Here is a 144179-nt window from a genome sequence, read left to right as displayed (position 1 = left end):
ATTCACATCGTCAACAATCATGTAATGTCATTGACAAAAGGTGTGGTCGCCCTAGACTTGTACATACCTTGAATACCTAAGCGTAGGGGCCACTTTGCAATAACGAGCACTCAACTAGAAATCACCTCCTATCATCAAAATAATGAAACTTAAATTATTTCCATGTTCATTAAATTTCCAGCAACTTTATAAAAATTAAAACATCCTTTAGACTTTAGAATTCAATCGTTTTTCAATAATAAAGTCGTCTCAATTTGCAAAATCGGTCCCTGGTACGAAAACATACTTTTTCCGCCTTTAAAATCAATAAAAATCGACATTTTAAACCTTTATTCAAATCTGAAAATATAATTGATTATCATAATTAAAATCATCACCTAATTATGCTAATCAATTGACTCATTAGGTCTAGGTTAAAACCCTAACTTGAAAATCCCAATAACACTAGTTTAATATCATAAAAATCAATGCTTTATTAAATAAACAAATCTGAAAATTCATCCTTTAATAATTAAAACAACCCTAATGAATCACAAACACACAAATCCTCAAACCACGGTATTCATAACCGGTTCCCAGCATTTTAATTACTCAAAACAATATTAATATAATAATTTAAAATACGGAATTTAAATAGAATAGGTAAGGAAGAAGAGAATTATACCAATCCGGCCTATAGCACGGAACAACCACGAATATAATGTGATTGGGCGAAAAGAATTGAACAACGAACGAACAACACACACGCACACGTCCGTGTGTGCGCGCGCGGGAGAGAGGGGCGACGAGCAAGGCTGGCGCGCGGGACAAGGCAGTAGGGCACGCTAGGTGCGCGCGGGACAAGGCAGCAGGGCGCTAGGCGCGCGGACGAAGAGAATGAGGGAGTGTGGGTGTGAGGCTGGGCCAGTGAGGGCAGCAGCGACAGCCACACAACACAACAACAACAACAACGACGCAGCAAGGAGAGGAAGGGGGTGTGGGCGCTGGGCGCGCGCGAAGAGGGAGCGAGCGAGGGCGAGAGGGAGTGCAGCGCGGGGCGCGACACACTCGAAGGCACAGGGCAGCGTGCGGGCGTGAGGCCGAGCACACGAGGGCACGAGCACTGCTGTGAGGGCGTGCGGTGTGCCGAGCAAAGAGATGAGAGGAGTGGGGTGCAAGAAATCAAAAAGGGGCTTTATGAAATTTTAGGGGTTCATTTAATGATGGGGGAGTCTATTTATAGGCTCCCTAATCCTTTGATGGGCTAGGCTTAGGATATTTGAGTTGGGCTTAGGAATTAAATGAATTGGGCTAGCTTAGGATTTAAATTAAACTGTTTGGATTGGGCTTGATTAATAAAACAAACTGGACTTTTTATTTAAAACCCGAAGCTTTAAAAATCATTTGCAACTCATTTAATTTCCCGACTCAAGGATTAAATTCGTTTCGTAATTAATTAAAATAATAAATATTCTAATTAATTAAAATACATTAAATGAAATACATTTAAATATTATTTAAATGTTAATAAATCGTAAAATGCTTTATAAATATAATAAAATATATTTATAAATATTATAAAAATACGAGGTATTACAACATAGCTCATCCAAGGCATTTGAATTGACACCAGATGGCACCATCTTTGGTGCCCCCATTCAATGAGTTGTCGTGGCTCTCATCCCCTTCTTTTCGTTGTCTGCGCATAAACTGAGATTGTGTAATGGGGACATTGCATCAATCTAATAGGGGATGAGTACTTCACTATCCATTTACTGCTTTCCGTAGTGTACTTTTTATTGCTTTCGTTTGTGTGTTTTAGTATAATTCTTGAGCAAGTGTGTGTTTCATTGTAGTTTTTGGTGTTAGAGAGGTGAGAAGAGGGTATTTTACGGTTTGGATGTTTAATGATGTGCAGGTCTAAGGCTCCAAGTTCGCAAAAGTGGAATTAAAGCTGAAACGGAGCAGTCTGCATTTTGCCCGACCCGGATCGGGCGAGGTGCGCCCGATCGGGCGCGTGTCGATTTTAGAGAAAAGGTTGAATTTTGTCCGAACGGGCGATGGTTGCCCGATCGACTCCAATGGCGAGTAAATCGCCTGATCGGGCGACACTCCGGCCGATCGGGCGGTTGTTGATGACGTCGTTCCAAGGTCAGGGAAGGATTCTGGGCTGGGAGAAGTCGAATAAATATGGGTTCGCGAATCGCCCGATCCGGATCGGGCGAGGTGCGCCCGATCGGGCGCGCACAGATTGAACGAAATTGATGAAAAATAGCCCGATTGGGCGAGCTGCCGCCCGATCGGGGGAAACGCGATTCAGGGAATTATTAGAACGATCCTTTCCACTTCCTCGACATTTCCTTCATCTTCAGCCCCCCTTTTCTCTCTCTTCCTCCATTAAACCCCAACCTCCCAAAAGCTTCCAACCTTCATATCTCCCTCAAATCTCCACCAAATTCAACACAATTTACATCAAAATCTTCCTCTCATCATCCTCTACAACCTACACCTAACCAATTTCAATTTCCTCCACTCTCCACCAAATCCCCAAATTTCACCAAAAACTCAAAAACCCACCAAAAATTCAGATTTTTAACCATGTCTAGCCGTCCAAAGAGAAATTGCACCCTGCAAGGAAGGAACCAACATGAGGCTTCGACTAGCCGAGCTCGTGAGCCGACGCCACCACCACCGCAGCCCCAATTCGAAGCCGACCGGGACTTTTCGGACGTTATTTTTACTACGGAGTGGCAACGTGATCGGTTCATCCACCTCAAAAAGAGGGAGGTAATCCCTACTCGTTTTATATGTCAAAAATCTCTTCATGATATGCGTCTTACATTTAGACGATTGACTTTGGAATTTCTGAGTTCTTTGGAATTGCGTAGAGATGGTTATAGGACTGTCTCGTCGGTTTATTTTCGCTTGTTGAACCGTAATGTTAGCCTGAGTATAGCTGATTTTGGTGGGATTTTTGGTTTGTCCACCACCCCTAGTAGGAAACCTGGTAGTGCTCATAATAACTGTACCATGTGGGGAAAGCTGGCTGGTAATGATAATCCCGGTAGTATGCAGCACTTGCATGCTTCCAAGATACAACACCCTGTCCCTATTGTTTTCTACAGGTTCCTGGGGTTCACAATTTTTGGTAGGGAGGAGACCCAAAATGTTAGGAGTACTGAGCTTGAGATTTTGGGTGGCTATGTTTTAGAGGGGGGGGAGAGGTATACCATGAACTTAGCACATCATATGGCCTCCCAACTTTATTCTATAGCCACTAGCACGCACACCACCCGTATCACCATTGGTGGGTTGATCACCCACATCGCTATGGCCACAGTTGAATTCGTAGAGGCTAACCAAACTCCGGTTTTGGGTAGCAATTTGCTAGACTTGGCCTATTTTGCTGGACTTCGCCGCCTACAGGGTGAGCATGGGTTGTTTAGGCCGGGTGCCATGTTTTGGATGTTCGAGGGGAACAGGCTTTTCACCTTGCCTGACCCTCAAGGCCGCACCCGTTTCAGACCCGGTCAGGCTCACTATTTATATGTTGGATTTGAGGATGAGCAGCAGCCTGACCCGCAGCCCCAGCCTGACCCACAGCCAGAGCCCCACCAGTTTGAGCCCGAGCCTCGCACCTACTTTAGGAGGGGGCGTCGAGGGGATGAGGGGAGGCCACAGGGTAGGCCTACACCAGAGGAGGAGCAGGGGTCCGTTCATGAGAGGTTAGGGAGGCTCGAGATTGGTTTTCATGAGTTCGCGAGTGATCACCAGAGGGCCATGTTCCCTATCTATGATCAGTATGCCAGACAGGGCTACATTGCTCCGGATGCTCAGCACCCTTCCTGGTTTACCTATCCCGCGGAGGGATATGGAGCTCCCGGTTCTATGGGCACCTTCACACCCACCCACTACGGTGGGTATGGAGCGGGCACTAGCGGTTATGGTGGTCGAGGTGGTGATGATGGTAATGATGGTGATGATGGTCAAGGCCATCAATGATGCTGAGGAGGATCGAGATGGTTCGATACCCCTTGAGCCAATGAGGACATTGTCTGATTTAGCTTGGGGGGGTGTTTCACTCACTTGTACATTTTAGGTATGTTTTCTTTTTATTTTTTGATTTTACTTATTTTTGTGTGTTTATTTTGGTGTGTTTATTGCTTTTTAGAGTAGTTTATTGCTTTGAAAAAAAAATACAAAAATACATTCCGTTGAATACAAAATCATGCTTCCCTGTGCCCCTTGATTGGAAATTGTTTTGATTCTTGGTATTTGATGATGAGCAATGTAGATGTGTTAGCCATGATTTGATATTCGACTGCTTTGACACTTTAGTATGAGTCAACTCTGACTAACTATTTGTGGACTTGGTGCTTGACTAGTTGACTTGGTTAGGATGCGTGATAGCTTCCTGGTGTGTCTTTGATTATGAGTATTGGTTTGCAACTGTTAGTAGCATTTTATGACTCATATACATGCACATTGTGGAGGACGAAGGAATTTTTCTATTTAGGTAGCCTTCAGATGAATGTATATACATTTGTTCCCTCCTTTTCTACCCATGTTGTTGCTTGTGCCCTTTATTCGGTGACTAGCCACATTACAAGCCTGTAAAAACCCCATTGGTTACTAGTCCCAAGCCTAGCTTGGGGGAGCTAATAGTAGTGAGGTGAGGGAGTTGTAGTGTGCTACATTTGAGCACAAAGTGAGTATTGAAAAAGAAGTTCGTCTTATCATGTTTGTTGTTGAAAATGAGTTGAAAATGAAAAGAGATGAAAGAACAAAACAAATGTGAAGGTTTCTAAAAAGAAAAAAGAGAGATTGAAAAAGATAAGAAAGAGAAAATTCTATTACTCTCATAAAAATTTCAAAGTATTGTTTCAATCAAGTTTTGCAAATTCATATCCTTATGAGTGATTGGTTACAATTGTGAAAAAAGGCAAGAAAGTATGGTGTTGGTTATTTGTTGTTTTGTCATGTGTTGAGTGAGAGAGTTATGGTCATTATTTTGGTTGATCATGGTTGTATTTAGGATTTATGCTCCCCAAAGCCAAGGATTTTAACTCACATTTTATCCAAATTTACCACGCCCTTACCTAAGCCTAACATTACAAGCTTTGAAGACCTTCCGACCTTTGTGCATAGAGTCGTACTTATGTGAAAATAGTTGTTTATCAATGCAAGTTATGACATGACGCATTTCGAGTCGACTACTAGGTTGAGTGTATGTTTTTCTAGACACACGAGTGTTGTGAGTTTGGGAGGGCATTGTTCACTTATATGTTGGGAGGAGAGCGAACGGGTACATCTTTTATCCGCCACATAAATGACCGACGAGTGTGTGAGCACTAGTCTTGAATTCCATTGTGCATTTGTGGTTCGCTTTGCGTGACGATTGGTAAGGTGGATTAGCGGTTAGATGGATTTGATTGGTTGACATTGATGCATGCTCGTTGGATTTTGCCTTGAATTATGTTTCTTTATTTTGAAATATGTTGGGGGTGAAGTTGGTCTTGTATTCATCGATGATTTCCTTGCTTAGGGACAAGCAAGGATCTAGCTTGGGGGAGTTTGATATGTGTGTTTTATATAGTGTTTTACCCCCGTCCCTTAGTACTTTTATGCGTCAAATGAGCTCTTAGGAGCCTTTTTTAGTACTATTATGCGTTATTGAGTGTGCCTTGAGTTTCAGGTTTGATTGTGAGAAATTGGTCTTTTTAGACCCGTTCATGGTGATTTAGGCCACTACACGAGCCCGAGGAAGTTCGGGACCTTTATCGTCGACTTTCGGGAGCCTTAGATGCTTATGGTTGAGCCCCGGGAGTTAGACTCGGTGATATGGGCGAAGGATATTGAAGATTGCAAATCGCCCTGTGAGCTGAGGGCGAAGCGCGAAGATCGGGCAGAAGAAAAGGGAGCTGAATCTTTCCATGCACGCCCGATCGGGCGCGCTTCGCCCGGTCCCGATCGGGCGGCCATCTGGGAGCTACTGGGTACCCTTCGCAAACCGCCCGATCGGTCGAAATTTGGCCCGATCGGGCCGACTGTCGAGCACATCGCCCGATCGGGCGACGCCAACCTCTGCAGCTTTTTCGCGTGGTTTCTTTTCCGTTTTTAGGCTTTATTTTAGGCAAACTATATAAACTAGCTTTTATTATTTGGTTGGACATCTTTTATTCTAGTTTTCCATTACTTAGTTTATTTTTAGTTCTCTCTATTTCTCCAAACACTTAGTTTTAGTTTTAACCAAAGATTCAAGCTTTATTATTTCATTGTCCTTTAATTCGGTATTATTTCTTGCTCTAATTTAATTCATTGCTTTAATCATGTTTTCCATTATGTTAATTGCGTTGTTAGTTATTATCATGAGTAAGTAGTTTAATTTCTAGGGTTTAGGGGATCCATGAATGCATGATTGGGATTATATATGGACTTGATTATTTGATTGATTGATTATAATTTCTATAGCTTATTATTATTGCTCGTCAATTCTGTTCGGCCGGACTATTTTGATTTGAGTTTGATTAACCATAGATTATGCGCCGAGAGGTATAAATCTGATGTTTTTGGTCTGTAGCTATTAGATAGGAATTATTTCTAGTACATAGCGAGAGCCTGCTAGTTGTTTTATCCTAAGGAATTCATAAGATTCGAGAGATGCATGTTTTCCTAGTTATGATTGTTAATTGACTATTATTTTCCGTTGTCCAATCCCGGTCTGCATTTGTGGTGAACCGTTGCCCTAGATTCCTTTAATGTTGTTATTTTCTGGTTTGATTACTTGCTTTAGTTTAATATACAAACCAAACCAACTCTTGTTACCAGTAGTCTAGATTAGTCTTTTAATAGTAGAAAGAACGATGTTCCCTGTGGATACGATCCCTGCTTCCCTTGCTGTATTTTTAGTTGGTGAACGTTAGGTTTATCTTTGATAGGAGTGCGATTTAGCCTGTCACATATAGCTCGTGCTTGCCAATGGTTAACTCCAAAGGGATCTTGCTTGATCTTTTGCCAGTGTTTATGCGTGTAACATCAATATTTAGCATATCTTTATTTCCTTGAATCAAGAACTATTCCTATGTACCTTTTCAAGTACCATAAGTTTTTCTTGATCTAAATCAAGTTGATCTTTACTTAGACCAATAGATATTGGTATATGTTCGTCATGCCTAAAGTCATACGATACATTTTTGGCGATCCTCATATTATATTATACATGATAAACTCTTTTGCAGAATAATTCCCAATTGAATTCTATTCATGTAACTTTAGCTCATTCAGTTTCAGTAGATATTCAATCCAGCTAAATTCTTTGATATACAATATAGGTGAAGAATCTCACTTAGATCCTTTGATGTTTAACTTAGTAAATGCTTATACATAGTTCAAACATTCTTTACTTAGATTTATTCACATGGGTCGAATATCTCCAATGGAGTCTTTCGTGTTTGATTTAGTGAATGCCATTATTTAATCTAAAACAATATTATAAGATCTTTGTAAATGGATCTTAATACCCAATATGCACTAAGTTTTGCCTAGGTCCATCATTGATGAATAATTTCAAATCTAAGTCATAAGCATTTGAATGTTATTTCACAATAGAGTGATATGTGTGTGATACACATAGGACCAATTAAGTTTTATGTACTCCCACTAAACTTCTTATATATCTATAAGAATCATGTACATTTTATGAAACTAATATACTTATTAGCTTCACTAAAATACAATTCTAATTCCCAATTGCTTGCTTAAATATGTACTTAGATTTCATAACCTAGCTTTCCTTTTCAAGCATTTATTTGGATCCACAAATCCTATGACATGCCATGTACATAGTTTCTTCCAACATTTGATTGAGGAATAAGTTTTGTCATCCAATTGCCATATGTACCAATATGAAATCATTGCTTGATTTATAGACTTGAGCATTACGATTATGCATGAGGTTTCAACACAATCCACACCGTGAATTTGCTTGTAACCTTTAGCAACTAATCTAGGTTTGTGTGTGAAGACACAATTCCATGTTTGATGGTTTTCATACTTAAAACCAATTTGCAACCAACAGGTGTTAATCTATTCTTGCAAATCAACAAAATTTCAATTTTGTCATCAAAAAATTGATTCTGTTTTATGGCCTTTAACCATCTAAAACATTTGAGTCTATAAATGGTCTCTAACCATTTTAGGAAATTTGGGTTTCGTCATAGATTTCTTACAAGTCACAAACTCATTAATCTACATGATAATAGTTTGATTGCAAGTTGTAGGTTTCTTCACTATCTAATAGAAGAATTTCATAGTTTCAGTGACCTGAACTTTATGTTTCTTCACTATCTAATAGAAGAATCTAATAGTTTCAGTTACTTGAACTCTATGTGTAATACCCCGTATTTTCGGGTATTTTATAATAAAATATTTTGGTAATTTAAGTATTAAATAAAGTTAAAAACTAAAAGTATATTTTCAGATTTATGTTATATTTTATGAAATTAGTCTCCTAGTTAAACCTAATACCCTCGGTATATTTTGAGAATTAATTTATATTTTCTGAAATTAGTCTCCTACTTAAACATAATACCCTAAGTATATATAACCCCAAACCTCACAAAAAAAAATCTCACGTTACATTAAGGCCCTATTTGGTTCAATATTAGTAAATGAAGGGAAGAGAAGAGAACGGAAGGGAAGAGAAAAGAAGAGAAAGGAAAGGAAATAAAATATATTTTCCCATGTTTGGTACGATGAAAGAAATGATAGGAATCTCATGTTTGGTACAACATTAGTAAAGGAAGAGAAGGGAAGGAAAGAAAAAACGTGAGTTTAAGCTTTAATATTTTGTTTGACAGATTTAATTTTTCTTTCCTTCCAAATTCCTCCAATTTTGGGAGGAAAGGAAAGTGAAACTTTTATACAGTGAGCTTTCCTTCCAATTCCCTTCATTTCCTTTCACTTCCCATATAATTTTTTGAACCAAATACAAGAAACGTTATTTTTCCTTTCCTTTCTTTTCTTGTCCTTCCAATTCCTCCCAACCAAATAAAGCCTAACTGAGAGTAAACCCCTCATCTCAATCATCTCTGCCGCCGTCACCGTACCCCTTCCTCTCGGTATGTAATAGATGTATTTCATGCCCAAGCTTTTCACTTTTGAAACTAATCTTCGATTTTGTGCTTTTCTCGTCACTGCAAATTGACAATTATTGCTGACAATTGGGGGTGGGGATTGTTTAACTCATTATCAAACATTGTTTTGGGTTTTTTTTCTATTGACCGTTCTTTTGGTATAGGTTCATACAAAAATGGTGTACTTTGATTAAAAAAATAATAATGAAAGTTGATTTATTAGACTAATTCTTGTTTATATTCTCTAACTATTACTACGTATAGATTAAGTTAGGCTGGGCAAATATTATGACTAACTTAGGTTTATATATTTTGCGTAATCGTAGATGGAGGCTACTTAGGAGACACGCAAGGAGACTACTAGTTCGGAATACGCGCGTGTTTAAGGTAATTTTCAATGTCCATCATTTTTAGGTCCCATTAGGAAATGTATTTTGGATATATTTATCTGATTTTATGTATAGAGATATCAAGAGTTATGTATATGAAATACGTGATTTGAGTTTATGAACATTTTAATACTAATAGTATAATAAAAAGCTTATTTGAACTACTATATAATTACTTTTATGAGAAAGATTATTCGTCTATTTGAAGTGCTCACATTCTATTTTGGGCGCAAGCTCTCTGCAACTTGGGTGCAACGGTGCAAGATTGCTTATTGATAGTGGTGATAATATGATATAAATTAAGCATATATGTTATTGGTGTTGTTATAACTTTGGCTTTGAGTTGCACTAGTCGATTAACTTATGAGTAATGTGATAATATTAAGGCATCCTTTCTATTACTACAACTCTTGATTTTACTATTAATACAGTGGTATTACTACAATTATTTTGCAAATATAAGTATTCGTTCTATAATTTTATGATTTGATGACTTGGGCGTGATCATAATTATGGGTAGAACATCAGTAATGCCTTGTTGGACTGGCAGATATATGAGGTTACAATTGTTGATGGTTTAGGTGAATGACAATTCTTGTAATGTAATAGTAAATGGGGGATTTATAATTATTTTGGTAATATTTGTTTACTGGTATAATGTGCAAGGGTCTTATTAAATTACTAATAACGTAAAGTGTAATTTAAGAGGGAAAAGCCCGTAAGGGCAAGGAACAGGTTGCCCTTCTAAATGTTGTTCTATCGGTGCACTTTAGTGGAGACCCGGTAGGCTTCTAGTAGGTTTCTATTATTCTGTATTAAACTTTCTGCTTAGTCTTCCTCCTAATTCTATTGGTGCGCGGTCGCGGAGACCCATAGTTAATTAGTGAGGAGTGTGCACACTAGGGACATTTTGTACTCGTCTTATTTTGGCCATTCTCAAGGGTTACGCGCGACCCTTAGCGTTCTTTTTCCCTCACTTAATTAATATTGATCTTATGTGATAAGTTTAATAATGGAATTATTAAATTGATACTTGTTGTTTAAATTACTTATTTTATATAATCAAAACGTTTTCAAAACTAAAATTATTTATTTTACGGGATGGAGTTGGAATTACTCAGTTTATCTGATATTTGGGAGTTCGTCTCTCTTGTCTCTTTCCTATTTATTTTTGAAGGTTGGTAAAGGTACTTGGCTAAGAGTGAGGAGACGCTTAGAATAATCACCTAGTTAAGGGACAATTTCTTTTCCAGTTTAAGTTGGATTTTGTTATTTATTTTATGGGGATTAATTGTTTGTATTATTTTATTGACCACCTTTAGACCACTTAGTTAATTTTGACTTTAATGGTTTTAAATTGTTTTGTTGCTTTGCATTTATTTTCTAAGGAGAATAAATGTAGCAGTAACACTCCCAAGGTTTGGACGATGAATTTATTAAATAAAAACAGGGTTTTTGATTATATAAAAGGTCCAAATTTTGGGGGTGTTACACTATGCCTACTTGGGTATAGAACAAAAAACAATAGAATATCAACAGACACTTGAAAGTCCTTGGAATATTCTGTTCTCTTTGAAGCACTTGTAAAGTCTTCTAAGAGATGTCTATTCTTTAAAGCCATTTCTAAAATCCCTAAAGAATAAGTGTTCGGATTTTCTAAAGAACTTGGAAAAGCCTCCGGAATGTCCGTTTATGTTTGTTGTTCGCCTCGAATACTTTCGAGGTCTATTTTCTCCCACTTGTCATTTTGGAAACGAATCTCCAAAGGACACTAATCCGAGTAAACAAACATTATGTTCTCTAAAATCTGTGGTAGAAACAATACCCTTGTGTCTCATTTGAATAAATCACAATGAAACATATATCTATACTTGGGCCTTAGTTTGTCGAATAACAAACACTAAGCTCCCACTGAGTTTAGCAACTCTATACATATATATTATTGAAAAGATATTCTGAAATTACTTTTCAATAGCTTTGACGAATTTGGTTTAGTTTGGTGGTAGTTGAGAGTTTTGTTTATAGAATTTATAGGAAAAATCTTTATGATTCATTATTGATCGAATCAAGTACCAATTGACTTCGATCATTCCAACGTAGATATGCCATATCTTATGGAGCTAGATCGTGAAATTACAACACAAATCATTGATGATCATTTTTGGTCTTAAAGTAATCATCGTCATGATCTAACCTAGATCTTTATGATTTCTTGCCAAGTGGATTTTATACTTTTATATGAATCTTTGAACTAGCCAAACAGATTCAAACCTATATCACTTTGAGTAAATAAATCCATATTCACTCAAAATCATGTGAAATAATAAAGTCATAAAATCTTTCTTTAGCTTTGAACTCTATTGTCTAGGTGTTCTAACAACAGTTCATATCTTTTGTTACTTTCAACAAGTAAGACTAGCTCGTCTTGAATGATCTAGAAATCAATAAACTTTCAAAAGTCCATCAAAATTAGCTTTTGAATGTTAACTCGTTGATATGGTCTAAGTAACAATGCTAAAGGTTAGTGGAACTCAAATCAAAAGATTGACTTGAACCTAGTAAAGTTCTTATTTTTAAAGAGTTGTTTGTTTTAATCAAGCATACATGACTCAACCCGTAAACGACCATTTCATTCACTAAACAAACAAACGTTATTTTTGTTTTTCTTGAATGTGAGTCTTTCTGTGTTTGAAGCAGAAATTTAGGTATGTTGATTATGGAACAAAATAGCCATTAAGTTCCAGCCTTTGAAAGGACTTAAAACAAACTAGATGACCCTACAACTAATGTAGCAATGCCATGCTTTCCCACTTGTAGGTCATTAGTGAAGGAAATAATGCCCTTGGTCCAAGTATGCATTCTATGTTAAGTCTAATAAATGCGGTTCAGTATTAATTAACAAGTTAATAATTCAGTGAGATCAAGTGAGCTGAATGCCTAGCTAGAGGCCGCTTCAGTTCAAGTGGAATTAATGATATTAATCCACAGCTTACTCTTGACTGAACCCGTAGGGTCACACAAATAGTACGTAAAGGGATCAAGTATTTAATGGCATTAGATACTCCATCTATGAATATTCGGAACCGACGGATCTTGGTTTCAGTGGGAGCTAAGATCGTCACAGGCAAGAAATGAATACTCCGGAAACGATGATATTGCCGGAAACGGAAATATGGATCGTATCGGAAATATGAATATTATCCAAGTCGTAGATGTTACCGGAAACGGAAACATGGTACGTATCGGAAAATATTATTGGAAATGGAAATATTACCAGAATCGGAAATATTGCCGGAAACGGAAATATTGTCAGAATCGGAAATATTGCCGGAATCGGAAAATAATTCCGGAAACGGAAATATTAAATATTTGTTCGAAACGGAAATTAATTCCGGAATCGGAAATATTAAATATTGTTCGTATCGGAAATAGATTCCGGAAATGGAAATTTAATCGGAAGCGTATCGTACGAATTAGCATCGGACGAGGCCTGCCGGACGAAGGCCCAGCACGAAGCCAGGCCATCGCCCAGCAAGCACGCACGCCACAGCCCAGCGCGCACAAGGCCACGCATGCGTGGGCCGCGCTGCGTGGGCTGCTGCTCGCATGCGTGGGCAGCCCTTGTGGCTGCCGTGTGTGTGTGAGTTTGAGCTCATGCGAGATTCCTGAATCTGCAAGAGTCAGTGTATGATTAAATGTCTATTCCTATTGGATAAATTGATTAAGTAGAATTCATGTAGAATTCTAATTCCAATTAATTCGCATCCTACTAGGATTACGATTCCTTTTCCATAACTCTATAAATAAAGGCCTAGGGGTCATAATTTATATACAAGTTTCAAAGTATTCAAAAGTGAGTTTTTTGAGAGAAAATTCAAACACACATCTTGCTCAAAAGTGCCGAAATTTTCTAGTACCTTAAGGGCGATTCTAGTTGGTCAATCTTAAGGCGGATCCGGACGTGCTGTGGACTATCTACGGAGGGACGACATTTGGAGTCCTAAAAGACTTGTTCTTGTTCGGTTCGGGCGCAGCTAGGGAGGGCACGCAACAAAGAGTATGCATCTAATTATGCTATATGATTATGTGTAAATAATATGTTTCCTGGGTTAATGGTTGTTTCCGCATGATCTATGTAAATGTCATATGTATCATAACCTAACAATTAGTGTAGCCTAGCTTCCATTGTTTGAGTTATTACCGAAGTAAGAACCTCAAGCGGTATATGATACCAAGGAAGTTTGATTGCTAGGTCACTTCTCTTTAAATATGAACTTATAGGTAGAAACGGAATCGTAAATTCCTTTCATTTTTTCCTTGTTTTCCTATTTCTTGTACCCTTTCTTATAGTCTTAAGAATTGACTTCTCTAGTGTTGACTTTTATACTTTGTTAGACATGTCCAATGTCACTCCAACAAAGTTCTTACCATTTAATTTATGTTGAATATTCAGTTTCAACTAGATGATCTTACCAGAAGCTTCTAAAGTTCTCCAAGCATCGATCTATTCGAATGAATCGGGACTAGACTCTTTCGAGAATAAAATGGACGAAGATATTAAGTTGTTAACCATTGGTAAAGCTGAGTGTTTAAACTCAAAGCTTTATGATCTCAAAACTACATTGTATTTTGAATTCACAAGCACCAATCGATTAATTTTCGTAATTGTTAATTAATTGCAAATTTCGTTTATTTAATTATACGTACGCGTTTTTCGGAAGTTTCTTCGTTACTCATCCAAATCGAGTGATTTTTGTGTCAATTCCGCATGTAAAAGGCATTCTAAAATTTTGACAAAAATAGTCTTTTTCTGCCGAACCCAGAATTCTCAAATTCGAAGCCTAACTATGACTTTTCGAAGGTTTTAGTTTTTCGAATGCAAAATTTCGTAAATTTAAGATGTTAAATTAAATATTTGCGATTCCTGTTGATAAATCTTGAATTTTTGATTGACCTACTGCATATGTTTAACAAGTTTGAATGCCTAGTCTTGTTAATTATGCAATCTAATTTGTAATTATGATTAATTTGTTGAAAATTAGAATAAATTAGAATTAATTTGATTTTCATAATTAATTGTAATTTAATTAGAAACCTATGATTAAAAACCACCATAAAAATTGTAAATTTATGATAAATTTTAAATTTTTATGACCTAGACTTGAATCCATAACAATCGGAAATCAATTGGATAATAAATTTTCGATTTTTTCGCCCTAAAATTATGAAATTAATAATATTTATTAATTTGTCATTAATTTTAAATATAAATTTTAAATTTTTATGCGATCCGTTCAAATAACTTGCACGCACGAAGCAATGGACGCTTCGTGTTACCCTTAAGGGGTGTTGTATAATGCGGGCATGCGACGACGAGCAAGGGAGCTCGTCGCCCGTGCGGCACGAATGCAATGAGCAAGGGCGTAGTGCACGAGCGCAAGGCAGCAGCCCTGCCTTGTGTCGTGTGCCACGAGCAATGAACGTATGGGCATGGGCGAGGGGCGAGCCAAGGCAGTCGCGTGTGGGCAGCAAGCGAGCTGCGCCACAACGCGCGCTGCCTCGCACAAGTGCGCGCAGCCTCGCGCGCAGCGAGCGCAAGCTCGCGTGCCACGAGCGCTGCGCACAGCATCACTCGCGCGCACAGCGCGCGACGTCGCCCGCCCAGCGAGCGATGTCGCGCACCAGCGAGCGATGGCTCGCGCGCGCGCAGCGAGCGATCTCGCGCGCCAGCGAGCGATGGCTCGCGCGCACCAGCGAGCGATCTCGCGCGCCAGCGAGCGATCTCGCGCGCCAGCGAGCGAGCCAGCGCGCCCAGCGAGCGATCTCGCGCGCGCACTGCGAGCGATAGCTCGCGTGCGATGGGGCGCTGTGCGGAGGCTTGCGTTGGGACAGCAGCAGCTATGCTACGAGCGCATGGGCTGCGCGCACATGGCCAGCAATGGCTGTGTGCGTACGGCCCATGGGCGTACAACGCGTAGGGTGTTTGCGTTTCGATTAGATCGTTTTGAATGTTTAATTTGAAAATTTCAGTTCACGTAATTTTAATTAATTTTAAAATTAATAATTTGAATTAATTTCTTGGATTTTAATTTTGAATATTATAATTATAATAAATGGAATTTATTCTAATTATTTTACTAAAATTAAAATCATGAATTAATTTAAATGCGACTGAAATTAAATTAAATTTTTGGATTCAATTATAAATTTATATGAGCTTTAAATTTTAATTAAATTTGTATGTTTCCGGTTAGACTAGAAATACAATTTTATGTTTAAAATTAGTAAAGCATATGAATTTATTGGTTTAAGTGGGAGCGCTTTTTAGTCATAAACTCTTGATTAGGTCTACAAATCCTTAAGGTTAAAACAACTCGATTAGAATTAATAAGGACTGAATAATTGGTAGATTATTGGTGACCTTGATTAATTGCTGCAAATGTTTACGTGATGCATAATGTGTTTTACTAACCAGCTATGTGGGCCATTCATGATAATGAATGGGTGAATGGTATATATTGTATATGTACTGTTTTGCAGGTTATGAAGTGACTAGTATGGCCCAAATAGGATAGAAAATATGGTCTGCGTACCATTAATTTGAATGTAATTGGTCTAAAGCACCAAAGTTATTTTTCAATTCAAATATGGTCTGCGTACCATCAAATAGTTGTAATTAGTTATAGCTTATCCTATTTGAAGAAAATGGTGCCTCCCACGGAGATTTTCAAGACGGACTTTGAAGTCAAAGCTTCAAGATGAAGTCGGGCCATACTAGATCACAAATATCTTATGCATGTTTTAAGTTATTTATTGCTTTAAATATGTCTTAAAATGCATGAGATCAAAAGCTTGATTATGTTGCATGATTAAGGATTTTAGTTCACTTAAAATCTAACCAACATAGTAAGAGCCTTAAGTTCCAAACTTAAAAATTGAGTTAAAAGGTGCCATGCCAAAATATACACTTGCTTGGATATCCTTTACATCAATCTAGTAATAGTTTTCGCTCAGCGAGGTGTTACTTATTGGTCCTAAAGGGGCAAGGTACACAAATAATTGTGAGTACATGTTAGTTTTGGTGAAACTCAACGATATAAGTAAGGAGTCCTTTTATGTCGTGGCAAATTCGATAGGTTTACCTAATAAGTTCTTAGACGTACCTATCAACCAAGAATAGTTTCTAGACTATTAGCAAAAGGCTTTTGCTTACCTAAGATGTTCTAGGATTAAGTCGACAAACTGTGCTTAGTTCTTCAATGATTTTAGGATCTTGGAATCATTTTATTCACACCTGCCGGAACACATAACTTGAATAAAATGCTTAATAAACATTGAATTATGCATGTATGCTAGAATTTAAGTTTATTAAGAGAAACTGTGAATGGTTATTTATTTGTTTATTCTTTTCAATTGTAGTTTTAATATGGCAAACAACAATCAAAACATCATCATGGGTTCTGAGCTTATGGTCAAGCTGAACCTGACAAATTTTCTTGAATGGGAAGCTAAGCTAGTTGAAATAGTCAAACTCAATGGACTTGAGTATGTACTATCACATCCCATGCCAAGCTACTATGCCAGAGACATGACCCCTGAGAGATTTTACGCCTGGGATGCGGATCTCAAAAAGGTTATGAGTCTCATGCTGAACAATATCCCTGATGATTGGGCTAGAAGGTTTGTAGCCTATGAACCTTTTACGCTCATCAAGAATCTGAGGGATATCTGTCGTGGAAGTACGGAGGACAGGGACCTGAACGTCCATGAGTTGATTGAATCAATGTCTGGACTAAAGGTTAGTTCTCCCAACAGGTGTTATAGGATGGAGGTCCAAGAAACACATGTTCAGCTCCTTCGCACTAAACAGAGGGTAGGCGTCCCACTGAGGTTCCATGTGGATCTTATGTGTTCATATTTTGATCGCCTAAGTCTACTAGGAACACCAATAAGCGAAAGGATGGCAGTCTCTGTCTTGCTCAATTCACTACACAGTGGGTTTGGTCGCTTCAAGCAACAATACCTAAGTGAACCAAGAGAAGAAACAGTTGCAGAATTTATTCACCTTGTCAGAAAGGCTGAAATAGTACTGGACTGTGAAGCCAAGGATTTACTCAAGGCTAGAAAGAGACCATTCAAGAAAGGTGGAAAGTCCAAGGGCAATGCTAAATCAAAGCAGGACAAGTCCACATCAAGCTGTCTTTATTGTGATGGAATAGGCCATTACAAAAGAGAATGTCCAAAGCTAAAGGAAAATCAGAAGAACGGAACAGTCGTTCCATCTTCAGGTATTTTCGTTATAGACTGTATACTTGCTAATTCAACTTCTTGGGTATTAGATACAGGTTGTGGCTCACACTTATGTTCCAATCCACAGGGACTAAGAAGAAGTAGAAAGTTAAGCAAGGGTGAAGTCGACCTACGAGTGGGAAATGGAGCACGGATTGCTGCATTAGCTGTAGGAACATACTATTTGTCGTTGCCCTCCGGGCTAGTTTTGGAACTGGAAGAATGTTTCCATGTTCCAAGTCTTACTAAAAACATCATTTCAGTTTCTTGCTTAGATGCTAAGGGATTTTCCTTTATAATAAAAGACAATAGTTGTTCGTTTTATTTTAAAGAGATGTTTTATGGATCTGCTAGATTAGTCAATGGACTTTATTTATTAGATCACGACAAACAAGTATATAACATAAATACCAAAAAGGCCAAAAAGGATGATTCAGATCTCACCTATCTGTGGCATTGTCGATTAGGCCATATAAACTTGAAACGCTTAGAAAGACTTCAAAGGGAAGGAATTCTAGAACCATTTGACTTAGAGGATTATGGTAAATGCGAATCATGTTTACTTGGCAAAATGACAAAGCAACCTTTCTCTAAAGTTGGAGAAAGAGCAAATGAACTATTGGGTTTAATCCATACAGATGTATGTGGACCAATGAGTACAAATGCTAGAGGTGGTTTCAGCTACTTTATCACTTTCACTGATGACTTCAGTAGGTATGGTTATGTCTACCTAATGAAGCATAAGTCTGAATCCTTTGACAAATTCAAGGAATTTCAGAGTGAAGTAGAGAATCAATTAGGCAAGAAGATTAAGGCACTGCGGTCTGATAGAGGCGGTGAATATCTGAGCTATGAATTTGATGACCATCTGAAAGAATGTGGAATTCTATCAGAATTGACTCCTCCTGGAACACCACAATGGAACGGTGTGTCAGAACGGAGGAACAGAACCTTGCTAGACATGGTCAGGTCAATGATGGGTCAGGCCGAACTTCCATTAGAATTTTGGGGACATGCACTAAATACAGCTGCACTCACTATAAATAGAGCTCCGTCTAAAGCTGTCGAAAAGACTCCATACGAATTATGGTTTGGAAAGCCTCCAAATGTGTCTTTTCTTAAGATTTGGGGATGTGAAGTATACGTCAAACGATTAATTTCAGACAAACTTCATCCAAAATCTGACAAATGTATCCTTGTGGGCTATCCAAAGGAAACAAAGGGGTATTACTTCTACAATACATCTGAGAACAAAGTGTTTGTTGCTCGAGATGGTGTCTTTTTGGAGAAAGATCACATTTCCAAAATGACAAGTGGGAGAAAAGTAGACCTCGAAGAAATTCGAGTCGAACAACAAACTCTAGAGAATGCTCAAGATGACATTCAGGATGAAACTCAGAGATCTTTAGAAGAATCTGGTGAGAATCATGGTCAATCTAGAAATGTTACCCCGCGTAGATCGCAAAGATATAGATCTCAACCGGAAAGGTACTTAGGTATTTTGACGAACGAGAGCTATGACGTTCTATTACTTGAAAGTGATGAACCTGCGACTTACAAGCAAGCTATGACGAGCCCTAGCTCCAAGCAATGGCAAGAAGCCATGCAATCTGAATTAGACTCCATGTCTGAAAACCAAGTATGGGATTTGGTCGATTTGCCAGATGGCTACCAAGCCATTGGAAGCAAATGGGTTTTCAAACTGAAAAAGGACAAGGATGGGAAACTTGAAGTTTTCAAAGCTAGATTGGTTGCGAAAGGTTACAGGCAAGTCCACGGTGTGGATTACGATGAAACCTTTTCACCAGTTGCAATGCTAAAGTCTATTCGAATAATGTTAGCAATCGCTGCATATTACGATTACGAAATATGGCAGATGGATGTCAAAACTGCTTTCTTAAACGGCGTTTTAACAGAAACTGTGTTTATGACACAGCCTGAAGGTTTTGAGGATCCAAAGAATGCTAAAAAGGTATGCAAGCTAAAGAAGTCAATCTACGGATTGAAGCAGGCATCCAGGAGCTGGAATATACGTTTTGATGAAGCAGTCAGTGACTTTGGTTTCATCAAGAACGCGGACGAATCTTGTGTATACAAGAAGGTCAGTGGGAGCAAAATTGCTTTCCTAGTATTATATGTCGACGACATATTGCTTATCGGAAATGACATTCCTATGTTGAACTCTGTCAAGATTTGGCTTGGGAAATGTTTTTCGATGAAGGATCTAGGAGAAGCACAGTACATATTGGGCATCAAGATTTACAGAGATAGATCTAAAAGGATGATTGGACTTAGTCAAAGCGCTTATATCAATAAGGTGCTTGATAGGTTCAAGATGGCGGACTCCAAGCGAGGCTACCTACCCATGTCTCATGGAATGACTCTAAGCAAGACTCAGTGCCCAAAAACACTTGATGAGCGTAGACGAATGAATGGGATTCCATATGCATCATTGATTGGTTCAATAATGTATGCTATGATATGTACTCGCCCGGATGTTGCGTACGCACTCAGTGCTACGAGCAGATACCAGTCAGACCCAGGAGAGGCGCATTGGACTGCTGCCAAGAACATTCTGAAGTACCTGAAAAGGCACAAAGATGACTTCCTGGTCTATGGTGGAGATGATGAATTAATTGTTAAAGGCTATACGGACGCAAGTTTCCAAACCGACAAAGATGATTTCAGATCACAGTCTGGGTTTGTCTTCTGCCTCAACGGAGGAGCAGTAAGCTGGAAAAGTGCTAAGCAAAGCACCATTGCGGATTCTACAACTGAAGCGGAGTACATTGCTGCACATGAAGCAGCAAAGGAAGCTATATGGCTAAGGAAGTTCATAGGAGAACTTGGTGTAGTCCCCTCCATTAAAGGACCAATAGCCCTGTATTGTGATAATAACGGAGCTATTGCACAGGCAAAAGAGCCTAGACACCACCAGAGAGTCAAGCATGTACTTCGTAGATTTCACCTTCTACGAGAGTTCGTTGAAAGAAAAGAAGTCGAGATAAGCAAAATTGGAACTGATGACAACATATCAGATCCATTAACTAAACCTCTGCCGCAAGCGAAGCACAACTCGCACACTGCAGCTATGGGAATCAAGCATATTGGAGAATGGCTTTGATGTCTCTGTTTAATGTTTTAAAGTTTTAGAGTTTAAATCTTTGTAAAACATTATTGGTTAATCATTCACAATAAATGAAAGGAATTCATTTTTCCATTTAATTCGTGGTTTATTAAATGATGAGTCCCTTCAACTTAACGATATATTCAAGATAGACTGTCAGGACCAGTCCTGTGACTAAGAAATGTCTATCAAGTGAACTTGAATGTCAAAGGTTGAAAATGGTCCCTAATCGGAGTTTTCTATAAAATTGGACGCATAGAAAACGTTAGACGATTAGAGTGCAAGATGACTAGTAGTTCTGTTTCTTGAACTATGTGGACATGGCAATGTCATAATCATTTGCATAGATACTTACTTTGGGAAGACTAGTATCGGACAAGACCTATGAAACTTTACTGTAAGAGATGAAAGTCTGTCATAAGTAAATTTCATTAAATTATTAGACACTAAATCCTCAATACCTGAGTGATTTGAGATTACTTGTTTGAGAACTGGTTGCTTTGACGTTGACCAACCGTCGCACCGTAAAAGGAGGCTATAAAGGCAACGCTCAGGTAATCACCTATCAAACGAAGTCTAATCTCAAGATCGCAAGATTGGGATTGTCCTCCCATAAATCGGGATGAGATGCTTAAAAGTTGTACAAGGCCACTCGGAGAGCTAGAAACTGTGAAATGCATGGCCGTGCTCGGATGAATCATAGGCTATGATTATCTGTTTATTTGATCAGTTGAACTCTGAAACCGAGGAACACCTCTGGACATAATAAGGATGACAACTCTTACCTTATGTTCAAGAGCAAGCATCGAGCGACAAAGGAATTAGGAAATGCACACTTGTCCCTAAGGACAAGTGGGAGACTGAAGGAAATAATGCCCTTGGTCCAAGTATGCATTCTATGTTAAGTCTAATAAATGCGGTTCAGTATTAATTAACAAGTTAATAATTCAGTGAGATCAAGTGAGCTGAATGCCTAGCTAGAGGCCGCTTCAGTTCAAGTGGAATTAATGATATTAATCCACAGCTTACTCTTGACTGAACCCGTAGGGTCACACAAATAGTACGTAAACGGATCAAGTATTTAATGGCATTAGATACTCCATCTATGAATATTCGGAACCGACGGATCTTGGTTTCAGTGGGAGCTAAGATCGTCACAGGCAAGAAATGAATACTCCGGAAACGATGATATTGCCGGAAACGGAAATATGGATCGTATCGGAAATATGAATATTATCCAAGTCGTAGATGTTACCGGAAACGGAAACATGGTACGTATCGGAAAATATTATTGGAAATGGAAATATTACCAGAATCGGAAATATTGCCGGAAACGGAAATATTGTCAGAATCGGAAATATTGCCGGAATCGGAAAATAATTCCGGAAACGGAAATATTAAATATTTGTTCGAAACGGAAATTAATTCCGGAATCGGAAATATTAAATATTGTTCGTATCGGAAATAGATTCCGGAAATGGAAATTTAATCGGAAGCGTATCGTACGAATTAGCATCGGACGAGGCCTGCCGGACGAAGGCCCAGCACGAAGCCAGGCCATCGCCCAGCAAGCACGCACGCCACAGCCCAGCGCGCACAAGGCCACGCATGCGTGGGCCGCGCTGCGTGGGCTGCTGCTCGCATGCGTGGGCAGCCCTTGTGGCTGCCGTGTGTGTGTGAGTTTGAGCTCATGCGAGATTCCTGAATCTGCAAGAGTCAGTGTATGATTAAATGTCTATTCCTATTGGATAAATTGATTAAGTAGAATTCATGTAGAATTCTAATTCCAATTAATTCGCATCCTACTAGGATTACGATTCCTTTTCCATAACTCTATAAATAAAGGCCTAGGGGTCATAATTTATATACAAGTTTCAAAGTATTCAAAAGTGAGTTTTTTGAGAGAAAATTCAAACACACATCTTGCTCAAAAGTGCCGAAATTTTCTAGTACCTTAAGGGCGATTCTAGTTGGTCAATCTTAAGGCGGATCCGGACGTGCTGTGGACTATCTACGGAGGGACGACATTTGGAGTCCTAAAAGACTTGTTCTTGTTCGGTTCGGGCGCAGCTAGGGAGGGCACGCAACAAAGAGTATGCATCTAATTATGCTATATGATTATGTGTAAATAATATGTTTCCTGGGTTAATGGTTGTTTCCGCATGATCTATGTAAATGTCATATGTATCATAACCTAACAATTAGTGTAGCCTAGCTTCCATTGTTTGAGTTATTACCGAAGTAAGAACCTCAAGCGGTATATGATACCAAGGAAGTTTGATTGCTAGGTCACTTCTCTTTAAATATGAACTTATAGGTAGAAACGGAATCGTAAATTCCTTTCATTTTTTCCTTGTTTTCCTATTTCTTGTACCCTTTCTTATAGTCTTAAGAATTGACTTCTCTAGTGTTGACTTTTATACTTTGTTAGACATGTCCAATGTCACTCCAACAAAGTTCTTACCATTTAATTTATGTTGAATATTCAGTTTCAACTAGATGATCTTACCAGAAGCTTCTAAAGTTCTCCAAGCATCGATCTATTCGAATGTCTAGGGACTAGACTCTTTCGAGAATAAAATGGACGAAGATATTAAGTTGTTAACCATTGGTAAAGCTGAGTGTTTAAACTCAATGCTTTATGATCTCAAAACTACATTGTATTTTGAATTCACAAGCACCAATCGGTTTTCCATTCGACTTTGATACTCGAAAACAACCATAAAAGTCGCTAAAAGAAACGTACATTTTAAATTGCTCATTTTCTCTCATTTCCGTGAATCGTTCTTGGATTCACTACCAATCGAGGAAACTTACTGTTACCTTTCTAAAAGGATTTACTGCAGTGCAAGATATTTAATTATAAACAATTAAAACATACACTGAAGCATGCAAAGTCTCAACATTTATCATGAGTAATAACTTGAAAATTAAAGCAATCATGCAATTTAAACAAGTCATTGGCATTTTATTCGAATTTATTGTTCCGACAGGTGTGGATAAAATGAATCCAAGATCCTAAAATCAACGAAGAATTAAGCACATTATGTATTTAGACTCAATTCTAAAATATTTTATGTAAGCAAATCCTTTGCTAATAGTTTGGAAACTACTCTTGGTTGATAGGTACATCTAAGAACTTATTAGGTAAACCTATCTCATTTGCCACGACATAAAAGGTCTCCTTACTTATATGGTTGAGTTTCACCAAAACTAACATGTTATCACAATCATTTGTGTACCTTACCCCTTTAGGATCAACAAGTAACGCCTCGCGCGCTATGGCGGAAAACTATTACTTAGATTGATGTAAAGGTTATCCAAGTAAGTGTTATTTTGGCATGACACCTTTTAACTCAATTTTTAAATTTTGGAACTTAAGTCTCTTACTATGTTGGTTAGATTTTAAGTGAACTAAAATCCTTAATCATGCAACATAATCAAACCATAATATCATGCATAATTAAGACATATTTAAAGCAATAAATAACTTAAAGCATGCATAAGATATAAATGTGATCTAGTATGGCCCGACTTCATCTTGAAGCTTCAACTTCAAACTCCGTCTTGAAAGTGGATTGGAAACTCCGTCTTGAATTTCATCATGGGAGGCGCCATTTTCTTCAAATAGGATAAGCTATAATTGAAACTAATTACAACTATTTGATGGTACGCAGACCCTATTTAAAATAAAAACTTTGGTGCATTAGACCAATTTTACATTCAAATTAATGGTACGCAGATCATATTTTCTATCCTATTTGGGTCATACTAGTCACTTTCCATAACCTGCAAAACTGTACATTTACAATATACCATTCACCCATTCATTTATCAATGAATGACCCACATAGCAAGTTAGTAGAACATATTTTGCATCACATAAACATTTGCAACAACTAATTCAGGCTTCCAATAATCTACAAATTATTCAATCCTTATTAGTTCTAATCGAGTTGTTTTAACCTTAAAGGAATTTTTTTCCTAATCAAGAGTTTAATGACTAAAAGCTCCCACAAAAACCAAGAAATTTACATGCTTTACAAATTTTAAACATAAAATTTCCTAGTCCAACTGGAAACTTACAAATTTAATTAAAATTTAAAGCTCATATAAAATATTATTTAAATCCCTTTATTTTATTTTCAGTTGATTAAAATTAATTAATTTAAGTTTTATCAAGGTTTTAATTTTAGTAAAATAATTAGTATAAATAAATTTATAATAATTAAATTAATCAAAATTAAATTCCGAGAAAAAATTCAATTACGAAATTAAATTTAATTAAAATCGTTTTCAACCGAAAAAATAAAACGAAACAACGGGCTAAGACAAAGCAACGGGCTTGCGCCCATGCTTCGTCGAAGCCTTGTAGTAGCAGTGTTAGGTTATGATACATATGACAATTCATAAATCATGCGGAAAAACCATAAAGCCAGGAAAACATATTATTTACACATAATCATTTAGCATAGTTTAGATGCATACTCTTTGTTGCGTGCCTTCCCTAGCTGCGCCCGAACCGAACAAGAACAAGTCTTTAGGACTCCAAGTGTCGTCCCTCCGTAGATAGTCCACAGCACGTCCGAATCCGCCTTAAGATTGACCAACTAGAATCGCCCTTAAGGTACTATTATTTTCGGCACTTTTAGGCAAATGTGTGACTGAATTTTTCTCTCAAAAACTCACTTTGAATACTTGAAAACTCGTTGTAAATATGTGACCCTAGGCACCTATTTATAGAGTTATGGAAAAGGATTTGGAATCCTATTAGGATACTAATTTATTTAATTATAATCCTACTAGGACTCTAATTAAATAAACTAAATCTTTTAGGATTAGATTTAATCATATGATGAATCCCGGTAGCCTTAGGATTCGAGTAACACACTTCGAGTAATACGCTAGCACCGCACGCAGGCCTTGCGGCCCACGCACAGCGCCAGCCCACTCGTCGCAGCCCCGCGCGCGCGCCCAAGCTTCGGCTGGGCCTGGCTTTTGCGCTGGGCCTGGTCGTATGCTTGGCGTGTGGTTGTTGCGCTTGGCTTGCTGGGCGATGGCCCGGCTTCATGCTGGGCCTTCGTCTGGCAGGCCTCGTCCGATGCTAATTCGTACGATACGCTTCCGATTAAATTCTCGATTCCGGAATTCATTTCCGATACGAACAATATTTAATATTTCCGATTCCGGAATTAATTTCCGTTTCGAACAAATATTTAATATTTTCGTTTCCGGAATTATTTTCCGATTCCGATAATATTTCCGATTCTGACAATATTTCCGTTTCCGGCAATATTTCCGATTCCGGCAATATTTCCATTTCCGATAATATTTTCCGATACGTACCATGTTTCCGTTTCCGGCAACATCTACGACTTGGATAATATTTATATTTCCGATACGATCCATATTTCCGTTTCCGGCAATATCATCGTTTCCGGAGTATTCATTTCTTGCCTGTGACGATCTCAGCTCCCACTGAAACCAAGATCCGTCGATTCCGAATATCCATAGATGGAGTATTTAATGCCATTAAATACTTGATCCGTTTACGTACTATTTGTGTGACCCTACGGGTTCAGTCAAGAGTAAGCTGTGGATTAATATCATTAATTCCACTTGAACTGAAGCGGCCTCTAGCTAGGCATTCAGCTCACTTGATCTCACTGAATTATTAACTTGGTTATTAATACTGAACTGCATTTATTAGACTTAACATTGAATGCATACTTGGACCAAGGGCACTATTTCCTTCAGTCTCCCACTTGTCCTTAGGGACAAGTGTGCATTACCTAATTCCTTTGTCGCTCGATGCTTGCTCTTGAACATAAGGTAAGAGTTGTCATCCTTATTATGTCCAGAGGTGTTTCTCGGTTTCAGAGTTCAACTGATCAAATAAACAGATAATCATAGCCTATGATTCATCCGAGCACGGCCATGCATTTCACAGTTTCTAGCTCTCCGAGTGGCCTTGTACAACTTTTAAGCATCTCATCCCGATTTATGGGAGGACAATCCCAATCTTGCGATCTTGAGATTAGACTTCGTTTGATAGGTGATTACCTGAGCGTTGCCTTTATAGCCTCCTTTTACGGTGCGACGGTTGGTCAACGTCAAAGCAACCAGTTCTCAAACAAGTAATTTCAAATCACTCAAGTATTGAGGATTTAGTGTGTAATAATTGTAATGAAATTTACTTATGACAGATTTTCATCTCTTATAGTAAAGTTTCATAGGTCTTGTCCGATACTTGTCTTCCCAAAGTAAGTATCTATGCAAATGATTATGACATTGCCATGTCCACATAGTTCAAGAAACAGAACTACTAGTCATCTTGCATTCTAATCGTCTAACGTTTTCTATGCGTCCAATTTTATAGAAAACTCCGACTAGGGACCATTTTCAACCTTTGACATTCAAGTTCACTTGATCGACATTTCTTAGTCACAGGACTGGTCCTGACAGTCTATCTTGAATATATCGTCAAATTGAAGGGACTCATCATTTAATAAACCACAAATTAAATGGAAAAATGAATTCTTTTCATTTATTGTGAATGATTAACCAATAATGTTTTACAAAGATTTAAACTCTAAAGCTTTAAAACATTAAACAGGGCCATCAAAGCCATTCTCCAATATGCTTGATTCCCATAGCTGCAGTGTGCGAGTTGTGCTTCGCCTGCGGCAGAGGTTTAGTTAATGGATCTGATATGTTGTCATCAGTTCCAATTTCGCTTATCTCGACTTCTTTTCTTTCAACGAACTCTCGTAGAAGGTGAAATCTACGAAGTACATGCTTGACTCTCTGGTGGTGTCTAGGCTCCTTTGCCTGTGCAATAGCTCCGTTATTATCACAATACAGGGCTATTGGTCCTTTAATGGAGGGGACTACACCAAGTTCACCTATGAACTTCCTTAGCCATATAGCTTCCTTTGCTGCTTCATGTGCATCAATGTACTCCGCTTCAGTTGTAGAATCCGCAATGGTGCTTTGCTTAGCACTTTTCCAGCTTACTGCTCCTCCGTTGAGGCAGAAGACAAACCCAGACTGTGATCTGAAATCATCTTTGTCGGTTTGGAAACTTGCGTTCGTATAGCCTTTAACAATTAATTCATCATCTCCACCATAGACCAGGAAGTCATCTTTGTGCCTTTTCAGGTACTTCAGAATATTCTTGGCAGCAGTCCAATGCGCCTCTCCTGGGTCTGACTGGTATCTGCTCGTAGCACTGAGTGCGTAAGCAACATCCGGGCGTGTACATATCATAGCATACATTATTGAACCAATCAATGATGCATATGGAATCCCATTCATTCGTCTACGCTCATCAAGTGTTTTTGGGCACTGATTCTTGCTTAGAGTCATTCCATGAGACATGGGTAGGTAGCCTCGCTTGGAGTCCGCCATCTTGAACCTATCAAGCACCTTATTGATATAAGTGCTTTGACTAAGTCCAATCATCTTTTTAGATCTATCTCTGTAAATCTTGATGCCCAATATATACTGTGCTTCTCCTAGATCTTTCATCGAAAAACATTTCCCAAGCCAAATCTTGACAGAGTTCAACATAGGAATGTCATTTCCGATAAGTAATATGTCGTCGACATATAATACTAGGAAAGCAATTTTTCTCCCACTGACCTTCTTGTATACACAAGATTCGTCTGCGTTCTTGATGAAACCAAAGTCACTGACTGCTTCATCAAAACGTATATTCCAGCTCCTGGATGCCTGCTTCAATCCGTAGATTGACTTCTTTAGCTTGCATACCTTTTTAGCATTCTTTGGATCCTCAAAACCTTCAGGCTGTGTCATAAACACAGTTTCTGTTAAAACGCCGTTTAAGAAAGCAGTTTTGACATCCATCTGCCATATTTCGTAATCGTAATATGCAGCGATTGCTAACATTATCCGAATAGACTTTAGCATTGCAACTGGTGAAAAGGTTTCATCGTAATCCACACCGTGGACTTGCCTGTAACCTTTTACAACCAATCTAGCTTTGAAAACTTCAAGTTTCCCATCCTTGTCCTTTTTAAGTTTGAAAACCCATTTGCTTCCAATGGCTTGGTAGCCATCTGGCAAATCGACCAAATCCCATACGTGGTTTTCAGACATGGAGTCTAATTCAGATTGCATGGCTTCTTGCCATTGCTTGGAGCTAGGGCTCGTCATATCTTGTTTGTAAGTCGCAGGTTCATCACTTTCAAGTAATAGAACGTCATAGCTCTCGTTCGTCAAAATACCTAAGTACCTTTCCGGTTGAGATCTATATCTTTGCGATCTACGCGGGGTAACATTTCTAGATTGACCATGATTCTCACCAGATTCTTCTAAAGATCTCTGAGTTTCATCCTGAATGTCATCTTGAGCATTCTCTAGAGTTTGTTGTTCGACTCGAATTTCTTCGAGGTCTACTTTTCTCCCACTTGTCATTTTGGAAATGTGATCTTTCTCCAAAAAGACACCATCTCGAGCAACAAACACCTTGTTCTCAGATGTATTGTAGAAGTAATACCCCTTTGTTTCCTTTGGATAGCCCACAAGGATACATTTGTCAGATTTTGGATGAAGTTTGTCTGAAATTAATCGTTTGACGTATACTTCACATCCCCAAATCTTAAGAAAAGACACATTTGGAGGCTTTCCAAACCATAACTCATATGGAGTCTTTTCGACAGCTTTAGACGGAGCTCTATTTATAGTGAGTGCAGCTGTATTTAGTGCATGTCCCATCATTGACCTGGCCATGTCTAGCAAGGTTCTGTTCCTCCGTTCCGACACACCGTTCCATTGTGGTGTTCTAGGAGGAGTCAATTCCGATAGAATTCCACATTCTTTCAGATGGTCATCAAATTCATAGCTCAGATATTCACCGCCTCTATCAGACTGCAGTGCCTTAATCTTCTTGCCTAATTGATTCTCTACTTCACTCTGAAATTCCTTGAATTTGTCAAAGGATTCAGACTTATGCTTCATTAGGTAGACATAACCATATCTACTGAAGTCATCAGTGAAAGTGATAAAGTAGCTGAAACCACCTCTAGCATTTGTACTCATTGGTCCACATACATCTGTATGGATTAAACCCAATAGTTCATTTGCTCTTTCTCCAACTTTAGAGAAAGGTTGCTTTGTCATTTTGCCAAGTAAACATGATTCGCATTTACCATAATCCTCTAAGTCAAATGGTTCTAGAATTCCTTCCTTTTGAAGTCTTTCTAAGCGTTTCAAGTTTATATGGCCTAATCGACAATGCCACAGATAGGTGAGATCTGAATCATCCTTTTTGGCCTTTTTGGTATTTATGTTATATACTTGTTTGTCGTGATCTAATAAATAAAGTCCATTGACTAATCTAGCAGATCCATAAAACATCTCTTTAAAATAAAACGAACAACTATTGTCTTTTATTAAAAAGGAAAATCCCTTAGCATCTAAGCAAGAAACTGAAATGATGTTTTTAGTAAGACTTGGAACATGGAAACATTCTTCCAGTTCCAAAACTAGCCCGGAGGGCAACGACAAATAGTAAGTTCCTACAGCTAATGCAGCAATCCGTGCTCCATTTCCCACTCGTAGGTCGACTTCACCCTTGCTTAACTTTCTACTTCTTCTTAGTCCCTGTGGATTGGAACATATGTGTGAGCCACAACCTGTATCTAATACCCAAGAAGTTGAATTAGCAAGTATACAGTCTATAACAAAATACCTGAAGATGGAACGACTGTTCCGTTCTTCTGATCTTCCTTTAGCTTTGGACATTCTCTTTTGTAATGGCCTATTCCATCACAATAAAGACAGCTTGATGTGGACTTGTCCTACTTTGATTTAGCATTGCCCTTGGACTTTCCACCTTTCTTGAACGGTCTCCTTCTAGCCTTGAGTAAATCTTTGGCTTCACAGTCCAGTATTATTTCAGCCTTTCTGACAAGGTGAACAAATTCTGCAACTGTTTCTTCTCTTGGTTCACTTAGGTATAGTTGCTTGAAGCGACCAAACCCACTGTGTGGTGAATTGAGCAAGATAGAGATTGTCATCCTTTCGCTTATTGGTGTTCCTAGTAGACTTAGGCGATCAAAGTATGAACGCATAAGATCCACATGGAACCTCAGTGGGACGCCTACCCTCTGTTTAGTGCGAAGGAGCTGAACATGTGTTTCTTGGACCTCCATCCTATAACACCTGTTGGGAGAACTAACCTTTAGACCAGACATTGATTCAATCAACTCATGGACGTTCAGGTCCCTGTCCTCCGTGCTTCCACGACAGATATCCCTCAGATTCTTGATGAGCGTAAAAGGTTCATAGGCTACAAACCTTCTAGCCCAATCATCAGGGATATTGTTCAGCATGAGACTCATAACCTTTTTGAGATCCGCATCCCAGGCGTAAAATCTCTCATGGGTCATGTCTCTGGCATAGTAGCTTGGCATGGGATGTGACAGTACATACTCAAGTCCATTGAGTTTGACTATTTCAACTAGCTTAGCTTCCCATTCAAGAAAATTTGCCAGGTTCAGCTTGACCATAAGCTCAGAACCTATGATGATGTTTTGATTGTTGTTTGCCATATTTAAAACTACAATTGAAAAGAATAAACAAATAAATAACCATTCACAGTTTCTCTTAATAAACTTAAATTCTAGCATACATGCATAATTCAATGTTTATTAAGCATTTTATTCAAGTTATGTGTTCCGGCAGGTGTGAATAAAATGATTCCAAGATCCTAAAATCATTGAAGAACTAAGCACAGTTTGTCGACTTAATCCTAAAACATCTTAGGTAAGCAAAAGCCTTTTGCTAATAGTCTAGAAACTATTCTTGGTTGATAGGTACGTCTAAGAGCTTATTAGGTAAACCTATCGATTTTGCCACGACATAAAAGGACTCCTTACTTATATCGTTGAGTTTCACCAAAACTAACATGTACTCACAATTATTTGTGTACCTTGCCCCTTTAGGACCAATAAGTAACACCTCGCTGAGCGAAAACTATTACTAGATTGATGTAAAGGATATCCAAGCAAGTATATATTTTTGCATGGCACCTTTTAACTCAATTTTTAAGTTTGGAACTTAAGGCTCTTACTATGTTGGTTAGATTTTAAGTGAACTAAAATCCTTAATCATGCAACATAATCAAGCTTTTGATCTCATGCATTTTAAGACATATTTAAAAGCAATAAATAACTTAAAACATGCATAAGATAAATGTGATCTAGTATGGCCCGACTTCATCTTGAAGCTTTAACTTCAAAGTCCGTCTTGAAAATCTCCGTGGGAGGCACCATTTTCTTCAAATAGGATAAGCTATAATTAAAACTAATTACAACTATTTGATGGTACGCAGACCATATTTGAATTGAAAAACAACTTTGGTACTTTACCAATTACATTCAAATTAATGGTACGCAGACCATATTTTCTATCCTATTTGGGCCATACTAGTCACTTCATAACCTGCAAAACAGTACATATACAATATATACCATTCACCCATTCATTATCATGAATGGCCCACATAGCTGGTTAGTAAAACACATTATGCATCACGTAAACATTTGCAGCAATTAATCAAGGGCACCAATAATCTACCAATTATTCAGTCCTTATTAATTCTAATCAAGTTGTTTTAACCTTAAGGATTTGTAGACCTAATCAAGAGTTTATGACTAAAAGGGCTCCCACTTAAACCAATAAATTCATATGCTTTACTAATTTTTAAACATAAAAATGTATTTCTAGTCTAACCGGAAAAATACAAATTTAATTAAAATTTAAAGCTCATATAAATTTATAATTGAATCCAAAAAGTTTAATTTAATTTCAGTCGTATTTAAATTAATTCATGATTTTAATTTTAGTAAAATAATTAGAATAAATAAAATTTATTATAATTACAATATTCAAAATTAAAATCCAAGAAAATAATTTAAATTATTAATTTTAAAATTAATTAAAATTACGTAAACTGAAAATTTCAAATTAAAATTTTAAAACGATCTAATCGCAACGCAAACACCCTACGCAACGTACGCCCATGGGCCACACGCACACAGCCATCGCTGGCCATGTGCGCGCAGCCCATGCGCTGCGTCGCATCGCTGCTGCTGCTATCCTTCGCAAGGCCTCATGCGAGCTGGTGCTCGCTGCGCGCGCGCCAGCGCTCGATGCACGCGAGCCATCGCTCGCTGCGTTCGCTCGCCAGCGCTCGCTTGATGCGAGCCAGCGCTCGCTGCGCGCGCTCGCCAGCGCTCGCTTGATGCGAGCCAGCGCTCGCTGCGCGCGCTCGCCAGCGCTTGCTTTGTGCGAGCCAGCGCTCGCTGCGCGAGGCATCGACGCTGGGCGCAGCACTCGTGGCACGCGAGCTTGCGCTCGCTGCGCGCGAGGCAGTGCGCGCTGTGGCGCAGCTCGCTTGCTGCCCACACGCGACTGCTGTGCCTTGCTCTCGCCCTCGCCCATTCGTCCATTGCTCACAGCCCACGACACAAGGCAGGGCTGCTGCCTTGTGCTCGTGCACCATGGCCTTGCTCATTGCATTCGTGCCGCATGGGCGACGAGCTCCCTTGCTCGTCGTCACATGCCCGCACTATACAACACCCCTTAAGGGTAACACGTAGCGTCCATTGCTTTGTGCGTGCAAGTTATATGAACGAATCGCATAAAATTTCAAAATTTATATTTAAAATTAATGACAAATTAATAAATAATATTAATTTCATAATTTTAGGGCGAAAAATCGAAAATTTATTATTCAATTGATTTCCGATTATCATGGATTCAAGTCTAGGTCATAAAAATTTAAAATTTATCATAAATTTACAATTTTTATGGTGGTTTTTAATCATAGGTATCTAATTAAATTATAATTAATTATGAAAATCAAATTAATTCTAAATTATTCTAATTTTCAACAAATTAATCATAATTACAAATTAGATTGCATAATTAACAAGGCTAGGCATTCAAACTTGTTAAACATATACAGTAGGTCAATCAAAAATTCAAGATTTATCAACAAGAATCGCAAATATTTAATTTAACATCTTAAATTTACGAAATTTTGCATTCGAAAAACTAAAACCTCCGAAAAGTCATAGTTAGGCTTCGAATTTGAGAATTCTGGGTTCGGCAGAAAAAGACTATTTTTGTCAAAATTTTAGAATGCCTTTTACATGCGGAATTGACACAAAAATCACTCGATTTGGATGAGTAACGAAGAAACTTCCGAAAAACGCGTACGTATAATTAAATAAACGAAATTTGCAATTAATTAACAATTACGAAAATTAATCACCCCTTTTAATTCTTGCAAATTTGTAATATTTAACCATGTTCATGCAATTTAGATTATGAAAATAATAAGAGGCTCGTGATACCACTGTTAGGTTATGATACATATGACAATTCATAAATCATGCGGAAAAACCATAAAGCCAGGAAAACATATTATTTACACATAATCATTTAGCATAGTTTAGATGCATACTCTTTGTTGCGTGCCTTTCCTAGCTGCGCCCGAACCGAACAAGAACAAGTCTTTAAGACTCCAAGTGTCGTCCCTCCGTAGATAGTCCACAGCACGTCCGGATCCGCCTTAAGATTGACCAACTAGAATCGCCCTTAAGGTACTATTATTTTCGGCACTTTTAGGCAAATGTGTGAATGAATTTTTCTCTCAAAAACTCACTTTGAATACTTGAAAACTCGTTGTAAATATGTGACCCTAGGCACCTATTTATAGAGTTATGGAAAAGGATTTGGAATCCTATTAGGATACTAATTTATTTAATTATAATCCTACTAGGACTCTAATTAAATAAACTAAATCTTTTAGGATTAGATTTAATCATATGATGAATCCCGGTAGCCTTAGGATTCGAGTAACACACTTCGAGTAATACGCTAGCACCGCACGCAGGCCTTGCGGCCCACGCACAGCGCCAGCCCACTCGTCGCAGCCCCGCGCGCGCGCCCAAGCTTCGGCTGGGCCTGGCTTTTGCGCTGGGCCTGGTCGTATGCTTGGCGTGTGGTTGTTGCGCTTGGCTTGCTGGGCGATGGTCCGGCTTCGTGCTGGGCCTTCGTCTGGCAGGCCTCGTCCGATGCTAATTCGTACGATACGCTTCCGATTAAATTCTCGATTCCGGAATTCATTTCCGATACGAACAATATTTAATATTTCCGATTCCGGAATTAATTTCCGTTTCGAACAAATATTTAATATTTCCGTTTCCGGAATTATTTTCCGATTCCGATAATATTTCCGATTCTGACAATATTTCCGTTTCCGGCAATATTTCCGATTCCGGCAATATTTCCATTTCCGATAATATTTTCCGATACGTACCATGTTTCCGTTTCCGGCAACATCTACGACTTGGATAATATTTATATTTCCGATACGATCCATATTTCCGTTTCCGGCAATATCATCGTTTCCGGAGTATTCATTTCTTGCCTGTGACGATCTCAGCTCCCACTGAAACCAAGATCCGTCGATTCTGAATATCCATAGATGGAGTATTTAATGCCATTAAATACTTGATCCGTTTACGTACTATTTGTGTGACCCTACGGGTTCAGTCAAGAGTAAGCTGTGGATTAATATCATTAATTCCACTTGAACTGAAGCGGCCTCTAGCTAGGCATTCAGCTCACTTGATCTCACTGAATTATTAACTTGTTAATTAATACTGAACCGCATTTATTAGACTTAACATTGAATGCATACTTGGACCAAGGGCACTATTTCCTTCAAGCAGCGCCCATGGCCTGCCACTGCGATGATTGTAGCACAAGCGTCGAGCAGGCCACGCAAGGCATGCAGCAAGCATCGCTCGTTGGGACGAGCCAGCGCTCGCTGGAGCGTACTAGCGCTCGTCGCTCGCGCGCGCGGCCTGTGTGCTCGTTGCCTTCGTCTCGCCACTCGCTCACATGCACACATCACACACCGCATAGGAGGGCAGCCCCCCGCGCGCGTGTGCCTATTCCTTGCTCGCTGCTTAGTACCGCATGGGCGACGAGCTCCCTTGCTCATCGTCGCATGCCCGCACTACGCAACACCCCTTAAGGGCAACACTTAGCTTCCATTGCTTCGTGCGTGCAAGATTCGTGAACGATTTTCATAAAAAACAAAACTTTTATAATTAAATTTATTGACAAATTAATAACTCATATTAATTTCATTAATTTAGGCAAAAAAATGAAAATTTATTATTCAAATTAATTTCCTATTGTATTTATTTTCATGGATTCAAATCTAGGTTAAAAATTTTCAATTTTAACAAACTTTATGGTGGTTTTTAATCACAGGATCCTAATTAAATTGCTAATTAATTATGAAAATCAAAACAAATTCTAAATTATTCAAATTTCAACAAATTAATTACAATTACAAATTAGGTTGTATAATTCACAAGATTAGGCTTTAAAATTGTTAAACATATATAGTAGGTCAATCATAGATTCAAGATTTACATACAAGATTCGCAAATATTTAATTTAACATCATAAAGATTACAAATTTTGCGTTCGAAAACTATAACCTCCGAAAAGTCATAGTTAGGCTTCGAATTTGGGAATTCTGGGTTCGGCATCAAATCTCAAATTTATGTCAAAATTTTAAAACGTCGTTTATATGCGAAATTCACTATAAAATTATACCATTATTCACAAAACTGCTGACAGGCTTAAGTCGTATCACCTAATCAAAAATAACCTAAGTCCACTAGCTAGGTAGCAAGGGAAGTCAGGATCGAATCCACAGGGAAACAGGCATTCTTCCTACTATCAATTAATTAAACTAGACTATTGGGAACAAGAGTTGGTTGATGAATTGTATGCTAAGACTACGAACGATAATTAAACAAGAATGAATCAATATATTAAGAAATCTAGGGCATAGGTTCACCAACAAATAATAGTCCAGGACAATGAACAATCACGATAATCAACAAAGTAATTAATTAGACTAGCATGCTCTCTCAAGTCGATACTAATCATAGACTTAGAATTAACGGGCTCTCGCTACGTATTAACTCTAATTCCACCTACATGACACAAGCCTAAACATCAAATTGCATCTCTCGAATCTTAATTTGATATTGCATGACTACCACAATTAAACCTGCGCAAATCTAATTATATAGTGAAATAAACCAATCAATAGGAATTAATTACAATGCCAACAATCACCATCATTCAATATCCCTTCATATTATTCATGGATCCCCAACCCTAGAAATTAAACTACTCAAGCATGTTCACAATAAACAAAGTGATAATCATAATTGAAAACATTATTAAAGCAATATAATTGATCAAAACAAGAAACAATACCTATTTGAAGAACAAAGGGAAGTGAAAGCTTGAATTTTTATTGAGAATTAAACTAAGTGTTTTTGCATAAATTAGAGAGAAAACTAGGCTAAGGAAAATAATACTAAGGTCCAATACTATAAAATAAAGGTGCCCAACTAAAATAACTAAGGGCTATGTTTACAGTTTTCCCATAAACATAAGGAAAAACCGGAAGAAAACCGCGGAAAAAAAGGGCCCTAGGTTGTCGTCGCCCGGTCGGGCAGCCTTCCGCCCGTCGGGCGACCAGCTCGTAACCCGCCCGTCGGGCGCAGGTCTGCCCGCCGGGCGGAAGGAGACATTCTGGAAATCATCGGCACGCGCCCGGTCGGGCAGCTTCCGCCCGTCGGGCAGCCCGCCGGGCGCGCGTACAAACTGCACGATCCTCTATCTTTAAAATGCCATATCTCCTTTGTTATTCGTTGGAATTAGGCGAGTGACCACTCGTTGGAAAGATATTGAAGTCTAAAATCCAACCCAATTAGAATCACTTCATTTGGAGTTGTAGAACGTAAGTTATGATCAAAAGAGTAGATGAGTGTCGGTTTTCTACTTCTTTCACTATCCGCTTTGCTCGAAAACTCTTCCAACTCAATGTGTGTGCTCTCGAAAGTACATAATCTCTTGTATTGATTCAAATGAGTAGGAAATGCACAAAAATATGCTAATTCCTACAATGATGAACCTGAAACTACAAACACACTACAAGGAGCACATTAGTACTAAAAATCGCTCCGAAGAGCTCATTTGAGATCAAAAAGTACTAAGGGACGGGGGTAAAAACACTATAAAATATGAACATATCAACTGCCGAAAAATCCTGCAAACATATAATTAAATAATCGCACAAATTTGTAATTAATTACATACACGAAATTAATCACCCCTTTAATTCATTGCAAATTTATAAAATTTATCCATGTTAACTATAATTGATTATGGAATTAATTAGAGGCTCGTGATACCACTGTTAGGTTATGACAAATATAAATCATATATTTCATGCGGAAAAACCATAAAGCCAGGAATCCAAATTAATTTCCACATAGTCAATTAGCATAATTTAGGATACATACATGTGATGCGTGCCTTCCTTAGCTGCTCCCGAACCGAACAAGAACAAGTTTGGGACTCCAAATGTCGCCCCTCCGTAGATAGTCCACAGCACGTTCGGATCCGCCTTAGATTCAATTAACTCGAATATTATCTAAGGTTTTATGTTTATTCGAAAACTTATTTATATTTTTAGGCAATTTATTAAATTCGTACTTGAACTTAAAATTATATGAATACTTATTGATTGTGGTGTATAAATTATGGTTATGAACCAAGTATTTACAGGGTGGAAATAACGGACTTAGATTTCTACTAGGATTCAAATAACTAAATCAATTAGGATTCTAGTTAAATTAATCCTTTAGAATTTAATGTTTAATCAAACACGAAAACATTTAATTCTTGTAGAATTAGGAAAACGACTAATCAAGCAATCCTAAACGACCAAGGATTTGGTCGTATGTAGCATTGCACACACACGCAACCCACAAGGGGCATGGTGCGCGGCTCGGCCCAAGGCAGGCGCTGGAAGCACGCGACCCATCCGTGGGCGCTGCTGCTGGACCTTGCCTAGCTCGCTTGCAGTGTGCTGGGTTTTGCCTTGCTCGCTGCTTGCGGGCCTTGCTGCGCGCGGGCTTCGCTAGGCGCGGGCCTGGCTTCGTTCTAGGCCTTGCGTCTAGCAAGCTCGTTCGTCGATCGTTTCGTACGTCGCGCTTCCGATTCGTTTTCCGATTCCGGAATTCATTTTCGATTCGAACAATATTTAATATTTCTGATTCCGGAATTTATTTCCGATTCGAACAAATATTTAATATTTCCGATTCCGGAATTTATTTCCGATTCCGACAATATTTCCGATTCCGGTAATATTTCCGTTTCCGGTAATATTTCCGATTCCGGCAATATTTCCATTTCCGATAATATTTTCCAATACGTACCATGTTTCCGTTTCCGAAAACATCTACGACTTGGATAATATTTATATTTCCGTTATGATCCATATTTCCGTTTCCGGCAATATCATCATTTCCGGAGTATTCATATTTTGCCTTTTGACGATTTCAGCTCCCACTGGAACCGAGATCCGCCGATTCCGAATATCCATAAATAGAGTATTTAATTCACTTAAATACTTGATCCGTTCACGTACTATTTGTGTGATCGTACGGGACCAGTCAAGAGTAAGCTGTGGATTAATATTATTAATTCCACTTGAACTGAAGCGGCCTCTAGCTAGGCATTCAGCTCACTTGATCTAACTGAATTATTAACTTGCATAATTAATTAATACTGAACCGCATTTATTAGACTTAAGATTGAATGCATACTTGGACCAAGGGCATTATTTCCTTCAATTCGAGCATGTACTAACTTTATTCAACCGTATTCAAAATTTATTCAAGCATGTTCTAACTTCATCCAACAATGTTCTAAATTTATCCAAGCATGTTATAACTTTATTTTTGACTTGATTTTGCAATTGGAGTGAGTTTCTCTGTATCGCATGAGAAATTACATGAGAAATTAGAAGTAAATCTTTAAATTAGCATTCAAACATACAGCGAAACCATAACGATCTCTAAAATTCAGCAATTTCTATCATCTCTTCAATTTAATACACAATCGAGCTTTTCCAAAATTCACTAAAAATAGCTGCAATTTTGAAGCAAATTTAGAATAAAACGAGAAATTAATCCTGATATATGCTCAAAGATGTAAATCTTGATATACGCTCAAACGAGATCTGATTTGCGGCAACCAAAATTGAAATCGATTTTAATTTTTGAATTGAGAAATCGATTTTTATTTTCGAATTGAGAAATCGATTGAAATCGATTAAAATCAATTTCGATTTCGAAAAATCTTACCGAACTGCCGATCGAATTGATTTTAAAATCGATTGAGAACATCAGCAATTAAATTAACCAAGCAGCGTCATCGATTGAATTGCTACGAGCAGCGGCGGCGGCGAGAGGCGAGCAACGAGGGCGGCGAGAGGCGAGCAACAACGACGACGGCGACGATAGGCCACCAACAATCACTAGCACTTATTCGCATATCTGATTTGCGACCACCAGCAACACCGGCGATCTGATTCGCGGCCCCTAGCAACACCGGTGATCTGATTCGCGGCCACCAGTAGCACCTTTCGAAATTGTGTTCGATTTCGTTCAATTTTGGTTCGATTAACAAATCGAGAATGCTGATTGAGAATTTGCGATTGAGATTTGAGAATCAATCGATTGATGAATTGGAGGAGGAAGGTGTTCGCGGCGTCGCCGGATTTCTGCGAAGGAACCACCACCGCGAGCAGCGACCGCGTGAGAAGTGACCGGCGACCGGCGAGCGTTGGTGTTGGCTATGACCGGATAGAGAATTGGAGAGAGAGGGTGTAATCCCCCGTAATTTTATACATCATTTATATATTTTAACGTATAGATTATTATATTTAAATTAGAATTTATGGATTTTAGAAATAAATATATATTTAACGTATATTTATTTTATTACATTTTAAATATTTTTTTTAATGATTTATGAAATCAAAAGTAATTTTAGAATTTTATGTTGAAAAGAAATCGAATTATGAAAACTGATTGAATTTAGAAAACGATCCTATTTGATTTTGGATTCGAATCCTAAAACTAAATCCTAGTTCTAGCCCATTTTGCAAAGCCCAAACAATAAACCCCATACTCCCTCTCCACCTCTAATTCACGTGAAAATAAACAAAACACAAAACATCAAACCCCTCTCTTCCTTCAGCAATTCACGTGAAAACCAAAACCCTCAAAACTCATCTCTATCCTTCCCTTCGACGTTGCCCTTGCTGCTGTCCAGCCGCCGCCGCCACAGCCACCGGCGAGCCTTACCGCCGGTAACTCTTTCTTCTCCTTCGATCTCCTTCTTCTTCGTTCTTTTTTTTCTTTCTTTCGTTCCCCTTTTTCTTTGCGTTTTTCCTTACCGTTTTCTCCCCCTCCCCTTGCTAGCTTTTCACGCAACAACCACTACTCTGTAAGTTTCCCTCGGTCAGCGCAACCACCAGCGCAGCCCCGCCGACCGCCGCAAGGTAGTGTTCCGTTCTTCTTTCCTTTTCCTTTTCGTCCTTTTCTGGTAGTTGCTTGCTCCTCAATTTACTCTCAGTTTGTTTGTCGCCAGCCACCACCGCAAGCAACCAACTTGCTCAGCCGTGGCCACCCTTGCGACCACCTGCCGCCGTGCCTTATCCGCCGGCCAACCCTTCTCTCTCCCTCCTTCTTGGTTATTTCTTGAACTCTAAGAAATTGAATTAAATTTTCTAATTTAAATGTTATTAATCTAAGTTATATTTTAATTAAATTGAATTTATGAATTTATGAGTTAATTAGAATTTCAGAATTTTATATTATGTCTAAATAATATATTTAATTTTCAAATTATATAAATACATGGAAATATTGATTTTTGATTATCTAAGTATGAATTTCAAAGTTTTAATAGTTGTAAATCATGGTAGGACGATTGTGGATTATTAAATTTATTGTTTCGAATGTTCTAAGAACGTATATTGGCCTTGGTGAAGTTTTTAAATAAGTTTATTTTGCTGAAAATTTAAAGTACGATGTTTGCAAAGAGTTTTCAACGAATTTCAATCACTAATTCAATAATTGTTATGCTAGGAAATCAAATATTCAAGTTTTGATATTGGGGAAGGTTCTAAATATGTTTAGGATGCATTTAGAACGCTTTATTATATATGGTTGCGAATGATTAGAAATTGATTGGGATTATTTGTTGGTTGTTTTAGGCGGAGAATTCTCTTTAGGCGACTTTTGAAAAGTGTTAAAGTGGCCTATCAGTTTGTTTACACAAGGTACGTACATACCTGTGTGCTTGGAATGTGTGTTATTTGTTGAATCCATGTTGAAATCTGTTGATGAACTTGGTTATGTTGGAATTTCATGTTTAATATTGTTGGATGGACGTGTTGAACATATATATTTCGTTATGAGAATTATAACATGTTAGTATATGATTGATGCGAACATGTTGGTTGGGAACATTAGATTATTATATATATTGATTCAGATCGATTGTTCGTTGTTCCCTTTTAGCTTTTCACTGCCTTATGAGGGCCGATGACCTTGTTTAATAAGTTGAAACCTTATACCCATTTAGAGGGGTTGATCAGTATTAAAGGAAAGGTTGGATTAATTGGAATAAGTCTTGATTGACATCTCTGTGATCACTTACTTAATTCCAAGATAAAAACAGTGGAGAATAATTGTTGATTGTATGACTTATGTGATTGTTGAGTCATAACAGAGTTTAATTTGTAAATAATGTAAAGTGAAACTGAGTAGCAATAGCTTTAGACTGTGCACGTCTAAAGTGACGGACAATCAAGAGTTGGGGTCATGGGTCGCCTATGGCTTTCTCTGGGCCGGATTGATCACCGGTTTTATTTTAGTCAAAAGTTCCTCGATATCGCAGGTCATTGGGGTTACGGAGTCGCGCCCGTACCTCGTCTTCCTTAGTGAAGGCTTCTAGTAGACAACTCAGTCCATTGACTATTTCAATTAAAATAATGTTAATGATACAAATGTCTAGTTCAGTCAAGTATAGTTTTCAAGTCAATATATTTTGGTTATCCTTGCTTATGTTTTATTAGTATCATGTTAGGGTTGTTCGTTTAATAGTATCACTAGTATAACACCCGTGCGATACACGATTTGAAAATCATAATATCAAATTTGTAGAAATATATAATACATAGGGGATTTTATTACACTAATACAATATTGTATTTACTTAGGAGAGTGACTCTCATGCGGAGATTTTAAGTTTATTATCCTTATCTTTCAAAAAAATATACAGTATTGTATTAATATACATAGTAATTTAATCATTACAATATGATGGCAAAATTAACCAATAAATTAATCAAGCAATGAGGTTTCGAAAAATATTTTTACCATTTGCATTTCTCCTTCTTTGTTTTCCCCCTAAATGTGTTGTTAAGTACTCCTTCTGTTCCATAATATTCTCCGAGTTTCCATTATATGTGCGGCTTCTTATGCATTACTTTGACCATACATTATGAAACGGGGAAATATAGAAGAAGATTCAATTAAAAAAATAACGCCTTATTTAAATGTTTGACTTTCAGTAAATGGTCATACGTAGCTCCTATAATAAAATGATTCAATTCCGGGTATTAAAAACTAAATACTAAAAAAAAAAATTAAAAACATTTGGAAAAATGCTTATAAATTATAGAGTAGGTCAATCGTGACCACCATTGAGGCTCTGACGGCTCTGACCCATCATTTTTGTGCATGTCCATTTTAATTTTTTATAGGAATTTAATATTTTATTACATTAATAGAAATGAGTAAATTATATGATGAAAGTGGTTTTATTCAATTCATCATCCGCTAGGGGAATAAAATATAAAAGTATTCTTGTCATAACACTCGTCTTACCTGTACCGGTTGTACTCATCTATTTTTTCCTCTCGAATTACGTACCACCTTAGTATCTTACCCATAAACCTTATAAAAAAAATTACAATTTTATAAGAAAATTTGATATTTTATTACGTTTATTAAAAATGAGAAACTATACATTGGAAGTAAATTTATTATTTTTATCAAAGGAGGTGGGAACATATTTAAATTATTCCTGTCACACACACCCTCTTATGTACTAACATATCCTAAATTCCTAACACACATCTTCATTCTACTCATTTTTAACCCACATGAACAAACACCTTAATTAGTATGTATAACTTACCAATAAACTTGATAAAATGTCTGACCTTCCCGACTTCTACCTGAATATCCGAAAAGGAAGTCTTCTTACCCGTAAATAAGCCCTATTCGAATTAACTCACTTTTGTCATTCTTAAATAACACTCGGTTTACATAATCCAAGCACCAACTTTAACCTTAGTTAGGTCGTTCATAAATCTATGTTTTGATCTCAATGTAAGGCAAGTGCATCCTTACCATAGTACATAAAAAATGTATCTTGATTCCACCACCAACTTATTATATATGAAGCACTTTTTTTTAAAAAAAAATCTATGTTTTGATTTCAATGTATCACGTTGAAATTAAGGATCTTTTTTTATAATAATATGTTCTCTTAAAAAAAATTACAAAAAACAAAGTTCATAATACATTTTTTGTATGTTAGGAAAAACACATGACTATTTTCATGGTAAGAACATTTTCTTCTGGTCCAATAAAAAAAAATTAAATCACATTTTCTAGCATAAAAACATTTTCCTGGTCACGGTTTTTTATTTTCTTAACCACAATTATCTTTATTATGGACTTATCTTCAACTTACATGACCTTAATTATTGAAATAAGTTTCAGGTCCTATAAGTTCAGGTAATAAGTTGAAGAGAAATCCCCCTATATGAGCCAACTCTTGAAATAAAGTCAAAAAATTAATTTTCCCTTTCATACTTATTGAATAATTAATGCCATTCGATTTTCAAGTTTAAGATATTTAGTAAGCAGGAAAAAACTAAAGAAAAGCTTTTTGCTTAATAGTATAACTTTTATAACTCTAAACTTTAGGAATAATAACTTTCAATAATCAATTACAATATTTCAAATTCAATAATTATACTCTACATTAGGTTAAACTACCTAGCTAGAAAGTTCAATTAGTTAGTCTATGATTCTTGTTTTACATATTATTTCTCTAAATTCTTGCGTTTAAAAAGTTGTTCTACACTCACTCGTCTATCCATAACTATGATTTTTTTATTACTCCTATCAGCGTGACAACTTGATATAAAGCAAGAAGTTTGAATATTCAATGAATGAGTAATATATTGTCGTTTGAAAGTCGAGAATATGATCATGCACATACTGCTTGAATTTTTTGACCAAAGTATAACGATTATCAATTATGAGTTGTGTTGTTATATTCTTGGCTTTATTCTGTTCGACTTGTTTTGACTTATTTCAGGCAAAATAAGTTCAGTTAAGTTCAGTTAAGCTTAGATAAGTTTAAATTAGTTCAGTTCAGACAAAATAAGTCGAATAGAACGGAGCCTTGGTTGTATATTTTGTAATAAAGTCAAAGATATTATTTTGTTTAATTATTTTTATATTAAAAGATTCGCAAATCATAGAGGGGCATTTATATTAAGAAATAACTTTAACAAAGTACTCCGTAAGTTTTAATTTTCCTCTAAATATATTGATATGAACGATCAAAGTTAATTCTCGAAAACTGACACTTATTAAGGAATACGTACATAATATACTTTTGAGCATTTTGACATATATTTTTTAAAATATTAACTACACGTGTTATAAAAAATCAAAGAATACTTAATATGTACAATAAAATATTCAAGGATTTGGGGCAGGTTAGTAGGAGTGTGAGTATACTAAAATATTCAACGAATGGAGGAAGTATCCTATAAATAAAATATACTAAAACAATGATGAAGTTATTAAGGATCCCAAGGGGTATGTGCCTCCGTCGACTTTAAAAAAAATAGTATACCAAATAGGCCTAGTCTAATATGTTATTTATTTTTTATAAATTAGTATACCAAAAAGGCTCAGTGTAATCTGTTAATTATTCCCCACGTTCCTAAATATTGGCTTATTACAATTTTAATCTCACATAAAATGTATTTGGTCCCACCACTTTTATTTATTCCCAATTTCATAGTAGAACCAATTCATCACAAAAAACATTTATGGTTCATGCATGGGGCAGACAATTACGAAGGGATCGAGTACTCCTATATAACTACGACTATTATGTACGAAATATGTGTTTGATTCCTTAGATTCTAATATAATAGTGTATATTTAATTTTATTTAGCTAGATACTATATAGACGTATTTAATTTATATAAGTTAGTAAATTATTATTTATTTCTTTGGTTGGAGAAGTTAGTAAATTATAAATACAAACCTATGACCTAAATGGGTATTTGATACTTTCCTTATTTATTTGGTTGGAGAAGTATTTGACTAATAATTATTTTTTTAAAAATTAAAAGAAAGGTTAATCAATGAGTAACATTTGTCATCACCACATTAATTTTATCTCTTTTAGTATATTATATGGATATATAGATTCAAAAATATAATTCTAAAGAAGTAATATCATTAACATACGCCGCAAATGATGACAAAATTCAAGATTAATTATAGTTGGACTTCAACTTTTGATTTTTGAGAGGTTCATTTATTGTTTCATGATGCTATACGAAATTAGATCATTTTGTTCCCTAAAAAACAAAAAAACAAAAAAAGATTGTTTGACATGAGCTCATTTTGAGGTTGTTTCAATATACTACATCACTAAAATGAATTGAACAAAACAAATAAACTTTAGAATTATATTCTTTTTTGGTTGAAAACGTTAGGATTATCAGTGACATCATATATTCATATGTAGATGTAAGATTTATTATGGCATATAGAAAAGAAAAGAAAAGAAAATTCACTTTTCGTTTCATTGACTAAAGTAACATACCTTAAAAAAAAGTGCGTTAAGTTAAAGAAGGAAATTAAGGGATTTTTTTAGTTAACAAAAACACCTAATGCATTTAATTGTTAATTAGTTTTATGTCTCATAAATTGATCGAGAGAGTTCAGAGTTGCTAGGTAGGGGAAGAAGTAAATTGTAATAATGAATCGTATGTATATTGTAATAATTTATATTTTTTCATAATAGTTTTAGGATGTTTATTATCCAAGGAATCTTTAAGATTTATAATGACAATCTATAATATTTTATTTGTGCATATTTTTCCTTAAATAAAACAAAGTAATGTTAATCAATAATTTTAATTATTTTTTAAATAAAAGAGAGGCAAATCAATGAGTGACATTTGTCATCACCACATTGATTTCCTCTCTTTTAGTATATTATATAGATAGATGTTAGGATTGTTATTGTTTTAGTATGTAGTACTCAGCTTTGCTGATTACGTGCTTTGTTTGTGTGTGTTGATCATGGCTATGCCTTATTGATCCTGTGATGACCCATTTTTGGTGAGCAGTCTCTAAGGATCAATAAGCGTTGTCATCTACAAGTTTGAAGATGATGCATCATTGGGATCGGGATTAGAGATCTTGTATTTATTTTGTTTTGCTAAGTAACTTGGGTTTGTTAATTTGGACTTTAAACTTGTCGTATTACTTATATTTCCTAAATTTCGTTGATTGGTTTTTGAGATTAAACTTGTAATCGATTATTTATAAACCTAAAGTAGTTTTATGTTTTCCGCTGCAAAATTCTGAATAAGCCGTTAAGTTTTCACACGGGCTATAATACTTTGATAATTATCTGTAGTTATATTTATAAAAAGGGTTGTTTTAGAAAAAGGAGAATTGTCGGGGTGTTACGGAGGGGGAAGAATGGGAGAGAGAAAGAGAATGTGAAATGAAAAAAAAGGGCCTGAAATGAAAATTGAGGGTATTTGTTAATAATAATTACGAAAATGCCATTACCAGAAAGTGTTTTTACCGTAAGAAGTGTTCTTACCGAGTAAAGTGTTCTTACCAGAGCATATATATATATATATATATATATATATATATATGTATATATATATATATATATATATATACATATATATATATATATATATATAAATATATAGGGCGTGTTCGACGGTAGCGTTTGAGGTAGCGGGTAGCGTTTTGACCGAGTCAAGACGCTACTTGTAAAATTTGTAAGTGTTTGGTGAGGTAGCGATTTAGGTAGCGGTTAGCGGTAGAGGTAGCGATTGAGTAGCTTTTATCAAACGTTAAAATTAGTAGTGTTTAATGTAGCGGATAGCGTTTGATAAATTTATATCAAAGTTTTAAATAATATTTCAGCTTTTATTTTATTTTATAATATCAACCGCTGCTTTTACCGAACACTCATATTAGTTACCCGCTACTTTAACAGCTAACCGTTACCCGCTACTTTAACAACTAATTGTTACCCGCTACTTTTGACAGTTATCCGTTACTCCAACCGCTAACCGCTAACACTAACCGCTAACACTAACCGCTACTTTTACCGAACAGGGCCATAAACGGAAAAAAACGGAGGGATTATGAAAGTCAGGCAAGAGACCTCGGCGGAAAGAGAAGAGAGATAAAGCACAAATTGTCTGGCCATTGTTTTGAAGTTTTCGCGGTCATACCCTCAAATTTCACCTCCTTGTTCATCTTCACACTGTCAATTTCTTTACCAATACCAAATTCTTCAATCTCTCCCCTAATTCCCCCCACCCTCTTTCTCACTCATCTGCTGCTTCTCCATTCTCTTTGTCGATTGATTGTTCGTTCTACTTGTTACCGCGTTTCGATCGGTTAGGTAAGCACAGTTTTCTACTAATTTGTATATTTTAGTTGTTTGGGATTTTATTTGATCAATTTCTGGTTCATTTGTTTCACAGTATCGAATATGCTTTGGGATTTTTGCTTTTGCTTTTGATTTTTGCATTTTTTGTTTGATTCCTCCAAAGTTTTGCTTATTTCTGTTTGAATATCTCTTCCTCATATGTGTTTGCATGTGTTTATATCTTCTTGTTGAAATAATTATGTGCTGTTTTGTATGTCAGATCTGGTAATTCGCAGCCAAACAGTCAAGTATGGCTCCCACGAGAAAGTCGAGGAGTGTTAATAAGCGTTTTACCTATCCGAATGAGATCTCTCCTATCAAAGATGGAGATAGTGCCAATAAGAATAATAAGCGGGTGATTTTCCATTTCTTCCTATGCATTGTTTTAGAAATGTTGTAGCAGTTATCAAGGAAATAATGCTTTTAGCTGCTTGAGTCATGTCTAAGGGTACTTCTGCACTACAATCTTGCTTAACAACATGATTCTCTTTTTACTGGATGATTGTTTTAGCAGTTATCTTTCACGATTGTTTAAGCTAACTTCCGAACTACAATCTTGCTTAAGAACACAATTTTGTTTCTAGTGGGTGAGCAGTTGGTTCACGATTGTCTAAGGGAACTTTCGAACTACAATCTTGCTTAAGAAAACAACGTCTTTTTAATGGATGATTGTTCTAGCAGTTATCGTTCACAATTGTCTAAGGGGACTTCCAAATCACAACTTTGCTTAAAAACATGATTCCCAATTCTTGATTCTCATTGGTTGTGCTAATTTTAGTTTTTGTGCTTGTTTTTGTTTGGAGCCACTTTGATTTAATGATGTCTTTTTCTATTGTGTAGAAGAGGAAGGTATCTGATATGTTAGGGGCTCAGTGGAGCAAAGAAGAGCTTCAACGTTTCTATGAGTCATATCGCAAGTATGGGAAAGACTGGAAAAAGGTAATAACCACATACATCTTATTTCCCCTTCTTTGATATGTATTTGTAGAAAGTGCACATAAAACCAGATATTGTTACTGCTCGTCCAAAATTTTGATGTTTCAAGAGTTGTAAGTTTTATTCACAGTCTATTTACGTTGGTGCGTAGGTGGCTGCATCTGTGCGTAACCGGTCTATGGAAATGGTCGAGGCCCTTTATACTATGAACAGGGTGAGAATGGTTTGGTTTCAAGCTTACTTTTTCATCATTCGCAGCTTCAAATCCTAAGTTTACCATCCTCTGTCCCTCACCCCCTCCTTCCTTCCTCTTTGTCAATCTATCATTGTGTGTGTTTGGATTCGTGTGTGTGAGTGTGTAGTAGTATGCCATCTGTGCTGTATTTTGAACTTGGTAACTAGCAGTGTGTGTGTTTGCATAATTCTTGATGAGCACACATTTGATTTTTATTTATTTAAAATTTGGTTATGAGAAACCTGCTGGCTATCTGGCACCGGTTCATGCAGTGCTTTTGTACATTTACTTTGAAGTTTTAGCATATCCAGTATTATATCTAACTTACCAGTATGCTGAATACACATTGAATCAGCACATGCCTGCATAGAGTGCACATAGAGTTATGATGTCGCCATGATTAGCTGTTCTTTATGTGTAGATTTCATTTTTTCATGCTCGATATTTGCATAGTTGTGGACTGAATTCACTAGAATATGCAGATATGCTTTTATGTTCGGTTGGTTTATCTTCCGAGAAAAACTGTTTCACACTGAGATAAACTGTTTCTGTTAGTTGTTTCCTTTTTGGTTTGCCTTCTCTATCTTGTTTCCCTCTCTGTATAATCTAATTGCTTGGAGTTATTTCTTTTACGAGCATTTAAGAAAGGCTGAAACAGTTAAATTTAACTTGAAGAGTTGAAGCAATCTAGGCTATTTATTTCCCATGTTTTCTGCAAATACTTTACTGATGACCGTGACCATCTTGATAAACTATCATTCTCGCTAATGATGTAAGACTGTAATCTACATGTTTAAATGATGAGGAAACAGCTATAATAGATAATTAGTTTCATTTCTCTTTTTGTAATACTGTGTAAAAAAGTGGCTTTTTATGGAATTTGTTTTCTGCTGTTACCGAGCATTGTGTTATTGCCCCTATGCAACTTGGTGAACTTCATTCGAGATTTGATACTTTCGGGCTGAAAGCTGTTTGGGGAACAACATTCCGGCTTCAAAATACAGTGTCTTCTTTCTAAGCATCTAGAGTGCTAACTAAGATCTTCAGAAGCTTGTGATACGGCCATACGGGACATATAATCTTTAGTAGGGGGCTTACAATTTATGACCTTCAGTTTCGTGCTTATGCTTGTAATGTGACAGGTTATATTGAAACTTAATAAAGGGATGAAGGGAGCAAAAGGCCTTCCATCATAAAGTTTTCTTAGGGCATTGTGACCTCCGGCATCACCACATGGCAATCACATTTTCAAGGTTTCCGAGCTAACCGTGGCTGAGATCTTAAGCTGCAATGACCACAAACCATTACATTTTCCGCAATCCACGGTAGTGGTTTCATGACCGTTATTGCGATTGCATCCACATTGAGAAATTAAACCATGGTTCTGCCAGAATTCCTTTGTTACAGCGGAGAACCACCGAATTTCTGGACGTGCTACCAATGTTCCTTTTATTAACCTACCATTTTTTCTTCTCTAAGACGCCTTTCCAGCATGCTGTGCTGGCTTTACGTTGACCTTTTTTGCATCTTCTGCCAGTGAATGTGGTTCATTTAAGATGTTCCTTTTCGTCTTGTCTCTCATGTTGTAGTTTGTCTGGTGTAAGACTTTGTTCTGATACATGTTTTGAAATGATTATCTTGCCCTTATTCTCCATAACTACGTTTTTCTCCCCTTCTAACTTTAGAAGTTTAAATTCCCAAAGTGAAGCTGAAACTCATGAACTGTAGTCAGCAACATTTATATTTATTGAAATCCTTTGGTGTATGTGTTGAACTGAAAGAAATTTGAAGTTTGATCTCTCTTTCCAGGCTTACTTGTCTCTTCCAGAGGGAACAGCTTCTGTTGTTGGATTAATAGCAATGATGACTGATCATTATTCTGTCCTGGTGAGAGACACATGCTAGCTGACCATGATGTATCAAAATTTAATTGTTTGATTTTCTGTTACTTATTTTTGTATGCTTGATGCTATATGTTGCTGGAATTTGATCTCTTTAATCCCATTCATGAACTACTAATACATTAATGTGTCATATATAATGCTACCTCCGTTACTGAAAGCTCTATACATTTACTATTTGCACGGACTCCAATACTATATTTGACCACTAATATATTCAATTCTGTATGTGAAAAAATTTAAAAAAGTTGATATTTTGGAAATAAATACCGAGACGAATCTAACAATATCCCACATGATAAAGTTTTCATTCTTTGACACATATTCCAAAGTGTAAAGAACATTCAGGAACGAAGTTAGTAGTTAAATACAATAGTTATTGTTTTTGTGACCAAAATGCTCCTGAATGGAATAATTCAAATTTCGATGTGACACTATAGAGCACAATCATATGCAGTTAAAAAAGTTGAAATGTTGTTGATGTTGAACAATATTTGGTTGTTTAGATTCACAAGATTGTTACTTGTCTTGGTGGAATAAATACTTCTTAGTTACCGGAGAAGCAGATTTGGATCTGGTTTACATATTGCGTAGCAATGTACTATATAATCTTAGACTTGGTGATTTAATAACTTTTACGAATAGAAACAAAGAGTTATGATGAATAATGTGTTCAAATAGAACATTGCTTGAACAAAATTGGAGAAATATTGTGCTACATTTGGCATCTACTGAAGGTGAAGGCAATGCACAAACTTTCAGCTTCAAGTGCTATTTATGGTAGTTAGAGTGATTCTGGGATGGTATTACCCTATGGTGGCGTGGTTATGGTTTAAAATTTATTACCCCCCTAATCCCCAAAAATAATTGATTTGAAAGTTAATGTGACTTCCTTAAATGGTTGGATTGTCTAAATTGTCCCCTTGCTTTCATTGGCACTCATTAAGTTAAATACAAACACAAAATATTGAGGGTCAAAGAGTTTGTGCATTATGCGGAAGCCGATAAAGTTGGGAATTTCTTTTACGAAGTAGACTTTTTTGGGACTTGCCAAAGAGGAATAGTGGGCATTGCTGGCATTCATTGTGGGATAGAGGCAGTACCCTTTTATGCCAATGTCTCTTTTGATTGGGTCATCGTGATCAGAAGGGAAGTTATTTGTCCATTGCGCTCTTTATATCTTGTTTATTTTGAAGAAACAGACCTTCTTCTATCACTTCAAATGTTTGGTCCTTGAAGAGATACATTGGCCTGATGGTAGCCTCTATCAATTGTTGCAATATCAAGAGTGATATTATTGTTAATTGCTGGAGGGGAATTCTTGGGTGGGGATGGTTACTTAGTATGAATGCAGAAGAATCACCTTCATGAATAATGCGGCTGATGTCCTTGGTCAATTTTGATAATTTTCTTCTTACCCCCACAATGAAGTTGAAAAAGAAGCTGAAGGTACAAAGGGTTATAGTGTAGGATCATCATAGTTATCCAAAGGAAATTAAACTGTTAGTAGGATGACCATGGAAATTTATGTGACGACCCATGCGGATGCCATGATGATTTATGTGACATAATCCATGCATGAATATCTCTCTTCTTGATGTTATTATATCCATGCATGTAGTATCTCTCTTCTTGATGTTATTATATCTACTGTAGGTAGTGGGACATTTTTTGTTGTTTGTCTTTTTATTCTTTGAGCTTTATGCAAACCTATTTATTCAGAACACTGTCATATAGTAATTTAATTTATTTTTTCATATAGAAATAGAAGTTGATGAATTTTCCAAAGACTTTGTCATGTTTTAGGAATCTTGATACTGAAGTAGTTTTTACCCATATTGAGAGAATTAAATATCTCGTTTGATTGTCTTATGAGGCACTTAATTCATTTTTATGGTCTGTCAGGAAGGAAGTGATAGTGAACAAGAGAGCAATGATGGTGTTGGAATACCTCGAAAGCCTCATAAGCGTACGCGTGGAAAAGTACAACCCAACCCGGCTAGGAACTTGTCAGATGTACCACAGTCTCAATCGGTTGCTTCAAGTTATGGTTGTTTGTCACTGTTAAAGAAAAAGCGTTCTGGTGGTAAGTCTTATTTTCGAAAATACGCTTCGAGGATCCTTTTCTCTTTTGTCTTTTCCTAGCGCTAGTAATGGGGTTTTAAATATGGGGTGCAGTCTCGATTGCAAAAACAGTCCCGGAACGACTTTCGTGGGCAATACTATTGGTTTGTGGCTATCATAGCATAGTATTATTGTCACAGTAAGCTTAACGTTTACAATGTGGTCGCAATGCTGTGAAACTGTGATGCAGCCGAGGTTTAATATCAAGTGATTCTTAATGTCCATAAGTATCCGATGGCTGAGGCCCCTTTTTTATATTTCTTAACAATTGCAGTAAGACGGGATATAATCCTCCCCTATGAAGAATGTATATCCTCCCCTGTTTGGTAGGAGAAAAAGTCAAAAGAAAAAGTTGTAATAAAGATGGGTAGTGGAAGAAATGTTACTTTTCCCATTGCCTTATGAATTTTTTGTTTTATTTATTGATACCTTTCAGGAAATCAACCTCGAGCAGTTGGAAAAAGGACGCCTCGCATCCCTGTAAGATACACTTATGATAAAGATAGCATAGGAAGGTATATTTCCCCTGTCCAGCAGGGGCCAAAGTCAAAGTTAGATGCTGATGACGATGATGTTGCTCATGAGGTAGCATTGGCATTGGCTGAGGCATCCCACAGGGGTGGTTCCCCTCAGGTTTCTCAGACGCCAAACAAAAGAAGAGCAACTGCTTCAAAATCACCTGGGGGGTTGGGTGAAAGAGTGGTAACATAAGCTTCCCTGTATTACTATACTCTAATCTATCATAATGTTGTCTGAGGAGCCCTATATATTGTTTTATTTTATAGTGTTCAGAATCAGAAATGACAAGCGCCAAAAATGCTGGAAACGAAGTTGATGATGATGGGTGTGAAGGAAGTTTGGGAAGCACGGAAGAAGAAAATAATTTTTCCAGGGTGAAACCTCATTCTGGTGGTAGGCAAGGTGCTGGTTCATTTATTCAACAGAAAGCAAAGAAGTCTTATGAGAAGAAAGTAGAAGTTGAAGATACCAGGCACCAATATGGGGATGATATAAAGGAAGCCTGCAGTGGTACTGAAGGAGGACAAAGGTTCAGCAGTTTTGACTTAAAACTTGGATCTGAGAGTGGAGATGTGACTTTTCCTCGATCATCAGGCCAGGCCTCTAAGAAGAGGAGCAAAAAGGTCCTATTTGGTGGAGGTATGTCTAGATTATTAGCAGGCATATTGTTCTTTTGCATATGCTGTTCTTGATTAAGTATGCCTGTAGAATGCTAGAATATCCACACCATTGAAGAAGAAAAATGATGATTTTCATCTTCTCATTTTATTAGATTTCTTGTTATTGTATCCCCATGTCGATTCTAGTTTCGTTTATATTGTTTGCATGTAATATTTCGGCATTACAACTTTAATCTTCAGTATGTGAAGCTGCCTCCGGTAGCTTTGTCATTGTATCTTGGGACTCTTACTAATTTGGTGTTAAGTACTTTTGAGGATTGTTGAGAAGGAATTGCTCTGTTTTCTTACGGGCCTGAGGCTGAGAGCATGTTATCCACAGAGGCTAGCTCGTGCAATCAACCAAAAACGCCCCTGCTTCCTTCATCTCACTGGGTGATAAGTATCTAAAATCTTCCTTTTGTTAGCCTAAGTTTGTCGCATTTGAATTTAATGAATTAGTGAATGTAGCCATCCTCCGTTGTTTCCAGCTTAACCTTACGTTTAGAATTTCAGCTCCAATTCCTTTTCACTCCATTCCTTTTTCTCAGCACTTTTTTTATTGCCACCTTTTTCTTTCCTGACTTTGTATTTGTTGACTTCTTGCTGTTGACCTCCCATTTCATTTCAAATCTGAGGAAAAGGGGAGAAATGATGAAAGAAGATAAACCTTATCATTCTATGTTTTTTTGTAGATGAAGGTGTAGCCTTGGATGCCCTGCAAGCTTTAGCTGATTTGTCGTTCATGATGCCGTCTTCCACAGCAGAAGCAGGTATGGTGCTCATGGTCTGACAAATATCTTTTTCTTTTTTGAATGAGTTTCCTAAATTTGTTTGATGCTTATATTGATATGCTCGTCTCATAATTTTTGTTTGGATGTTGTAATGAGGTATTGAGGCGTCTAATTATGTAGCTTTATCAATCTTATTAACAACTGAATTTGTTGACTCAAATATAAAATTGATCCTTACAAATGTCTTTCATTTATTATGGTTGTGATTTGAGATTGGGGATTGTTCAGCAAATCAAAGTGTAGTAATTAGAATTTGGTTTCCATGTATTTTCAGAGTCAACTGCGCTACTTAAGGAAGAAAAAGAAAGAGATTTTGACAAATACAGGCCACAGGACACCATACCTTCAAGTCAGAGGGGGAAACCTAAAGCTTCACCATCTAAGAAGAGAGGAGATCATTTAGTTCTTGACACTCAAGTTTCCGAGTCCAAACAAATCAAACCAGGAAAAGCTTCTGTCACTGGTTCTACTCCTGGAGCTGTAAAAAAAGACCTGCTCTTACGGAAAAGAAAACCAAAGCCCTCTGTGTCTAAAGTAAGATCTGCTGGTAGTTATATAAACTGTTAAAAGGGATTAACTTTTTAATTTTTCTCTTGAAATCTCTTATTGATGCAAATTTGTTTCACAAAAATAGATGCATGATATCGTTTCTCTTTGATGTCTTGTCACTAGCAGAATGTGACCTCAGAGGTTCAAATGGATGCAGGTGCTAATGTTGTTCAGGAAAACGAGGTGTGAACTTCTCCCATGCTAGATTTCTTCCTGTGATGTGAATGAACACTATTGAAATCCTATTTTTAGATTCAAATTCAGAATTTTATCTCAAGTGTTGATACCGTTCTGCTAATGTGTCTGGAAGATAGCTTCTGTACTCCTGCTTTTATTTGTGTGGTTAACAGTTCCAGTTAATTGAGTATTTTCTAGTATACTCGCTTCGTTCTCTTGAATTCTATTCCCCATATAGGTACTTTAACTTTTGGGAGGAGAGAGAGAGTGGGAGTAAGGGTCTCAAGGGATTAATTTAAGCAGCCGGGTCCCACAAGATGGGCTAGAATGTGATTATATATATAAAAAAAGTTTCTATAAAGGGCATAAAATATAAGTGACAAGCACTCAACAGAATGGATGAAATGGACAACAAGTAGAACTCAAAGAGCGCAGAGAGTGTTTAGTATGAACTTCTTTGTACAATTGTTCAACTGCTGGTTTCTTGTAAATAATTATACTTCGGATTATTTTTCAATTCTTATTTTAGTGTTATGTAGGCACTAGTATGCTAGGGTAACTGGTTGTAGAATCGCTGGTGATATCATCTTCTGTGGCTTAGCTCTATGCTTCTAATTTCTAAAGAGATATTAGAGGCAGTTAATCATCTAGTGCCTGCTTTGATATATGGCTTCAACATGACAAGTGAAGTAGGCTAGATTGCTAGAAAGAAAATTCAAAGCCATGTATGATGTTGCTTGTGTGAATCCCAAAAATATGAGTTGTGTATGATGTACCCCAAAAGTAGTTTTTATTTTTTTATTTTTTTTATTTTTAATAATTAGTATTCCTCAGTTTTCTGTTAATCTACACACTTCCTTTTTAGAATGTTTTTTTAATCTACACATTTTAACTTACAATTTTTAGACAATAGGTCCACCGCTTTACTCTAAACATAATCTACTTTATGCATATCACTGTCACAACTTTTATTTTCTGTCTCCTGAAGTTGTACGGGTACCTTGGTTTTGATTAACAACAGTAAGTGTGTAGAGATTAAAAGAAAACAGAGGGATTATATTATACTGGCAACCGTTTAAAATAATAATTTCTCTACTTGTGCCCTTATCTATAGGTTTCAGATCAGGGTATAAAGTCAGTTAATAAAAGTCGACGTGTTTCAAATCATGCTTCCCAGCAGCAGCTTGGACATTTGGTCAGGATTTCAGAACATTCTTCTTCAAGTACTGATATTAGAAGGGATGGAGATGATTCAGCAGTGTCATCTGTACACGCTTCTGAAACAACCAAGGCCAATGGGTCGACCAAATCTAGGGCCAGACGTAAAGTGGACAAATCACAGATCCATAGGTCAGACATTTTTGTTAATGAACAACCTAACAAATCTGGGCAGCCATACCATGATAAGACAGTTTACCTCAAGGTGTGGCATTCTTCCTCAAAAACAATTTAATACATATCCTTTTCTTTGGACCGTCAGAACTGCTGACGTAGTTCTCATTTCCATGATTACAGGAAAACCTTTGTAGTTGCTTGTTGAACCACCGTGTCAGGAGATGGTGTGTGTATGAGTGGTTTTATAGTGCAATTGACTACCCTTGGTTTGCTAAAAGTGAGTTTGTTGAGTATTTGTATCATGTGGGTTTGGGTCACGTCCCAAGACTTACCCGTGTTGAATGGGGTGTCATTAGAAGGTACTTACGAGTTTCCTCTTTCGTCTCTCTCTATATATACATATTTTTTGCGGGAAATATTTGTTTTGCTCCGGGTTCTGATAACTTTTGCCGCTGATACTGTATATTCATTTGCATAATGTGTGGCGTTTGGGTGATTAAATCCAGGGTACAAGAATGGGTAGCAATTTTATCATCACATTTTTTCCACCGATAACTTACATTAATATTTTATCATAAGTTAGAGGTTCCTGCTATTGAATCTGACAAATAAGATCAAGGAAAAATTGTCAACTAAATTTCTTTTTATTATTACGACCTTATAAATGGTATTGAGTAAACAATTACCATTTAAACCATTGTTCAAGTCGATACTTCTTAAGTTAAAAAATGATATCAGTGTGTGGAGATATAGTGTTGGTTTCACGTTTCCACGTTGCTTCGGAATAGAAATACATTTTGAAATGCCCCAGAATGTTTCATAAACAAACAGAAAACTGCTTTGAAATGAACTGTCTTCCACTTTGCATTCTCAAGTTCACAATCAGTAGAAGTTCTTCCAAATTGATTTATAACCTAGATCTACAAATTGACACATAAATTATGGTGAAGGATGAAACTTGGATATTGACCATTAAAGAGAGGCGAACCAATAGTAACACTTTTGTTGCTGATTTAGCTGCTAGAGGTGGTGGCCGGCAGTGGGACCAGTCAGACTAGAGTGCTCCATTTTCTATTTGGTATACAAAGCTAAGGGAGAAGACAGGTTCATTCAGGATAAGTAGGAAAATTCAAAATCTCCACTTAATGTAGAAAGTGCATATTAAAAGTATAAATGTGGCGTACCTTTCGGGCGTGGACGGAGTACATATTAGGTACTTTAAGACAAAATTTTCTAAAACAACTGTTAGGTTGAATGCTAAACAATTCTTGTTACATAATCAAATTCAGAATTCTTCTTTCATATTTAGTTGCTATAATATTGAACTTTCTATTCATCCATTACTCTGTAACGACTATGTTTATAATCCTAGTGTACTACCTCCGTTTCAAAATGATATTTACACTTTCTGTTTTAGTCCGTTTCATAATGTTCTTTACATTGTGCTTTATTATATTTTTGGACATGAAAATTTACTACTTACCCCTCTTATCCCACAATATTTACAATTTCCCACTCAATTCCTCTTACTTTATTCATTTTTTCTTTCACCCACCCACCCACCTTTTACAAATTTCTCTTACTTTATATCTTTATCCATATTTAATTATATTCACCCACCTTTTTACACACTCTCCCTTTTTTGTCTTAATATTTGTGCAAATAGTAACGGTAAAGATCATTATGAAACGAAGGTAGTACTACTGTAGAAAATAAAGAAATTTTCTTTAGTATGAAAGATTTCCTAAAATGTTCAGTGGTAAGTCCTAAAGTTTGCTTTAGATTGTGAAACCTTGCGAAGTGGTCTTTAATGTTTTTTTGCATGGTGTGAAGCCAACTTTAACTTCATACTGAGCATTGTTGTTGATGCAGTTCACTTGGAAAACCACGGAGATTTTCGCAGCAATTTCTGAAGGAAGAAAAGGAAAAACTAAATTACTACCGTGAATCAGTTAGGAGTCACTATACTGAATTACGCATGGGAAAAAGAGAAGGACTTCCAACTGATTTAGCTCGCCCCTTAACAGTTGGCCAGCGTGTTATTTCTATTCATCCGCGGTCAAGAGAAATTCATAATGGAAATGTATTGACGGTCGATCATAATAGATGCCGGATTCAGTTTGACAGGCCTGAACTAGGAGTAGAATTTGTTAAGGTAATTCAATTTGATCTCCTTTTTTCTCTACAGTGTCTGCTTTAACTTTTTATTTTTCTTATGAAATGATGGTTGAACCCCGCGTTTTAAATTTATATGATAAGGAAACAAGAAACAAGAGCAACCAACCCGTATGAACATTCTCTCAAGGCAATGACCTAGTTTATTTAGTAGTACAAGATGGTTAAAAAATAATAACCTGTGTTATTGTCTTACTGATGCCATAGCGGTTGGTTATTTTTCTGGGTTACTTGCTTTATATGCCAGTCCGATGGACATGGTTAACTTTTTTTGCCGTTCCTGGTAGGGATACTTTTGATTAGCTTAACAAAACCTTCTCCCAATACCCCGAAGGATTTAAACCATCTCTTTCAATCAGCTCCTCAAAAACATAATCAGCCTTGAACTTCAATCAGCTCTTAAGAAGAAACTTGACAAAGAGGCACAAGGAGCTCTGGAAAGATAGCAAGCACAGAAGAGCTGTTATAGTCTTCTTTACTCTTCTGTAACTCTTAATGATGAAGGTTTATCCTGGAAAACATGCACATACTTGCACACCAAGGGAGATAGATATAGGCACACATGTTTAGCTACTAACTATTATAGTATCATGCAATTCCTCCGTTCCATAATGTTCCTCACTTTTTCAATTTTTGAAGATGTATCCACTTTGCATTTTGACCCGTTACTTAAAGATTTACCCATTTGAAAATTTTCATGTGTATATGGTAATTGGGTATATTTTGAAGGAAAGGAGATAGTGTTACATAAAGAAATAATCATTGATTTTGTACTATTTCGATTAATTAATTGGGTTTAAACTCTAAAAAGGATGAAATTGCGTTAAAAGTTCAGTATTTGTTTCATATTATGTGTTCCGTCCCGTTCATAATATTAGAGAGAGAGTGCGAAAGTGGGTACTTTATTGAATATCAAGTTGTTTAAATTATCTAGGTTTCCAAAAAATATAATCAAAATGTATATAATGTGAATTTATTTTTAAGGTTAAAGGAAGTATTATTATTAATAGAATAAGAAGTAAACTTATTCTTAAAACAATTAACAAAAATATCAAGTTTGGGAAATTTTCCCAAGTCACTTTAGTATGAGGTATTTGGAATCATGAGAATCTTGATCATTACCTATTTGTTCCTTTATAATCCGTTGTTACCCATCAATATTTAACTTTTGGGGATATCCGTTATTCTATTTTCACATTTCATGATAACATGAATTAAAACAATAATACTACTTAGTGCACGTACACCTTGTTTACATGTAGATTGGTTACCCCTCAAAAAGAAAAAAATGTTGATTGATTACTTTATAAAACAAATTTTGTTGTCGATAGAAAATGATTTTTTTATAGTGATGTTGACATCTACTCATCTTACACTGATATTAGATCACATAATATGGGTTACTTGTACTACCTCTATTTTTGATGTTATACTCGAACTCGATTAGTGTAAATACACAAGTAAGAAAATGTTGAAAAAGGTGAGTATGAGATAAATAGGAAAAAGTAAGAAAGAGCTTGTGTAAAAAAAGGTAGGTAATTGTGGGCGACAAAAAGGTGAGTAAAGACAAAGTATGTGGGAAGTTGTAATTATTGAGGGTAAGATGATTATAAGAGGGATATGCATAAAATAGAATGAAGTAAAGCGAACATAACAAAATAAACTTATAAAAATGAGAAGTGAGTAAAACGAAAACGAATGGAATAAGTACATAAGATAATCATTATTTACATTTTTTCTACCAACGTGGTCTTAGTCTAGTAGGCAAAGTTTGAGTGCATATGTATGATAGATCACAGGTTTAAATGTCCTTGCATCAGTTTCGGAAACCTTATACTTATGAGATGTAAAGAACTTATGGTGGGCTAGGCAATGTTGAACTTACAAAAAAAAGTAACTAATAAATAATGTAGAACAACTCATTTCTCACCACCATCACAAATACAATAATCCATAATAGCAAACATGAAAAGAGAATGGTAGAAGTATACAATTGAAGGTTAGGAAATAATGTTGTCTAATATGTAAGATTCACATTTCCAACACATTGTATAGAGTAGCATCTATAACACGTACAAGTTCCGATTAGTATTTATTCTCTCAATTAGTTTTGTTGACTATTTAGTAGTCATTATCGTCCTTTAGGTTGTTGTAATTAGGATTTTTCCAAACCCATATAATATTATCCCTTATTCCCATTATATTTACGAGGGGTTATATCATAAATCATAGTTATTGGCTGAGACATAATTAAAGTAAAATATGGTAAAAATAAATAAATTCAATGTATATATGGTTATCTTGTGTATTGTAGATGTATTTATATTTTTTGGTAAATATATGGTTGAAATCATGATCTAGATTTTGTATCAACCTATTATGTTAGTATTGAAAATAATGTTATTTTCTTCCACTTAATTTCATACTTCCTCCGTCTCAGATTAGTTTTTACACTTTTCATTTTCATCCGTCCCAAATTAGTTTTTACACTTCTATTTTGGGAAATACCCCACAATTATTTTAATACATCTCTTTTTCCACTACAAAAAGTTAGGGCCCTATCCTCTTTCACATTCAATAAAAAAATAATATTCCACTATCTTTTATCACATCTACTTTTCAATAAAATAATACCCACTATCTTATTTCACATCTACTTTTCCAATTAAATAATATTTGATAACCAAACAATAACTCTTCTCTTAAAACTATGTGCCCTGATAAGTGTCACAACTAATTTTGGACGGGGGGAGTCACTTTTTTTTGAGGGAACTTAATCTTATTGCTTAACTTGTCATTATATTGCACATTATTTGCTTATACCTATGTGCACATTATCTATAAATAACACATTACCTACATGGGTAGATTATTCTACTTTTCGGAAATTAGGAAAAACCTGTCAGATTAAGCGTAACTTATGCACACCAAATTATTCTATTTAATTTTCTCATTTAGGTATCGCATTCTATGTAACTTTAAACATGCATGTACTATAACGTGCAATTGTAATCTCGCCATAAATTTCCTTCAACCTAAAAATATTCAGATTTTAGCGTATTGTTATAAATTAGTGCCATACAACATTTAAAAGAGTTTTACTTTACTACATTTGAATTGTAGTAAGATTGATTATATTAACCGCATTTAAAATAGCATTTTGTAAGAAAAAAAGATGATTGTTGCTATACTTGCACTAAGATTGATTTATATTCACCACAGTATTTACATTAAAAAAAAAAAAAGAAAAACTCGCCATTTTATGGAAAATTTAATCCAACCTTTGGCCGATTTTCTTTTATTAATCCCACCTACGACATATTTTTTTTAATAATCCCACCTTTATTACCCAACGATCTTTATTGGGCTTAAGTGACCTGTAAGCGGTGAAAATGTCAACGAGATGGTGATGAATTGATGAAGATGACTGAATATATTGAGGGAGAAGAAAGAGAGAGTACTGCCACGTAGGGACATACAATAGGTTTATGACCTGTTGGGCCCAATAAAAGTCGTTGGGTAGTAAATGTGGGATTATTAAAAAAGATGTCGTAGGTGGGCTTAATAAAATAAAATCGGCCAAAGGTTGGATTAATATTACCAAATTTTCCCCACTCTATTTGTATAGTAAGTTTCACTCACATGATTTTTTTTTGACGGATATACTCATATGAAACTGACGAATTAGCATTTATTATATTTTAGCACATTATTTTCCCTTTTTTGTTTATTTTCTAGGCACCTGTAGATTGATTTAAATTAGTAATTATGCTATACAATTTAAGGAATAAGTTATTCTACAGATTATCTTACTTAAATGTTGTTTTCTCCTTATGCAAATTTATTCAATATATTTATTTTAGGTAACGACATGTTCAATAATATTATTGTTGTCATAAGTTAATTAAATTACATATCTAATCTGTTTAATTAGGGAAAGGCAAAAGAGTGGGAAATTTTTTAACCACTAGCCGACGAGCGTCAGTTTTGGTTTTAGGGACCTCTCTTTAAGTATAGTTATAGATGTATACCACTTGAAACCACTTGATATTTCCCGGAGACTTCATTAAGCTCTTAATGTGTAGTGTGTTAAAAAAAAATGTAATCTCATTGGTCTAAATTTGGACTGAGGGATTTATCATCGTATCTTGTTTTGTATCATTACTTCAGTATCATGCGACTGTTGACAATTAAGTTTGCCATATATCTATCTAAAACAACAATCTATTTTTTATCTCACCAAGGCAGGGGTTGCAAGGGTTGTTTCAGAATGAACCAATGGACATTTTAAGCTATGTTTCTATCCACGTTCTAGCTAATTACGGAATACTTCATATTACGTTTATGTGCATGTAGCACGTTTTCTGAATCAAATCTAGTGGTACAGAGTTCTTATCTGTTTGAAACAGCTTCAGTCTATAATTCTTATTTTAATGTGCTTGAAAGCAGTAATCTTGTTATCTTACATACGAAAAATCCTCTTATCTTACTAGCCTTTCTACAGGATATCGATTGCATGCCGTTAAATCCGGTGGAAAATATGCCTACATCTCTTCAGAGACACAATGTTGCTTTTGATAAGTTCTATGAGGCTTTAAAGCAGTTCAAAGTTGACAGACCAGAAGATAGGATGAAGGAAGAAATAACAAAATTGACCCAAGGCCAAAAAGGGGAAAATGCTGAGGGCACCTCAAATGTCGCTCCTTTTTATCTAATGACTAATCTGTCAAAGCAGGCAAAGGTAATTTGGTTCCTGTATCATCTTGTTTGGTCTTAATTTAAAAGTTGGATTCTGAGTCACATCCAAGCCCAAATCAAACATCCAGAACATTACCATTAAATTATCATTCTGAATTGCTTGGTTGCACTTAATGGTTGCTCCAAAACTTATCTGGACCAATCTACATCGAAATTTAAATCTTAACTAGTTTTTGGGCTCGGGCGATGCCACGAGTCATTACTTGAATAACCTTAATTATGCCTGTTTGCAAAATAAAAATAAAAATCATAATTACTCCATAACTCCTATTCTTGTTAAGTTATTGATTTTATCATCACTTATTACATTTCAATTGCAAAGAAACAACATGTAGCATGAAATAGCCAAGTGAATAAGTCATTAGTATTTGAATCAAGTGGTCATGGGTTCGAATCTTGTATAAACTATACACGTCCCTAAATTTGGGTATTTGGAATATATGTGCATGACATGGAATGACATGTGTCGAATTGAAATAGAAGAGCGCCACATGGCATGGTAGGCTTTCTTGCAAACACCTTTTAATATATTAGTATAGATTAACTTAATAAAGGAAGACTAGCTTAAGGCCCATTGCACAAAAAGTTTAGCAAAGCTTGCACAATTAAGCACATATGGAGAAATTACGGGAATTAAGGAGACCATGTGATGAGGAAGGAGAGAGAGAAATAAAAAGCGCCTCATGTGATGAGGAGAAAAATAAAGAGGAATCATGTGCAAATAAGGTGAACGTTCTAGTTAATTTGAAAATTCATAAAAAAGGAAAATGTTGCAATTAAAAAAGAGCAGAGGAAGTATGAAAATTTTGGGATAGGAGAATCCATATTATTGCTCTTGTATTCTTCTTGGACAATGAAACCAAAGTATTGAAAGGGTCTGAACTCTGGGTTCTTCTTTTCCAAATAAGTATGTACTTTCTAGGTGTACTTAGTATCCAAGTGTTAGGTTCGTCACAGGCTTTGATGTGGAATGAAGAGTTTGGGTGCAATTATTTAGCAAGTAGCCATTTTCTTTACTGTATCCTCTGTGTGATTTTAGTATCCAATATACTTGTATTGTTTGAAGCCAATTAGCCGTATGCAGGTCCTTTTAGTCTGGTTATATGATCTATTTTGTCGTTTTGTAGTTTTAAAATTTTGTCGATGATGAAAAATTCGAGTGCCTTGTCTGAGAAACTTTTGTTTAATCGTTTCTTAGTTATCCAAACTCAATGCATGTATATCATGATTTTGCAAGCTAATTCTATTTTTGTCAGGAGGGTTTTGTAAGTCCAAGTTTACATGAGAAGGTTGGACATAGTGATGTCATGAGTCCTCAACAAGCACTGACTCAGCAATCTGCTCTTTCCCAGTTGCAAGCAAAGGAGGCAGATATCCGTGCTTTGGCTGAGCTTTCCCGTGCTCTTGATAAAAAGGTTATACACCTAAGCTTTTTTTACCCAAGTCTCTCTGAAAGTATCTAGTTAGAAAAACAAAGCTGCTCTGAAATTCTTATACAAACCCCGTCTCCCAAAGAAGCCATCCTATTGAAGATTTGTTAACACCCATTCTGAATTGGATATTTATACTCATGTTTTCACTTGTTCTTAAGTATCTATCGAGTTTTTTACTTACTTGTTTTGGGTGGAGGTGCGCCCATTTGTAGAAGTAAATACTCCCTCTGTATTTTTTGTGTACCCCACTGCTCAAAAATGGGTGTTTTTTGTTATGTTCCTACTTTCCATAAATAGGTGAATTTTTTGTTTTACTGACTTCTACATTGTTCTATTTTTGACAAACATATTTTACCACCTTACTTCCTTGCACCTTTTCCCCATAATAATTACATCTTTCCACAATCTCTCTCCTACTTTACCCACGTTTTCTTACACCCATCCACTAGTTCCATTGTTTTATTACCCCTCTCTTACTTTTTCTACCTGTTTCTTACACCCACTCACCTCTCCAAGAAACAAGAGTCTACAATAATTATTTAACCAAAATAAAACAGTACATTAAATCAGTTCTCATATCAGCATAAGTTGAAGTTCTGGACTATTCAACGAATAATGCTGGTGAGATAGATGATCAATCCTAATGTCAAATTAAACATGTCATCTCTAAGATCATATTCACTGTTGAACATGGCTGGCGCGTAATTGTGATCTCCTCAATGATCATGTCAATGACAACATTGAGATTGCTCTGAAACTTGTGTATGCCTCTTTTGGAAAACTCTAATGGCAGCAAATGTATAGGAGATATAAAATTGGAGATTCATTAAGGCCAAAGTGACAAAACGTAAATACTACGTACTAATTACCGTCATTTGTTAGATTCTATAACATAATTAAACAACTTCAACAGAAAAGACTAATTTAACGATCGAGTTTAGAGGAAATTTTCGACCTAAGAATAATAAACATACATTCCACTCTTTGAATTTTTTTGGGAACTTCCTCGGACAATTAAATTTGTTCTTCATTTTGTTGATCCTTCTTCCTTTTTCCCTGCACTGTCAATCACTATACACCGTGAAGGACATCCCTAATGAAGGTATATAAACCAATTTGTGGATATTGTGCTGTCATCATTCAGTAGCCATTTGAGATGAACGCAGTCAAAAGTTGTCTAATGTGAAATTGCCAATTGCCATAATCCAAGTCCCTCACCTAAACACGGCTACTTGGATATTTGGTTAAAATGCAGAGTCTGAATATGACAAATGTTCAATCGGGGTTTTGATCCTCGAAATCTAGTTGATTAATTGTTTCTGGTTTTTCTTCTTTATTTCGTTTATCGGTATTGAGGTGTTTATCTTATGATTACTTTTTTCCCATTGTTTTGAGTCCGTATTCTTCATTATCTCAATAATTCTTCATTAGAAATTGCAGCCTTCCAAATAAGAACTGGCCAATCCTTTTGTAGTGGTTATACTGTTAAAAGTCTTGTATGAATCACTAGCTGAATCATTGATTTTAACACAATCATTTTCTTGCAGAATGCCCTGGTGACTGAACTAAAACGCATGAATGATGATGTTTATGAAGACATGTCTCTCAAAGATGTAGATTCTTTTAAGAAACAATATGCAGCAGTGCTGGTGCAGTTAAATGAAGTGTTGGACCAGGCATCTTTCTTTTTCCTTTTGCTGTGCACCTTTAACCATTTAAAAGAGAAAAAGCTGTGTTATAGGCACTTCATTATTGTATGAAACAAACGATGTCTCATTATTTTAAACACGAGTGTTTCTAACTCTTTTGTTGATTTATAGGTTTCGTCGGCCTTGATGTGCTTGAGGCAGAGAAACACTTATCAGGGGAACTCTCTTGTTCCTTGGCAGAAGACAAAGGCAAGTTTGGACGATCATGGGAGCATAGTAAGCTCCTTAAATTGCTTGCCATGTGATTCTCAAGGGGCAGGTTCACATGTATGTGAAATCGTTGATACTTCAGTAATCAAAGCCCGAAAGATGGTAGATGCAGCAGTTCAGGTAAAAGAATTTTCATCTATTCTGATTCTCGATCTTGTTAGATTCACGCTTGCCAATGCAAAAATTTATCCACTAATATCTCTCATTAAATATTAGTAAATATTATAAAATTTGACATATTGGAAGTATATTTCAAGACGAATCTAACAAGATCCAACATGAATATATTTTTCTTTACATCTAAATCACAAAAGATTGTCATATAAAAGTTGTGAACAGTGCCAAAATCCAGATGGTGCATTTATTAGAAAACAGAGGAAGTATATTTCTACTTCAGTGGACCCATTAGGCAAGAAGTTACTCGTCATGTTCCAACTTCCAACCACTTCATTTCTCATTTCCTCTTTAACTTTTTACAAAGTTCCATGCTAAACTATGATAAACTGTCTTAAGAAGCTCTTTCCACTTTTTTCCTTACTGCTATTGCAGTTTAATTCCTCATGATTATGATAGAAATATGTTATGAGCGGACAGCAGGAATAAGTATACTATTACTATGGAAAATTGGTTGTGAAATTTTGCAAGGGTGTTGTTGTGTGTTATTCCTTGGTAGTGAGCGACTACAATATCTCGTGACTTACCCACAACAACAGGCATTTTTCTGTACTGAACTGCATAGATATTTCCACCTCAAAAGTCATCAGTCACTGAGTTAGATAACAAATGCTTATATAGTTGAATTCATCACCGAGCTTAGGATCACTCTAGAATTTCTCATTCTTGGAAAATTTTGCAGTAATGTACATACTCCCTCTGTCCCGGAAAACTCGCACCACTTTCCTTATAAAGGCGTTTCGGATTACTCGCACCGTTTCTATAAATGGAAAACTTTTATTAATATTATACTTACCTATTGACCCAACTATATCCCTACTCCCTAAAAAAAACATTAAAAAGTGAGTCATTTCCTACTACCCCTAAAAAGTTGACACATTTCCCACTATTTATATTAAAAAATACCCAGTATCAACTACCATCTAATTAAATAATAAGTCAATTACATTGCATTAAACTCTGTGCCGGTCAAACCGGTTCGAGTATTCCGGGACGGAGGGACTAGTTACGTATTACTTATGTTGGGGGGTTCCTTTAGAAGATGATCCCACTTGGAGCTCCTTTGTGATCTTATAGACTTGGCAGCCTTGGGAAGTTGGTTTGGTTGTGTGGGCCTAATTTCTCTTTGGTTTGCGGCATCTTAAAGCTTTGATCTAATATTTTGTTTCTGGTTTTCCCATAGATTACTTTTTCTAGAGAGAGGGATTAAAGCTTTGATCTAACCTTTTGTTTATGGTATGCCATGGATTACTTTTCGTACTATGTTTTTTGTGTGGCCTTTTGAGATTAAGTGAGATTTCTGGATCCGAGGTATCTTTTTAAGTTTTCTGGTCTATGCTGGCAAAGGTAAAAAAAATATCATCTAAATTTGGATTTAGTTTGTAGTCGAGGCTGGGGGGAAGGTGTCCATGCTTTGGTTTTGAAAGCCTTAATTCTCGAACATCTCTCGCGGTTTCCGTTGGATCTCATTTATTTGTTGCAGGATTAGTAAAAGAGGCTATGGCCTTCAACATCTGGATAAGATTGGGTTTTGTGAAGAGTTCTAAGTAGGGAATATCCTTTATTTTTTTGTTAGAAGGTAAATATGTATTAACTAACAGAACAAACCAAACCCCGTAGGTTAACTACTTGGAACAAACCCTATAGGAGGGATCCCTCTAAATAGCTTGGGGAATACAATCTGAGAATAATCGTTCTCTATTTTCTTTTCCTCGCCTTCATTCCCTTTCCTCTTAACACTTGCATCTTTATTGGATTTCTAGTCTAGAGGTGGTGGTGATCTTTGCTCATATTTTACTGTAGAAGGCATCAATTGGGCACTGTGAACTATGGAAAATTTGGGTTATATTTATGTTTGAATTATCTATTTTAGAATATTTTGATGCTTTCTCTGGCAAAATTCATTATATACATACGTTTGCAACAATATTCTCTTCATCATTTTAACTCAACAAACTTTATTTGGATATCAAAGTTCCTGAGAAAGGTGAAGACCTTTTCCTGGGCAACCTTTGATGGGCTGAACACAAGTGGCAAACTGCAAATTTTGGCACAATGCCACAAATAGACAATTACTCTTGATGTGTGTTGTATGCTCTCGTCATGTGAAGGTAGGCTTATTTCTACATTGTGGTGGTGGCTACGCCGCTACCTCCCTGTAGTTTAGGTTATTTGGTTTGGTAATATACAGTAGGTTTGTCCATCTTCCATTCCGGGTTTTGGTAGGTTTGCTAAGGCTTTCGAAACATAAGGATTGAGGTGTCTTTGGTAATTGTTATGCTTGGCAATCTTTTGAGTACTCTGATAGGAGAGTAATGACAGGATGGGTTTGGAATGGCTTTCTTCTGTCTAGCTCTTTTGGAATAGTTTTTTTTTCTCCGTGTCCTACCTTATGGACTTAAGCTGGTCCGATCTTTTATGGACTTGATTTTGTCAGACATCCAGTGTGGCTGGAGCGCTATTATCTTTTTTCCCCCCTTTGTACTAGTTTATGTTTAGGTCCCCTGGTAGTTCTGAATTTCTCTATTTTTCTCTTGAGGATTTTGTTTTATATTAATTACTGTGGATAACAAAGAAGTTTTGTTTGCTAAGTGAGTGTAGCTGTTATGTTCATAACCAAAACCATTTTTACAACCTATGTTTGAAGTTGTGCTTCCATACCTTCTATCCTTCTAGGAAGGGCCAGAAGACAGCTGCTAGAACAAAAATACTATCTGACCAGCTTCCCTTTGCAAACAAAGAATAAGCTAATTGCAATATAAAGACCCAGATCAGTCTCGAATCTCTATCCTCTCTATCCCTAACACTGATTTCTGAGTCAAAAGACTGTATTTTCTATTATTCACATCAGTTTTAGTATGCTTTACATGTATGTCTATTCTTTCTAATTTTTGATTCCTTACAGCAACATTCCTAGCATGCCATACATGATATACTGTTCGTTCACTTCGTTGGACCCCAGTGAGAACTACACCTCTTCTGAATCTAATTCCGCTTTGCTTGCGTCTAGCCCACCTTGTTATTTCCTCAAAAGAGAAAACATTTTCTGTTGCAGCAGCAGTCAATCAACACACGAGTGTCCTCATAGTGGTAGAACCACAAATGAGGCATACATCATCCTGGCTCATTCCGTTTCTGTAAAGTCTATCCTTTGTGGGAAAGCTTTGCTGAATAGCCATCCACAAAATAAACCCTGTGCTTAGGTAAAACCATTCTCAGCTCAGTTACGTTTGGGGGCTTGTTGATACATGATATCATAACATTTCTTAATAGAAAAACTGCTACCAGCCTACCAGGCCCCATTCGATCAGGCCTCATTACACCCTTTATTATATCTCTAGCACCACAGATCTTCCAATACCAACTACAGTACTTAGGTATAAATGAAACTATTGCGGGTTGTTTACCTTAATTTGTAGGACTTGTAGTATAGATGATACATAATTAAATTAGCTGGAAGGAATTTTTTTGGATAGAACATTCACATTCTATGAAGGGTACTAACGTGCCTAGTATAAAAGTTCCCTTCAGCAATGTGCATGTCAGGGGCGGACCTATATAGACCCCGAGGGGTCCAAAGGGACCCCCATTATTTTTGGAAAAAAACTGTAAAATTGATATTGGGTAATTAATTGCACTTGAAATATTTAAGTTATGTCTAATTAACTTACATTAGTGACAAGGAAATATACTTGTAGCATAATGGTTGCTTGAATACTATGTCACACATGGGACCTGGGTTCGAATCCTCTTAATGGGAGGCTAAATATGATTTTTTTTATCCCCTTTTTACTTTTTCTCCTTATCCTTTTACAAGTCGTTTTTCCGTCATTCCTTTTTTTTTTTCTATAATGGTTCATAATTTTGCTTTTACAAAAAAAAAAGGATTGTTATTTTTTCTTCAAAAAGTTTTGCAATTTCCATAACATATACTTCTAATAATGTATTTTTATACTCCACTTTTATAGACTTATAGTTGCATGTTTCTTAAACTTAGAGGCTTAATTAATTCCTTCGTATATAATAGCATAATGCCCCATAAGCGTTAAGAATGATGTTCCTTTTTCTTATTAGTGTTTTTGTGTACTATTTGTTCAGTAACAATTATTGTAATATAGTAAATCTCTTTCAAATTATGATAAACTCATTTTTTCATTTTAAATTGAAATTGCGCCAAATTATTGTTGTAATTTGAACTAAGTGTTGAGTTTTATTGTTATGAAAAACCAAAATTAAAGATCATAAATCATATATCCACGTATTTTATTATAACGTTTTTAATATTTCGTCTACTTACCTCTCAACATTAACCCCCTAAAAAGAGCAAATATGAGAAATTAGAAAGCAAATCAAAAAAAAAAAATTGGACCCCCATTTATAAATTCCTGGATCCGCCCCTGGTGCATGTAGTCCATTATTGGTGGTAAATGGTTCTATTAAGGAGATCCTAAATACCTCCTCTGTGACAGCTCATATCTCCCACTTGAACTCTGCTGCAATTTTTTGCTGTTTTTCTGATTGTTGCTCCTTTAAACATCTGTGTCAGGCCGTATCCTCACTCAATGCTGCAGCAGATTCCATCCAAAAAATTGAAGAGGTAGTAGACTTTCTCAATAACCGGCTATTGGTTGATGATTCTAGGATGTCAGTGCAGACCACTCAACTGACTGGAAGTTCAACTCGTCAGAATCAGCCAAGTCCGTGCACATTAAACGTGGTGGCTTCTCAGCAAGCACTTGATTCCAGGTCAAATGGAGCAGTTGCACAATGTGAGGCACAAATTCCATCAGAGCTCGTTGCAAATTGTGTTGCCACACTGCTGATGATACAAGTAAGCCTTGAGAATTGTCTTTCCATTAGTTACATTTGGCAAAATATGCCAGGGCTTCAAGTTCAACATATTCTATTAAATCTATGGACTTCTGCCCTCATGACCTGCTGGATATATGACGAGTTTATTGTTACATACTCCTTCCGATTCGCAACACTTGCCTTTTCACGGAGTTTAATGCACTTAGTTGTTTAATTTGTTTAATTCAACTAGTGGGTACTTGACATAATAAATAAGAAAGAGTGGAACAATATTTTATTCACACATAGAGATTGAGAAATTAAAACAAAAAGTAGTAGGGTAAGTAGGAGGAAAGAGAAATAATAAAAGAATAGGAAGTGGGTGGAAGGAGAGAGCGAAAATATGTTACAGTTGCCAAAAAAGGAAAGTGTTGCACTTATTCTGAAACGGCCAATAAAAGAAAATGTTGCACTTATTCTGAAAAGGAGGCAGTATTGTAGTAGTTCAACTAATACAAAGTTAGCTAGCTCACCAAGCCAAACTCACATTTCTTAGCCAATCATAGTACTGTAAAGAACTGATATTCGTGAGCATAAAAATAATGGTAGAAAATATAATAATTTGCTTGAACGATGATGAACACAAAAGGGGATACAAAAGTAGTGACTTGAGGCCACCAATCTCCGGATTTAGTGACTTGAGGTCACTACTCTCCAAAGCCTAAGCTTTACTAATTTCTCAACATCCTCTCATAACCTAATGTTCTCTTATTTATAACTACTCTACTACACCTCACTAATTTGTCTTCTACCTAATATTACTCACTATCTATTTTGCCCTTCCCTTACACTTGATTCATTACAATACCGACCCCCTAAACTTCCACCTTCAAGGTGGGTAGTATTTGAAATTTCGGCTTTGGCCATGATGGGCAGTTGGGCATTGTCATCCTTGATGCCTGGTTTCCACAACCTATCAAGCTAAGCTCTGATTGTTAGCATAGAGAAGAAGATATGATTTGTGTCCTTATTAACGTATTTGGCACTTACTTCCCATATGTTTTGACATTTAAAACTGAAACTTATCACCTAAAACTTTGTGCAAAGGTAAGTGTAACGAGTAATTTGGGACGGAGGGAGTATTATTTTTCAACATTCAGGCCACTCAGGGAATGTCAACACCTCATTGATAAGGATCTTCAAGGCTAGTTGAAGCAAGTTACACGAACCGGGTTCGTTCGTCCCGGAATGTCCTTGAAACGCGACCCGGTTCGTTGAATTTGGCGATCCAGAACTTTGAAAACCTAGATCTGGAAATTGAATGTGAAAAACAAGAAATTCTTCTACAAGATGTTTGGGCTTTTGGTCGCGAGGTTGAGGCGAGTCTAGGGGGGTGAACATTGGAGGCTGCGTTTGAAAAAATGGAGCTTTTTTTAACAATTGAGCTGTGGGAAGACGAGGAAAATGAAAGGTCCTCTTTCCCTTTCAAAATATGAAATGAATAATTTTAATAAATGGGAATCTTGGGAAAATCATCAAAACTTTTATTGGGAATCTTCAATTTACTTTTCCACTTTACTTTTTTTTCTGGGAAAATGAGAAAGACTCTTTATCAACAAGACCACCACATGAACCAGGTTTTCTACCATTCGAACCCCTCTCCAAAATCGTCTAATAAAAAACCTTCACCCCCATTTTTCTCCACCTCCCTTTTTCTGGTTCATCAACCACCTCCGGATCTACATAATGTTTATCCTCCCTCATTTCCTTAATCTCCTCTCTAGTTTCAGTAAACTTCTCTCTGATTTCCTTCAATTCTTTCCGGAATGAAGAAAAGATCAGAGAAAGACCTTGTAACACCCCCGATTTACTAACTATAAATAAACAAGAATATAAAAGACTTTATAAAATTTGCGGAAGCTTACACCTAAATCGGAGGTATCACCGCCACAATTGACCACATTGTCAAGTGCTAAGGCTTACAAAACTTAAACTAGTACAACTCGATTACTAGGTGGTCTATTTACAACTGAAAAGTATTAAACTGTCATACAAGACTAAACGATAACACTTCAGCTCCTTGAACTTGAACTCCGATCTTTCACGATCAATTTGCTCCTGCTCACCATAGAGGACAAATTCCAAAAGGATCGTCGCAGGGCCATCATAAGAAACACACATAACAAATAAACACACACGTCAGCATGTAGTATCCTTAACAATATAGAATAATATTTGCTCAGTTAAGCCATGTAGTATGAAACTACATTACACGTACAATTCAAAGGTATGACTCACTCCATACTCTAAAATATAGATATTCTCAAATATGACCTCAAATTATACCTCAATAACATAATCCTTAAATTCCTCTAATAACTTTGCTCAGACCAAAATATACGTGCCTTGCTCGTTGTTCTTTACCTAGCCTTGGACATGGGTAATTCAAATGAATAAACCAACAAGTATAAAAACTTCAAACTCCCAATAGCTACTAAGAAAGACTCTCTGAGTCAAGGTCACTTTTGGACCAAATCCCACTTTGAGGATATTAAGAAAATAATAAAGATTGTATCTTGCTCCTCTACTATTGGTTGTCATCTAATTACCAACATGCCAAGAACTAAGGTGTATAACGTTGAGCCTCAAACCAAGAATGTAATAATTATTCTCAAAGTTTCCTCATTATCCGATCAATATGATCCATACCCATTCTAGGCTAATAATCGATACTTCATAATGGCACAGATTCCCAACATTTTAAATAACTTGGTTAATACTAGGTAGAACCCAACTACTTTAATTACATAGACAAAATGCTATTACAATAATACGCAATTAAGTAATCTGCTACTACTAGAACACTAGATACGAAAGTCAACAACAACAAACATGATATCACACATTCACACCATACTACAACACGCATAATCGACACGAATCGTACAATGCAATTTGAATAAGTTATTGTATACTTGAATCATTATACTCAAACATCGCCGATAATAATTTACGCGATTACGCATTATAATTAATAAACACAAACAACCTATAAAGATTTCGTACACGTGATTACAACCAATTAATATAGACAAACATCTCTAAAGGATAAACGTGATTACCTTCCCGAAACCTTAACTCGTCAATCAAACATGATCAGGTTGTATCAACACGTACATATTGCTACTCGAATCACAAGGGCCAAGAAACATTGACACTGAGATAAAAGGGTTTGATGGAATTAGGATAAGTTGTGTGCATGATCATGTATAATGAAGGGTGTAATAATAGTTCTTGAGATTGTTTTTGCTTGGTTAGGTAAACGCACAAGGAACAACTGTTGGATTGACAGAGAGATAAAGATAACGGCAGGGAACAATAGGTTTAGGGTTAAGACTATTTATATGCTCAAAATAAGAGTCCTAAAACCATTAAAATAGGTTTTAAAATTTTCTTATACTATAAGAAAGACTTAACAAATTAGAAAACTTACTTAATAAGTAAATAAACCTTTATTTTAACTTTAAAATATATTTATGAAATAATAATATTGGGGGTATTACAATCTATCCCACTTAAAAGAAGTTTCGTCCCGAAACTTAAAGTTATAAAAATATAGGGTATTACACACCTTCCATAATGTTTTTCATGAAATCTTCCTTACATTTTAGGAAAATCTCATCCCACTTCTCCTGGGATTTCTGATCAGATCCTACAAACACCATCTTTTTTTTTTTTTTTTTTTTTGGAAAATCAGAAATTCAACTTGGTTATCCCAGAACTGTACCGCTTTGACACTAAGTGTAAAGAACTGATATTTTTTAGCATAAAAATAATGGCAGAAAATATATATAAGAATTTGCTTGAAAGATGATGAACACAAAAGGGGATACAAAAGTAGTGACTTGAGGCCACCAATCTCCAGATTTGGTGACTTGAGAACACTACTCTCCAAAGCCTAAGCTTAACTAATTCCTCAACATCCTCTCATAACCTAATGTGCCCTTATCTAAGACTACTCGACTACACCTACCTAATTTTTTTCTACCTAATATTACTCACTACCTATTATGCCCTTTCCTTACACTTGATTCATTACAAGTACATAGATCGTTTACTGCCAATTGTTGTTTAGAAACAGGGTGTGATTGCTTTCCTGCCAAACCCAAACGAAAGTTAATGTTCTCTACTACCTGAGTCATCTGGCCTCAATCCTCTCCTCTCACTTTCCGAAGTCCACAAATGAAACGTTATATATGTCTTGATATTTTTCATTTTAGTAGGCTTCTTGCCAAGTAAGGTGTGTTTATTGTGTTCTTTTGTTGTAGTTAGGATATCTCAACTCATGTCAACAATAAATCTAGAGGACGACTAATGATATTTACCTAGCAAACGAAGAACTACTGAGCTCCCTAGCAAACCAGTCTAATTGGACAGAAAACTCATGTAGAATTTAGGCAAGCTTGTGATGTAAATTTCCCGTTCATGGTATACATGGATGGTAATTATAGCCTCTAGTTACTTATCCTACTTGTTTGAAGAAAAGGATGTCAAATTACATAAAGAGAATAGTGACTTGAAATAATCATTAGCATACAGAAATCCCCTTTTCTGCTTCAGTACCAGTAAAATCGCTCCGAGCCAAATCTTCTCATGTAATATTTGCTTGATTTGAGGGTCGTTTTGTTCACTGAACTGGAGTGCATTGCTACGGAAGTGGTGTGGATTCAAAAGCTCATACCAGCTTGAACCTGTTTGGCTTAATATTGGAATTTGGAACAGATTTTATATCCATTCTTGAAATTTGGTTTACTTTTGGAATGAGATTTAACTTAATCTACCCATATTTTTTCTTTCTTTACCATACAGTATACACAGTTTTCTGTCAAAAAATAAAATAAAAACAAAAACATATGCAAATTTTTAACTTAAAAACATACTTCCTCCGTTCCAAAATTATTCCACCATTTACCTTTACCATACCCATTTCAGGAAATAAAATATTTGCTTCATGCTAACTCTTGTTGATTTATTTAATACTTCAATCACATGGGCAAGGTTGTATTTTTGTCTTTCTCTTTCTTCCTTTTCTCTACTACCTAAAATCTGTTACCCAACCCCCATGGTGCAATAAACATGGACCGGAGGAAGCAATGTTGTTAGAATCGCGATCCGGATCGTACGATCCTATGATCCGGATTTTCCAAAACGATCCGAATCGTGGGTAAAATCGCAAATCAGGATCGTGGCGGGATCGCGATCCCAAACCTGATTCTAACGATCCTAGTATTTAGCCAACAACCAACCAAAGTTCAAAATCTGAGAAAATAGCATAAACCAAAACCAGTATTTCTTTAAATTAACACCTTACCTGGCTTTAAAATGATTATTCGACCCAAAAACATCTATTAATTACATGGATTTGCTTCAATTTTGACCTCAAATGAAAATCCCCAGTTTGGTATAAACCCTAATTTTCCAGAGAGATAAATTAGAAGTGGCCGATTACACAATACGTGACAGAAGCTGCCGGAGATCGCTTAGTATTCCTTCTCATCGGTCATCGTTTTAGGTAGCCTGAATTTCGTCTTGGTTGTCCCACCGGTTTCGTCGCTTCATTGTTTCTGTTGCTTCATAACATTAGCAGTTACTCGAGTCTCTCTCCTAAACTTTTTGAATACTTAAAAAAATGGAAAATAGGGTAAAGGCTTTATTGGGTTTGACCGTGTAAGAATAGTGGAGTAGTTTCTAGTTAATTTGGCTTCTACAAGCATCTTGCTACGTGCTTCTAAGAAAAAGATAAAAATTCTTCCATGTATGCCCTTTGTTTTATGGAAACACATCTACTTTTAAGCTAAGCTTTTTAAAATTATTGTTACTTGGATAAAATAATAATTTTGTTTTCTTTGTATTTGAAATATATGTATTCAATTATGTTATACTCCGTATAATTTTAACTACCCCTTTTATCAAATTGTAGGATCTTACGATCCTACGATCCGATTCTACCGGTCCAAGGTGGGATCCCGATCCTAACAACCTTGGGAAGAAACATATAATTTTCAATAAATTACTGGAGGCACATATGTAGATGTACAACTGTACATGCATATTCCCACTAAGACAAAATGCTGATGTTAACAAGTCCTCAAAAAACACCAGGAAAAGAAAATCAGATCTGGAAACATATAATTTTCAATAAATTACTGGAGGCACATATGTAGATGTACAACTGTACATGCATTCGCATTCCCACTAAGACAAAATGCTGATGTTAGCAAGTCCCCAAAAAACACCAGGAAAAGAAAATCAGGTCTAACAAAAATCAAATACTTAAGAGGAATGAATCAAAATCATCAAATAAATACAATGTCACATGTATCAATCATAAACTATCTGATTCAAGTAATTAGAGGCATTGCTTGTCCAAAGAAAGAACCTTATTTGCTGAGAAAAACACTTCGAAAACTGCCTTCGTAGGAGAAGATAGACAGTAGGTGATTGGTCGCTAGTTTTCGAGATGGAGAGGCACCAATCTACCTTGCATCATATCTCTACTCTTTCTCTTGTGAGTTAGGGTTTTGTATCTTTGGTGGAATGGAATGAGAATATTAGGGGGAGGTTGGTATGAGATTCAAGGGTGACGGAGTGGTAGAATCTCTCCGGTATGAGGTTCCATGGTTAAAATACCCAACCAAACAATGGAATCGATTCTTACTCCATTCCAATCAATTGTACGAGGCCCAACCAAACACCCCCTTAGATTAGAAAGTACTGCTGAGTGATTCTAAAGGTGCCAGGTGTGTTTCTGGGCTAATTATTCGCCCATTAGAAAATCAACAATTCCATGAGGTTGAGCTTCTGTTGTGGATTGAGCATAATAATCTATCAATACTATCTATTCTAGTATCCGTAGGATTAACTTGTTGATCCAAGCGAACAGTTGAAAATGAGTTCTTTAGTATTTAATCTCTACCGTGTGCTTCACCGGCCGGAGAAGGGTGGGGGTGTGCATAAAGAAGAATGCCTGTGCTTAGATGACCTTTTTTTCATCTCCCATATCACTACTGCAGCTCCTCCCCCGCCGTTTCATCATCAAAACTCCTTCATTCTTCTTCAATTTCTTGTCAATCACAAACAGGTTAGGCTTCTCCAAAACCCCAACTACTCAATTTTCCTACTTGATTAATTATTTTTACCATTCCAATTTTCAATATTCCACAAAGCCAAAAAGGCAGAAATTATCAAGTGTGGCTCCTGATTTTTAGAGCATAATTGTCTGTTGGTCATTAGTTCATTGATACACCCTTGCAAGCTGTATGATCTAGGAACTTCAGAAATTTGGTAGTCCAAGAAATTTACCTTGGCTTTGAGTTCCGGAGATGGGAGGCGTGGTTTTTCTTCAACTCGCGCGGGTGAAAAACATTATCTGGAAGCTTGAAATTAAGAGGGGAGGGGGATTTAGGAAAAGATTGGGTTTTTTTTTAAAATAAAATAAAAATAAAGGTGTTGACTTGTTCGGCCGGTTGCAGGTCAGTTGGGTGGAATAAAAGTTGATGAGGTATAAAGGTGAGGTCATTCGATATTAATTTAAAGGTTGGATTATTAGCGGAGGATGGCTCAAAGGTTGAATTATTTAAAGTAATTTTTCCTTTTACATAAGGGCACATTAGGTTATGAGAGTATGTTGAGAAATGAGTAAAGCTTATGCTTTGGAGAGTAGTGACCTCAAGTCACTAAATCTGGAGATTGGTGGCCTCAAGTCACTACTTTTGTACCCCTTTTGTGTTCATCGTTTTTCAAACAAATTATTAGATTTTCTGCCATTATTTTTATGCTCAAGAATATCAGTTCTTTACAGGTGTTTTAAGAAATAGCCTGAATATTTCAATTATGAATTGCAGAAATGTACAGCGCGTCAGTTCCCACCAGCTGAGGTTGCGCAAATATTAGATCTTGCTGTCACAAGTTTACAGCCATGCTGTTCACTGAACATTCCAATATATGCAGAGATACAGAAATGCATGGGAATCATTCGGAGCCAGATATTGGCGCTTGTACCTACTTAGATGACTCTACTTTGAAATTTGTATCCAATGTAAATCTAAAAGCTGTAGATGTAAATTCATAAATATTAGTCCGAGCCAAATCTCCTGTATGTTCTCAATTTATCGTAATTATATGTTGTATATGAATCATAAATTAACATTTGGTTCAATATATTCATGTGCAATTTAGCACTTCCACGACCATTCTTGATCATAGTCTCTATTTTATTTCAGGTAGATAAACTACATGACAAGTCAGATTGGATATGATAACTAAACGAAGGCTGCTATGAAATTCGATCATATAACAATATAGTCCTTCCGTATTTTAACGAGTTACACTTTTTAAAAGCGTTTGTAATTTAATGAGTTACAATACATTTTCTATTTTTGGTAATAATAACACACTACCCTATTTCATCTTATTTTAATAAAATCAACTCACCCTCTTAAAACCCTGTAACGATCAAACGAATTCTTTAAAATACGGAGGTAGCAAAAGAAACATCTGGTAAAAAAATGTTCTATCAGAACAATGGCCACACAAAATCATCCAGAGCAAAAGTAAAAAAAACTCCTAATAAAGGAAGATAAAAAATAATTCTCCATCACCGAGAAACAAGGAGATATATCCTTCAATCTGTAACACAACTGTACTATGACATACTCTGATCTATTCACAAGTTTCTGTTCACCGGTTCCTACAACGAGTTAATCAGTAGCACTAAACAATTCATCTTTTATAATCTCTTCAAAATACTTTCTGAACATCATTGATCATCGACCTGCAAAACAATCAAATAGGAAAAAAAGGAAAAGAAAAAGGAAAGAGGGTTAATAATAATATCTACTTATATGCAAATGCTTGAACAAAGAGGGGGAAAAAAACCTTTTTATTTTTTTTATTTTTCTTCTTCTTCTTCTTCTTCTTCTTCTTATCTTTCTTTTCCTTCTTCAATTTTATCTTTGGCTCATATGTTGGCCAATCTTTGGATGAATAATCCTGCCAAATTCATACTTAGTGTGGTTAAAGCATAAAATGCAAAAGAACAGGAGACAAATAGGTACCTCATTATCATCAAAGGAAGTGACATGTCGAATAATCTTTCCATGTTTTGAAGTTCCACCTGTACGTTGAAGTCCATAATTCAGCTTATACGACCTCTTTGGGAAAAAAAATTAATAAAAATATGAATCTACCATACAAATTTGGTTATGCTAGTGGAGTACATAATACTATGGTTTAATTCACAAAGAAATCAAAGTATTCAAAGAGGTGATAGCTTGACACTGTCGAAATATGAGTGATAAAACGAACAGCTCAATACAAATCACTGGTCGAGAAGAAAAAGCAGTACAACAGGATCTACCCCAGAAATTGTGCACAACAACTGGTAACTGGTAAGAAATATGATTACTCTTTAAAAACAAAGGCCTTTTCATGAATTAGAATCAAGAGATCATTCGATCGAATCATCCTCATATGTGCTAAACCACCACATCATCTGAAAAATATCCTCGTACAGGGATGGGTTTGAACAGAAAGGTCACGTCATTCTTGTGGTTTCTTCCCTCGTACAGGGATGGGTTTGAACAGAAAGGTACTGTTACACTATCCAACATGGGAAGAAATTTCTCAATCCTGATTTTTTCCCTTTATACTTTTAGAGAAAATAGTGAGTAAACGTAAGAAAAGAAGTTGTTAACAAATAGCAAACACGTCATATACATTAACCCAATTTCTTTAAATCTCAACAAACTGCGTAAAATTTAAAGGTCCCACTTCCCCAGCCACAAGAGTGAAATGAGTAGATATACCACAGTAGATCACCTGATTAAACAGTTTCCCGAAAAATATGTGCATTCTGTTCTACTTACAGGCCACAGACACCACAGCGTTGCTGAAAAAACATATTACTCCTAAGGCCTTGTTCAGTATTGTTTTATTTTCAGTTTTTATTTTTACAAACGAGAGGCTTATTTATTGTTCTTGGTTTTGATTTTATTAAAACAAATATAAATCCAAAACTCTTTACGACATTTACTTTTTGGAGTATACAAACTTACAAAGTATCAATTTATATTTTTAGTCAACCGCCATTCCACACAATACTGTACAGTACCCATAGTCCTCTCTCACCTTTCTCATCCGTCTATCTCAACTCTATTTTTGTTGAGCTACTTTTTTTAAGAAGCAAAAAGCCTACATAAAGTTAGACAAAAACTCAGGGATTTTAGGCCTACTTCGTATAATAAAATTAACCATTTTGTTGGAAAGCTTGAACTCTTAAGAAAATAAACAATTGGAGTAAAAAGTTATACTTCGTACAATGGTTTTGTCCGTAATTCATAAATCTGGGATGTGGTTACCCGTTTCTCGGATTTCAAATCTCTCCCCCTTTCCCATGGTTTTGACGGAGAGTTTCTTATGGCCTCAATCCATCCATCACCGAGTCAATTCGCTTTTCTCATAGTGTGTTTGAGCAGTCCTGGCCGATTCCTTCTAAAATTTGTTTCTTTCGATACATAGCCTTAAACAAGATCTAGAATATGCTAGCCATACCATAGGCTGGTGGGAGGAACTACAGGGCTGTGGGAATTCTGGCAGTTGGAGCTAAGTTAATTCCCCAGAGATAAACATTTTTGTGGAAGTTTGGGCTCCGGTATGGGCACAGTAGTAGTTGTGGTAGACTGAGAAAGAGGAAGAAAATGGGAGAAGGTGTTAGGAGTCAATGAGTCATAATGTATGTCTACAGGTGCAAAATAGCTGATACGTATGTCAACTACTCGCAAACAAGCTCGGGCAAAACTCGTTTTTAAGTTAATAAGCAAGCTTGAACAAAAAAATTAAGCTTGTTGAGTAAATGTGCAATGTTCGAACAATATCGTTAATGTTCGTGAACAACTCGTTTAAGTTCATTAGTAAGCTTGTTCACGTTTGAGTATAAAACTTGTTTAAAGCTCATTCAAACACGACAAATGTTTGACATTTTAAAACTACTTTAGTATCTTTATATATCTTCAAGTGAAAATAATTTTTTTGTTATGCATGACTGTGATAGTTAATTTTTATAGAAATATTGGAAACGGATAGAATTTAAATTTAATGGACGTGTAGATTTTTTTTCTACAGGAAACTTCTTTTGTTTTATCAACTAGCTTAAAGCTTGAGCTCGAAATGCAAACGAGCATGATCCTAACGAGCCGAAATTGAACAAGAATTTGAAAAGCTCGTTGAGCTAGAGTCTGCTCAACAGACTATAACTCGGCTCGGTTTGTTTGTAGCCCAATATGTAAGCCTCATATGTATGCCAAATTGTTTTATGGAACGACAAGACCACTAAAACTGGTTTACAATTTTCCACTTTTATTAGGAGGAAATAGTGTTTTAAAACGAATGTACCAAATACGGTTTTTCTAATATAAAAAAACGAAAAAAATGGAAAATAAAATCAATGACGAACGGCACCTCAGATTCTGTCTGCACATGATTGGTGTGGACAAGTAGTTCAGTAGAAATCACTGATCCACCATTTAAAATGTCCGAGGAGTTTCAGAAAACCACATGTGTAACTTTAAATAAACCACATGTATTGACAACATCATTCCAAAGAGAAGATGGTCTAGCAATGGGATAGCAAAGTCACAGCAAACAAGATCTAAGACAATATCATCAACAGAAATAAATAAATGACTTGCACCTAAGCAACAGGAGTTCTAAAGGTAATAGTAAAACCCGGCTGACATATCAGAAAATAGCATGGCATAAATTCATTTACAGGTAAGAAGAAAACTGGGGAAAAAAACAGGAAAAAAACGAGGGAACTCAGTTTATTCACGCGGCAGCATATCAGTATGGCACCCCTCCCTAGAAACATAACATATGGAAGAAACATGGAGAAAAGGAAATCATGTACCAACCTACTATAGGGGGAGGGGGCAGAGAGAAAAAGGAGATACATGTGAGTGTTCATGATGAGTTGTGGTAGTAAATGTGCTCTCGTTTGATATTGAACAAACAATTAATCATTGTGCCGAGAAGAAAAAAAGAAATATTTGATGCAGATTACTCACTAGCATTGACAGTCTCTTTCGCATTCTTGACAGCTAGCTCAATAAGTTCAGGTTTCAAGGTATCCAATCCACCAGGTTCCTGAAGTTTCCTCTCAAGAAACTTCGCTAAAGCAACTGCCTTATTGGTAGTTACAGGTCCACCAGGATGAGCAAGCCTGTTTTGAAACGCAAGTTCTAGTTATCATGATAAGTTAAGTTTGTTTAGTAAAAACACTTCTACCTATTATGCAACTGAAAATACAATTGAAGTATGAAATAAGCCATCTGAACAAATGAAATAATGGGTTGCCACAAACACTATGTACCCCAAATTCTAATATAACCATTTTAATAAGGACACAACAATGAAAATCTTTTTCCTTTGGAAAGGCTAAATGATTGATGCTGCATAGTGTTTACGCCGCTTTCTTTCTACTTTATCGTTATTATAGTGACTGTATGCGCCTATCAGAACATCTCACAATACAAACTCCAGTTAATGTCAAGCAAATGGAACATAAATCACAAAGTCTAATGATTGCATTACGTTTCTTTATTATACAACATAGTGCACCCAACAAGCCAATTTAAGACCCCAAACAACTGCCTACAAGCATCTACTTTACCCTCAATCGAAACGAACTCTGACAAATTCAGGGGTTAAAATCAATGCCCTCCGCAATTAAAATGGAGAAACATCAACTATTTCAAATAACTTTCGTCTTAATTTTAAATCATAAATTAAACAATCTCAACTCGTTCGAGTGTACTTTCAGTACATCAAATCACATCAGAAATAAGATATTTACTACTTATAGAACATATAGTACAAACAAATACATCGAAAATCAATTCATAATCAAGAAATTGAATCAAGAAATTAATCAAATAAATTTGGGGAAAAACAGTACAGAAAGATTAATTACCTGGGCAAAGAAGACGAACACGAAGACGAAGGCTTAGGAGGAAGAGGGGCAAATTTTCTGCGTCGGAGAGCTTTTCTTTCGTCTTCAGTGAGTTCGTCGATTCCTTTCACCATTTTTCTGTGTTCTCTCTTTCTCGTGTTATGTTCTTTTTTAATCGGGTTATATACTCTATTCGTTTCAAAATAATAGAAACAATTTGACATTTGACAATGTTCATACACAAAATCTTGTTTATAATGGGTGTACATTAAATTATTGTACACCAAGCCCATATAACAAACTTGGTTGGACTCACACGTGTGAGTATGAAAGAACACTTTTCTTTTTTTCGCGCTTCTCTAGTCATTTTCTGTTCATTCATCCTTTCTCTCTCCTCTCCCTCTCCCTCTCCCTCTCCCTCTCCTCCTCTCTAGCTTGGGATTGTTCTGCGATTTTCTGTGATTTTTGCGGCGAATTTCTCTGCGATTTTTGCGTACTATTTTCTCTGCAATTGTTGTTAATTGATTCCACTCCATAATCAGGGTTAGTTTTCTACTTTTGTGTGTGTTTTCCTGAATATTGATTCCACTCATTGTTGATTAATGTTTTTGATTATTCCACATATTTTGTTTTAAGGATGGATTAATGAATTTGTATAATAGATTGGGGAGAAAGGACTGGATTCAATCGCATGATTCCACTGTTTAATAAGATTTCACAATAATTAATGGAAGATGCTTTTGTTCGTTCAAACCCTAAATACAGGTAATGAACTACTGCTCGCTCTTCTTATCAAACTAATGACTAATCCATCCATCCTTGTTTCATTGTCTAAGTCTCTTATTATGAATTATGCGTTATCAATTATGAAGAAGTATTATATATTGGGTTTCTCTTGTTTTGAGTTTTGATGTTGCGCGCATACTTAGTACTCGGCAAACTTATTCAGAGCTAAATACTTTGCTACATTCTTTGTGGTTCGTAGGGAGTTAGATAATGAGCTGCAAGATTCACTTTATGAATTCTTGGAAGAAAGACAAATAGATGATTTACTTTACCCAACCTTTAGTACATAAAAGTCTTATGTCAGTGAAGAATTATTGATATAAAATAATACCGCGTAACAGTTAAAAATTTCAATGTAAAAGTTAACTCTGTTGTAGTAAAAGTTAAGAAAAGTCTTATATCAGTTTACATAACTTTTACTACATGAACGCTAACTTTTAATGCAAAAAGGCTAACTTTTACTCTCTTTACTCAAAAAGGCTAACTTGGGTTCACTTAAGTGAAGAAATAGGGATATAAATAATACCCCGTAAAAGTTAAAAATATCAATGTAAAAGTTTACTCTGTTGTATTAGTAAAAGTTAAGAAAAATCTTATATTAGTTTACCTAACTTTTACTACTTGAACGCTAACTTTTTCATTTGTTAAAGTTGTGGTTATGTTGGTTAAAGTTATGTAAATTGTTCTAAAAGTTAAGACAGTCTTCCGTCGACTCAAGCCTAACTTTTACTTTTAATAACTTAACTTAACTGCTAAAAGTCTGACTTTTATATTTTTACCTTTCTTCAGCTAATGTGAGTCGTGCATTATTTTTATTTCACATATTGTAATTTTATGTGTTAAAGTTGTAGTTATGTAGGTTAAAGTTATGAAAATTGTTCTAAAAGTTAAGGCAGTTTTTCGTCGTCTCAAACCTAACTTTTACTTTTATTAATTTAACTTTAACTACTAAAAGTCTAACTTTTTATATTTCTACCTTTCTTCGGCTAATGTGAGTCATGCAATCTGTTTTATTTCACACCTTGTAATTTTATGTGTTAAAGTTGTTGTTATGTTGGTTAAAGTTGTGGAAATTGTTCTAAAAGTTAAGACAGTCTTCCGTCGACTCAAGCCTAACTTTTACTTTTAATAACTTAACTTTAACTGCTAAAAGTCCGACTTTTATATTTTTACCTTTATTCAGCTAATGTGAGTCGTGCATTATTTTTATTTCACACATTGTAATTTTATGTGTTAAAGTTGTGGTTATGTAGGTTAAAGTTATGGAAATTGTTCTAAAAGTTAAGGCAGTTTTTCGTCGTCTCAAACCTAACTTTTACTTTTATTAATTTAACTTTAACTACTAAAAGTCTGACTTTTATATTTCTACCTTTCTTCGGCTAATGTGAGTCATGCAATCTGTTTTAATCCACACCTTGTAATTTTATGTGTTAAAGTTGTGGTTATGTTGGTTAAAGTTATGGAAATTGTTCTAAAAGTTAAGACAGTCTTCCGTCGACTCAAGCTTAACTTTTACTTTTAATAACTTAACTTTAACTGCTAAAAGTCTGACTTTTATATTTTTACCTTTCTTCAGCTAATGTGAGTCGTGCATTATTTTTATTTCACACATTGTAATTTTTTGTGTTAAAGTTGTGTTTATGTAGGTTAAAGTTATGTAAATTGTTCTAAAAGTTAAGGCAGTTTTTCGTCGTCTCAAACCTAACTTTTACTTTTATTAATTTAACTTTAACTACTAAAAGTCTAACTTTTTATATTTCTACCTTTCTTCGGCTAATGTGAGTCATGCAATCTGTTTTATTCCACAACTTGTAATTTTATGTGTTAAAGTTGTTGTTATGTTGGTTAAAGTTATGGAAATTGTTCTAAAAGTTAAGACAGTCTTCCGTCGACTCAAGCCTAACTTTTACTTTTAATAACTTAACTTTAACTGTTAAAAGTCTGACTTTTATATTTTACCTTTCTTCAGCTAATGTGAGTCGTGCATTATTTTTATTTCACACATTGAACTTGTCTGTGTTAAAGTTGTGGTTCTATAGGTTAAAGTTATGAAAATTGTTCTAAAGGTTAGGGCAATTTTCCGTCGTCTCAAACCTAACTTTTACTTTTATTAACTTAACTTTAACTACTAAAAGTCTGACTTTTATAATTCTACCTTTTTTCTGCTAATGTGAGTCATGCAATCTGTTTTATTCCACACCTTATAATTTTATGTGTTAAAGTTGTGGTTATGTTGGTTAAAGTTATGGAAATTGTTCTAAAAGTTAAGACAGTCTTCCGTCGACTCAAGCCTAACTTTTAGTTTTAATAACTTAACTTTAACTGCTAAAAGTCTAACTTTTATATTTCTACCTTTCTTCAGCTAATGTGAGTCGTGCATTCTTTTTATTTCACACATTGTACTTTAATGTGTTAAATTTGTAGTTTTATAGGTTAAAGTTATAGTAATTGTTCTAAAAGTTAAGGCATTCTTCCGTCATTAATGTGAGTCGTGAATTCTTTTTATTTCACACATTGTACTTTTATGTGTTAAATTTGTAGTTTTATAGGTTAAAGTTATGGAAATTGTTCTAAAAGTTAAGGCAGTGTTCCGTAATCTCAAACCTAACTTATAATTTTAATAACTTAACTTTAACTGCTAAAAGTGTGACTTTTATATTTTTACCTTTCTTAAGCTAATGTGAGTCATGCATTATTTTTATTTTCACGCATTGTACTTTTCTGTGTTAAAGTTGTAATTTTATAGGTTAAAGTTATGGAAATTGTTAAAAGTTAAGAAAAGTTTTGTACCAGTCTACCCAATATGCAATTGTTTGAACACTAAGGCTATTAGCTCAAATGGTAGAGCAATGTGCATATATGTACATGGTGTGGGTTCAAGTCCCATATAGCCTACATACTATTAGGTTGTGTTTTGGTTCGATATAGTGAAAAATGACTAACAGTATAAAGTCATCCCAAAATAGGTAAAAGTTACCCAAAATGTCGATATTTTTTTCATAATAAAACAATAGCCTATGTAGGATTTGAACCTACATCTCCGCGCAAGGTGCACGGTGCTCGGCCTGTTGAGCTAATAGGCTTACAAAAATAAATACACACAATGTAGAACATATTTCAAACTTTTTAAGTTCCAAAGAGTTCAAAGCACACAATAAGGTTTACCTATTGTAGTTTTCCCCCCTGCTCATTAATGAGCCCAAAAGAAGGATTTGAACCTACATCTCCGCACAAGCTGTACGGTGCTCGACCAATTGAACTAATAGGCTTATAAAAATAAAAACACACAATGTACAACATATATAACCATCAAACAGATTATGCAGGGGAATACAACCCGGCCAACTAGTAACAAGTTAAATGTTTACTGATGAAGCACATTTTATCAACGGTAAGAACTAAGAAGGAACACAATTTTCTATGTTGATTGCTAGATAAGCATCACCACTTAGTCACTTGCTACATTCATTTAACGATATGAACTCACCTATTATCATATTGGGCCACAAATGTCTTGTACTCTTGTTCCAGCCACCACTGCCCATGTTATCACCAACCATTTTGGGATTACGAGTGTCACAACAGGTCGTATTATGACAATGTGTGGGGAAGAAACAGAGGATAATTTAGAGGGCTTGATTATAAAATACTAAAGTATACGGTGATGTAAAACTTGCGACCTAATGAAGCTCCCAGAACAACACTAATCTAATTCAATAGAAAACAACTTTTTTTAAAGAATATGTTACAATTCTTACAATTTCTTATAAAACATCTGATCTCGAGATTAATATACACAATTAAGTAACTAATACCCAAAAAAATTATGAAATTTCCAAATCTAGGTCTTTGATTGTGTAGTTCAAATAAACCACAAAAAAATTATTCATTTGCAGATGATTGAAGATAACAAAAAAAAATAGATGTAAAGTTTGATATTCGCAAAGAAAAGATCGCATACAGTAGAAATTTCTCATAGAATTGAAAGAATTTTCACGATTTCAAAGTTTTTCCCCCAATTTTCTCACCTGAATTTTGCAGCTTCTCTCTCCTATGGTTTTGCGGCTTCTAGTTCTCTTTCCTCTGTTCTGCGTTTTGTTCTCTCTCTTCAATTGAGTTGTTTTTTTCTTCTATTAATAATTTCGCACGTGTAAAACTTTGGTGTACGTTAATATTAATGTACACCTGTTGCGCGCAAGACCGATTGATGTTCATAAATTTCAATTTGATATTTCACGGGTAAGGAAAAATATTGTTGTGTGGGATTTTGTTTGATTCATCTCGATATATGCTTTTGAAATATTAATTTTTTATAATTTTTACAAATAAAAAGTTAGAGATATTAATGTCCAAACATCTACATTGGGGAGAGATCCGGTAAGAACACTCCCTTATATAAGTACACTTCTTATAATAAGAACACCTTCTACACCATTGGATTAGAATAAAATCAATGGCCACGATCATCCCAACCACTGCCATAATGGCATGATCGTAAATAAGAAAAAACGGAGCAAAAATATATATTAAAAAAAACATTCTCTCTCATCAGTTGCCATAACTCCCACTCTCTCACCATTTTCTCTCTCCTCAACCTCCCACTCACTCCCTACAACGGACGAAAAACAGCTAAAATTATCTCTATTTAATAGAATTCCAGCAGAATTATTGCAAAAACAACGACAATTCATCATTCTATACTTCAATCACGCTTAATCAAAATAATTGCAACAAAATCGCAAAAAATTTTGAAAGCTGCAAATTGTACGCAATTTCGATGGAGTCAGGTGACGAAAATGCGATTGATTCATTGAACAACTGCGAAAATACAAGGTTAGTGATATTCTAACAAAATTCAAATAGTTTAAATGTTTTCGTCAATTTCAATTAATTTTTTAATTTTTGTTGCTTAATTTTGAAATATTAAGGAAAATCGAGCACATGCAAAGGGAGGAAGCTGAAAACGCAATCGATTCTAGTCTCAATGCTCCTTCAACAGAAGAAAAAGCTACAAATACGTAAGGATTTCAAGTTATTTGGAGTTTCAAATAAAGAAAATCGACTAAAATTGTTATTCTAAACATGTTCTAATGTTAAATTTATGTTCAAAATAAAGTTCTACAGTTAATTGTCATAATTTAAAGTTTTTATACCAGATCTGTTATTAAATATGAATGTTCTAATTTTTTCCGCATGTTCTAATAATATTAAGACATGTTTCAATATTTTTATGATGTTCAATACATCTTCTAAGCATGTTCTAATGTATAAATGATGTTCCAAGGCAAGTTCTAAATTTAAAAGTCATGATTGAATGTTTTAATGATGGATCTGGTGGTAAATAAAGAATGTTCGAAAAATTACCATGTTCTAAAGATGTTAAGAATGTTCTAAAGTTATTCGAACATGTTTCATTGTTTTAAGCCAACATCTGCTTTATAAAACAAAACTTTTGAATTTGGAATATGTTCTAAAGGTTTTAATCATGAATTAATGTTTTAGAAAATATTCAAATGGTACATTAATGTTCAAAGCATGTTCTAAGCATGTTCTAATTTCAAAATGTTGTTTTAAGGAAAGTTCTAAAGTTATCAATCATGATTAAAAGGACATTATAAAAAAAATTCCATGTTCTAAACATTTTAAGACTGTTCTAATGTCATTGCAACACATGTTCTAATAATATAAATACATGTTTCAATGTTTTCATCCTATTCTAAACATACATTAATGTTCAATCCATGTTTTAAGCAGTTCTAATGTAAGAATGTTGTTCTAAGGCAAGTTCTAAAATTAAAACTGATTATTAAATATTTTGAGATAGATATATTGTACAAAAATTACCATGTTCTAAAAAACTCCAAAAGTGTTCTAAAAAACTCCAAAAGTGTTCTAAAAAATATTACCATGTTCTAAACATTCAAACATGTTTCATTGACTTAGTATATGATCTAATTTTATAAAATGGATATTCTAAAATGTTAGAGCATGTTCTAAAGTTTTTTAACATTGTCTAACAGTGGGATTTATGTAAATATTCTAATATTTTTTCAGAAAGGGGGATGACATCCACTACGAAAAGGTTGATAATGCGGTTGTTTCAAGTCTTCATACAAATCCTACAGAAGAAAATATTTCAAAAACGTAATAATTTAAAAGTATATTGAGTGACAAATAAATATTGTATGTTCTAAATGTTATTTAAAGCATGTTTTAATGTTATAATGCATGTTCTAAAGTCATGCGTAAAATTTTCAAATATTATCATGCATGTTCTAAAAGTTATTTAATTGAAAACAGAGAAAAAACAGAAGAGGATGTTGCCAAAACAACAAAAACAGTCACATTTGGAAGTCCAACTGTGAACAAAGAAATTTTAAAAAAATATTGTTTTGGAATGTGACATTATTAGTTAATTTTCCAGAATTTAAATTATAATATATTTGCAAATATTTAGAACATAACAAAAATCTTTAGAACATGTCTTCTGCACTTTGATTTAGTATACTTATTGTATGGTCATTTCATATAATTAAATACAATTTATCCGTAGGAATGAGAATATGGAAAGAATAGACGGTGAACAAGAGACCGTGTTGCAAACAACTTCAACTGAATCAACAATTTCAATTCAAAAGTAAGTGTCAGAATTTTACTTCAATATTAAATGCATGATATGTTCTTTAATATAATACTGAATGTTCTTACCGCATTTTCTTATGTTTGAAAATGTTTTACCAATGTGATAGGAGTGTTCCTGAAACTGAATACAATATAGTCCCTCAACCGAAAGAAAGGATTAAACATACCATGAAATTTACTACTGAAGAGGTTCAAACCACTTCTGAAGTAATTCCAATCAAGAGGTAATAATCCTAATTAAATTTAACAATAAGAAAAAATAAATCTCAATTTAAAACATTTACTAACAAATGTTTAAAACTACAACTAAACAGGAAAGAAAAAGAAAGGATCATAGTGAGGATTAAAAATCCACAAAAGGAAAAAAAATCCTAGGTATGTTGCTTATGTTCTAATTGTTAATTACTTGGAACTTGTTTAAATGTTCATACATTATAATAAAAAATTATGTTCTGATATTTGGAATAAATTATAATCATTTAGGGTTCAACCACCAAAAAAAGTTACATTCAAAATTAAGGGTGATCTTCATGAAGTGAAGGCGGTACCTATATTGGCCCATGATCAAAGGTAATTATTTTTTGTAAAGATATTAACACATTCAGAATACTTGAAAAACAGAACTAATTTAGTTTGATTTTAAATTTAAGTCACATGACTCAATGTTATTTTTATCTGTAATGTATGTTCTAATATAATACAATTATGTTCTAATAACATAGCTTTATGTTTTAATTATTCTATCCTACGGTATAATTTCATATATATATATATATATATATATATATATGTTTTGATTTAGTTGTATGTGTGTACTAATAAAGTGTGCAATATGTTATAATTTTTGTTTAGGAATGAATCGAAAATTTTGGAAATACCAACTGAGAATAAAGAATCTGAGAAGTTGGAAGATAACACAAAAGAGCATCAAAAGGAAGAGGTGCCCCTGAAAAATAAAAAAGATACAGAATGTGTCAAGGCAGAGCCAACCAAATCAGAGGAAAAGAAGAAAGAGAAGAAAGACGATGATGAGTTAAGGTTGCCAACTGTTACAACTCATTCAAATGAGTTAGAAGCATCATCTCCGGGAACAAAAGCAATTATTGAAGAAAAAGAAGATGAGGAGTTAGAAATTGCAATACAATTGGCAATTGCAAACTCGTTGGAAAACATTGTTTCAAAGTAAGTCAAAGATACAAAATTGGAAAATAATTTTAATTTAAATATATATTTTAATGATATAAAAATATAATTACATATCTAATATATGTTTCAGGGATGAATCCAACAAAGAAAAAAAGGATGATGAACAAGTTAATCATAATGATCAAAAGGAAAAGGAAGAAGTCCTCGTGGAAACTGAAAATGAAGAAACAGATGATGAAGAAGTTGGTGATGATGAAAAGAATGACAACAATGACCGAGAAATACCAAGAACAGCTACAGGGTGTGTTCTAAACTTAAACAAACATAATTTAGTAGATTATTTAAATTATAAAATAATAAGGTTTATTCATAAATTAACAGGTGGGAGAATGTTAAGAGATCAACTGGTTGCCCAATAGAGAAAAAGAATTCCAGGGAAGAGGATGATAATGTAGAAGGTGATGAAAATCAGAACACTGACGATGATGAAGATCAAAACACAGAAGATGATGAAGAGGAGAACGATGAGAATGAATCTGCAAACCTCAAATCAACTTCAAGGTATGCAATATCAACTTATTAATTAGAACATGAGTAGTTTATATATAATATTTTGCATTTTCTAGTTCTTTAGAAAATATTAAAAACAAATACAACACCAAAGATATTAATTAGAACATGTGTACACTATGTTAGAACATTGGAATATTTAATTAGAACATGAATAAACTTAGTTTTAACATATAAAATTTAATTGAACTCAGGAATAATTAATTAAAACATGTGTCAACTGAATTAGAACATGAGTAGTTTATTTCATTATGATTTAAGAATTTAGAACACATTAACAACTCATGTTCTAATATAAATTATAATGTTCTAATACAACACCAGAGATATTAATTAGAACATGTGTACACTATATTAGAACCTAGGAATATTTAATTAGAACCTGATTAAACTTAGTTTTAACATATAAAATATAATTAAAACAAAGGAATAATTAATTAAAACATGTGTCAACTGAATTAGAACATGAGTAGTTTATTTGATTATGATTTAAGAATTTAGAACACATTAACAACTCATGTTCTAATATAAATTATAATGCATTTTTATTGTTTAACAGGCAGGAAGTTAATGAAGAAGATGAGAACATTAACAATGATGAAATTGTTGCATTTCCTCCAAGAAAAATGAAGAGAAAAAGCGTTGCACCAAAGACAAAATTTCAATCAGGGATCATTGAAAAACAAGCTGAAGATCCAGTGGAAAAAGACGATGAAGAAACAGATGATGATATATTGATTAGTCAATTCAGAGTAGCAAGGACACAACCACTAAGAAAAAGAACAAAAAAGGAAAAGAATGCAACAACAAAAAAAGAAGAGGAAAATGATGAAAATGCTGTTGAAAAGAGAGGAAAAGGAGTGGTACAGAAAAAGGCAGCAAGGGCCTTGGGAACAAGAACACCAACAAGAAAAAGCTTAAGATTGCAAGAAAGTGAGAAAGCTGTTGAAGAAAAAGAGGAAGAGAGAGAGATTGTAAAGGAAACAAAAAGGAGAGTTGGGAGAATACCCCGTAAAACACTGAAGAAAGAAGAATCTGACATAGATGAAGAAAATGAGGAAGATGATGAAAATTATGAGGTGGAAAAAGAAGAAGAAGAAGAAGAAGAAGAAGAAGACACAGAAGAGGAGGAAAAGCCATTCAACAAGAGAAAGAGACAACAATTACAGGTAACATTTACAATATTAAAAATTCTTCATAATAAACTAGAAAACATAATAAATGGTAGAAAAAGGCAAAAAAATAAAAATTAGAAAATGTTAAAAATATTAGAATACAAGAGACAGTAATTCAAACATGTGTTAATCGAATTAGAACATAAAAATATTAATTAAAACATGTGTACAGTGACTTAGAACATATTAGTAATATTTAGAACACATGCCTGATTAATTAAAACACGTGTAAAGAAAATTAGAACATAATAAAAAAAAATTAATAATTTTAACAAAGTAAGACCTTATGTTCTAATATATAAATGAACATAATTACATTAATTAAAATCCTATATTCTTATAATAACTAATATGTTTACATGTTCTAAAATATGAATGATATGTTATATTACTGAACAACATATGTTCTATGTTTTTTTTTACAGATTGTGACAAAAGAAGAAAAGGGTAAAGGAAAATTAAGGAAAATCAAAGAGGATGATGATGATGATGATGATTTGGAGATATCGGAGATCGATGAGGATGCAAAGCCAATTGTTCCAAAGCAAAAGAAAAAGGTGGTGTTGTATCAGAAAATTCTCCCAACCCAATTGATAGAACTTATCAAGAAAATGTCTGACGAGCACAAGGAAGCTATCAGGAAAATTGGATTTGGGGGATTTCTGAGTCTGAGCATGGAAAATCACAATTCAGCATTGGCAGATTACATAGTGACAAGCTCGAATGTAGACCGACAGTCAATCGTTCTGCCCGGAAGTGGTGAAAATTTTGTCACACCTGAAGACGTTCATCAGGTCTATGGTGTACCATTGGGAGGGGAAGAGATTGTGGAGCCAGAAAATGAAGACATTGATGATAATTACGTAGAGTTCTTAGCAACATGGAGAAAAATTTTCAAGCTAAGGAAGGGAAGCCCAACAAACTTGCCACTAATTGCTAGAATAAAGGACCTGATGCTTGAACCAGTATCCAATGAGTTCATTTGGAACTTCGTCATTGCTGCAGTGAACTCCTGTATGAGATCAACCAACAACCCACAAGTATACATCAGATTCATGTACAGCTGTATGAACACAAACACGATTGCTAATCTGGATTGGAGCACGTTTGTGTACAGACATTGGAAGAAATCTGTATGTGAATGGAAAGCTGAAACTTCTTTCTATACGGGACCTCTACCATTCCTCTTGGTAAATATTTATGTTTTCTTTTTTTAATGTTCTTTTAATATGACAGGCTAAATCGCACTCCTATCAAAGATAAACCTAACGTTCACCAACTAAAAATATAGCAAGGGAAGCAGGGATCGTATCCACAGGGAAACAGGCGTTCTTTCTACTATTAAACTACTAATGTAGACTACTGGTAACGAGAGTTGGAATGGTTTGTGTATTAAACTAAAACAAGTAATCAAATCGGAAAATAACAATATTAAAGGAATCTAGGGCAGCGGTTCACCATAAATGCAGACCGGGATTGGACAACGGACAATAACAATCAACTAACAATCATAACTAGGAAAACATGCATCTCTCGAATCTTATGAATTCCTTAGGATAGAACAACTAGCGGGCTCTCGCTACGTACTAGAAATAATTCCTATCTAATAGCCACAGACCAAAAACATCAGATTTATACCTCTCGGCGCATAATCTAAGGTTAATCAAACTCAAATCAAAATAGTCCGGCCGAACAGAATTGACGAGCAATAATAATAAGCTATAGAAATTAATCAATCAATCAAATATCATATCCACATATAATCCCAATCATGCATTCATGGATCCCCTAAACCCTAGAAATTAAACTACTCACTCATGATAATAAATAACAAAGCAATTAATATAATAGAAAATATGATTAAAGCAATAAATTAAATTAGAACAAGAAGCAATACCTAATTGAAGAACAATGAATAATGAAAGCTTGAATTTTTGATTGAAAATAAAACTAAGTATTGGAACAAATTTGAGAGAATAATAAGCTAAGGAAATAAACTAAGGTTCAAAACTAAAAATAAAAAGGTGTCTCTAAAAATATAAGGGGCTAGTATTTATAGTTTGCCCAAAATACAAGCAAAAAACCGGAAAGAAAACTCGCGCATAAGTGCAGGAGGTTGGCGTCGCCCGATCGGGCGTCGCTTCGCCCGATCGGGCGATCCACTCGATAGTCGGCCCGATCGGGCCAAAATCCGCCCGATCGGGCGGTTTTTGAACTCTCCACATAGGCTCCAGGATGACCGCCCGATCCGGATCGGGCGAGCTGCGCCCGATCGGGCGCGCGTTGATGAATCCAAATTGCTTCAATTCCGCCCGATGGTTGCATTTCGCCCTCAGCTTCCCGGGCGATTTGCAATCTTCAGTATAGCTCGCCCATATCACCGAGTCTAACTCCCGGGGCTCAACCATAAGCATCCAAGGCTCCCGAAAGTCGACGATGAAGGTCCCGAACTTCCTCGGGCTCATATAGTGGCCTAGATCAACATGAAACGGGTCTAAAAAGACCAATTTCTCATAATCAAACCTGAAACTCAAGGCACACTCAATAACACACATTAGTACTAGAAACGGCTCCTAAGAGCACGTTTGACACATAAAAGTACTAAGGGACGGGGGGTAAAAATACTATATAAAACATGCATATCAAACCTCCCCAAGCTAGATCCTTGCTTGTCCCTAAGCAAGGAAATCATCGATGAACACAAAACCAACTTCACCCCCGACATAATTCAAAATGAAAAACATAATTCGAGGGAAAATCCAACAAGCATGCATTAATGTCAACCAATCAAATTCATTCAATCGCCAATCCACCTTAACAATCGTCACGCAAAGCGAACCACAAATGTACAATGGAATTCGAGACTAGTGCTCACACACTCGTCACTCATTTATGTGGCGGATAAAAAGTGTACCCGTTCGCTCCCCTCCCAACATATAAGTGCAATGCCCTCCCAAACTCACAACACTCGTGTGTCTAGAAAAACATACACTCAACCTAGTAGTCGACTCGGAATGTGTCATGTCATAACTTGCATTGATAAACAACTACTTTCACATTAATACAACTCTATGCACAAAGGTCGGAAGGTCTTCAAAGCTTGTAATGTTAAGCTTAGGTAAGGGTGCGGTAAATTTGGGTATAATGTGAGCTTTAAAGCCTTGGCTTTGGGGAGCATAAATCCTAAAAACAACCGTGATCAATCAACATAATGACCATAATCTCCCACTCAACACATGACAAAACAATAAACAAACCACACTATACTTTCTTGCCTTAATTTCACAATTATAACCAATCACTCATGAAGATAAGAAATCGTAATACCGGAGTGACAAAAGCTTGAACTATTTTGAGAATAACGATTTTTTTTACCTCTTTTTTTTTTTCTTGCTCAATCTCCTTTTTTTTTCTTTTGGAACCTTCACATTTTTTTTATTCTCCTCATCTCATTCATTTTTCAGCTCATTTTTTCAACAACAATCATGATAAGAAGAACTTCCCTTTTCAATACTCAATATGCTCAAAATGTACCACACTACAACTCCCTCACCTCACTACTATTAGCTCCCCCAAGCTAGGCTTGGGACTAGTAACCAATGGGGAATTTACGGGCTTGTAATGTGGTTAGTCACCGAATAAAGGGCACAAGCACAACATGGGTAGAAAAAGAGGGAACAAATGTATCTAATTTCATCTGAAGGCTACCTAAATAGAAAAATGCCTTCGTCCTCCACAATGTGCATGTATATGAGTCATAAAACACTACTAATAGTTGCAAACCAATACTCAAAATCAATGACACACCAGGAAGCTATCACACATCCTAACCAGGTCAACTAGTCAAGCACCAAGTCCACAAGTAGTTAGTCGGAGTTGACTCATGTTTAGGCATCAAAGCAATCGAATATCAAATCATGGCTGACACATCTACATTGCCCATCATCATATACCAAGAATAAAAACAATTTCCGCTCAAGGGCCACAGGGAAGCATGATATTGTATTCATCGGAACGTATTTTTTGTATTTTTTTTTTCAAAGCAATAAACTACTCTACAAAGCAATAAACACACCAAAGAAACACACCAAAATAAAGAAATGCGAAAAGAAAAGAAAAACATACCTACAATGTACAAGTAATGTGAAACCCCCCCAAACCAAATCAGACAATGTCCTCATTGGCTCAAGGGTATCGAACCAACTCGATCTCATCTCCATCATTGACGGCCATGGCCGCCATCATCATCATCATCACCATCATCTCTGCCACCATGTCCGCTAGGACCCGCTCCCCACCCTCCGTACTGGGTAGGTGTGAAGGTGCCCATAGAACCCGGAGCTCCATATCCCTCCGCGGGATAGGTATACCAGGTAGGGTGCTCGTAATCTGGGGCAATGTAGCCCTGCCTGGCATACTGATCATAGAATGGGAATATGGTCCTCTGGTGATCAGCTGCGAACTCCTGGAAACCGAGCTCAAGTCTGCTCAACCGCTCATGAATGGACCCCTGCTCCTCATCTACTACCGGGCCACCCTGGGGCCTCCCCGCGTCTCGACGCCCCCTCCTAAAGTAGGTGCGAGGCTCTGGCTGGTACTGATGGGGCTCTGGCTGTGGGTCTGGCTGAGGTTGGGGGTCAGGCTGAGGCTCTTCTCCAAATCCAACATATAAGTAATGAGCCTGACCGGGTCTGAAACTAGTGCGGCCCTGAGGGTCAGGCAAGGTGAAAAGCCTGTTTCCCTCAAACATCCAATACATGGCTCCCGGCCTAAACAACCCATGCCCCCCCTGTAGCCGACGGAGTCCAGCAAAGTAAGCCAAGTCAAGTAAGTTGCTACCCAGAACTGGAGTCTGGTTAGCCTTAGTGAAATTGGCCGTGGCCATGGCTATGTGGGTGATCAACCCACCAATGGTAATTTTGGTAGTATGTGTGGAAGTGGCTATGGAATAGAATTGAGAGGCCATATGATGTGCAAGGTTCATTTTGTAGCCATCCTCCCCTTCTAAAACGTAGCCACCTAGAATCTCTAGCTCCATACTCCTAATATGTTGGGTCTCATCCCTACCAAAGATCGTAAATCCTAGAAACCTGTAAAAGACAATGGGTACCGGGTGTTGTACCTTGGAAGCATGCAAATGTTGCATACTCCCGGGATTAGCATTACCCGTAAGCTTTCCCCACATGGTGCAGTTATTATGGGTTTCCTTAGGTTTCCTACTATAGGTGGTAGACAATCCAAAAATCCTACCAAAATCAGCTAAACTCATGGTGTAAGTTCGGTTCATCACACGAAATTGAACCGACGACACGGTTCGATAACCATCTCTACGCACATTGAAACTACTCAAAAATTCCAGAGTTAACCGTCTAAATGTGAGACGGAGCATACTATACATGTTACTCATACCAACACCAACAAAGACACGATTGACATCACGCTCAATACCCATTTCATGTAAAGATTTTTGGCATATAAAGCGAGTAGGGATTACCTCCCTCAATTTGAGGTGGATGAATCGTGCTCGTTGCTCCTCCGTAACAAAAATGACATCCGGAAAATCCGTGTCGGGCTCGAATTGCGGCGGCGGAGGTGGCGGTGTCGGTTCCCGCGCTCGGCTCGTCGAAGCTTAATGCTGATTTCTTGGTACCCTTGTGCATCTCCTTTGTGGTCGGTTTGCCATTGATGAAAATCTGATTTTTTTTGAGGTTTTTGAGCTTTTTGGGTGAATTTGGGGATTTTGTAGGGATTGGAGAAAACTCAAATCGGTTAGGTGTAGGTTGTAGAGGATGGTGTGAGGATGATTTTTGTGAAAAGATTGGTGAATTTGGTGGAGATTTGAGGGAGATATGGTGGTTGGAAGTTTTTGGAGGTTGGGGTTTAATGGAGGAAGTGAGAGAAAGTTAGGTTGAAGATGAAGAGGAAGTGAAGAAAGAAAAGGGGTATCCCGTGTTTTGACGCTGAAATTGCGTCTCGCCCGATCGGGCGGTTTGCGATCCTTTTCTACTCATACGTGCGCGCCCGATCGGGCGCACCTTGCCCGATCCGGATCGGGCGATTTGCGAATGCTTGTTTTCTTGACTTTTTCTGCCCAAAATCCTTCCTTGACTTTTCCACGAACTTTTCATCAACCGCCCGATCGGGCAAAATAATTTCGCCCGATCGGGCATACCACTCGCCTTCTGCGCCCGATCGGGCAGACAATCGCCCGACTCAGGCATTCCACTCGCCAGTCCGCCCGATCGGGCAAAAATAAGCTGCGATCGGGCACACCTCGCCCGATTCGGATCGGGCGGTTTGTAGCGTGCTTGGCCTTGTACGTAATTTCACTTTCTTGAACTTGGATCTTTAGGCCTGCACATTATTAAACATCCAAACAGTGTAATGCCCTCTTCTCGCCTCACTAACACCAAAAACAATACTTAAACACACGTAGTTATGGGAAATACTAACTAAACACAAAAAAATAAATAGAATCAAAAATCAAACTTATACTACTAAAGCAATAAATGGATAATGAAATACTCATCCCCTATTAGATTGATGCAATGTCCCCATTACACAATCTCCGTTTATGCGCAGAAAATCGACAGGAAAGGGATGAGAGCCACGACAACTCATCGAATGGGGGCACCAAAGATGGTGCCATCTGGTGTCACATCGATTGCCTTGGATGAGCTATGTGGTGCGGGAAGTGACAGACCACGACCCCGATCATGAATACGGTGTCCACCGTTTACAGAACTTTCGGCCTTTTGGGTCGCGGCATCATCAACCCGTGCCTTCTTTCGAACCCATGCCGAAGAGTTCATACTCCGATCACCTCCACCTGCAAAACAATTTGAAACATGTGCTTTTTCCGAGGAGTTATTAGAGTTAGTATGAGTCAATTCAGTATTAAAATAACCATTAGAAACATTGACTCCAAAACATGACTCCTCTACCATAGGGCTCTTAGCAACATGGGTTAAATTGAAAGTAACCTTATCATCCCCCTCATTTAAGGTCAGCTTGCCATTCTTGACATCTATGATTGCCCCCACAGTGTGTAGGAAAGGTCGACCTAAAATAATAGGAATCTGCCTGTCCTCTTCCATGTCCAACACAACAAAATCAACAGGAATAAAAAATTTACCTACCCTAACAGGCACATCTTCTAAAACACCTAGGGGGTATTTTACAGATCTATCAGCCATTTGCAGAGTTATGTTGGTAACTTTTAAATCACCCATGTTCAACTTAGTACATACAGACAGGGGCATGACACTAACACTGGCACCTAAATCACATAAGGATTTGTCAATAAAAAGGTTGCCAATATTACACGGGATAGAGAAACTCCCGGGGTCCTTCAACTTGGGTGGAGACTTATTTTGTAGTAAGGCACTGCACTCTTCAGTAAATGCAACAGTCTCCACCTCACTAAATGCTCTCTTCCTAGTCAAGATGTCTTTCATGTATTTAGCATATGCAGGTACTTGAGTAATTAATTCAGTGAAAGGGACCGTTACCTGCAGATTCTTTACCACTTCTAAGAACTTACCAAATTGCTTGTCTAGCTTGTTCTTTAGCTGACGATGAGGGAAGGGAAGTTTGATAGGTGGAACTTGTATCTCAACTTTCTTCTCAACCCTTGTGTCAGCTTCCTTCTCCTTGACCACCTTCTCACTTTCTCTTGGCACAACACCACTGACCGATACTTCAACCTCTTCCTCTATAGTCATAGGCGGCCCATCATACTCATATCCACTCCGCAAAGTGACAGCATTTACAGACTCTCTGGTCACAGGCTGTGAAGGGAGTTGACCCTTGGGTCTCTATGCAAGAGTAGTAGCCATTTGTGCCAACTGTTTATCCATGATCTTGTTATGAGCAGTGAGGGCATCGATTTTGGCATCCTTTTCGCTCATAGACTTTTGCAATTCTAACATCATATTCCGCATCTCAACAAGCATGGGGTTAGGCTGTGTGGGTTGAGGCTGTGGAGGAAAGCCGGGTGGTCCACTAGGCTGCGGGTTGTAGTTACTTCGCGGTTGGTAGGGCTGCTGTGGTGGTGGTTGGTAAGGTTGTTGTGGTGGTGGGGGGTGTTGAATCTGGTGGGGGTTCTGAACATTAGTACTCCTATATGATAATAGGGGGTTGTTTTTATACCCCTCATTGTATGAGTTGGAGTATGGATTGTTCTGCTTGTAGGCCTGGAATGCATTGCATTGTTCAATAGAGCTCCTACATTCCGGTGCATAGTGACCTTGCATCCCACAACTATTACAGACATTGGCCAACTGAGCACTCATTGCGGCGACACTAGCTTGTTTGGTGACTTGGGAAGATGCATTTTGCATGTTATCCAGCTTGTGATGTAGGGCAGTTAGCTGAGCAGTAAGCTGTTCAATAGAGTTCATCTCATGCTTAACACCATGATCGACAAAACCTCTAGGATTCCCATATTGGGCACTATGGATGGCTATCTCCTCAATCACCTCTAAAGCTCTGGGCACCTCCAGTTGCATAAATCTCCCACTGGCAGCTGAATCCAAAAGACATCTAGACTCATTACCCAGACTATTATAGAACTGCTGAACCAGGAACCAGTCCTCCAGACCATGGTGTGGGCACTCTCTTTGCAAGTCCTTGAATCTTTCCCAAACTTCGAACAAACTCTCATCTGCTTGTTGAGAGATACCTAATATCTGTCCCCTTAGACGAGCTGTCTTCTCAGGTGGGAAATATTTAACATAGAACGCAAGGGCCAAAGAATTCCAATCGGTGATTTTCATAGCTGCGCGGTTGAGACTATTAATCCATAGCTTTGCCTTCCCACTCAATGAAAATGGAAAGAGTATCTCCATAGTCTGCTCTGGTGTTAAATTCTTCTGCTTAATGGTGGCACAATACTGAATGAAAGACTGAATATGGAGATTAGGATCTTCACCCTTTTCCCCACCGAATTGGTGTCTCTCGATCATGTTTATCAGCTTGGGTTTGATCTTGAAATTCTCGACCGCAATGGAAGGCATGATTGCCTTGGGAAGCATAGGCAGACTTGGTTTAGAGTAGTCTGTAAGCCTTGGCAAAAGTGGGGGTGGCGGTGGTGGTGCTTGGTCACCCATCTCTGAATCTGTATGGAAAGATTGCTAATCAGATAGTCGGATTCAGAGTCAGAATAGTCTCTCAACTGTTCAACGAATCAACGCCGTCTACGAAAGGTCCGTTCAGGTTCAGGATCGAACGAAGTCAGATCGCTGGTATGGACAGTCCTGGGCATAAACAAGCAAAAACTAGAAAACAGTCGTGAGATCCGGTCTTAAGGAACGGGAGTCCCTTGAGAAGTAACAAACAATAATCTAGAAAAACAATTAATAACAGAAAATAAAACCGTTTCCCCGGCAACGGCGCCAAAATTTGACAGGCTAAATCGCACTCCTATCAAAGATAAACCTAACGTTCACCAACTAAAAATATAGCAAGGGAAGCAGGGATCGTATCCACAGGGAAACAGGCGTTCTTTCTACTATTAAACTACTAATCTAGACTACTGGTAACGAGAGTTGGAATGGTTTGTGTATTAAACTAAAACAAGTAATCAAATCGGAAAATAACAATATTAAAGGAATCTAGGGCAGCGGTTCACCATAAATGCAGACCGGGATTGGACAACGGACAATAACAATCAACTAACAATCATAACTAGGAAAACATGCATCTCTCGAATCTTATGAATTCCTTAGGATAGAACAACTAGCGGCTCTCGCTACGTACTAGAAATAATTCCTATCTAATAGCCACAGACCAAAAACATCAGATTTATACCTCTCGGCGCATAATCTAAGGTTAATCAAACTCAAATCCAAATAGTCCGGCCGAACAGAATTGACGAGCAATAATAATAAGCTATAGAAATTAATCAATCAATCAAATATCATGTCCACATATAATCCCAATCATGCATTCATGGATCCCCTAAACCCTAGAAATTAAACTACTCACTCATGATAATAAATAACAAAGCAATTAATATAATAGAAAACATGATTAAAGAAATAAATTAAATTAGAACAAGAAGAAATACCTAATTGAAGAACAATGAATAATGAAAGCTTGAATTTTTTATTGAAAATAAAACTAAGTATTGGAACAAATTTGAAAGAATAATAAGCTAAGGAAATAAACTAAGGTTCAAAACTAAAAATAAAAAGGTGTCTCTAAAAATATAAGGGGCTAGTATTTATAGTTTTCCCAAAATACAAGCCAAAAACCGGAAAGAAAACTCGCGCATAAGTGCAGGAGGTTGGCGTCGCCCGATCGGGCGTCGCTTCGCCCGATCGGGCGATCCACTCGATAGTCGGCCCGATCGGGCCAAAATCCGCCCGATCGGGCGGTTTGTGAACTCTCCACATAGGCTCCAGGATGACCGCCCGATCCGGATCGGGCGAGCTGCGCCCGATCGGTCGCGCGTTGATGAATCCAAATTGCTTCAATTCCGCCCGATGGTTGCATTTCGCCCTCAGCTTCCAGGGCGATTTGCAATCTTCAGTATAGCTCTCCCATATCACTGAGTCTAACTCCCGATGCTCAACCATAAGCATCCAAGGCTCCCGAAAGTCGACGATGAAGGTCCCGAACTTCCTCGGGCTCATATAGTGGCCTAGATCAACATGAAACGGGTCTAAAAAGACCAATTTCTCATAATCAAACCTGAAACTCAAGGCACACTCAATAACACACATTAGTACTAGAAACGGCTCCTAAGAGCACGTTTGACACATAAAAGTACTAAGGGACGGGGGTAAAAATACTATATAAAACATGCATATCATAATACTTCCTTAATATATTGAATATACAATAAATATTGTCATAATATGAACAGGTGTTGTACTTTGATCGGTTACAAAGAGGAGGCCAACAAGTACCAAGAGAAATCCCACTTTTAACAGTGTGGAATAGAGAAAGAATGACAAACAGAATTGCCATTGAAAAAGCAAGAGGATTTGGATAAGGTATAGTGCTGAATCGCATAGGAGATGAGCCAACTGTCCAGGAAAATGCGGTGCCCAAAGCCGAAATCCCAAAAAAAACAGAAGCAACAAATATGGGAGGAACTTCTTCAAATGCAAAATCTGAAATGATGGTAAGACCATTCATTTAGAACATGTTGGGTCATACTTAGAACTTATTCAAATGAAATTTATAACATGAAAAGAATAAATTTGAACATACATAAGAAAACTATAGAAAATATGAAAAAACAAAAAATAGTAGAAATGTTTGCAACTTGTTAATAAAGGGTTATATTCTAATAAATGTTCTAATGAGGAATAATTATGTTCTAAATTTCAAAATTTCTTTATACTCATGTTTCTTTAATGTTCTAAATTTTTAAAGTAATAATACAATGATATATACTTGTATTCTAAGATATAAATTTCATAATACTTAAGTTTGTCAAATGTTCTAAACATTTCAGTGTGTGTTCTAATTATGTATGCTTATGTTCTAAGGTTTCAATATTCTTTATGCTCATGTTTTATAATGTTCTAAATTTTTTAAGTAAAAATCCAATTATAAATACTAGAGTTCTAAGTTTTAAATATTCATAATACTTAGGTTTGTCAAATGTTCTAAACATTCAAGTGTGTGTTCGAATTATGCATGCTTATGTTCTATGTTTTTAATATTCTTTATACTCATGTTTCTATTATGTTCTACATTTTTAAACTAATATTACAATGATAAATACTTGTATTCTAAGTTATAAATAATCATAGTAATTGATTTGTCTAATGTTCTAAACCTTCTTAGGTGTGTTCTAATATATTATACATATGTTCTAAGTTTGACTATCTTAAAAACTAAATTAAAATTATATGTCCTAAATAGAAATATGAAATAAAATAATATATTAATATATTGTTTACAAAATTATAGGAATTTTTGGAAAATTTTGGTACATTGGCAAAGACGCTTGCTTCAAATGTCAGCGAGATGTACAACATGCTAGACAAAGCAAATGAAATGTTTAACGAGGCTGATACAACAGACAAAATGCATAGCCTAGTTGAAAACATTTGGAACAATTACACCTCTAAGAAACAAAAGCTGAGCCAAAACAAAGTTGAAGAAGAGCCAAAAAACAAAACACCATCACTTCTAAGCCAAGATCAGCATCTGTTTGACGAGCCTGGTTTCATGGAGGAGTTGGATAAGTTAATGGCAAATGCATGGAATATGTATTATGAGCAAAAGGCTAATGAAAACAAGAATCAAAGAACTCCTACTGAAGCACAGATACATGAAGCAGTGGATCATCCAGAGAATTTCATTACTCCAAGGCTAGACATACCAACTCCACGGTTCAGATTAAGAACCCCAAGCCTCGAACCTGAAATTCCTTCCGAGTCTGAAATCAGGGAGCCTGCCAATAAATCTGCATCAAATGAAACACCAGAAACCACAAGGATTGCAATTGCAAAATACACAAGCTTCAACTTACTGTCTCCCTCGCCAACCAAAAAAGGAGAACAACCTGAAAATCCAGAGCATGAATCATCTTCTGAAAATTTGATGAAAATGGCTGATGCAGCAGCTGAGGAAACCGAGAAAGCTCTTAACAGTGGAGATGCAAAACAGAAGGGCAAGGAACAGAATCAAGGGTAAAGTAATTGTATTAATGTATTTTGAATGAATTTTTTTCAAAAATTATGTATTTTAAAAACAATATATTTATAAAAAATATTTTGAGGACTTCAAAATAATAAAATTCCGTCCAGTGCAAAATAAGTTTTAAAATATTATTTTGGAACATGAACTAGAATAGTTAGAACATGTGCCTTAGAAATTAGAACATAAATTCCATTGTTTAGAAGTAATTGTATTTATGTATTTTGGATGGAATTTTTACGAAAAATTATGTATTTTAAAAAAAAATAGATTTAATAAAATATAAAAAGACTTCAATTCTTTCCAGTTGAAAATCACAATTAACATGTTATTGTAGAACATGAAGAGAATTATTTGGAACATGTGCCTTAGAAATTGGAACATAGTTTACTTTGTTTAATTAACTGTTTTCTAATAATAAATAAATATTATTGTGTTAAACAGGGGGAAAGAAAATATCATTGAATCAAAAACAGAAAGGGAAAAAAGGAATGTGGATAGACTTCCATTGCACTTAAGGTCTCCTTTCATGATTGAAAATGAAAGCAAATTCAAGAACATTGAAGAAGGGTATAGGAGAGTGGCAGAATATGCGTTTGCTGAAGGAGATATAACGTAAGTTTTAAAGTACATGTTTATTAATGTAATTTAAACATTTCATCTTTTTTATCTAACAATTAATAAAAACTATCATTTATAGGGAGATCTTGTATGAGGACACCGTAAACACAATCACTAGACAAGATATGCATACTCTGGCGGATAAGGAACATCTGGTGAACACCATTATCGATGCATATTCATATATCCTGAACATCGAAAATAGAAGGAGGAGTGTAGAGAAAAAAAACAGATTCTTTTTCTCCACACAAATTTATGTAAGTGTATTACATTTATATTTAATTAATGTTATATGAATAACTTATCACTAATGAAATCCCCAACACTGAATTTAATTTTTCAGCTTATACTGTGCACAAACAAGTATTTCAATGCAAAGGATACACAAGAAGCAAGGATGGACTTTCTGTTTAAAAGGATGGTAAAAGAGATGAAACATGCAGGAGTGGACAGCTTCAAAAATATCCAACTGGTAAGCTGTAAATTTATACTTGATAAAAACATTCAAAACATAATTGAGTAAGATTAGAACATAAAGAACCTAAAATTAGAACATGTTAAGGAATGATTAGAACATGAACATAGAACCTGGTAATTTTATTTGAGTTTAAACTGTTGGATAATATGAACTAAGCACCTAAACTGCCATCTATTTGACTGAACAGGTATTCATGCCTGTCGTAAATGGAGCACACTTCTACCTACTTTGCGTGAATTTCTTGGAAAGCAAACTTGATCTCATCGATAACAGACCATTGCCGGCAAAGATTTCGTTCTTTAAGAAATATGCAAATGAACCAAAACAAATGGTAATACATTAATTTATTCTATTATTTTAATTATAAAATATAATTAAAAAAATGCAATTAATGTTTTTTTTCTTACTCAGTTGAGGGGGTTTGCAAAAAATTTCTGCCATATCGACAACATTGAAAGCACAGAGTATGTGGAATCATTTAAAACTCGGACAATTAAAATGCCATGGAGAAGCTTAAGCAACAAGAATGATTGTGGAGTGTTTTTGATGAGGCACATGCAGACATATGAGGCAGAAGATGCAGAAAAATGGCAATGTGGACTTGAGAAAGACAATGTAAGTATTCTTTTTTTCAATATGAATCATTAAAAACAAGATAGAATAGTTTAGAACATGTGTGACACACATTAAAACACAAGACACTCTGTTTTAGAACATGGCGCATCCAATAAAACAGAGGAACAAAAAGGAACAAACAACTAAACAACAGAAATAACAAATAAGAAGAATAGAAAACATATTTTTCCCACAATATTGTACATTCAAGTTACAAACATTGTTTCTAATGTTTTTTTTTTGTTATTTGCAGATTGAAATACTCCAAAAACTGAGGGTAGAATATTGTGGGAAAATATTATCAACAAAGCTAAATGACGAGCATCATGCAATTTTAATGAAGTCGAGGAAATGGAAGAGAGAGATGAGGATAGATTAGATTAAATATGATTAGACTAGAACTTTATTATATAATACTTTGACTTGAATGTAGTTTGAATTATAATTTCTGTGTGTTCCTTTTTTAATTTGAACCAAGGTTATGTAATCTAGATAATATTTGAAAAAGATTCTGTGTGTTGATTTTCACATGTTGTTTTGGATAATATATCCATGTTTTGATTTCTAAAAATAGATTTATCGTGAGTTCATTGCGTGTTTATTTACTATTAATTTAACATGTTTTAAACATATATTGGCAAGTTCTAATAGTAGCAAGATACGTTCTAATAAAAATTCTGATACACAAAACAATATTTTGAACATGTAGTCGTCCTATCTAAAACAATGTTGAAATATCAAAAGTTAACTACACATGTTCTAAAACACAAATAATATGTTCTAAGATGATATGAACATGTTCTAAGGAATAAAAATTATACAATATATACAAAATTAAATCCTACTACAGATGGCAAACTTTAAACAAACAATATTAAAAAGACAAGTAATTCATATATAAAATAAATATTTCAGAAAAAAAGAACAAAAAAAATTACAAAATAATAAATGTCAACTATAAAATAACATTTGTGTTCGTAAAACAAATAAATTATACTATGCGATAAATAAATAAACAAAAATAAAGAATCTGGCCTCCAAAGAAGACAGTGAATATTTTACCTACAAAAATAAAACAAATCATGAACATTAATATTTAAAATAAGAAGAAAAAAAAACAGGGAAATATATAGAACACACAGTACCTGAATATAGAACACAAGGCCTCTTTTCTAGAACATTAAATATTAAACAACTAGAACACAGATACCCCTGAAAAATCAAACACATCTTTAAATATTTTAAACACAGTAGTATAATATATAATAAAAAAAGTACAAAACAAAACTAGAACATACAAACAAAACATTAAAACATAAGGCATATATATTGGAACATAAAAAAAAAAAAAAACTTAAACCAACAATACTTACATTTTTACTTTTCTTTTTCGGGACAATTACGAATATCATGGTAACCCAACTTCTTACATCCTTTACACAACCTCTTCTTCTTTTTACTTTGTTCAACAGCTTTTTCTTTATCACTCTTCAACCGTTCATCACTTCCACTACCTTGAACATGAACCCCGGTTCCTTTGTTCTTTGATACTTTAGGCGGTTTAATCAAAATTTCAGTAGGCACACTAGCTCCAATAAGCAATTCAATATCTTGAGCTTTGCTAGAAACACTACCACTCAATCCATCAACAATACTACTTTGAGATTCCAAATCAAAGCTCAATGATCGTAGATTGTCCACAAGAGCACTAAGTGTCAATTCATTCCCTTGAGCCAAACTCACACAAGAATGAATTTCACTCCACAAATCATTCAACAATCTCTTCCTATCTACAACTTGGACACATTGCTCCAACTCATTCCCTTCTAAATCAAAAATAGGCTTCTTACATGCCATTATACTCCATCGGTTAAGCACATAAGCCTCGGGAATTTTTGAATATGTTTTGCCTTCCAAACCCAAACCATATGCCTACAAGGAATCCCTTGCCTTTCAAATGACTTGCATAAACAACTAGTATCAAATGTTTCAACATTAAAAAGAACATCAAACTTACGGACACGACAACCTTCTCCAATAGTATAAACATCCAATCCAAATTCTTTCTTAAAACCATCAAGCCCACAAGAGAAAAGAGCTGATTCAACCTCGTCTTGAAACTCATAAAAAACAGTTGTCGTGTAAACTTCAGAAGAAAATTTCTCTATGGCAGAACGTGTTTTGCATTCAGGATGTTTATGTTTAGAAGAATTATCATTTTCACCTTGAGTATGGCGTTGAGCATCCAAAGCACTTTCGAATCTCATGTAAAACTCAACAAGGGTAAGATGTGGATTAGTGAACTTAGTATAAAAGTTATTCTCACTCTCTGACCTTGATGTGGTTCGCATAATACCATACAAGAATAAATCCCTAAAATAAGCCAGAATCCACATTTCACGCTTCTCATAAATTTGCAACAACCAGTCATGGTTTTCCAACTTAAATTCACTAATAACCTTAGCCCACCTCTCTTCAAACTCAGCCGGTTCAATCTCTTCACTCCAAACAGCTTTGCAAATCTTTTGTAGAAAGTCAGAATCTGGTGGAAGATCACGACACACTTTATCAGGCATCTTTTTCATAATATGCCACATGCAAAACCGATGCTCTGTAGACCGAAACACTTTGGGAAAGGCAACTTTCATTGCAGGATCTTCATCAGTAATCAAACAGAGAGGCTCATTACCTCCCATTGCCTTCACAAATATTTTAAAAACCCACTCAAAAGACACTATATCCTCATTAGATATAAGGGCAGCAGCAAAGGTAATACACTTTTTATGGTGATCAACTCCAGTAAATGGCCCAAATATCATATTGTACCTAGGAAAAAAACAGAACAGTTTAGAACATAAGAACAAAACGTTTAAAACATAAGGCATAAATATTAGAACATTACCTATTTGTTTTAAATGTAGTATCAAATGAAACCATATCTCCAAAAAGAGCACAATTCTTTCTACAAATAGGATCTGCCCAAAATGCTCTACAGAGATGATCTTCTTCATCTAACTCATAATCATAAAAGAACGCACTCCATAATAACTTTTTATTCTGAAAATTGTTGATAAACATTTGTGCATCGGATCCTTCAATTAATGCCTTCAAATCTCTCTGAATTTTTTTGAAATCTTGCTTTGATGCACCAACATTGTCATATGATCCAGTTAACTCCTTCATTATTCTAAAGGACTTCACTGGACCAATGTTAACCTGTGGAAGGAAACAGAGCACACAATTTAGAACATACACAAAATATATTAGAACATAGGAAGGAAACATTAGAACACAAGAATAAAAAACACCTTTGAATTATCAATAATAATCTTCTTATGCAAAATACTCATTTTCCTCCCATACTTATGAATTTTAGCACAACCAGGAGTGTATAGAGGATGATTATGTTCTTCTTTGAAGTATGTCACAACATATGATCCATTAATGTTTTTCATACACATTTGAGCACCACAACCAATACGAGTAAGCATTCGCCTTCGTGTAGAACGAGCCTTATCTGATTTATCTTCAACAGCTTCCACAACAGGCTTACGAGACGCCTTAAAACCTTCTTTATTGCATACGACATACTGGAACGCAACTACACCAGTCTTCTTCCTTCTTGTAGTAGTACTTTTTGTAGAAGTGAAACCTGAAGCAGTAGCATAAGCTTTATAAAAGGATAAACCTTCCTCGGGATCTTTAAAATTCATTCCGACAATAGGTTTTAACTCCTCAGAACAAGAAGGAATCCATTCTCTAGTACCACCAGGACTCAATGAAGTAAACACTCTAGGAGTACCAACAGAAGAACTTGATGGTTCATTAATAATAACTCCAACTGCACAACATAAAATAAAATAAAAATTAAAACCAGTGCACAAATTATGCAGAACATAAAAACAAAAAATTAAAACATGAGATAAAAACTTTAGGAAATGAAATTAAAATTTTAAAAAATGCAAAAAAAAAGTAAGGAACATAAAAACAAATAGTTAGAACAAAAAAATATATTACAATATGAATAACAATACAAACAAATGAATAAGATCTAAAGAACATAAAAAGAAATATTTAGAACATGATTGAAAAACCTTTAGAACATCATCAACAATAAAGGCGAGAATTAAATAATACCTGATTGAGTAACTGATGAACTAGAACCCTGAGATAACATATCAACTTCACCAGAAGCCATTAAAGATAAAAACAGAGCACAATTAACCTGAAAAATTAAAATTAAGAATAATCAGAGATTAAATACAAAACAACAACAAAAAACTAACACAAAATCAAACAGAAACAATTTAAAAACAATAAAAAGCTAAAAATCGAATGAAAATCAAAAGAGGAAAAAGTTCTAATAAAAATAACAAAGTTCATAATCGTTCGATTGAGAATTAGGAAAAGTTCATAATCGAAACAAACTCAAAAGTCGAATTCACATAAATACAAACAACAAATAAAGAAATTCGATTTTGTCTTCAAATACCTTCGACAATTGCTGAAATTCTGGGAAAAAAATTGATGAAGAAAATCGATCAATTGAGAATAATCAGCAAAATTTGAAATCGAAATTCGAAATTCAAGGTAAACCGCAGAAGATTTAATAAATTCGATGTAGAGTGTGAACGAAATCAGATTTGTGTCCTTCGTGTTCGATTGAAGATCGCTGCGCGAGAAGAGGAGAGAGAAAGAACCAAAAAAATTTAGAGAGAGAAAAAGAATCGAAGAACAAAAAAAAAGAAGGAAAGAAAAAAAAACTTCAGGAAATTTACAAAACTTGCCATTAGTAATGATCAAATCTCAGCAGTTAGATTAAATTAGATCCAATGGTTAAGAAGGTGTTCTTACCATAAGGAAGTGTTCTCACCGTAAGAAGTGTTCTTACGGGAGCCTTCCTCGATCTACATTAATATATGTGAAAAGATAAATTGTCTTTATTATTTCGAAACGGGGAGTATGTCTTGAGGAAATTTATTACTCTCTACGAGGCTCACACCCATTATATAGGAGGAAGTCTTTTTTCATATGGAGTACTCCCTCCATCCTAAAATATTTCCCCATTTGACTTTTCATGTCCCTAAGACATGACTTAAAACGTAAATATCTCTTTTTCTACATGCGTTAAAATTATAAAAGTTGATGATGTAACACAAAATACATATCCATCTTGGACCAATCAGGTCACGCCACATGGCTTATACAGAATGAATACATATAGACCTTAGAATTACTTGTATAAATTTTTACGTATAAAAGCGGAATTCAGTTTATTATCAAGGCTAATATGTCCCAAAACATAAGAGGTCCATTAAAGCCCTCTCCCTCTGAAAGAGGCTGATCTTCAAGGACACATTTTACATCACCAATGATTATATGCCTAGATTTTTGGGCAATTTCCAATAAACCTAGTGCTATAAATACTCTGATTCTCAAGGAGAAAAGACACAATTCTCTTACCTACATTTACTCTATTTTTGCTCCGTCTTTTCTCTAAAACTTTCCTTTCTTTCTCTCTCTAACAAATACTTATTTAAGCATCAAATTGCAGGTTACCTCGAAAAACGTGTACCTGATACTCCTTAGAAAGCTTACACATCAGCATCCAGAAAAACCCCATGGCCGATCTGCAACTTGGCGTGGAAACTGAACGACAAACAGGGCGCAGAAGAAGCAAACCTTCTCTTCAACGCATGTCATACACCTCGTCGTCGTTTGATAAGTTTGGAGGCGTCTGATGAAGGAGACCATGTCGCTGCACCTCCACCGACTGGCATAGTGTTAGATCAGGTCGTCTTAGTGGGAGCACTATGACACATGTTAACTGGTATCCGACAAGAGATGAACACATCATTCCATACTCAAATGCAGCAGACTCTTCATGTAGAGATTAGGAAGAGCATGGCAATATATAATGTCGGCACCGAGGTTAGACGCCTTATCAGACTGCCACTCAAGTCTAACGTCTGGAGGGCCGGAGGAGATCAACCAATGGCAGAACATGAGGCGGCCAGAGGAGCGCCAGTAAGACTTAATGAAGTTCAGAATAACCTACCAAGGCCTCCACGACAAGGGTATAGCTCCCGGCAAGAGCCAGAGCCATCACGAAGGAATCTCCAAAGAAGACAATTTGGCACAAATGGGCGTCATTCAAGATACCAAGTTTATGATACTGAAGATGAACTGTCGGACACCGGATCCACGCCAGTGATGCTTGACCGTCCCCTTGAGTTAGCTAGTGTCAATACCTCAGAAACTCGGCCTCAGAACTTCTCTCGCCGGCGCAGATCCGTTCATCAAATTAAGCACGAAACTGCTACCATTACAATTAGGCACAAAATGCCATTCTGTGAAGCCATAATGAATACACCTAAATAACCCAAGGTCAAGATGCCCACCATCGATGCTTATGATGGCACCGCAGATGATGAGCGACATTTGTGTCGCTCTAAACCTTTATTTCCTTATTATTTTCTTCTACTTTTCGTTCTTATTTTTTCTTTTATTCAATGATTTTACTTATATCTTAGTTTTAGTTGAATTCTTAATGACTGCCAATTTAGATCATTTTTTCCTTAGTTTAATTTCTATTTTATTCGTTTATTTTGATTTTATAGGCTTTTAGATAGAGTTAGAAGGGGAGAATGAAATTCAAGCTTATGGTGCGCCTGCACCCAGATTTAAGAGACCACACAAGTTAGCACAAGGAGATTTCAGCAATTATGTCATTTACAGAAGGGTGCGCACACACTACCATTTGGTGCCCTCGCACAAATTCAAGAAAAGTTACAGGAACTTTTTGAAAACCTCAATTTCAACTTTCTAGAGCGGTGCGCCCGCACCGATATTGGGTGCGCCCGCACAGGTCGGGAGACGCCTTTGTAGAAAAATGTTCAAGGCATTTTGTTTAAGCCCTATTTAAAGATTCTAGAGCGGTGCGCCCACACCCCTTTTGGTGCGCTCGCACCGGCCTCCGTAGCTGACTTTTTGATTGACCATTGAGCCTCACTGCCCTTCAACGCCTCAGAGGCGTGCGCCCGCACCCTCATCGTAATTATGGGATTTTTGGTTTCTCTCACTCATAGGTGCGCGCGCACCCGATTTTGGTGCTCCCTCGAAGACCCACATTTGTGCGCTCGCACGTCTTTGGTGTGCCCGCACCACAGTCCAGTTTCTATTTTTTCTTATTTTATTTTTCCCTTTTTAGGAGATAGTACAAATACCCCTTTTCCCCCAATTGTTTGGGGGATCTCATCTTTACATAATTTTCAGAACTTTTTGAAGTTTTAGAGGGAGAAAAACATTCTCATTTATTGCTCTTGTATTTTGGGGATTCTCCTCAAGACTTGGATTGATGCTTCATTGTAAAACTCTCAACCTTTACTTTCATTTATTGTCATTTATTTCTAGTCTCTTTTGATTTGACTCCTTTGTTTTCTTCTTAATCAAAAAACCCCAAAAGTAGGCACTTTTATATTTTTACTTTTCCATTTTACTTGTCTATTTAGTTATCTTAACCTTCTATGGTTAGATTTATTAGTTTCTTGGCTAATCTTATCATGTTGAAATTTGTGGTCAACTCCATGAGTGAGTAGTTTCTTATCTAGGGTTTTGGGTGTAGCTTAGGGTTTCCGTGTTTTGGGGGTTTAAGGTAGAATTTATTAGTTCTTGTAATTAAACGCATAAGTTGTGAGGTTCCTTGTTGCTTGCTTGGTTAGACGTAACTTTGCTTGGTCAATGGAATGCGATGCATTGACTTGGCAAGGAATTTTGAGTCCTTTCGTCGTATGATTTCGATTGAATTTATTTTGATTGACTCTCTAGTTTTTGGGTTAGTGCGGGAGCATGATTCATTGTGTTGTGAGTATTAAAGATCGACTCCCTTTGCAATTTGTCTTTGCAAGTCTAGTTAATTCTTAAACCCTTAATCCCCTATTGCATGTACCCCTTGGTGAACCCCAATCCCTTAGTGTCTTTAATCCTTGCTTCTCGTTTTAATAGTTTAGTTTGCTTTCTCTTTTTCAACAAACAACCCCTCTTCGAACTAGCTTATGTTAGCACTTTTAGCTACGAACCCGTGATTCTTCGTGGATATCGACCCTTGTTTGCCACTCTACTTGTTTCTAGTGGTTAGTTTAGGTATTTAGATTGATTTAGGTGTAATACTAGCAACGACCTAGTTTTTCCCCTTTATCAACAGATCTTGACATGCACCTTGCAGCGTACCGTCATCATATCTATGTCCAAGGAACAAATGAAGCCACTTGGTGCAAATACTTCCCCGCCACGTTGAAAGGCGTAGCGTCCAAATGGTTTGAAAAACTGCCGCCCGGAACCATTACTCCATTTGCCGAGCTGAAATTCTTGTTTTCCACTCGAGTCATGGCCTATAAGGAAGAAAGGAAAACCAGCATGCATCTGGGACGAATTCAACAACGAAAAGACGAGTCACGAAGGAGCTACGTAAAACGTTTCAACCTGGAAGTCGGCCAATGTAACACCCCGGTAATTCTCCATTTTCTAGAATAACCCTTTTTATAAATATAACTATAGAGTATTATCAAAGTATTATTGCCCGTGTGAAAACGTAACGGCTTATTCAGAATTTTGCAGCAGAAAACATAAAACTTTAGGTTTATAAATAATCAATTACAGAGTTAATTCCAAAACCAATTAGCGAAAATAAAGTAATGTAGTTAGTACGACAAGTTTAAAGTCCAATTTAACAAACCCAAGTCACTTAGCAAATCAAAATAAATACAAGCTCTCTAATCCCGATCCCAATGATGCATCATCTTCAAACCTGTAGATGGCCAACGCTTATTGATCCTTAGAGAATGCTCTCCAAAAATGGGTCATCACGGGATCAATAAGGCATAGCCATTATCAACACACACAAACAAAGCACGTAATCAGAAAAGCTGAGTACTACATACTAAATCAATAATAATCCTAACATGATTCTATTAAACGAACAATCCTAACATGATTCTATTAAACGAACACTCCTAATATGATACTAATAAAATATTAATAAAACATAAGTAAGGACGACCCAAACATATTAACTTGAAAACTACACTTGACTAGACTAGAATAGACCTTTATATCATTAATATTATTTTAATTGAAATAGCCAATGGATCGAGTTGTCCAACCAGAAGTCTTCACTAAGGAAGACGAGGTACAGGCGCGACTCCGTAACCTCAGTGACCTGCGATATCGAGGAACTTTTGAATAAAATAGAACACGATGATCACTCCAGTCCCAGAAAAGGCCATGGGCTACCACCATGAACCCCAACTCTTGTTTTGTCCGTCACTTCAGACGTGCACAGTCTAAAGCTATTTCTATTGAGTTTCACTTTACATGATTTACCAATTAATACTTTGTTATGACTCGACAATCACATAAATCATAAAATCAACAAGTATTCACAACTGTTTTTATCTTGGAATTAGGTAAGCGATCACAAAGTTATCAATCAAGAACCCATTCCAATTAATTCAACCTTTCCTTTACCAATGGTTAACCCCCTCTATATAGGTGTAAAGGATCAACTTACTAAACAATTCAGGTCCTCGGTCCTCATAAAGTAGTGAAATGCTTAAAAAGGGAACAACGATCAATCGATCTAAACCAATTTATATGAAATAATATAATGTTCCCATTCAACATGCTTGCATCAATCATCCACGGTAACATATTATAATTCTCATAATAAAATCCATGTTCAACACGTTCATCCAACAACATTAAACATGTAAATTTCAACATAACCAAGTTCAAAGGCATAATATAACCAAGTTCAAATACCTAACAACATGGTTTCAACATAAGCACACATCCCCAAGCACACAGGTATGTACGTACCTTGTGTAGACAAACTGACTGATAGGCCACTTAACACTTTCAAATGTCGCCTAAAGAGAATTCTCCGCCTAAAACTGTAACACCCCGACAATTCTCTATTTTCTAAAATAACCTTTTAATATAAAACGTAGAGAATTATCAAGGCATTATCGCCCGTGTGAAAACGTAACGGCTTATTCAGAATTTTGCAGCGGAAAACATAAAACTAAATTGTAGGTTCATAAATAATCTTATTACATATTAGGTCCAAAACCAATTAACTGAAATAAGGAAATACGAATAGTACGACAGTTTCAATTTTAAGTTAACAAACCGAACCACTTAATAAAGCAATTATAACTACAAGCTCTCTAATCCCGATCCCAATGATGCATCATCTTCAAACCTGTAGATGGGCAACGCTCATTGATCCTTAGAGACTGCTCACCAAAGTTGGGTCATCACAGGATCAATAGGGCATAGCCATGATCAACACACACAAACAAAGCACGTAATCAGCAAAGCTGAGTACTACATACTAAAACAATAATAATCCTAACATGATACTATTAACGAACAACCCTAACCTGATACTAATGAACATAAACAAGGGCAGACATAACATGCTAATCTGACGACCATACTTGACTAGACTAGGCTAGACCTACAACAATAATATTATTTTAGTTGAAATAGACAATGGACCGAGTTGTCCGTCCAGCAGTCTTCACTAAGGAAGACGAGGTACGGGCGCGACTCCGTAACCTCAGAGACCTGCGATATCGAGGAACATTTGAATAAAAATAGGACACGGTGATCAATCCGGTCCGAGATAAAGGCCATGGGCTACCACCATGAACCCCAACTCTTGTTTGTCCGTCACTTTAGACGTGCACAGTCTAAAGCTATTGCTACTCAGTTTCACTTTACATGATTTACAAATTGAGACTCTGTTATGACTCAACAATCACATAAGGCATATAATCCACATTCGTTCACAACTGGTTTTATCTTAGAATTAAGTACGTGATCATAAAGGCATCAATCAAGACTCATTCCAATTTACCCAACCTTTCCTTTAACCATGATCAACCCTGTATATGGGTATAAAGTTTTAACTTACTAAACAAGGTCCTCGGCCCTCATAAAGTAGTGAAAAGCTAAAAAGGGAACAACAATCAACTGATCTGAATCAACGTATACAAAGTAATCTAGTGTTCCCAATCAAACATGTTTGCATCAATCATCCATACTAACATGTTATAATTCTCTTAATGCAATATAGGTTCAATACGTCCATCCAACAGTATTAAACATGCACACTAGTGGAAAAAACCCCTGTTGTAGCCCCCTTGTTGAGGGGGGCATATATAAGTGAGCCTCAATAACCCCTTAGTCAACGCGGGTCAAAAGTTTAAGCATGTGGTTGGGGCGGGCTTTTGTTAGGTTCGCTTCTACAGATCCTGTTGAAGGGGGCTTTAGTTTGCCCGCCTCAATAGGTAGTATTCTAAAAAGGCGGGCTTCTTGTTGTTCGCTTCAATAGATATTCACAAAATTTAAATCAATTAAAACACACCTCTCTCACCGCCAAACAGATAACACGTACTGGGCAATTAATCCCCAAGTCTCTATTCGAACAAAGCAAGAACAGTCGCCGCTCCTCACCGCGCGGCTCCACCACCACCACCACCACCATCACCTTCCTCGCCTCCTCTTCCATAACGGTCGCCGCCGACCGTCGTCTTCCCTATCTCGGTTGACTCTGTTTCACACAGTGCCGCAATATATCAAGGTTAGGTTATAATTGATTCTTGTTTTGCTTGGTCTTAAAATTCAGTTTCTCTTCAATTAGTGAGCATAATGAGTTGATTATGCAGAGAATTTAGGCTAATGTTTCAATATTGGATGAATTTACAAATTAGGGTTTGATATTTGTGGTTTTTCTAGTTCAGTTACAAAATAGAAGTTAGGTTAAATTTTTCTAGTTCAGTTACAAAATAGAAGTTAGTGATATGGGTTTTGTGTCTAAATGATGAAGGCCTCTTTTTTGGTGATGGTTTATGTAAGCTATGTGAGTAGCTTGATCCAAAGTATGCAGATGAAATGAAGTGTTTGAACTTTTAAGTGGAGCGAATCGATATGAATCTGTTGAAAATATGTCTGCATAAAATATACTCATGTGTTCATTGTAATATTGATAGTTTATTAATGATGTAAACTAATCGTTGATATTGGATTGTAGCTTTATAGGCTCTAAACTTACCATAGCTTGATGTATTCACTATAGTATATTGTGATGTTTTTTGTACACACTTGTGAGATATCTACAATATTCTGATGTATGACAGTGGAGACTGTTTTTGCTGCTGCTTTGATTTTCAAGTTCTTTTAGTTCCATTTTTATTATGCTACAATATTGCTCTTGCTGTTGTTGAATTCCTATTCTGGGGTTTTGTGAGATCGGAAACTGTCCATAGACAGCTGCCTGTGGGGCTTTGACAGGTTCAACAAGGACTAAAATAGGTGCAACAATAAACTTTGTCACCTTCTACTTGGTTGCATTGCCTGTACTAGTTGTTATGGAATTTTCGGTCAAGGTTGGATTTATCGGTCTGTGGTTTGGGCTCGCAGCAGCTCAACCAGCTGGTGTACCTGATGCAACCAGCTGGTGTACCTGATATAGCCTGCTACAGTATCTGATAATAACGCAGATTGTAAACACTTCTTTATTGCAAGTATTATGTTAACGGTGTGAAAAAAAAACTAGTCTGTCCCCCTAGAGATTTTTTTAGTCTTTTTTTGTTTCTTGGTTAAAAATTTAATCAAGCCAGGTCGTCGAGCACCTGTCAAAATTTGAAAATGTATGCACAGTCCGCAGCCAACCTCCGTGCCTCTTCCTTTGCCGAGGACCAGTCTCATATTAACTAGTTCTACTTACAAGGCTTTTGACTATGGCTGAGTATGAGTAGTGTCAGGTGCTTGTAGCTTAACCCTTGCATAGTTGCATGCATAGGGGCTCATTCAGTTATCCATCCTGTTGCATGGAAACAAACTGTGGTTTGATATTTAACTTAAGAAAGGACTTTGATAACCAAATTAGGAGATTCTATAGCTATGTTATTTTATGTGGAGCTTTTTCCTTTCTGTTACTTTTCAACTAAATCTAATAGCATTTGCTTACTTCTAATTTTCAAGGGAGATGAAGCATCATTGCAAAAAGCGCTGCATTTGGTGTACAGCCTCAATCAGGACTGTGTAGATGTTATGTTTTATGCTTCTTGGTGCCAGTTCTCGAGGAACTTCAGACCAAGCTATTCAACCCTGTCTTCCTTATATCCATCTATTCCTCATTTTGCAATAGAAGAATCAGCCATCAGACCAAGGTTTGGACTTAAAACCAAATCTTAGTTTTTTTTTAATTGAAAAATTAGTTTTCAACATGTGTAACAATGATTACTTTTGTGCAGCATACTGTCAAAATATGGAATCTTGTGTTTGTAAGTTACTTTCATTTCTTTTTAAGTTATTTCTTTTCGTGCCGAATCAGATTCATGAAGTTTTACTCAACTTCCAGGGCATACCAACTGTACAAGTTTAATGATGGGATTTGTTCGAATAGAGCGACTACGAAGGGGTTGAAAGGCTTCCCTGTAAAGGTATCATGCTTACTAATTAGCTTTACTTTTTTTTGGGTAACTACTTGGATATATAATTTATGATTTGTTTCCAAATCAGTGTGCTCAACAAGTCAGCGCCCGCGAGTGTGGCTATTACATTATGAAGTTCATGCATGAAATAGTCACGTTACACCATAACTCTGATGAGCGGTTAGATAATGTTCGTTCTTTTACCATATGTTAGTTGAACTACTAATACTAGTACTTGTACGTAGTAGAATTCTTAATTTACAAGTAGCATTACTTATCATGTTACTTATTTCAGGCTTACACTCCAAGAAATGCGCCTTATACCGATGAGGAAATAGATGTGGTTCGTGAGCTATGGGCTAAGTTTTTTACAACCGAGTATTTATTTACTTAGGTTGTTTAGACACAAAGATGGAAGCGTTTATATCTTCATGGATTTGGTAAAGTTCTTTAATTTTTCCATAATTACAAGTCTGCTGGATTTGCTAATTTATTGCTTTGAATACTAATCTGCTGGTCTTGCTGCTGCTGTGAATACTGCTGTGAATACTGATCTGCTCGTCTTGCTACTGAATACTTAGGTGTAGTCGTATTTGATTTTTTATACATGACATTGTCACACCTTTTACTATATGCTATGTTTTTTGGAAACTAAAGTTAACAGTGGAATCAAATCCCCTGCATACTCCAGGCGTACAACAACCTGGCTTCAGTTTGTCAATTACATTGCTAAGAAGGCTTGTGTAAGAGACTCTTCATATACAAGAGGAATACAAGCTGAACTAAAATGACAACAAATAGGCCACAAACTACAAAATATGCATAGGTTACTCAGAGCCTGCATCTGTTCTACTGAGCATCTAGAAGCTGTTCTGAAATCTGACTACAATGTGTATGAATAGCATGCCAATTCTTCCACTGAGCATAAAACTGCAATTCATGCCTTCTCAGACAGATCCCATAAATGAATTTAGAAAATAGCATACCATAAAGTATATAATGAGTGGTGTTTTTATTTGTATTTCTTTTTCTAGAAATCTTGACCTCCTCCCCCAATTTCAGTAGTCACTTGTCCGTATAGGTCCAGGAAATTCAGTCATCTGCAGTATAGAAGTCCACATTCTAGAGCCAAAAGGGCAAAGAATTATGAATGTGTAAACTTTCATCCCCAGATCCACACAAAGAACCAAAAGGATCGCAGTCCACATTCCAACTAATGAGCTTGTAAGCTGTTAGCAATCTCTGATGCATCAGGGATCAAGTGACGAATAAGTTCTCAATAGAAGCCTGGTTATTACACACAATTCTTCTCCATTCCTCTCTCTGAAAAAGACCTAGCAGCAATTAAAACCTTTCTTTAATGAAAAACTGATCATCTTTTAAGGTTCAAGCCCACCCTCCAAATTTATTAACAAGATCTTCTCCATCATCCGAGAAACTCTACTTTTACTTGAGTAAAATTTCACCTCTACTTTTAACTTTCTAAAACTCATTCCAATCTACGTATGCATATTTAAGGCTCATTGGGTCGTTATAGGTCATATTTAAAGCTAAAATAACATTTCCACTCCCAACTTTGAACTAAAGAACCTAAGGACTCATTTGATTCTTATTACATGATTAATATACATAGTTTTAACTTTCTAAAACTCATTCCAATCTACGTATGCACATTTAAGGCTCATTAGGTCGTTATAGGTCATGTTTAGAGCTAAAATGACATTTCCGCTCCCAACTTTGAACTAAAGAACCTAAGGACTCATTTGATTTTTATTACATGACTAACATACATAGTGTTAACTTTCTAAAACTCATTCGAATCTATTTATGCACATTTAAGGCTCACTAGGTCGTTATAGGTCATGTTTAGAGCTAAAATGACATTTCCGCTCCCAACTTTGAACTAAAGAACCTAAGGACTCATTTGATTCTTATTACATGACTAATATACATAGTTTTAACTTTCTAAAACTCATTCGAATCTATTTATGCACATTTAAGGCTCATTAGGTCGTTATAGGTCATGTTTAGAGCTAAAATGACATTTCCGCTCCCAACTTTGAACTAAAGAACCTAAGGACTCATTTTATTCTTATTACATGACTAATATACATAGTTTTAACTTTCTAAAACTCATTCGAATCTATTTATGCACATTTAAGGCTCATTAGGTCGTTATAGGTCATGTTTATAGCTAAAATGACATTTCCGCTCCCAACTTTAAACTAAAGAACCTAAGGACTCATTTGATTCTTATTACATGACTAATATACATAGTTTTAACTTTCTAAAACTCATTCGAATCTATTTAGGCATATTTAAGGCTCATTAGGTCGTTATAGGTCATGGTTAGAGCTAAAATGACATTTCCCCTCCCAACTTTGAACTAAAGAACCTAAGGACTCATTTGATTTTTATTACATGACTAACATACATAGTGTTAACTTTCTAAAACTCATTCGAATCTATTTATGCACATTTAAGGCTCACTAGGTCGTTATAGGTCATGTTTAGAGCTAAAATGACATTTCCGCTACCAACTTTGAACTAAAGAACCTAAGGACTCATTTGATTCTTATTACATGACTAATATACATAGTTTTAACTTTCTAAAACTCATTCGAATCTATTTATGCACATTTAAGGCTCATTAGGTCGTTATAGGTCATGTTTAGAGCTAAAATGACATTTCCGCTCCCAACTTTAAACTAAAGAACCTAAGGACTCATTTGATTCTTATTACATGATTAATATGCATAGTTTTAACTTTCTAAAACTCATTCCAATCTACGTATGCACATTTAAGTCTCATTGGGTCGTTATAGGTCATATTTAGAGCTAAAATGACATTTCCGCTCCCAACTTTGAACTAAAGAACCTAAGGACTCATTTGATTTTTATTACATGACTAATATACATAATTTTAACTTTCTAAAACTCATTCGAATCTATTTATGCATATTTAAGGCTCATTAGGTCGTTATAGGTCATGGTTAGAGCTAAAATGACATTTCCCCTCCCAACTTTGAACTAAAGAACCTAAGGACTCATTTGATTCTTATTACATGATTAATATGCATAGTTTTAACTTTCTAAAACTCATTTCAATCTACGTATGCACATTTAAGGCTCATTGGGTCGTTATAGGTCATATTTAGAGCTAAAATCACATTTCCGCTCCCAACTTTGAACTAAAGAACCTAAGGAATCATTTGATTCTTATTACATGACTAATATACATAGTTTTAACTTTCTAAAACTCATTCGAATCTATTTATGCACATTTAAGGCTCATTAGGTCGTTATAGGTCATATTTTTAACAACTTAATTATCTCTATAGTCTGCAACTATAGCTTTTTATGCTTCAATGGAATGTAAAGATAATATCGTGAGTGTGAACTTTGTACTCTATAGCTCATATATTTTCCTTCCATCTTGCAGGGATCGAGTCGATTGGAATTAGAAAGTAAACACGGCCTTAATTAAGGTTTGTAATGCATGATCTAAAGGGAGCTAAGTGGCCGGATTAGAGAAATTTGTTAGACTAGCTCTCTAGCCTTTTGTCTTTATTTGTTAATATTAGTTTTAATTTGTTAGACTAGCTAGCTAGGTGTTTAAAAATTGTAAATGTACGTACTATACGCTTTTCTCTATTGGGTTAATATAAATGAAGTTAATTTAATGATTTATTAATAAAAAATAAGAAGATTCATACCTTTGCTATTCTGGTGTTGATTGGTGCGTGTACAGGTTTCAATACTCAATGGTGTATATATATATAGATTTAGTTATTGCCACCTATTTTATATTTTAAAAGAATTTGGAAAAAAAAAAATGTTGTTGAAGGGGGCTTTTAATGTACGACTCGACAACATATGAATTTATGGCGCCAATGTACAGGTATTAGCGCAAAAATACAGGTTTGTTGAGGGGGGCATTTAAAAAGTGAGCCTCAACAGAGGTGTCTGTTGAGGCGGGCTTTTGTAAAGCCCCCCACAACAGGTCCTTATTTTTCGCTTTGGTTTTGGGCTGTTGAGGCGGGCTTTTGAAAGCCCCCCACAACAGACCACCTGTTGAGGCGAACAAAGCCCGCCTCAATAGCTATGTGAGCTGTTGAAGCCACGTCTGTCGAAGCGGGCCTTGTTCGCCTCAATAAGCCCAAAATGCCCCCCTCAACAGGTATTTTTTCCACTAGTGGCAATTTCAACCTAACTAGGTTCGTCGATAATATCAACATCACCAAGTTCAACAATAATATCAACATAGCCAAGTTCAACAACAAATTCAACATGGTTTCAACAATTAGCACATATTCCAAGCACACAGGTATGTACGTACCTTGTGTAAACAAATTGATAGGCCACTTTAACACTTTCAAAAGTCGCCTAAAGAGAATTCTCCGCCTAAAACAACCAACAAGTAATCCCAATCAATTTCTAATCATTGGCAATCATAATAAAGCATTCTAAATGCATCCTAAGCATATTTAGAACCTTCCCCAATAACAAAACTTAAACATTTGATTTCCTAGCATCATAGTTATTGAACTAGTGATTGAAATTCGTTGAAAACTTTTTGCAAACATCGTACTTTAAATTTTCAGCAATATAAATTCATTTAAAAGCTTCACCAAAGTCAATCTACGTTTCCTAGTATCTCAAAACAACAATTTCAATAATCCATACTCAACCTACCATGATTTATAATCATAAAAACCTTGAATTTCATACTTTAAACAATCAAAATTAATATTTCAATGTAATTTGATAATCTGAAAATTAATAACTTTATTATAAAATTCATATAATCTTAAATTTATAATTTAAATCACAAAACCCATAACTTTAATTCAAGAAAACATAATTCAAATCAATAAATCATGATTAAGCCCTAACTTAATTTTTAATTAACCAAAACTGAAAATAATTGGTTTATAATAATTTCACACCAAATCTGAAAATCAAATCCAAGCCATAAAAATTATAAATTTAATATCAAGAACATAATTTAAATTAACAAACCATAATTAATTAAAATAATTCGTTACTTAAGGTTCAAGAAATAACCAAGAAAAAAGGGAGAGAGAATGGCTGGCCGACGGACAGGTGGTGGCTCGCGGCGAGGGATGAGCACGGTGGTTGCGTGCGGTGGTTGCTGCGTGAACATGGTGGTGGTCAGCCACGAAATCAAAGAGCTCAAGCAATGAAAAGAACGAAAAATAAAAAGAAAAAGGGAGTAGGAAAGAGAAGGCTACCGTGCAAGGTGGACGGCGGCACGATGAGAGGTTGCCGGACGACGGTTACAGCAAGGTTCAGGCTACGGGTTCGAACACCAACAGCGAATCAGGGGTGTGAGAACAAATCCATGAGATAAAAGAACTTATCGAGGAACAAAGGAGGAGGAAAGGACGAAGGAGAAGGTCGGAGGAGACTTACCGACGGCGAGGAGACCGACGTGAAGGAGAGAAACGGCGATGAGAGAGGATGAGTTGTTGGTGTTGTGCGTGAGGTTGAAGGAGGATGGAGGGTTTTGGGTGTAGTTGGTTTGTACGTGAATTAGAAAAGAGAAAGGGAGTATTGGTTGGGTTTTGTCTTTATTTTTTTTTGGTTTGGGCTTTTCCAAATTGGGCTAGGAGTAGGATTTAAGTTGTTAGAATCCAAATTTCTAATTTCAATCGAACGTGTTTTCGTAATTCGAATTCTTTTCAATGTAAAATTCTAAAATTACTTTTAATTTCATAAATCGTTAAAATATTTAAAACGTAAATAAAATAAATATACGTTAATTATATATTTATTACTAAAATTCATAAATTCTATTTAAATATAAATGATATACATTAAAATATATTTAATAAAATTTATAAATTTACGGGGATTACAATCTACCCCTCTTAAAAGAAGTTTCGTCCCGAAACTTGACACGAAAATTCCCACATTTTCCCAAATGATTTTAACTTATTCTCACTAGAGGAGTACTTGTGCCACCTATATGCACTCTTTTGCCAACTCAAAGCTGTTTGTGTTACTCATGAACACCTTTTCTTATGCGGAGAATCTATTTGTTTTGCATCAACTTGTAAAATTTGCTAAAATAAGCAATAAAATGCATAAAAGTTCCATAAAATAGGTAAAAAGCGCGAATTTCTATCGCATTCTACCCCCCTTAAAGAAAACGAGTTACGCCCTCGTAACTCACCTCAGGGAATAGCTAACCAAAATTCTCTTTTCGACGAATTCTATCCTCAAAATTCCTATTTCACTAAAACTACTCACTTTAGACTTTTCACAACAGATGACGAAACAAAAGAACAAGTTACCACGAATTAAATAATGCTTAACTTGCGCGGAGTTAATAGAAAAAGTACCAGAATCTGTATCGGCAGATCGTTCATCCTCATTCTGATTCATCATGTACAACTTTCCTGGAGCCTTATTCGGGTTGTTGTTATCATTTGCAGGCTTATTATAGTTCTCTTGATTGTTTTGTGCCCCTCCAGGCTTTGAATTTTGACCTCCAGACTGGTTAAACCTCACTTGGTTTCCACCTTTATTACTATTTTGTTCCTTTCTGTGCTTGGTGAAGCACTCATATTCCCTATGTCCCCTTTTCTGACAATAGTTGCAGGTCACTAATTCTCCGTTGCAGTTCTTACCAGGGTGATTGCTACTGCACATCTTGCAATGATGCACTCTCTTAGATTGGTTCGAGTTGTTGTGGTGCCCCTGATTGCTTCTTCCTTGAAAATTTCCATTTCCACTCTCATTCCTATTCACGTTTCTATTCTTCTTGAAATTTCCTCGGTTTTTCCCAGCATCAAACTCTTTTGTTTTCTCCCCAACAACATTTTTCTTGTCCCTTCTAGACTGTAAACCATGAATATGGGAGGTTCTCTCATACACATTCTCTGAAGGTGTAAAGGTTTCTCCACCTAATCCCAACTGGATCTCATTGGTCAACCCTTGCTCAAACATCTGAGCCTTTATCTCCTCTGTGGCTACAACCTCAGGTGCAAACTTCGACAGCGCTATAAATTTGCTATAATATTCAGCGATGGTCATACTCCCCATCCCAAGGTTTATGAATTCCTGTGCTTTTCGTTTTGTTATAAAAGGAGGATAAAACTTTTCCCTCAATGCAACAACAAATGAGTCCCAATTAAATCCCTCGGCAGTACTTAGCCTAGTTTCATTCTCTCTCCACCATAGATCGGCTTCATCTTTTAGGTAAAGGACAGCTTGACCTACTCTCATACTCCTAGGGCAACTCACAGCCTCAAACTGTTTCTCAAACTCCCTAATCCAATTTTCTAAGAAGGTAAGGTCTGATTGTCCCTTGAAGTATGGTGGTTTAACCCTAGCAAGTCTTTCAAACATTTCCCCTGCAGAATTGGGGCGCTCAGTTCTTTCCTGAGTCAGCTTTTCCGCCCATAGGCGAATAGCAACGGCTAGATCATTGTTGTTGGCCATTCTAGAACGCGACCTGCAATTAGTATTCTCTACTTTAGGTTTGAAACATCACCTATACGTTATCCCATACAATTTAATACTTGAATTGACCATAAAGAACGCCTCAACCAACAATGTTCACATTAATACACATCATTTACGAAGGCACGAAAATCGTTTACGAAGGTGCAACGATCGTCTACAAGATGCAATAATCATTGAAAAATAATCATCCTCAATAATTCACGAAAGACATTCACACACTGCACATAAGGCATAACTTTTTGAATCATATTGGTCATGAGGGTCTAGATTGGCCCTCACTTCCTTTATGTACTCAAATCATTTAATATTATTGTAGCAATTAAATTGATCCACAATTCACACTGAGTATGCAACCAATAGAGAAATTAATCCATGACGTGTTACCTAAAAGTTGGGGTATTATGGAATCCTCAGAATAGAATAAAGAACAATTCCTTGAAACTTTAACTTTTATTGATAACTCCATAAAAGTTTATTACATCCTTCAAAATAATAAAGAACATTTCAAACTTTAATAAATTTTAACCTTAAACTGTTGTAGCTTTGCTACTTATTCTTTAAAACATAAAAGAGCTAATTAACTATTTATGACTTCAAAATATTTGTGGCCTCTTGCCTATCCATTGCTCCTGAAAGCTTTCGGAGTGAACTTTAGATCTCAAGATCATCGAACTCTTCTTCAGGGTCTTCATCGGGGTCTTCCTCAGGGTTTGCATCTTCTCCCATGTCTTCATCTTGATTAGGCTCACTTGCCATCTCATGTTCACTTTCGAGCTCTTCATCTGAATCACTAGAAATCTCAATTGTTGGCTCATGGGCCGCTGGGTTAGGATTCTCTGCCTCAACATCTACATTCTCAATCTCCACAGCTACATCATTTTCCTCTAGGTCATTATTTATATTTACTCCCATAGGTTCTTCTGTAACTGCATCTCCAACATGACTCCCTACGATTTTACCGTCTCTAAACCCACTTTCTGCCGCCTCAATAATGGTGGTCAGAACTTCTGAATCATATTTCCATCTACCATCCCAAGTCCCATACTTAGCCAAATTTGGAGTTCCATTATCAGAATGCATGTCTTTAAATTTTTCCTTGAGTTCTAGGTATGGAAATTTGTTAGGTAAGCAATTAATGATAGTGGCTGCTATGATATCCTTTCTCATTAAGATAGGTTGCCCTTGAACTTTAGCATAATATTCACATCCAAACACAATTTTCTTCACGTAAATGTCAGGGGTTTCTATATCAAGTTTCTCGAAGGATCCTATGTTGGTATACTTGGAAAGAAACATTTCATTCCTGAAATAAACAATTTCATGTCTCACTAACGATTTTCCAACCAAATCATAAACAAAGTTCAATAATGCAATAAGTTTGGTGGAATCAAACAATTCTTTATGCACATTTAAATGTAACATTAAACAATTAGCACACGCACGTACATAACAATCAATTTCTTATGCTATCATTGATTAGCTACTAATGCACATATAATTCTATCTTATATGCCCTTCTTATACTACCCATCTCTCATAAACTAAAGCATTGCAATAATTTAAATGACAAAGTAAAAGAACGATAATATAAGAAAATTATAACATAAAATAGTAACATAAATATAAATATAAAATAAACTAAGTATAATAAATTAAGGAAATGTGAGCGAATAAATTCGAAAATAAAGTTTTTAATTCGAAAAAGATTTATATTTCCTAAATAACGAATTCTAATTCTTGAAACAACTTTAAAAAAAAAAAAATGAACTTCTAAAAATTGTACTCATTTTTTTTTTTTTTTTTAATAATAAATAATAAGAAAAAGAATAAAAATTTCGAAAGTCACTTTAATTCGAATAAATAATTTGCTTTCGAACTTAAATAAGAAATATTATATACTTTCAAACAAGATAAAAGGAAATCGGCCCCCAAAAAAAAGTACCAATTTTTGAACACTATAATACGTAGAAGCTCGATTTTTAAGAAGTTTATTTTAAATAACTAGATAGTTAGGCGCCTAAAAATTTATTAAAGTAAAACCTTAGCTTCTAGATACCACTTTGTAACACCCCGACAATTCTCTATTTTCTAAAATAACCTTTTAATATAAAACGTAGAGAATTATCAAGGCATTATCGCCCGTGTGAAAACGTAACGGCTTATTCAGAATTTTGCAGCGGAAAACATAAAACTAAATTGTAGGTTCATAAATAATCTTATTACATATTAGGTCCAAAACCAATTAACTGAAATAAGGAAATACGAATAGTACGACAGTTTCAATTTTAAGTTAACAAACCGAACCACTTAATAAAGCAATTATAACTACAAGCTCTCTAATCCCGATCCCAATGATGCATCATCTTCAAACCTGTAGATGGGCAACGCTCATTGATCCTTAGAGACTGCTCACCAAAGTTGGGTCATCACAGGATCAATAGGCATAGCCATGATCAACACACACAAACAAAGCACGTAATCAGCAAAGCTGAGTACTACATACTAAAACAATAATAATCCTAACATGATACTATTAACGAACAACCCTAACCTGATACTAATGAACATAAACAAAGGCAGACATAACATGCTAATCTGACGACCATACTTGACTAGACTAGGCTAGACCTACAACAATAATATTATTTTAGTTGAAATAGACAATGGACCGAGTTGTCCGTCCAGCAGTCTTCACTAAGGAAGACGAGGTACGGGCGCGACTCCGTAACCTCAGAGACCTGTGATATCGAGGAACATTTGAATAAAAATAAGACACGGTGATCAATCCGGTCCGAGATAAAGGCCATGGGCTACCACCATGAACCCCAACTCTTGTTTGTCCGTCACTTTAGACGTGCACAGTCTAAAGCTATTGCTACTCAGTTTCACTTTACATGATTTACAAATTGAGACTCTGTTATGACTCAACAATCACATAAGGCATATAATCCACATTCGTTCACAACTGTTTTTATCTTAGAATTAAGTACGTGATCATAAAGGCATCAATCAAGACTCATTCCAATTTACCCAACCTTTCCTTTAACCATGATCAACCCTGTATATGGGTATAAAGTTTTAACTTACTAAACAAGGTCCTCGGCCCTCATAAAGTAGTGAAAAGCTAAAAAGGGAACAACAATCAACTGATCTGAATCAACGTATACAAAGTAATCTAGTGTTCCCAATCAAACATGTTTGCATCAATCATCCATACTAACATGTTATAATTCTCTTAATGCAATATAGGTTCAATACGTCCATCCAACAGTATTAAACATGCAATTTCAACCTAACTAGGTTCGTCGATAATATCAACATCACCAAGTTCAACAATAATATCAACATAGCCAAGTTCAACAACAAATTCAACATGGTTTCAACAATTAGCACATATTCCAAGCACACAGGTATGTACGTACCTTGTGTAAACAAATTGATAGGCCACTTTAACACTTTCAAAAGTCGCCTAAGGAGAATTCTCCGCCTAAAACAACCAACAAGTAATCCCAATCAATTTCTAATCATTGGCAATCATAATAAAGCATTCTAAATGCATCCTAAGCATATTTAGAACCTTCCCCAATAACAAAACTTAAACATTTGATTTCCTAGCATCATAGTTATTGAACTAGTGATTGAAATTCGTTGAAAACTTTTTGCAAACATCGTACTTTAAATTTTCAGCAATATAAATTCATTTAAAAGCTTCACCAAAGTCAATCTACGTTCCTAGTATCTCAAAACAACAATTTCAATAATCCATACTCAACCTACCATGATTTATAATCATAAAACCTTGAATTTCATACTTTAAACAATCAAAATTAATATTTCAATGTAATTTGATAATCTGAAAATTAATAACTTTATTATAAAATTCATATAATCTTAAATTTATAATTTAAATCACAAAACCCATAACTTTAATTCAAGAAAACATAATTCAAATCAATAAATCATGATTAAGCCCTAACTTAATTTTTAATTAACCAAAACTGAAAATAATTGGTTTATAATAATTTCACACCAAATCTGAAAATCAAATCCAAGCCATAAAAATTATAAATTTAATATCAAGAACATAATTTAAATTAACAAACCATAATTAATTAAAATAATTCGTTACTTAAGGTTCAAGAAATAACCAAGAAAATAGGGAGAGAGAATGGCTGGCCGACGGACAGGTGGTGGCTCGCGGCGAGGGATGAGCACGGTGGTTGCGTGCGGTGGTTGCTGCGTGAACATGGTGGTGGTCAGCCACGAAATTAAAGAGCTCAAGCAATGAAAAGAACGAAAAATAAAAAGAAAAAGGGAGTAGGAAAGAGAAGGCTACCGTGCAAGGTGGACGGCGGCACGATGAGAGGTTGACGGACGACGGTTACAGCAAGGTTCAGGCTACGGGTTCGAACACCAACAGCGAATCAGGGGTGTGAGAACAAATCCATGAGATAAAAGAACTTATCGAGGAACAAAGGAGGAGGAAAGGACGAAGGAGAAGGTCGGAGGAGACTTACCGACGGCGAGGAGACCGGCGGCGAGGAGACCGACGTGAAGGAGAGAAACGGCGATGAGAGAGGATGAGTTGTTGGTGTTGTGCGTGAGGTTGAAGGAGGATGGAGGGTTTTGGGTGTAGTTGGTTTGTACGTGAATTAGAAAAGAGAAAGGGAGTATTGGTTGGGTTTTGTCTTTATTTTTTTTTGGTTTGGGCTTTTCCAAATTGGGCTAGGAGTAGGATTTAAGTTATTAGAATCCAAATTTCTAATTTCAATCGAACGTGTTTTCGTAATTCGAATTCTTTTCAATGTAAAATTCTAAAATTACTTTTAATTTCATAAATCGTTAAAATATTTAAAACTTAAATAAAATAAATATACGTTAATTATATATTTATTACTAAAATTCATAAATTCTATTTAAATATAAATGATATACATTAAAATATATTTAATAAAATTTATAAATTTACGGGGATTACAAAAACAACCAACAAGGATTCCCAATCAACTTCTAATCATTCACAACAATAACAAAGCATTCTAAATACATCCTAAACATATTTAGAACCTTCCCCAATATCAAAACTTGAGTATTTGATTTCCTAGCATAATAATGTTTGAAATTTGTTGAAAACTCTTCGCAAACATCATACTTTAAATTTTCAGCAATATAACTCGTTTAAATACTTCGCCAAGACCAACTCACATTCTTAGAACATTGAAACAATAAATTTCATAATCCCTAATCATCCTACCATGATTTCAAACCATTAAAGACTTATAATTCAAGCTTTAAATAATTAAATCGTTATTTCAATGCATTTATATATTCTGAAAATTAAATTTAATATTTAAACATAATATATAAAGCTGAATTCGAATTAAATCATAGAAATCCTAAATTCAATTTAATTAAAACATAACTTAAATTAATACCATAAAATTATAATATTGAATTTAATTACTTAGGGTTCAAGAAATCACCCAATAAAGAGGAGGGGACGAAGGTGGCCGGTGGTGAGAGGTACGCCTGGGGGCGGCAGCGTTGCACGGTGGCATCAAGGTGGTGACGGTGTTGGCTGTGAAAACGAGTAGGGAGTGAGGAGGAGCAAAAGAAACAAAAGAGAAAAGAAAATGAAGGAGAAGCTTAAAACGAAAGAGAAAAAGAAGGGAGGGAAGACTACCGTGTAGCCGGTGGTCAGGCGACGAAAGGGCTAGCAAGGAGCCGACTTGGTGGTGGTGCTGTAAGGAGACCGAAACAATTGAGGAGGAGAAGGGAAAGAAAACCGGAAGAAGAAAGAAACACGAGGGGAGAGAGAGAGGTTACCGACGCGAAGCTGCGGTGAGGGTGGTCGCCGGTGGGTGGCGGCGGCTAGCAGCAACGGCAATGGAGGCTTGATGGTGAGTGAGGGTTTTTGTTGGTTCACGTGATTAATGAAGGAGAAAAGGGGGTTTTTTTATTTTTTGTTTTTACGTGAATGGAGAAGGGAGGAGAGAGTGTTGAGTTTTATTACTTTGGGCTTCATCCAATTAGGCTAGAATTAGGATTTAGTTTTAGAATTTGAAACCAAAACCGATTAGGATTGTTTTCCAATTTCTAACGTGTTTTCGTAATTCAAATTCTTTTCAACATAAAATTCTAAAAATATTTTAATTTCATAAATCGTTGAAATACTTAGAACGTATAAAAATTTATATCCGTTAATTACATTTTTATTTCGAAAATTCGTAAATTAATTCTTATTTAAATACATTAACTATACGTTAAAATATATAAATAACTTGTATAAAATTACGGGGGATTACAACAAAATTCCTGATTTACCGGAAGGGGTGGCCTTTGATAATTTCATAAGGGGTTTAAAGAAAGGGTTGTTCAAATTTGACTTAGTCAAGAAGAGTGTCAGGACAATGGTCGAGGTGTTGGACGAGGCAGAAAAATTCATCCACGCCACAAAGATCTCTAACTTCCCAAAGGACCAAAAGAATGCAGACCCACTAGACTTAACTGGAAAAGACAAATTAAAGGAGACAGAAAAGCCGATTGCCCCAAGGCACCTGGGGCATCTCAAAAGAGCAGGATAAGCACCCGGCGACATGAGGGAAAAAGAGAGGACGACCCTATAAAGGATAAGTTTTGAGTAAAACACCGATATGTGGATAACCTTATATACGTAGGCTCCAAGATAGAGCTGGAACGTCTATTTCCCATAAAGTCTCCCGTTGAAAGCATAGATTCTAAATATTTTATCAATTTCATGATGTGAGGGGGTCGAAAAACACGAAGGGGCGCTTCGGGAAAGAGTATACGGCCCGCACGACTTTTCCCCTCTGGACGTGGCAAGCATATTAAGTAAATAGGAACTAACTGTGGGCGTTAGCCTCTTTTTACTAGTCTATAGGAGTCACCATTCAGTTTTAAAAAACAGACAAAACCCAGTTATCGTGATATGCCTGGAGTGCAAACATTTTTGACTCACAACGAACATAGGTTCCCTTGTGATCCCTGATGTGGAGATCGCTCAACGTACATGGAGTAGAGATTGGGAGTTCGTTTGACGTTTACTAATACGAGGAGTGCCCAACATTAGCCCATGCGGCGTGGTCCTTACTGTAGACACCTACTTTTGTCCCCATTCCCGCAAGGGAAAGGTTCGATGATGAAGACGTAAATCTCCACTTGACAACGCATCTCCTATGAAATAAATGAATCTCAATTCCCCTTTTTATTTCACCCGAAACCTGCTATTTATGGAAACCTGCTAAAAATAGTAACTGCCGTAAAAGGTAGCTTCTAGAAGTGGCAAATCATAAAAGATAGAAACCTGTCAGAATTAGGTGTTGCATTCCAACATAAATCCTAAATGAGATAGAAAACTGCGAGAATCCTATTCCTAATATGATTCAGAAATAAGAGTTACGTATTAATTAAAATCCTAACGAGCCTAGAGTTCGTAACGGGCCCAGACGCATTCCGTCATAAAATTGATACGCGCTAAAAGACTCGAATTAATCTCAAACTCTACGGATTTCAGGAATTCGAATCTGACTAAAGAAAACAGCCCAGACCCTATTTTCAACGCCTGGCTCTGGGCGCCGAAATCTTCGGCGCCCAGGCCTGGGCGCTGAAAATACCTGGGTACATGTTTTTTCCTAATTCTTTGTGGATTAGAACTCTGCAATTCTATCTTTCCACGAACTCTTCCCTATAAATAGCCCCCTAAATTCGACGTGAAAGAACACACAACAACACACAATTATATTCTGAGTATTGACTCCAACCCTTAGCCTAAGCCTCTCGCTGCGAAATTGTTCACGCGTTCTGTCGCAATCGATCCATAAATCGAACAGAACGTATCCTGTCCCATAATTGAGATTCGTTAAATAAAAAGGAGAAATAGCAAAGTCAAAGTGGTTAGTTTTCTGAGAACCGTGACGCACCTCTCAAGGGTGCGTCGTAATGTGTCCCTTTTCGATGATTTAACTGCTTTCCTCGCCCTTTTTATGAACTGTTAAACTAACCTAATCTGATTGTTCTATCACGCCTAACAAATATAATATTTTTTGGGAAATCGGATTATCATGCTAGGTCCCTTAATGCTATTTAAATCAGATAATCACAATCGAATTAGTATTATATGTTGCATATTGCTAAAATCAATTCAGATTAGTTTAATAGTTAACGCATGTCCCTTCAATTATTTATGCTGAGCTAGTAAGGATATCCTGCCTCTGGAGTTATCGACGAGCGAAGTACTCCTCTCGGTAGTTACAGTCCCCCGAACCCTCAATCTCTACCTTGCGGGTGTATGTTGAGAGATCCCCACACCAGGGATCACAAGGGAACCTACGGCCGTCGTGGTCAAACATAATTGCACTCCCTTTATGTCACGATAACCGGGTTTTGTCAGTTTTTCTCATTGTCGTTAAAAACTGAATGGCGACTCCAATATTACTAGTCAATTGGGTGTAAACTCACAGGAAATCCAATTACACTTGATTGAATAAAAAGAATCGTCACACCCACGAGGGACGAGGTCACGCATTAGCCTCGTGCTTTTTCGACCCCCTCACAGTGGCGACTCCACTGGGGATAGTGAAGGAAATACTCGTGCTTGTAGGTAATCAAAATAGCCGAAGGGTGAAACGATCCTACCTCGCATTTATTTCCCCATCAAGTTGGGACGACCTGAAAATCAGCATATTAATGTGAACGGGCAGAACATCATAACGAATCTCGGCTCCTTCGGGAGTTGGGACTAAGGATACCTTTTTTCGCCAATAGGGGGGTGCATACGCCGCGCATGTTTCCCACTCGGTACTTGTGCAGGTAGTACACCTATCCCGAACCCAATCGCTCGCCCATTAGGTCCCTCTCGCCTGCATGCCCCCTTGGCTTGCACTTGCGGGTTGGCCTCTTGAGCGAAATTCGTCTGTTGAAGACACTACCTCGACCGGGGCATGTGTTGGATCTACGATAGAAGCGGTACCAAGCCAGGCGCAAATAAACTACCCATAGAAGCCTATCATAAACTACGTGGCATATTTAATTTTCAAATCCATGTTTGTAATGTAGTTATGTGTAGCGAAATATGTGATTGTGTGTGACAAACTATCCTAGAAAACCAACGACCTTAAAAACTGCCCAAACATTCATAAACCAATTTACCAAAGAGTTATACCGAAATACGTGTTCCGCAAACCCGAACGATCGCCACAAAAATAAGCGACGCTCGGGACGGCCTGTAACGAATCCCACAAACGCTGCACGACGCGTAAAGACGTTATAAGGCAAGCACTCAAAATTAAAGTCGCAAGAACAAAAGTATACGCAAACAGAAAACGAGAACCAGCCAGGGACGCATTTTCAACGCCCCTGGCTGGGCAGCAAAATTTCTCACGCCCACTGCTGGGCGCTGAAGTTGTTGCCTGGCCTTTTGGTCAGGCACAACAGCCTCGGTGCCCGTGAATGAAAAAATATACGTAGCAAAACAAAAACTTTTCGAATTTTTTTTTTGCTGCGAGGGCGTATGAAAAGGCACTCGATTCTAAAAGCGACTTGTAAAAAATAAATAAATAAATAACTCTTTGTGTCGTTGTTAGGCCTCCTACGACGACAATGCTCGGCATCAAAACCGAACACGCTAATTGAAATAACCTTGAATGTCACATGGGCAAAGTATTCAAGAAATAATGTTCAAATGAAGTTTTCAAGAAAAATAATGTTCGAACAAAAAAATAAATAAATCCGAGTCTAGACTAGGCTATGCCAAAGTACAATCTAAATCCTAAGTCTTAGTTGTCTTATCCATAAAATCGGTCCTAATACTTGGTGTCGTTCTGCAAGCTAAAAGGTTAAACCATATTGAGTCTCCCTTCCTAACATTTAAATCAATGAGCACCCATATGTAATTGTCATCCCTTGCTAGGAATCCACGGCCTCAATACTCTCTCTCACCAATAAAAAGAATATATTATAGTATTTGCGAAATGGAAACGGTCACATTCTGGAAATCATTCCCCCATAGTCGCACAACCCCCAAAGTGAACCTAAGGTGTTAATACCATTGGCAAAGAAAAATTAATGCCCCCCAAGGCTTATAATCACATTGGGTCACGACTATCATAGTCCTCTCGAGTCACTCGCTCCTTGAAATACTACTAAGTACGGACTAAAAATTTTCCTTGAATGCAACATGACCAACCATGAAAATACCCAAATCGGCATACCATAAGGCTACCATTGGGGTAAAGCAATACACACTAAGAGAGAAGCCGCACTAATGATTCTAGCCTTGTAAAAATGGAAATTCGATCTCCCGAATTAACTACCTTGCCAACATTAAGCAAAATGGCGCATGACAAATGAACACCCAAGGGTTAAAATCTAAAGTGTCAACCAACGAAAGTTATGGTCCAAATTAGCCTAAGTCTGAGAGTCGCTTGGTCAAGTATTATAGGCTTATGCCACGTCATTATTTTGAGTCTAGGCCACCTCCTTGTATTCATACACGGGTTATAATCAGAAAGATTAATGAAAGTTCGAGTCTAAATCACAACTTCCAATTAAATCCCGTAAAACCGGAATCTGAAAAGAAACAAAAAATTATTTTCGATGTAATTCTTTCGTTAAATTTCAATAAGGTAAAAACAACATTTTGAATCTACGCTATTTGCACATCTTAAGAAACGACTAAATACGCTTGCAAAGTAAGACAATTTAAAAGTCCACCCTAGGCCTACTAAAATTAAAAGGTCCACTATAGGCCTGCCAAACGAGGCTCACTCAGTCTCGCCTCGTGACTCAAAGACCACAACCATCTACCTTTTAGCCCAAATTGATTGAAGGATTTATGTTGGGGAGAAATCCCAAGCAAAAAGAAAAAAGAGAAAGAGAAAAGGGAGAGCGAAAAGAGCCATGAAATACTTAGCCCGTACCTCCCAAAGTACAAAATCTACCCAAGTAAACGAAGGAAAAGAATTGAGTCAACCAATCCAAATCATAAAATTCTACGATGTCTACCCTTTCCAACCTTTATGTTCTTAGACGCCTTCGCTCTGGGGTCCCTGTTCAGCTCATATAACCCATCCATATTCTCATTGCCATAACCCAAGAAACCATTACCTCAACTCTTGTTTTTGAACTTGTTATCAACCGCAAACCACGCACGGCCATTGACACGTGCGTCATGCCCATCATTTCCAAAGTCCAAACCTTCTCTTACACCACCATTAGCATAATGACCATATAACTTGTTTGGATACGTCCTGTTGATATACCCTTGAGCCGTCCCTATGCTACTCATTGGCCTTGATTGATGTAAACTCGTGACACTAGCCTGAGGCCGTAAAATGTGAATCCTAGCAGATGTAATCCTTATGCTTGACCAATACCTATACAAATTACCCTATCTCATTCAACCCATCTTTCAAACCGTCTTGAGTCACGAATAAAAAAAGAAGACAAATGAAAAGTACAAAAAATAATAAATAATAAAAAAGCGAACTTTGCAAAGCGCCTTTAAAAATTCGTTTAAAAAGAAAAAGAACATTTAGCGCACAAAAAAGATTCACAAATATTTGGCACAAAACCAAAAAATCTGCCCATGTATCATTTTCAGCGCCCAGAGCTGGACGCCGAAATCTTTAGCGCCCCAGCCTGGGCGCTGAATCTCTCTGCTTGCTAAAATTTGTCCAGAAGTGCTCGTCATTTTATCCGCACATGCACGGAAAAATAACGAACACTTGGGGGCTACAACACGTATTCAGATATACGTACCACAAAAAAAAAAAAAATACATGTACTCAAAAAAATATAAAACAAATTTTTGGCTTACGGCAAGGCAGCAGATTATTAAAATAATAATAAACTTCACTTATTCTACCGTTTCAAGTAATATGTTTCCACCTCAGAACGTACTTGTTTAAAATCGGCATTCTAAGAAACCATTTTCTAGGCTAAGAACTACGCAAGACCTGATTCCAAATTAAATCTATTTAAGGCGGATACGTAGGCAATCCATGATTCGGTCCAACCAATTTGCAAAAATGTTAGAGCCTATAGAATAACAAGAATAAGAAATAGAGTCCCTTATTGAAATTTAAATTACTTGCGATCCAAGTCGAAAGAAAAGCTTAAGTCAAAAGAAGAATCCAAGTCATCAAGATGCCAAAATTAATGAGCACACATCGAAAAATAATAAGGGCACGTACCCTTGCCAGAAGGAGCACTCACACTCCTAGGCACTTAGCCAAGACTCAAAAGATCGCTTTGCCTCAATTGAATGGGGGCTAGCGC

At 36.1% G+C, this 144179-nt stretch overlaps 5 protein-coding genes and 1 non-coding gene across 9 annotated transcripts; 3 read left to right on the top strand and 3 right to left on the bottom strand.

Moving 5' to 3' along the window:
* The first annotated feature begins 48417 nt into the window (after nucleotides 1–48417).
* On the top strand, nucleotides 48418–81439 carry LOC110801131 (protein ALWAYS EARLY 3). 4 transcript variants are annotated; one of them, XM_022006449.2, is made up of 20 exons: nucleotides 48418–48684; nucleotides 48932–49066; nucleotides 49552–49650; nucleotides 49799–49861; nucleotides 51692–51769; nucleotides 53689–53869; nucleotides 54344–54609; nucleotides 54693–55065; nucleotides 55778–55855; nucleotides 56151–56410; nucleotides 56552–56608; nucleotides 57717–58025; nucleotides 58118–58296; nucleotides 59810–60092; nucleotides 64617–64853; nucleotides 66127–66285; nucleotides 67851–67979; nucleotides 68124–68342; nucleotides 72943–73227; nucleotides 81092–81439. In XM_022006449.2, the coding sequence occupies exons 2-20, from the start codon at nucleotides 48962–48964 to the stop codon at nucleotides 81254–81256; spliced, it is 3525 nt and encodes a 1174-aa protein (XP_021862141.2). In that variant the 5' UTR covers nucleotides 48418–48684; nucleotides 48932–48961; the 3' UTR covers nucleotides 81257–81439. The 4 variants fall into 4 exon arrangements, with proteins under 4 accessions (XP_021862141.2, XP_021862142.2, XP_056684869.1 ...); XM_022006450.2 differs by having other exon boundaries at nucleotides 48426–48684; nucleotides 56549–56608; nucleotides 66223–66285; XM_056828891.1 differs by having other exon boundaries at nucleotides 48427–48684; nucleotides 66223–66285.
* Nucleotides 81440–81744: 305 nt separating this feature from the next.
* Nucleotides 81745–86376, bottom strand: LOC110801132 (uncharacterized). The gene is made up of 5 exons (XM_056828892.1): nucleotides 86215–86376; nucleotides 85310–85464; nucleotides 82304–82362; nucleotides 82125–82238; nucleotides 81745–82020 (listed from the first exon to the last, which is right to left on the bottom strand). Exons 1-5 carry the CDS (start codon nucleotides 86325–86327, stop codon nucleotides 82006–82008), a joined length of 456 nt encoding a protein of 151 aa, XP_056684870.1. The 5' UTR covers nucleotides 86328–86376; the 3' UTR covers nucleotides 81745–82005.
* A 5380-nt stretch (nucleotides 86377–91756) lies between these two features.
* On the top strand, nucleotides 91757–107511 carry LOC110802907 (uncharacterized). Its single transcript, XM_056829624.1, has 11 exons — nucleotides 91757–91812; nucleotides 91908–91997; nucleotides 93533–93616; nucleotides 93729–93845; nucleotides 94105–94191; nucleotides 94474–94803; nucleotides 94898–95068; nucleotides 95149–95328; nucleotides 95897–96506; nucleotides 97016–97702; nucleotides 107383–107511. The coding sequence occupies exons 1-11, from the start codon at nucleotides 91757–91759 to the stop codon at nucleotides 107509–107511; spliced, it is 2541 nt and encodes an 846-aa protein (XP_056685602.1).
* Nucleotides 105111–105217, top strand: LOC130462179 (small nucleolar RNA R71). The gene has a single exon (XR_008922310.1). It is a non-coding gene; the product is annotated as a small nucleolar RNA R71 (small nucleolar RNA).
* A 4752-nt stretch (nucleotides 107512–112263) lies between the features above and the next one.
* LOC110801110 (uncharacterized) lies at nucleotides 112264–112743 on the bottom strand. Its single transcript, XM_022006426.2, has one exon. It carries the CDS (start codon nucleotides 112741–112743, stop codon nucleotides 112264–112266), a length of 480 nt encoding a protein of 159 aa, XP_021862118.2.
* On the bottom strand, nucleotides 112743–116509 carry LOC110801111 (protein FAR1-RELATED SEQUENCE 5-like). The gene is made up of 5 exons (XM_022006427.2): nucleotides 116462–116509; nucleotides 115024–115111; nucleotides 114195–114727; nucleotides 113789–114102; nucleotides 112743–113712 (listed from the first exon to the last, which is right to left on the bottom strand). Exons 1-5 carry the CDS (start codon nucleotides 116507–116509, stop codon nucleotides 112743–112745), a joined length of 1953 nt encoding a protein of 650 aa, XP_021862119.2.
* Nucleotides 116510–144179: the final 27670 nt, after the last annotated feature.

The sequence above is a fragment of the Spinacia oleracea genome, chromosome 5 (genome assembly GCF_020520425.1).
Source record: "Spinacia oleracea cultivar Varoflay chromosome 5, BTI_SOV_V1, whole genome shotgun sequence".
Classification (NCBI taxonomy): domain Eukaryota; kingdom Viridiplantae; phylum Streptophyta; class Magnoliopsida; order Caryophyllales; family Amaranthaceae; genus Spinacia; species Spinacia oleracea.
This window is presented reverse-complemented; position numbering and strand designations above follow the sequence as displayed.

What these genes read in the sequence shown, in the direction of transcription:
- LOC110801131 (XM_022006448.2), top strand. Translation starts at nt 48,962, where the DNA reads ATGGCTCCCACGAGAAAGTCGAGGAGTGTTAATAAGCGTTTTACCTAT. An exon ending in GTCTTCCACAGCAGAAGCAG is followed by an intron (nt 55,856 to 56,150) that starts GTATGGTGCTCA and finishes ATGTATTTTCAG; the next exon opens with AGTCAACTGCGCTACTTAAG. An exon ending in CCCGTGCTCTTGATAAAAAG is followed by an intron (nt 66,286 to 67,850) that starts GTTATACACCTA and finishes ATTTTCTTGCAG; the next exon opens with AATGCCCTGGTGACTGAACT.
- LOC110801132 (XM_056828892.1), bottom strand. Translation starts at nt 86,327, where the DNA reads ATGGTGAAAGGAATCGACGAACTCACTGAAGACGAAAGAAAAGCTCTC. An exon ending in GAAAGAGACTGTCAATGCTA is followed by an intron (nt 82,363 to 85,309) that starts GTGAGTAATCTG and finishes TTCAACGTACAG; the next exon opens with GTGGAACTTCAAAACATGGA. An exon ending in CTTCCTTTGATGATAATGAG is followed by an intron (nt 82,239 to 82,303) that starts GTACCTATTTGT and finishes TGAATTTGGCAG; the next exon opens with GATTATTCATCCAAAGATTG.
- LOC110802907 (XM_056829624.1), top strand. Translation starts at nt 91,757, where the DNA reads ATGGAGTCAGGTGACGAAAATGCGATTGATTCATTGAACAACTGCGAA. An exon ending in ATATTGGCCCATGATCAAAG is followed by an intron (nt 94,192 to 94,473) that starts GTAATTATTTTT and finishes ATTTTTGTTTAG; the next exon opens with GAATGAATCGAAAATTTTGG. An exon ending in GAAAGAGACAACAATTACAG is followed by an intron (nt 96,507 to 97,015) that starts GTAACATTTACA and finishes GATGATTTGGAG; the next exon opens with ATATCGGAGATCGATGAGGA.
- LOC110801110 (XM_022006426.2), bottom strand. Translation starts at nt 112,743, where the DNA reads ATGGCATGTAAGAAGCCTATTTTTGATTTAGAAGGGAATGAGTTGGAG.
- LOC110801111 (XM_022006427.2), bottom strand. Translation starts at nt 116,509, where the DNA reads ATGGGGTTTTTCTGGATGCTGATGTGTAAGCTTTCTAAGGAGTATCAG. An exon ending in TTCATCAGTTACTCAATCAG is followed by an intron (nt 114,728 to 115,023) that starts GTATTATTTAAT and finishes TATGTTGTGCAG; the next exon opens with TTGGAGTTATTATTAATGAA. An exon ending in ACTACATTTAAAACAAATAG is followed by an intron (nt 113,713 to 113,788) that starts GTAATGTTCTAA and finishes TTTTTTTCCTAG; the next exon opens with GTACAATATGATATTTGGGC.